The 143,011-nt window shown below is 54.8% G+C and overlaps 1 protein-coding gene across 1 annotated transcript; it reads right to left on the reverse strand.

The window, feature by feature from the left end:
- Positions 1-53,521: 53,521 nt before the first annotated feature.
- Positions 53,522-114,765, reverse strand: vsig10l (V-set and immunoglobulin domain containing 10 like). Its single transcript, XM_086002464.1, has 11 exons — positions 114,008-114,765; positions 106,027-106,353; positions 98,980-99,252; positions 96,685-96,969; positions 92,098-92,343; positions 88,270-88,542; positions 82,699-82,992; positions 81,144-81,242; positions 73,339-73,388; positions 70,026-70,268; positions 53,522-53,983 (listed from the first exon to the last, which is right to left on the reverse strand). The coding sequence occupies exons 1-11, from the start codon at positions 114,057-114,059 to the stop codon at positions 53,522-53,524; spliced, it is 2,604 nt and encodes an 867-aa protein (XP_085858590.1). The 5' UTR covers positions 114,060-114,765.
- Between the last annotated feature and the right edge of the window lie 28,246 nt (positions 114,766-143,011).

A 143,011-nucleotide genomic window follows, 5' to 3' on the forward strand; every position in this document is an offset into this window, starting at 1 on the left:
GGGAGACTGAGGGATTGGAGATAGAGGGAGAGAGAGACTGAGGGATTGGAGATAGAGAGAGAGACTGAGGGATTGGAGATAGAGAGAGAGAGAGACTGAGGGATTGGATATAGAGGGAGAGAGAGACTGAGGGATTGGAGATAGAGGGAGAGAGAGACTGAGGGATTGGAGATTGAGGGAGAGAGAGACTGAGGGATTGGAGATAGAGGGAGAGAGAGACTGAGGGATTGGAGATCGAGGGAGAGAGAGACTGAGGAATTGGAGATCGACGGAGAGAGACTGAGGGATTGGAGATAGAGGGAGAGAGACTGAGGGATTGGAGATAGAGTGAGAGAGAGACTGCGGGATTGGAGATAGAGGGAGAGAGAGACTAAGGGATTGGAGATAGAGGGAGAGAGACTGAGGGATTGAGATAGAGGGAGAGAGAGACTGAGGGATTGGAGATAGAGGGAGAGAGAGACTGAGGGAATGGAGATAGAGGGAGAGAGAGACTGAGGGATTGAGATAGAGAGAGAGAGACTGAGGGATTGGAGATAGAGGAGAGAGAGACTGAGGATTGGAGATAGAGGGAGAGAGAGACTGAGGATTGGAGATAGAGGGAGAGAGAGACTGAGGGATTGGAGATAGAGGGAGAGAGAGACAGGATTGGAGATAGAGGGAGAGAGAGACTGAGGGATTGGAGATAGAGGGAGAGAGAGACTGAGGGATTGGAGATAGAGGAGAGAGAGACTGAGGGATTGGAGATAGAGGGAGAGAGAGACTGAGGGATTGGAGATAGAGAGAGAGAGACTGAGGGATTGGAGATAGAGAGAGAGAGACTGAGGGATAGGAGATAGAGGGAGAGAGACTGAGGGATGGAGATAGAGGAGAGAGACTGAGGGATTGGAGATAGAGGAGAGAGAGACTGAGGGATTGGAGATAGAGAGACTGAGGGATTGGAGATAGAGGGAGAGAGAGACTGAGGGATTGGAGATAGAGGGAGAGAGAGACTGAGGGATTGGAGATAGAGAGACTGAGGGATTGGAGATAGAGGAGAGAGAGACTGAGGATTGGAGATAGAGGGAGAGAGAGACTGAGGGATTGGAGATAGAGGGAGAGAGACTGAGGGATTGGAGATAGAGAGAGAGAGACTGAGGATTGGAGATAGAGGGAGAGAGAGACTGAGGGATTGGAGATGGAGGGAGAGAGACTGAGGATTGGAGATAGAGGGAGAGGAGAGACTGAGGGATTGGAGATAGAGGAGAGAGAGACTGAGGGATTGGAGATAGAGGGAGAGAGACTGAGGGATTGGAGATAGAGGGAGAGAGAGACTGAGGGATTGGAGATAGAGAGAGAGAGACTGAGGGATTGGAGATAGAGGGAGAGAGAGACTGAGGATTGGAGATAGAGGGAGAGAGAGACTGAGGGATTGGAGATAGAGGGAGAGAGACTGAGGGATTGGAGATAGAGGGAGAGAGACTGAGGGATTGGAGATAGAGGGAGAGAGACTGAGGGATTGGAGATAGAGGGAGAGAGACTGAGGGATTGGAGATAGAGGGAGAGAGACTGAGGGATTGGAGAGAGAGACTGAGGGATTGGAGATAGAGGGAGAGAGACTGAGGGATTGGAGATAGAGGGAGAGAGAGACTGAGGGATTGGAGATAGAGGGAGAGAGAGACTGAGGGATTGGAGATAGAGGGAGAGAGAGACTGAGGGATTGGAGATAGAGGGAGAGAGACTGAGGGATTGGAGATAGAGGGAGAGAGAGACTGAGGGATTGGAGATAGAGGGAGAGAGAGACTGAGGGATTGGAGATAGAGAGAGAGAGACTGAGGGATTGGAGATAGAGGGAGAGAGAGACTGAGGGATTGGAGATAGAGGGAGAGAGAGACTGAGGGATTGGAGATAGAGGGAGAGAGACTGAGGGATTGGAGATAGAGAGAGAGGGAGACTGAGGGATTGGAGATAGAGGGAGAGAGAGACTGAGGGATTGGAGATAGAGAGAGAGAGACTGAGGGATTGGAGATAGAGAGAGAGAGAGACTGAGGGATTGGAGATAGAGGGAGAGAGAGACTGAGGGATTGGAGATAGAGGGAGAGAGAGACTGAGGGATTGGAGATTGAGGGAGAGAGAGACTGAGGGATTGGAGATAGAGGGAGAGAGAGACTGAGGGATTGGAGATCGAGGGAGAGAGAGACTGAGGAATTGGAGATCGAGGGAGAGAGACTGAGGGATTGGAGATAGAGGGAGAGAGACTGAGGGATTGGAGATAGAGTGAGAGAGAGACTGCGGGATTGGAGATAGAGGGAGAGAGAGACTAAGGGATTGGAGATAGAGGGAGAGAGACTGAGGGATTGGAGATAGAGGGAGAGAGAGACTGAGGGATTGGAGATAGAGGGAGAGAGAGACTGAGGGATTGGAGATCGAGGGCTAAACACTCTATTCCCAGGCAGCAACGGATTCCATTCCTCACCTCAGCCCCTCCCTGTCCTCGCTGCACAAACCAGAACGTTTGTAGCCTTGAACTTTTCAATTAACCGCTACGACTGCGCGCATGGTGGGGAGGGGAGGGGTGGGCGGCAGTCGGGAAATTACATCATCCGAGTCGGGGACCAAGTTCCCTTCCAACAAGCTGAAGCAAATGCTCGCGCGACCTTACCGGGGGGAAGGCTGAAGAATCCCAGACCAATCCTTCGGTCCCGTGGGGAGTTTAATCTTTGTAGTTTTCTCTGGGTTTTGCCTGTCGATGTGTGTCTAGTGTAACTATCGGTCCGGGGCGGGGTTGGTGGGAGCTACTGCACTCTACCCAGAGGTGAATCAAGCATGTTCGATGTCCCATGATTCACGGACAAAGAAAAAAAACATATTTAATGAATGCAATTAATTGTCAAACAGCCATTGTCCTGCATTTTGCACATGTGTATTGTGTATAATCTTTTCAAATACATAAATTAAATAATTCACGTTTTTTTATATAACAAAAAAGCATTCCCTGTGTGTCTATTTCTTGTCTCCAGCTTTTTGTCTCTGCTCGGTGAGGTGTTGATTCTGTCTCCCAATGTTGATAGGAAGCACTGTCCCGTCAACCTCTCCCAGGGCAGGTACAGCACGGGTTAGATACAGAGTAAAGCTCCCTCTACACTGTCCCATCAAACACTCCCAGGGCAGGTACAGCACGGGGTAGATACAGAGTAAAGCTCCCTCTACACTGTCCCATCAAACACTCCCAGGGCAGGTACAGCACGGGTTAGATACAGAGTAAAGCTCCCTCTACACTGTCCCATCAAACACTCCCAGGGTAGGTACAACACAGGTTAGATACAGAGTAAAGCTCCCTCTACACTGTCCCATCAAACACTCCCAGGGCAGGTACAGCACGGGTTAGATACAGAGTAATGCTCCCTCTACACTGTCCCATCAAACACTCCCAGGGCAGGTACAGCACTGGTTAGATACAGAGTAAAGCTCCCTCTACACTGTCCCATCAAACACTCCCAGGACAGGTACAGCACGGGTTAGATACAGGGTAAAGCTCCCTCTACACGGTCCCAGCAAACACTCCCAGGGCAGGTACAGCATGGGTTAGATACAGAGTAAAGCTCCCTCAACACTGTCCCATCAAACACTCCCAGGGCAGGTACAGCATGGGTTAGATACAGAGTAAAGCTCCCTCAACACTGTCCCATCAAACACTCCCAGGGCAGGTACAGCACGGGTTAGATACAGAGTAAAGCTCCCTCTACACTGTCCCATCAAACACTCCCAGGGCAGGTACAGCACGGGTTAGATACAGTGTAAAGCTCCCTCTACACTGTCCCATCAAACACTCCCAGGGCAGGTACAGCACGGGTTAGATACAGAGTAAAGCTCCCTCTACACTGTCCCATCAAACACTCCCAGGACAGGTACAGCACGGGTTAGATACAGAGTAAAGCTCCCTCTACACTGTCCCATCAAACACTCCCAGGGCAGTAACAGCACAGGTTAGATGCAGAGTAAAGCTCCCTCTACACTGTCCCATCAAACACTCCCAGGGCAGGTACAGCACGGGTTAGATACAGAGTAAAGCTCCCTCTACACTGTCCCATCAAACACTCCCAGGGCAGGTACAGCACGGGTTAGATACAGAGTAAAGCTCGCTCTACACTGTCCCATCAAACACTCCCAGGGCAGGTACAGCACGGGTTAGATACAGAGTAAAGCTCCCTCTACACTGTCCCATCAAACACTCCCAGGGCAGTAACAGCACGGGTTAGATGCAGAGTAAAGCTCCCTCTACACTGTCCCATCAAACACTCCCAGGGTAGGTACAGCACAGGGTTAGATACAGAGTAAAGCTCCCTCTACACTGTCCCCATCAAACACTCCCAGGGTAGGTACAGTACGGGTTAGATACAGAGTAAAGCTCCCTCTACACTGTCCCATCAAACACTCCCAGGGCAGGTACAGCACGGGTTAGATACAGTGTAAAGCTCCCTCTACACTGTCCCATCAAACATGCGAACGACAGGTAGAAAGTTGGACCAGGGAAAAAGATAGAAAGGAACAGACACAGAGCCTGTCAAGGGGAACGAGCTAGATATAGGGATAAGGAGATTGGGAAATAGGCAGTGAGATAGTGAACTAGATAAGATATAAATCTATCTCGGGAGAGAGGGAAAAAGTGAGTGAGATAAGGATTGAGAATGAGAGGGAAGGAGGGAAAGTGTGAGGTCAGCTGAGGAAGAGCTAGATTGTGTCAGAGAACTAGAGGCGGAGACAGGAGGAGAGCTGGACAGAGATGGGGAGAGTTAGCTAGATACATGGAGAGGTTGAGGAAGCTAGTTAAGATAGGGAGTGAGATAGAGGGAGGGAAAATGTTAAAGAGACCTTGCTAGGGAGGGGGAGCGCGTAGGGAGAGAAAGAGATGGAGGTAGATTTAGAATCATAGAAAGTTACAGCACGGAAGGAGGCCATTCCGGCCCATCGTGTCCGCACCGGGCAACAAAGAGCTATCCGGCCTAATTCCACTTCCCAGCTCTTGGTCTGTAGCCCTGCAGGTTAGAGCATCCCAAGTGCACATCCAAGTACTTTTTAAATGTGGTTAGGGTTCCTGCCTCTACCACCCTTTCAGGCGGTGAGTTCCAGACCCCCACAACCCTCTGGGTGAAGAAATTTCCCCTCAAATCTCCTCTAAACCTTCCACCAATTACTTTAAATCTGTGCCCCCTGGTTTTTGACCCCTCTGCTAAGGGAAATAGGTCCTTTCTATCCACTTTATCTAGGCCCCTCACAATTTTATACACCTCAATAAGGTCTCCCCTCAGCCTCCTCTGCTCCAAGGAAAACAGACCCAGCCTATCCAGTCTTTCCTCATAGCTAAGATTCTCTACTCCCAGCAACATCCTTGTAAATCTCCTCTGTACCCTCTCTAGTGCAATCACATCTTTCCTGTAATGTGGTGACCAGAACTGCACGCAGTGCTCTAGCTGAGGCCTAACTAGTGTTTTATACAGTTGAAGCATAACACCCCTGCTCTTGTATTCTATGACACGGCTAATAAAGGGAAGCTTTGGGAAGAGAGAGAAAGCTATGTGGAGAAGGAAGGGTGGCAACTAGAGCAGGCAGAAATACGATCGCAAAATACTGCGGATACTGGAAATCCGAAATAATAACTGGAAAACGCTGGAAAAACTCAGCAGGGCCAGTGCAACATCTGTGGAGAGAGAAGCTTCTAACAGGACTAGACAGACTGGATGCGGGAAGGATGTTCCCGATGGTCGGGGGAGCCCAGAACCAGGGGTCACAGTCTAAGGATAAGGGGTAAGCCATTTAGGACAGAGATGAGGAGGAATTTCTTCACCCAGAGAGTGGTGAACCTGTGGAATTCTCTACCACAGAAGGCAGTAGAGGCCAATTCATTAAATATATTCAAGAAGGAGTTGGATATATTTCTTAAGGCTAAAGGGATCAAGGGATATGAGGAGAAGGCAGGGACAGGGTACTGAGTTTGGATGATCAGCCACGATCTCATTAAACGGCGGCGCAGGCTCGAAGGGCCGAATGGCCTAACTCCTGCTCCTATCTTCTATGTTTCTAAACAGAGTTAACGTTTCATCAGAACTGGAAAAAAAGCAGGAAAAGGGATAGATTTTAAAGCGAGCTTAGGGGCTGGGGAAAAGCGGGAGGGGAGGAAAGAACTAAAGGGAAGGTCAGAGATGGGATAGAAAGCAGGAGAGATTGAGAGACATTGAGAGACATTAAGAGATATTCAAGGCGAGAGGAGATGGTAATGGGACAGGTTAAGGAATAAAGGATGGCTCTAGATGGAAGTGTGAAATGCGCTGGCAGAATGAAGGAAACCCAGACGCAAGCGTGGATTAAAAAAAAGAGTAGGCATAAAGGTTGGCCATTATCACAGAGAGTGCTGCAACGTTCTCGATTCACGGAGCCCTGCTCCTGGTGACGGGAGATTGCAGTGTAATCGCTATGGTGGGACAGTAAACTCTGAGGAGCACACAGAGCCTGCAAAGAGATATAGACAGTGATGTAAAAAAGACTACTGAGCTCTTCCCTTGAGTATAAAACAAGGCTTTAATCAACTGTTTCACAACCATGAGATTTCTAGTTACAATCACTAGTTCCTGGTTACAGAAACACCCTGAGCAAGCTGGGCCCGCGCCCGAGTATTTATACTCCTTGGATGGCGTCACCAGCTGGCCGCCCGGTGTTACTTCATGAGCCATGACCAGATTCATGACAGACAGGTTAAGTGGAACATAGAAGATAGGAGCAGGAGTAGGCCATTCGGCCCCTCGAGCCTGCTCCGCCATTTAATGAGATCATGGCTGATCATCCAAATTCAGTACCCTGTCCCTGCCTTCTCCCCATATCCCTTGATCCCTTTAGCCTTAAGAAATATATCCAACTCCTTCTTGAAGATATTTAATGAATTGGCCTCTACTGCCTTCTGTGGTAGAGAATTCCACAGGTTCACCACTCTCTGGGTGAAGAAATTCCTCCTCATCTCTGTCCTAAATGGCTTACCCCTTATCCTTAGACTGTGACCCCTGGTTCTGGACTCCCCGACCATCGGGAACATCCTTCCTGCATCTAGTCTGTCTAGTCCTGTTAGAATTTTATAAGTTTCAATGAGATCCCCTCTCATTCTTCTAAACTCCAGCGAGTACAAGCCCAATCGACCCAATCTCTCCTCATACGTCATTCCTGCCATCCCAGGTATCAGTCTGGTGAATCTTCGCTGCACTCCCTTCATGGCAAGAACGTCCTTCCTCAGGTAAGGCGACCAAAACTGCACACAATACTCAAGGTGCGGTCTCACCAAGGCCCTGTACAACTGCAGCAAGACATCCTTGTTCCTGTACTCGAACCCTCTCGCTACGAAGGCCAACATACCATTTGCCTTCTTAACCGCCTGCTCCACCTGCATGCTTACCATCAGCGACTGGTGCACAATGACACCCAGGTCTCGTTGCACTTCCCCTTCTCCCAATATATTGCCATTCAGATAATAATCTGCCTTCTTGTTTTTGACACCAAAGTGGATAACCTCGCATTTATCCATGTTATATTGCATCTGCCATGCTTCTGCCCAATCGCCCAACCTGTCCAAATCATCCTGGAGTTTCTCGGCATCCTCCTCACAGCACACACGCCCACCCAGCTTTGTGTCGTCTGCAAACTTGGAGAGATTACATCTAGTTCCCTCATCTAGATCATTAATATATATTGTGAATAGCTGGGGTCCAAGGACCGATCCCTGCGGTACCCCACTAGTCACTGCCTGCCACTCGGAAAAAGACCCGTTTATTCCAACTCTTTGCTTCCTGTCTGCCAACCAGTGAGTGGGCAATAAGATGGCAGACGGGAATATAATGTGGGGAAATGTGAGGTTATTCACTTTGGTAAGAAGAATAGAAACACAGATTATTTTTTAAATGGTGAGAGACTATTAAATGTGGGTAATAACAACACAAAACGCTGGAAAAACTCAGCAGGCCAGGCAACATCCGTGGAGAGAGAAACAGAGTTAACGGGGGCAGGATTTTCATTGGGCCGTGGAGTCGGGATTGGAGGCATGTGGGGGGTTAAAGTTCCGAATTCAGGGGTCCCGACACCATCCCGCCCCCAACCCGTCTCCATACCAGTTTCAAGGGAGGTGGGTACCCGCCCCGCACTGGGACCCGCCTCCCCGAGGCGGGAAGGGGATTATGGCCAATTAACTGCCGGTTAGCAGGTAGTTAACAGACAGTTTTTAGCCTAATCTCTATTTTAAAGCTTGAAGTGTGGGATTCCTGACGGCTCTGAACCACGCCAAGTTGGAGGAGTTGGGCCATCGGGTTGAAGGACTCGGAGGGGTCGAGATGTCGGTGTTCAGGTGAGTGATGTGTGCATGAGTGCAACGGTAAGTGTGTTTGGTGTGTCTAAAGTGTGTAAAGAAGTTTAAATTACCTTTACTTACCTTTACAGCCTTCCTTCCTTTAGGTTTCGGGAGTCCCTCATCTCACCGGCACAGAAAGCAGAATGGCTGCGAACTGTCAAAAGTGACAGCCTTCAGCTTTCTGTGCCGGTGAGATTTCTAACTGAGTCTGTGGAGAAGGACTCAGGTTAGAAGTAAGACTGTCAGTGTTTGACAGCTTCAAACAGCTGTGAATCGCTGCTATTTCATCTGTCAAAACCTCTTGATAGATGACATTTCAGTCTGTGACATCACCTGTTGCCGGGTGGCCCTTAATTGGCCTGCTGAGCCCGATGGGCGGGCTCAACAAGATCAGTCAAGCTAAAATCACGTGGATTGGTCGCATCTCGATGGAGGCGGGACTACAACCCCGAAAGTTGTAGTCCCGCCTCCTCCCCGACTTCTGAATGAAAATCACCCCCTCAACGTTTCAGGTCGTAACCCTTCGTCAGAACTGAGAAAAAAGCAGGAAATGAAACAGATTAAAAGGCCAGTTTGGGGGCTGGTAAATGGGGGAGGGGATGAAAGAACAAAGGGGAAGGTCAGGGAGAGGTGAAGAGACATTAAGAGATACTCAAGGCGAGACGAGATGGTAATAGGACAGGTAAAGACACAAAGGATGGCTCTAGATGATGTGTGAAATGCGCTGGCAGAGTGAAAGACAGCGGCCATGTGGGAGAGAGAGGAAAGGAAAAGGCACAAACCAAAAATGTGGATAAAAAATATATAAAAATATAACGGGCCGAGGTTATGGTCTGAAATTGTTGAACTCTGTGTCGAGTCCTGAAGGCTGTAAAGTGCCTAATCGAAAGATGAGGTGCTGTTCCTCGAGCTTACGCTGAGCTTCCGTGGAACAATGCAAGAGGCCGAGGACGGTGAGGTCCGAGTGGGAATGGGGCGGTGAATTAAAGTGACAGGCCACCGGAAGCTCGGGGTCACCCTTACCGACTGAACGGAGGTGTTCCGCAAGGCGGTCGCCCAATCTGCCTGGCCTGCTGAGTTTTTCCAGCGTCTTCATGTTGTTATTTCGGATTTCCAACATCCGCAGTATTTTGCTATCGTGTTAAATGTTGGTGTTCAGGGAGATTTGGGTGTCCTCGTACAGGAAAGACAAGAGAGTTAGCATGCAGGTAAAGCAAGCAATTAGGAAGGCGAATGGCATGTTGGCCTTTATTGCAAGGGGATTGGAGTATAAGAGTGAGGAAGTCTTGCTACAACTGTACAGGGCCTTGGTGAGACCACACCTGGAGTACTGGGCACAGTTTTAGTCTCCTTATCTGGGGACGGATATACTTGCCTTAGAGGGAGTGCAACGAAGGTTCACCAGACTGATTCCTGGGATGAGAGAGTTGTGAGGAGAGACTTGAGTAGATTGGACCTATAATTCTGGAGTTTAGAAGAATGAGAGGTGCTCTGATTGAAACATCTAATATTCTTACAGGGATTGACAGGGTAGATGCTGAGAGGCTGTTTCCCCTGGGCTGGGGAGTCTAGAACCAGGGGTCACAGTCTCAGGATAAGGGCTCGGCCATTTAGGACTGAGATGAGGAGGAATCTCTTCACTCAGAGGGCGGTGAATCTTTGGAATTCTCTGCCCCAGGGGGCTGTGGAGGCTCAGTCGTTGAGTATATTCAAGGCTGAGGTCAATAGATTTTTGGACTCTCGGGGAATCGAGGGATATGGGGATCGGGCGGGAAAGTGGAGTCGAGGTAGAAGATCAGCCGCGATCTCATTGAATGGCGGAGTAGACTCGAGGGGCCGAATGGCCGACTCCTCATCCTATTTCTTATGTTCTTATATAGTGTCTGGAATATTTCAAACATCTGGTTCCTCCCGTGGACACTGGTCTGTGGTCCTCAGGATCCTCTCTAAGTTATTCAATGTTCCGAGAGATGGACAAGGGGAGACGTGCACGGGAGCTTTCTCTGACGTGCAAGTGATTACCGCTCTGGAGAACAAACACTGTTTCCTCCCAGCAACCCGTAACTCGCTGTTAGACCCCCCAGGTCGATCCAAGAGCTGACTCCACTTACCACTGAGGGTCTTCTCTGAATTACAGGACAGGATGCAAAGAAAGGTTTGCTGTCCAGCAGACGACCCACTTCCTCATTTCCAGCTCAACCTCTTCCCTCGCTCTCTCCCTCACTCTCTGTCTCTCTCTCTCTCCCTCACTCTGTCTCCCTCCCTCGGTCTCTCCCTCACTCTCTGTCTCTGTCTCTGTCTCTCCCTCTCTCTCTCCCTGTCTCTCTCTCTCCCTCTTTCGTGCTCTCTCTGTCTCTCTCCCTCTCTCTGTGTCTCTCTCGCTCTCTCTCTCTGCCTCTCTCGCTCTCTCTCTGCCTGTCTCGCTCTCTCTCTCTCTCTGCCTCTCTCGCTCTCTGTCTCTCTGCCTCTCGCTCTCTGTCTCTCTCTCTGCCTCTCTCGCTCTCTCTCTCTCTCTCTGCCTCTCTCTCTCTCTCTCTCTCTGCCTCTCTCGCTCTCAATTCAATTCAATTCAATTCAATTCAATTCAAATGCTTTATTGGCATGAAAGTTTACAGAGAACCATATTGCCAAAGCTTACATTGCAAAAAGGTACAGTTTTCCAACATTCTGTAGGTGTCAATCGATTTGACATTTGTTGGGTACATACAATATTACTTTTAAACAATATTAATTTTAAACAGTCTTTCTACTTCATTTGGTACGTTCAATATTAATTTTAAACAGTCTTACTTTTAAACAGTCCTCAGGTTGTGACATGTTACATATTTGGCCCCAAGGTATGGTCTGTCTCTCTCTCTCTCCCCGTCTCTCTCTATATCTGTCTCTATCTCTCTGACTCTCTCTATCTCTCTGTCTCTCTCTCTGTCTCTCTCTGACTCTATCTGTCTCTCTCTCGCTCTCTCTCTCTCTGCCTCTCTGCCTCTCTCGCTCTCTCTCTCACTCTGTCTCTCTCTCTCTCTCTCTCTCTCTCTCTCTGCCCACTTCAGGAACTATCAAACCAAAGCTCCAATTATCAGTCCATGTCTAATCTCTCTGTACCTATCAGACCCGTCTCTCTCTCTCTCTCTGCTCCCTCACTCACGTTCTGTCTATTCTGCCCTCTGTCTGTCTCTTGAAGTGACCCTGTCCATCTCTCCACTCCTGCCTCTCCTGTGTTGGCGCTGTGTGTGTCTCTCTGGCTCTGATAAGGGACTGTCTCCAGTCCTGCTCCGTCAGTCTGCATTATGTAATTGCTACAGATATATACAGCGCGACTCCATCACGCTTCCTGCTCTCTCTCTCTCTCTCTCTCTCTCCCTCCCTCGCGCTCTCTCTCCTTTCTCTGTCTCACGTCACTATTATTTGTCTGACTATTTGATGAATAGAGTAATGGGGCCTCATCAGAGGAGATTCTGCTGCTGGTGTCTCACACCGTTGTCTGCTGGAGTGGCACCCGGAAGTCTGCCGGGATGTCCCGCTGTCTGCTGGTGTCTCATATTATGGTCTGCCGGAGCGTCCACGCCGCTGCCTGCTGGCCTGTCCTATTGTGCTCTGCCAGCGTTTCACACCATAGTGCAGTGCCAAAGCTTGGTGAAGCTGGTGGTCACTGATCGGGTCTGCCCCTCGCCGGGCTGGGAACAAGAAACAGAACGAAGATTGAAGCAGGCGCAAAACAGAGAAACATAGAAGATAGGAGCAGGAGTCGGCCATTCGGCCCCTCGAGCCTGCTCCGCCATTCAATGCGATCATGGCTGATCATCCAAATTCAGTACTCTGTCCCTGCTTTCTCCCCATATCCCTTGATCCCTTTAGCCTTAAGAAATATATCTAACACCTTCTTGAATATATTTAATGAATTGGCCTCAACTGCCTTCTGTGGTAGAGAATTCCACAGGTTCACCACTCTCTGGGTGAAGAAATTCCTCCTCATCTCAGTCCTAAATGGCTTACCCCTTATCCTTAGACTGTGACCCCTGGTTCTGGACTCCCCCGCCATCGGGAACAGCCTGCCTGCATCTAGTCTGTCTAGTCCTGTTAGAATTTTATAAGTTTCAATGAGATCCCCTCTCATTCTTCTAAACTCCAGCGAATATATCACAGAAATCACAGAAACTCCTCAGTGCAGATAGAGGCCATTTCGGCCCATCGAGCCTGCACCGACACATATCCCACCCGATCCCCGTAACCCCTACACCGACACATATCCCACCCGATCCCCGTAACCCCACGTATTTAATCCCCCTAACACTAAGGGTCAATTTATCATAGCCAATCAACCTAACCCGCACATCTTTGGACTGTGGGAGGAAACCGGAGCACCCGGAGGAAACCCACGCAAACACGGGGAGAATGTGCAAACTCCACACAGGCAGTCACCCGAGGCCGGATTCGAACCCGGGTCCCTGGCGCTGTGAGGCAACAGTGCTAACCACTATGCCACCGTGAAGCCCAATCGACCCAATCTCTCCTCATACGTCATTCCTGCCATCCCAGGTATCAGTCTGGTGAATCTTCGCTGCACTCCCTCCATGGCAAGAACATCCTTCCTCAGATAAGGCGACCAAAACTGCACACAATACTCAAGGTGTGGTCTCACCAAGGCCCTGTACAACTGCCAAAAGGCCAAACAGAGGAGTCAGGACACGAAGCGGGGTTCCTCTTCCGGAGCAAGTGGAGGCCCTTCAGCCCATCGCTAACTCCACCCGCCCACCATCTCCAGGCCTTACTCGACACTGCCCGTTACCTTGGTAACTAATCCCGTAACCTAATTCCCCCCGACCCCACCACCCCACTCCCACCCGCCCGCCTCGGGTGAAAAAGTTTACCCCCAAAATTTGACACTGAGCTGCATGGATTCGTGCAGCACAGAAGGAGGCCATTCAGCCCATCGGGCCTGTGCCGGTGGCTCTTTTGAAGATGCTAGGACAGGTGACCACAAGCTCAGTCAAAGAGGCTGGATTTAGGGAGCCTCTTAAAGGAGGAGAGAGAGGGGCAGAGAGGTTTAGGGAGGGGATTTTTAAAAAATTCGTTCCTGGGATGTGGGCGTCGTTGGCAAGGCCCAGCATTTATTGCCCATCCCTAATTGCCCCTTGAGAAGGTGGTGGTGAGCCTCCTTCTTGAACCGCTGCAGTCCGTGTGGTGAAGGTGCTCCCACAGTGCTGTTAGGGAGGGAGTTCCAGGATTTTGACCCAGCGACGATGAAGGAACGGCCGATATATTTCCAAGTCAGGACGGTGTGTGTGACTCGGAGGGGAACTTGGAGGTGGTGGTGTTCCCATGCGCCTGCTGCCCTTGTCCTTCTAGGTGGGAGAGGTGGCGGGTTTGGGAGGTGCTGCCGAATAAGCCTTGGCGAGTTGCTGCAGTGCATCTTGTAGATGGTACACACTGCAGCCACGGTGCGCCGGTGGTGGAGGGAGTGAGTGTTTAAGGTGGTGGATGGGGTGCCGATCAAGCGGGGTTGCTTTGTCCTGGATGGTGTCGAGCTTCTCGAGTGTTGTTGGGAGCTGCGCTCATCCAGGCAAGTGGAGAGTATTCCATCACACTCCTGACTTGTGCCTTGTAGATGGTGGAAAGGCTTTGGGGAGTCAGGAGGTGAGACACTCGCCGCAGAATACCCAGCCTCTGACCTGCTCTTGTTGCCACAGTATTTATGTGGCTGGTCCAGTTAAGTTTCTGGCCAATGGTGATCCCCAGGATGTTGATGGCGGGGGATTCGCCGATGGTAATGCCATTGCATGTCAAGGGGAAGTGGTTGGACTCTCACTTGTTGGAGATAGTCATTGCCTGGCACTTCTGTAGCGCGAATGTTTACCGCCACTTATCAGCCCAAGCCTGAACGTCCTCCAGGTCTTGCTGCATGTGGGCATGGACTGCTTCATTATCTGTGGAGTTGTGAATGGTGCTGAGCACCGTGCAGTCATCAGCAAACATCCCCACTTCTGGCCTTATGTTGGAGGGAAGGTCATTGATGAAGCAGCTGAAGATGGTTGGGCCTAGGACACTGCCCTGAGGAACACCTGCAGCGATGTCCTGGGGCTGTGATGATTCCAGAGCTCGGGGCCCAGGCGTCTGAAAGCACGGCCGCCAATGGTGGAGCGATGGAAATCGGGGAAGCACAAGCGGGCAGAATCGGAGGAGCACAGAGATCTGGGAGGGGGGCGGGTTTATAGGGGGCTGGAGGAGGTTGCAGATATAGGGAGGGTTGTAGGGGCTGGAGGAGGTTACAGAGATAGGGAGGGTTGTGGGGGCTGGAGGAGGTTACAGAGATTGGGAGGGTTGTAGGGGCTGGAGGAGGTTACAGAGATAGGAAGGGTTGTGGGGGCTGGAGGAGGTTACAGAGATTGGGAGGGTTGTAGGGGCTGGAGGAGGTTACAGAGATAGGGGGGGTTGTAGGGGCTGGATTAGGTTACAGAGATAGGGAGGGTTGTAGGGGCTGGAGGAGGTTACAGAGATTGGGAGGGTTGTAGGGGCTGGATTAGGTTACAGAGATAGGGAGGGTTGTGGGGGCTGGAGGAGGTTACAGAGATTGGGAGGGTTGTAGGGGCTGGATTAGGTTACAGAGATAGGGAGGGTTGTAGGGGCTGGAGGAGGTTACAGAGATAGGGGGGCTTGTAGGGGCTGGAGGAGGTTACAGAGATAGGGAGGGTTATAGGGGCTGGAGGAGGTTACAGAGATAGGGAGGGTTGTAGGGGCTGGAGGAGGTTACAGAGATAGGGAGGGTTGTAGGGGCTGGAGGAGGTTACAGAGATAGGGTTGTAGGGGCTGGAGGAGGTTACAGAGATAGGGAGGGTTGTAGGGGCTAGAGGAGGTTACAGAGATAGGGAGGGTTGTAGGGGCTGGAGGAGGTTACACAGATAGGGAGGGTTGTAGAGGGTTGGAGGAGGTTACAGAGATAGGGAGGGTTGTAGGGGCTGGAGGAGGTTACAGAGATAGGGAGGGTTGTCGGGGCTGGAGGAGGTTACAGAGATAAGGAGGGTTGTAGGGGGCTGGAGGAGGTTACAGAGATAGGGAGGGTTGTACGGGGCTGGAGGTGGTTACAGAGATAGGGAGGGTTATAGGGGCTGGAGGAGGTTACAGAGATAGGGAGGGTTGTAGGGCTAGAGGAGTTTACAGAGATAGGGAGGGTTGTAGGGGCTGGAGGAGGTTACAGAGATAGGGAGGATTGTAGGGGCTGGAGGAGGTTACAGAGATAGGGAGGATTGTAGGGGCTGGAGGAGGTTACAGAGATAGGGAGGGTTGTAGGGCTGGATGAGGTTACAGAGATAGGAAGGGTTGTAGGGGGCTGGAGGAGGTTACAGAGATAGGGAGGATTGTAGGGGGCTGGAGGAGGTTACAGAGATAGGGAGGATTGTAGGGGCTGGAGGAGGTTATAGAGATAGGGAGGGTTGTAGGGGCTGGAGGAGGTTACAGAGATAGGGAGGGTTGTAGGGGCTGGAGGACGTTACAGAGATAGGGAGGGTTGTAGGGGCTGGAGGAGGGTACAGAGATAGGGAGGGTTGTAGGGGGCTGGAGGAGGTTACAGAGATAGGGAGGGTTGTAGGGGCTGGAGGAGGTTACAGAGATAGGGAGGGTTGTAGGGGCTGGAGGAGGTTACAGAGATACGGAGTGTTGTAGGGGCTGGAGGACGTTACAGAGATAGGGAGGGTTGTAGGGCCTGGAGGAGGTTACAGAGATAGGGAGGGTTGCAGGGGCTGGAGGAGGTTACAGAGATAGGGAGGGTGGTCGGGGCTGGAGGACGTTTCAGATATAGGGAGGGTTGTAGTGGCTGGAGGAGGTTACAGAGATAGGGAAGGTTGTAGAGGGCTAGAGGAGGTTACAGAGATAGGGAGGGTTGTAGGGGCTGGAGGAGGTTACAGAGATAGGGAGTGTTGTAGGGGCTGGAGGACGTTACAGAGATAGGGAGGGTTGTAGGGGCTGGAGGAGGTTGCAGAGATAGGGAGGGTTGCAGGGGCTGGGGGAGGTTACAGAGATAGGGAGGGTGGCCGGGGCTGGAGGACGTTTCAGAGATAGGGAGGGTTGTAGTGGCTGGAGGAGGTTACAGAGATAGTGAAGGTTCTAGAGGGCTGGAGGAGGTTACAGAGATATGGAGGGTTGTAGGGGCTGGAGGAGGTTACAGAGATAGGGAGTGTTGTAGGGGCTGGAGGACGTTACAGAGATAGGGAGGGTTGTAGGGGCTGGAGGAGGTTACAGAGATAGGGAGGGTTGTAGGGGCTGGAGGAGGTTACGGAGGTAGGGAGGGTTGCAGGGGCTGGAGGAGGTTACAGAGATAGGGAGGGTGGTCGGGGCTGGAGGACGTTTCAGAGATAGGGAGGGTTGTAGGGGCTGGAGGAGGTTACAGAGATAGGGAAGGTTGTAGAGGGCTGGAGGAGGTTACAGAGATAGGGAGGATTGTAGGGGCTGGAGGAGGTTACAGAGATAGGGAGGATTGTAGGGGCTGGAGGAGGTTACAGAGATAGGGAGGGTTGTAGGGCTGGAGGAGGTTACAGAGATAGGGAGGGTTGTAGGGGGCTGGAGGAGGTTACAGAGATAGGGAGGATTGTAGAGGGCTGGAGGAGGTTACAGAGATAGGGAGGATTGCAGGGGCTGGAGGAGGTTATAGAGATAGGGAGGGTTGTAGGGGCTGGAGGAGGTTACAGAGATAGGGAGGGTTTGTAGGGGACTGGAGGAGGTTACAGAGATAGGGTTGTAGGGGCTGGAGGACGTTACAGAGATAGGGAGGGTTGTAGGGGCTGGAGGAGGTTACAGAGATAGGGAGGGTTGTAGGGGCTGGAGGAGGTTACAGAGATAGGGAGGGTTGTAGGGGCTGGAGGACGTTACAGAGATAGGGAGGGTTGTAGGGGCTGGAGGAGGTTACAGAGATAGGGAGGGTTGTAGGGGCTGGAGGACGTTACAGAGATAGGGAGGGTTGTAGGGGCTGGAGGAGGGTACCGAGATAGGGAGGGTTGTAGGGGGCTGGAGGAGGTTACAGAGATAGGGAGGGTTGTAGGGGCTGGAGGAGGTTACAGAGATAGGGAGGGTTGTAGGGGCTGGAGGAGGTTACAGAGATAGGGAGTGTTGTAGGGGCTGGAGGACGTTACAGAGATAGGGAGGGTTGTAGGGCCTGGAGGAGGTTACAGAGATAGGGAGGGTTGCAGGGGCTGGAGGAGGTTACAGAGATAGGGAGGGTGGTCGGGGCTGGAGGACGTTTCAGATATAGGGAGGGTTGTAGTGGCTGGAGGAGGTTACACAGATAGGGAAGGTTGTAGAGGGCTGGAGGAGGTTACAGAGATAGGGAGGGTTGTAGGGGCTGGAGGAGGTTACAGAGATAGGGAGTGTTGTAGGGGCTGGAGGTCGTTACAGAGATAGGGAGGGTTGTAGGGGGCTGGAGGAGGTTACAGAGATAGTGAAGGTTGTAGAGGGCTGGAGGAGGTTACAGAGATATGGAGGGTTGTAGGGGCTGGAGGAGGTTACAGAGATAGTGAAGGTTGTAGAGGGCTGGAGGAGGTTACAGAGATATGGAGGGTTGTAGGGGCTGGAGGAGGTTACAGAGATAGGGAGTGTTGTAGGGGCTGGAGGACGTTACAGAGATAGGGAGGGTTGTAGGGGCTGGAGGAGGTTACAGAGGTAGGGAGGGTTGCAGGGGCTGGAGGAGGTTACAGAGATAGGGAGGGTGGTCGGGGCTGGAGGACGTTTCAGAGATAGGGAGGGTTGTAGGGGCTGGAGGAGGTTACAGAGATAGGGAAGGTTGTAGAGGGCTGGAGGAGGTTACAGAGATAGGGAGGATTGTAGGGGCTGGAGGAGGTTACAGAGATAGGGAGGATTGTAGGGGCTGGAGGAGGTTACAGAGATAGGGAGGGTTGTGGGGGCTGGAGGAGGTTACAGAGATAGGGAAGGTTGTAGGGGGCTGGAGGAGGTTACAGAGATAGGGAGGATTGTAGGGGGCTGGAGGAGGTTACAGAGATAGGGAGGATTGTAGGGGCTGGAGGAGGTTATAGAGATAGGGAGGGTTGTAGGGGCTGGAGGAGGTTACAGAGATAGGGAGGGTTTGTGGGGGACTGGAGGAGGTTACAGAGATAGGGTTGTAGGGGCTGGAGGACGTTACAGAGATAGGGAAGGTTGTAGGGGCTGGAGGAGGTTACAGAGATAGGGAGGGTTGTAGGGGCTGGAGGAGGTTACAGAGATAGGGAGGGTTGTAGGGGCTGGAGGAGGTTACAGAGATAGGGAGTGTTGTAGGGGCTGGAGGACGTTACAGAGATAGGGAGGGTTGTAGGGCCTGGAGGAGGTTACAGAGATAGGGAGGGTTGCAGGGGCTGGAGGAGGTTACAGAGATAGGGAGGGTGGTCGGGGCTGGAGGACGTTTCAGATATAGGGAGGGTTGTAGAGGGCTGGAGGAGGTTACAGAGATAGGGAGGGTTGTAGGGGCTGGAGGAGGTTACAGAGATAGGGAGTGTTGTAGGGGCTGGAGGTCGTTACAGAGATAGGGAGGGTTGTAGGGGCTGGAGGAGGTTACAGAGATAGGGAGGGTTGCAGGGGCTGGGGGAGGTTACAGAGATAGGGAGGGTGGTCGGGGCTGGAGGACGTTTCAGAGATAGGGAGGATTGTAGGGGGCTGGAGGAGGTTACAGAGATAGTGAAGGTTGTAGAGGGCTGGAGGAGGTTACAGAGATATGGAGGGTTGTAGGGGCTGGAGGAGGTTACAGAGATAGTGAAGGTTGTAGAGGGCTGGAGGAGGTTACAGAGATATGGAGGGTTGTAGGGGCTGGAGGAGGTTACAGAGATAGGGAGTGTTGTAGGGGCTGGAGGACGTTACAGAGATAGGGAGGGTTGTAGGGGCTGGAGGAGGTTACAGAGGTAGGGAGGGTTGCAGGGGCTGGAGGAGGTTACAGAGATAGGGAGGGTGGTCGGGGCTGGAGGACGTTTCAGAGATAGGGAGGGTTGTAGGGGCTGGAGGAGGTTACAGAGATAGGGAAGGTTGTAGAGGGCTGGAGGAGGTTACAGAGATAGGGAGGATTGTAGGGGCTGGAGGAGGTTACAGAGATAGGGAGGATTGTAGGGGCTGGAGGAGGTTACAGAGATAGGGAGGGTTGTGGGGGCTGGAGGAGGTTACAGAGATAGGGAAGGTTGTAGGGGGCTGGAGGAGGTTACAGAGATAGGGAGGATTGTAGGGGGCTGGAGGAGGTTACAGAGATAGGGAGGATTGTAGGGGCTGGAGGAGGTTATAGAGATAGGGAGGGTTGTAGGGGCTGGAGGAGGTTACAGAGATAGGGAGGGTTTGTGGGGGACTGGAGGAGGTTACAGAGATAGGGTTGTAGGGGCTGGAGGACGTTACAGAGATAGGGAAGGTTGTAGGGGCTGGAGAAGGTTACAGAGACAGGGAGGGTTGTAGGGGCTGGAGGAGGTTACAGAGATAGGGAGGGTTGTAGGGGCTGGAGGACGTTACAGAGATAGGGAGGGTTGTAGGGGCTGGAGGAGGTTACAGAGATAGGGAGGGTTGTAGGGGCTGGAGGACGTTACAGAGATAGGGAGGGTTGTAGTGGCTGGAGGAGGGTACAGAGATAGGGAGGGTTGTAGGGGGCTGGAGGAGGTTACAGAGATCGGGAGGGTTGTAGGGGCTGGAGGAGGTTACAGAGATAGGGAGGGTTGTAGGGGCTGGAGGAGGTTACAGAGATAGGGAGTGTTGTCGGGGCTGGAGGAGATTACAGAGATAGGGAGGGTTGTAGGGCCTGGAGGAGGTTACAGAGATAGGGAGGGTTGCAGGGGCTGGAGGAGGTTACAGAGATAGGGAGGATTGTAGGGGGCTGGAGGAGGTTACAGAGATAGGAAGGGTTGTAGGGGGCTGGAGGAGGTTACAGAGATAGGGAGGATTGTAGGGGGCTGGAGGAGGTTACAGAGAAAGGGAGGATTTTAGGGGCTGGAGGAGGTTATAGAGATAGGGAGGGTTGTAGGGGCTGGAGGAGGTTACAGAGATAGGGAGGGTTTGTAGGGGACTGGAGGAGGTTACAGAGATAGGGTTGTAGGGGCTGGAGGACGTTACAGAGATAGGGAGGGTTGTAGGGGCTGGAGGAGGTTACAGAGATAGGGAGGGTTGTAGGGGCTGGAGGAGGTTACAGAGATAGGGAGGGTTGTAGGGGCTGGAGGACGTTACAAAGATAGGGAGGGTTGTAGGGGCTGGAGGAGGTTACAGAGATAGGGAGGGTTGTAGGGGCTGGAGGAGGTTACGGAGGTAGGGAGGGTTGCAGGGGCTGGAGGAGGTTACAGAGATAGGGAGGGTGGTCGTGGCTGGAGGACGTTTCAGAGATAGGGAGGGTTGTAGGGGCTGGAGGAGGTTACAGAGATAGGGAAGGTTGTAGAGGGCTGGAGGAGGTTACAGAGATAGGGAGGATTGTAGGGGCTGGAGGAGGTTACAGAGATAGGGAGGATTGTAGGGGCTGGAGGAGGTTACAGAGATGGTGAGGGTTGTAGGGCTGGAGGAGGTTATAGAGATAGGAAGGGTTGTAGGGGGCTGGAGGAGGTTACAGAGATAGGGAGGATTGTAGGGGGCTTGAGGAGGTTACAGAGATAGGGTTGCAGTGGCTGGAGGAGGTTACAGAGATAGGGAGGGTGGTCGGGGCTGGAGGACGTTTCAGAGATAGGGAGGGTTGTAGGGGCTGGAGGAGGTTACAGAGATTGGGAAGGTTGTAGAGGGCTGGAGGAGGTTACAGAGATAGGGAGGGTTGTAGGGCTGGAGGAGGTTACAGAGATAGGGAGGGTTGTAGGGGGCTGGAGGAGGTTACAGAGATAGGGAGGATTGTAGGGGGCTGGAGGAGGTTACAGAGATAGGGAGGATTGTAGGGGCTGGAGGAGGTTATAGAGATAGGGAGGGTTGTCGGGGCTGGAGGAGGTTACAGAGATAGGGAGGGTTTGTGGGGGACTGGAGGAGGTTACAGAGATAGGGTTGTAGGGGCTGGAGGACGTTACAGAGATAGGGAAGGTGGTAGGGGCTGGAGGAGGTTACAGAGATAGGGAGGGTTGTAGGGGCTGGAGGACGTTACAGAGATAGGGAGGGTTGTAGGGGCTGGAGGAGGTTACAGAGATAGGGAGGGTTGTAGGGGCTGGAGGACGTTACAGAGATAGGGAGGGTTGTAGTGGCTGGAGGAGGGTACAGAGATAGGGAGGGTTGTAGGGGGCTGGAGGAGGTTACAGAGATCGGGAGGGTTGTAGGGGCTGGAGGAGGTTACAGAGATAGGGAGGGTTGTAGGGGCTGGAGGAGGTTACAGAGATAGGGAGTGTTGTCGGGGCTGGAGGACGTTACAGAGATAGGGAGGGTTGTAGGGCCTGGAGGAGGTTACAGAGATAGGGAGGGTTGTAGGGGCTGGAGGAGGTTACAGAGATAGGGAGGGTTGCAGGGGCTGGAGGAGGTTACAGAGATAGGGAGGGTGGTCGGGGCTGGAGGACGTTTCAGATATAGGGAGGGTTGTAGTGGCTGGAGGAGGTTACAGAGATAGGGAAGGTTGTAGAGGGCTGGAGGAGGTTACAGAGATAGGGAGGGTTGTAGGGGCTGGAGGAGGTTACACAGATAGAGAGTGTTGTAGGGGCTGGAGGACGTTACAGAGATAGGGAGGGTTGTAAGGGCTGGAGGAGGTTACAGAGATAGGGAGGGTTGCAGTGGCTGGGGGAGGTTACAGAGATAGGGAGGGTGGTCGGGGCTGGAGGACCTTTCAGAGATAGGGAGGTTTGTAGTGGCTGGAGGAGGTTACAGAGATACTGAAGGTTGTAGAGGGCTGGAGGAGGTTACAGAGATATGGAGGGTTGTAGGGGCTGGAGGAGGTTACAGAGATAGGGAGTGTTGTAGGGGCTGGAGGACGTTACAGAGATAGGGAGGGTTTTAGAGGCTGGAGGAGGTTACAGAGATAGGGAGGGTTGTAGGGGCTGGAGGAGGTTACAGAGGTAGGGAGGGTTGCAGGGGCTGGAGGAGGTTACAGAGATAGGGAGGGTGGTCGGGGCTGGAGGACGTTTCAGAGATAGGGAGGGTTGTAGGGGCTGGAGGAGGTTACAGAGATAGGGAAGGTTGTAGAGGGCTGGAGGAGGTTACAGAGATAGGGAGGGGTGTCGGGGGCTGGAGGAGGTTACAGAGATAGGGCGTGTTGTAGGGGCTGGAGGAGGTTACAGAGATAGGGACTGTTGTAGGGGCTGGAGGAGGTTACAGAGATAGGGAGGGTTGTAGGGGCTGGAGGAGGTTACAGAGATAGGGAGGGTTGTAGGGGCTGGAGGAGGTTACAGAGATAGGGAGGGTTGTGGGAGCTGGAGGAGGTTACCGAGATAGGGAGGGTTGTAGGGGCTGGAGGAGGTTACAGAGATAGGGAGGGTTGTCGGGGCTGGAGGAGGTTACAGAGATAGGGAGGGTTATAGGGGCTGGAGGAGGTTACAGAGATAGGGAGGGTTGTAGGGCTAGAGGAGGTTACAGAGATAGGGAGGGTTGTAGGGGCTGGAGGAGGTTACAGAGATAGGGAGGATTGTAGGGGCTGGAGGAGGTTACAGAGATAGGGAGGATTGTAGGGGCTGGAGGAGGTTACAGAGATGGTGAGGGTTGTAGGGCTGGAGGAGGTTACAGAGATAGGAAGGGTTGTAGGGGGCTGGAGGAGGTTACAGAGATAGGGAGGATTGTAGGGGGCTGGAGGAGGTTACAGAGATAGGGAGGATTTTAGGGGCTGGAGGTTGTTATAGAGATAGGGAGGGTTGTAGGGGCTGAAGGAGGTTACAGAGATAGGGAGAGTTGTAGGGGCTGGAGGACGTTACAGAGATAGGGAGGGTTGTAGGGGCTGGAGGACGTTACAGAGATAGGGAGGGTTGTAGGGGCTGGAGGAGGTTACAGAGATAGGGAGGGTTGTAGGGCCTGGAGGAGGTTACAGAGATAGGGAGGGTTGCAGGGGCTGGAGGAGGTTACAGAGATAGGGAGGGTTGTAGGGGCTGGAGGACGTTTCAGATATAGGGAGGGTTGTAGTGGCTGGAGGAGGTTACAGAGATAGGGAAGGTTGTAGAGGGCTGGAGGAGGTTACAGAGATAGGGAGGTTTGTAGGGGCTGGAGGAGGTTACAGAGATAGGGAGGATTGTAGGGGGCTGGAGGAGGTTACAGAGAAAGGGAGGATTTTAGGGGCTGGAGGAGGTTATAGAGATAGGGAGGGTTGTAGGGGCTGGAGGAGGTTACAGAGATAGGGAGGGTTTGTAGGGGACTGGAGGAGGTTACAGAGATAGGGTTGTAGGGGCTGGAGGACGTTACAGAGATAGGGAGGGTTGTAGGGGCTGGAGGAGGTTACAGAGATAGGGAGGGTTGTAGGGGCTGGAGGAGGTTACAGAGATAGGGAGGGTTGTAGGGGCTGGAGGACGTTACAAAGATAGGGAGGGTTGTAGGGGCTGGAGGAGGTTACAGAGATAGGGAGGGTTGTAGGGGCTGGAGGAGGTTACGGAGGTAGGGAGGGTTGCAGGGGCTGGAGGAGGTTACAGAGATAGGGAGGGTGGTCGTGGCTGGAGGACGTTTCAGAGATAGGGAGGGTTGTAGGGGCTGGAGGAGGTTACAGAGATAGGGAAGGTTGTAGAGGGCTGGAGGAGGTTACAGAGATAGGGAGGATTGTAGGGGCTGGAGGAGGTTACAGAGATAGGGAGGATTGTAGGGGCTGGAGGAGGTTACAGAGATGGTGAGGGTTGTAGGGCTGGAGGAGGTTATAGAGATAGGAAGGGTTGTAGGGGGCTGGAGGAGGTTACAGAGATAGGGAGGATTGTAGGGGGCTTGAGGAGGTTACAGAGATAGGGTTGCAGTGGCTGGAGGAGGTTACAGAGATAGGGAGGGTGGTCGGGGCTGGAGGACGTTTCAGAGATAGGGAGGGTTGTAGGGGCTGGAGGAGGTTACAGAGATTGGGAAGGTTGTAGAGGGCTGGAGGAGGTTACAGAGATAGGGAGGGTTGTAGGGCTGGAGGAGGTTACAGAGATAGGGAGGGTTGTAGGGGGCTGGAGGAGGTTACAGAGATAGGGAGGATTGTAGGGGGCTGGAGGAGGTTACAGAGATAGGGAGGATTGTAGGGGCTGGAGGAGGTTATAGAGATAGGGAGGGTTGTCGGGGCTGGAGGAGGTTACAGAGATAGGGAGGGTTTGTGGGGGACTGGAGGAGGTTACAGAGATAGGGTTGTAGGGGCTGGAGGACGTTACAGAGATAGGGAAGGTGGTAGGGGCTGGAGGAGGTTACAGAGATAGGGAGGGTTGTAGGGGCTGGAGGACGTTACAGAGATAGGGAGGGTTGTAGGGGCTGGAGGAGGTTACAGAGATAGGGAGGGTTGTAGGGGCTGGAGGACGTTACAGAGATAGGGAGGGTTGTAGTGGCTGGAGGAGGGTACAGAGATAGGGAGGGTTGTAGGGGGCTGGAGGAGGTTACAGAGATCGGGAGGGTTGTAGGGGCTGGAGGAGGTTACAGAGATAGGGAGGGTTGTAGGGGCTGGAGGAGGTTACAGAGATAGGGAGTGTTGTCGGGGCTGGAGGACGTTACAGAGATAGGGAGGGTTGTAGGGCCTGGAGGAGGTTACAGAGATAGGGAGGGTTGTAGGGGCTGGAGGAGGTTACAGAGATAGGGAGGGTTGCAGGGGCTGGAGGAGGTTACAGAGATAGGGAGGGTGGTCGGGGCTGGAGGACGTTTCAGATATAGGGAGGGTTGTAGTGGCTGGAGGAGGTTACAGAGATAGGGAAGGTTGTAGAGGGCTGGAGGAGGTTACAGAGATAGGGAGGGTTGTAGGGGCTGGAGGAGGTTACACAGATAGAGAGTGTTGTAGGGGCTGGAGGACGTTACAGAGATAGGGAGGGTTGTAAGGGCTGGAGGAGGTTACAGAGATAGGGAGGGTTGCAGTGGCTGGGGGAGGTTACAGAGATAGGGAGGGTGGTCGGGGCTGGAGGACCTTTCAGAGATAGGGAGGTTTGTAGTGGCTGGAGGAGGTTACAGAGATACTGAAGGTTGTAGAGGGCTGGAGGAGGTTACAGAGATATGGAGGGTTGTAGGGGCTGGAGGAGGTTACAGAGATAGGGAGTGTTGTAGGGGCTGGAGGACGTTACAGAGATAGGGAGGGTTTTAGAGGCTGGAGGAGGTTACAGAGATAGGGAGGGTTGTAGGGGCTGGAGGAGGTTACAGAGGTAGGGAGGGTTGCAGGGGCTGGAGGAGGTTACAGAGATAGGGAGGGTGGTCGGGGCTGGAGGACGTTTCAGAGATAGGGAGGGTTGTAGGGGCTGGAGGAGGTTACAGAGATAGGGAAGGTTGCAGAGGGCTGGAGGAGGTTACAGAGATAGGGAGGGGTGTCGGGGGCTGGAGGAGGTTACAGAGATAGGGCGTGTTGTAGGGGCTGGAGGAGGTTACAGAGATAGGGACTGTTGTAGGGGCTGGAGGAGGTTACAGAGATAGGGAGGGTTGTAGGGGCTGGAGGAGGTTACAGAGATAGGGAGGGTTGTAGGGGCTGGAGGAGGTTACAGAGATAGGGAGGGTTGTGGGAGCTGGAGGAGGTTACCGAGATAGGGAGGGTTGTAGGGGCTGGAGGAGGTTACAGAGATAGGGAGGGTTGTCGGGGCTGGAGGAGGTTACAGAGATAGGGAGGGTTATAGGGGCTGGAGGAGGTTACAGAGATAGGGAGGGTTGTAGGGCTAGAGGAGGTTACAGAGATAGGGAGGGTTGTAGGGGCTGGAGGAGGTTACAGAGATAGGGAGGATTGTAGGGGCTGGAGGAGGTTACAGAGATAGGGAGGATTGTAGGGGCTGGAGGAGGTTACAGAGATGGTGAGGGTTGTAGGGCTGGAGGAGGTTACAGAGATAGGAAGGGTTGTAGGGGGCTGGAGGAGGTTACAGAGATAGGGAGGATTGTAGGGGGCTGGAGGAGGTTACAGAGATAGGGAGGATTTTAGGGGCTGGAGGTTGTTATAGAGATAGGGAGGGTTGTAGGGGCTGAAGGAGGTTACAGAGATAGGGAGAGTTGTAGGGGCTGGAGGACGTTACAGAGATAGGGAGGGTTGTAGGGGCTGGAGGACGTTACAGAGATAGGGAGGGTTGTAGGGGCTGGAGGAGGTTACAGAGATAGGGAGGGTTGTAGGGCCTGGAGGAGGTTACAGAGATAGGGAGGGTTGCAGGGGCTGGAGGAGGTTACAGAGATAGGGAGGGTTGTAGGGGCTGGAGGACGTTTCAGATATAGGGAGGGTTGTAGTGGCTGGAGGAGGTTACAGAGATAGGGAAGGTTGTAGAGGGCTGGAGGAGGTTACAGAGATAGGGAGGTTTGTAGGGGCTGGAGGAGGTTACAGAGGTAGGGAGGGTTGTAGTGGCTGGAGGAGGTTACAGAGATAGGGAGGGTTGTAGGGGCTGGAGGACGTTACAGAGATAGGGAGGGTTGTAGGGGCTGGAGGAGGGTACAGAGATAGGGAGTGTTGTAGGGGCTGGAGGAGGGTACAGAGATAGGGAGGGTTGTAGGGGGCTGGAGGAGGTTACAGAGATCGGGAGGGTTGTAGGGGGCTGGAGGACGTTACAGAGATAGGGAGGGTTGTAGGGGCTGGAGGAGGGTACAGAGATAGGGAGGGTTGTAGGGGGCTGGAGGAGGTTACAGAGATCGGGAGGGTTGTAGGGGCTGGAGGAGGTTACAGAGATAGGGAGGGTTGTAGGGGCTGGACGAGGTTACAGAGATAGGGAGTGTTGTCGGGGCTGGAGGACGTTACAGAGATAGGGAGTGTTGTAGGGCCTGGAGGAGGTTACAGAGATAGGGAGGGTTGCAGGGGCTGGAGGAGGTTACAGAGATAGGGAGGGTGGTCGGGGCTGGAGGACGTTTCAGATATAGGGAGGGTTGTAGTGGCTGGAGGAGGTTACAGAGATAGGGAAGGTTGTAGAGGGCTGGAGGAGGTTACAGAGATAGGGAGGGTTGTAGGGGCTGGAGGAGGTTACACAGATAGGGAGTGTTGTAGGGGCTGGAGGACGTTACAGAGATAGGGAGGGTTGTAAGGCCTGGAGGAGGTTACAGAGATAGGGAGGGTTGCAGTGGCTGGGGGAGGTTACAGAGATAGGGAGGGTGGTCGGGGCTGGAGGACCTTTCAGAGATAGGGAGGTTTGTAGTGGCTGGAGAAGGTTACAGAGATACTGAAGGTTGTAGAGGGCTGGAGGAGGTTACAGAGATATGGAGGGTTGTAGGGGCTGGAGGAGGTTACAGAGATAGGGAGTGTTGTAGGGGCTGGAGGACGTTACAGAGATAGGGAGGGTTTTAGAGGCTGGAGGAGGTTACAGAGATAGGGAGGGTTGTAGGGGCTGGAGGAGGTTACAGAGGTAGGGAGGGTTGCAGGGGCTGGAGGAGGTTACAGAGATAGGGAGGGTGGTCGGGGCTGGAGGACGTTTCAGAGATAGGGAGGGTTGTAGGGGCTGGAGGAGGTTACAGAGATCGGGAAGGTTGTAGAGGGCTGGAGGAGGTTACAGAGATAGGGAGGGGTGTCGGGGGCTGGAGGAGATTACAGAGATAGGGCGTGTTGTAGGGGCTGGAGGAGGTTACAGAGATAGGGACTGTTGTAGGGGCTGGAGGAGGTTACAGAGATAGGGAGGGTTGTAGGGGCTGGAGGAGGTTACAGAGATAGGGAGGGTTGTAGGGGCTGGAGGAGGTTACAGAGATAGGGAGGGTTGTGGGAGCTGGAGGAGGTTACAGAGATAGGGAGGGTTGTAGGGGCTGGAGGAGGTTACAGAGATAGGGAGGGTTGTCGGGGCTGGAGGAGGTTACAGAGATAGGGAGGGTTATAGGGGCTGGAGGAGGTTACAGAGATAGGGAGGGTTGTAGGGCTAGAGGAGGTTACAGAGATAGGGAGGGTTGTAGGGGCTGGAGGAGGTTACAGAGATAGGGAGGATTGTAGGGGCTGGAGGAGGTTACAGAGATAGGGAGGATTGTAGGGGCTGGAGGAGGTTACAGAGATGGTGAGAGTTGTAGGGCTGGAGGAGGTTACAGAGATAGGAAGGGTTGTAGGGGGCTGGAGGAGGTTACAGAGATAGGGAGGATTGTAGGGGGCTGGAGGAGGTTACAGAGATAGGGAGGATTTTAGGGGCTGGAGGAGGTTATAGAGATAGGGAGGGTTGTAGGGGCTGGAGGAGGTTACAGAGATAGGGAGGGTTGTAGGGGCTGGAGGACGTTACAGAGATAGGGAGGGTTGTAGGGGCTGGAGGACGTTACAGAGATAGGGAGGGTTGTAGGGGCTGGAGGAGGTTACAGAGATAGGGAGGGTTGTAGGGGCTGGAGGAGGTTACAGAGATAGGGAGGGTTGTAGGGGCTGGAGGAGGTTACAGAGATAGGGAGGGTGGTCGGGGCTGGAGGACGTTTCAGATATAGGGAGGGTTGTAGTGGCTGGAGGAGGTTACAGAGATAGGGAAGGTTGTAGAGGGCTGGAGGAGGTTACAGAGATAGGGAGGGTTGTAGGGGCTGGAGGAGGTTACAGAGATAGGGAGTGTTGTAGGGGCTGGAGGACGTTACAGAGATAGGGAGGGTTGTAGGGGCTGGAGGAGGTTACAGAGATAGGGAGGGTTGCAGAGGCTGGGGGAGGTTACAGAGATAGGGAGGGTGGCCGGGGCTGGAGGACGTTTCAGAGATAGGGAGGGTTGTAGTGGCTGGAGGAGGTTACAGAGATAATGAAGGTTCTCGAGGGCTGGAGGAGGTTACAGAGATATGGAGGGTTGTAGGGGCTGGAGGAGGTTACAGAGATAGGGAGTGTTGTAGGGGCTGGAGGACGTTACAGAGATAGGGAGGGTTGTAGGGGCTGGAGGAGGTTACAGAGATAGGGAGGGTTGTAGGGGCTGGAGGAGGTTACGGAGGTAGGGAGGGTTGCAGGGGCTGGAGGAGGTTACAGAGATAGGGAGGGTGGTCGGGGCTGGAGGACGTTTCAGAGATAGGGAGGGTTGTAGGGGCTGGAGGAGGTTACAGAGATAGGGAAGGTTGTAGAGGGCTGGAGGAGGTTACAGAGATAGGGAGGATTGTAGGGGCTGGAGGAGGTTACAGAGATAGGGAGGATTGTAGGGGCTGGAGGAGGTTACAGAGATAGGGAGGGTTGTAGGGCTGGAGGAGGTTACAGAGATAGGGAGGGTTGTAGGGGGCTGGAGGAGGTTACAGAGATAGGGAGGATTGTAGGGGGCTGGAGGAGGTTACAGAGATAGGGAGGATTGTAGGGGCTGGAGGAGGTTATAGAGATAGGGAGGGTTGTAGGGGCTGGAGGAGGTTACAGAGATAGGGAGGGTTTGTAGGGGACTGGAGGAGGTTACAGAGATAGGGTTGCAGGGGCTGGAGGAGGTTACAGAGATAGGGAGGGTGGTCGGGGCTGGAGGACGTTTCAGAGATAGGGAGGGTTGTAGGGGCTGGAGGAGGTTACAGAGATAGGGAAGGTTGTAGAGGGCTGGAGCAGGTTACAGAGATAGGGAGGATTGTAGGGGCTGGAGGAGGTTACAGAGATAGGGAGGATTGTAGGGGCTGGAGGAGGTTACAGAGATAGGGAGGGTTGTAGGGCTGGAGGAGGTTACAGAGATAGGGAGGGTTGTAGGGGCTGGAGGAGGTTACAGAGGTAGGGAGGGTTGCAGGGGCTGGAGGAGGTTACAGAGATAGGGAGGGTGGTCGGGGCTGGAGGACGTTTCAGAGATAGGGAGGGTTGTAGGGGCTGGAGGAGGTTACAGAGATAGGGAAGGTTGTAGAGGGCTGGAGGAGGTTACAGAGATAGGGAGGGGTGTCGGAGGCTGGAGGAGGTTACAGAGATAGGGCGTGTTGTAGGGGCTGGAGGAGGTTACAGAGATAGGGACTGTTGTAGGGGCTGGAGGAGGTTACAGAGATAGTGAGGGTTGTAGGGGCTGGAGGAGGTTACAGAGATAGGGAGGATTGTAGGGGCTGGAGGAGGTTACAGAGATAGGGAGGATTGTAGGGGCTGGAGGAGGTTACAGAGATGGGGAGGGTTGTAGGGCTGGAGGAGGTTACAGAGATAGGAAGGGTTGTAGGGGGCTGGAGGAGGTTACAGAGATAGGGAGGATTGTAGGGGGCTGGAGGAGGTTACAGAGATAGGGAGGATTGTAGGGGCTGGAGCAGGTTATAGAGATAGGGAGGGTTGTAGGGGCTGGAGGAGGTTACAGAGATAGGGAGGGTTTGTAGGGGACTGGAGGAGGTTACAGAGATAGGGTTGTAGGGGCTGGAGGACGTTACAGAGATAGGGAGGGTTGTAGGGGCTGGAGGAGGTTACAGAGATAGGGAGGATTGTAGGGGCTGGAGGAGGTTACAGAGATAGGGAGGGTTGTAGGGGCTGGAGGAGGTTACAGTGATAGGGAGGGTTGTAGGGGCTGGAGAACATTACAGAGATAGGGAGGGTTGTAGGGGCTGGAGGAGGGTACAGAGATAGGGAGGGTTGTAGGGGGCTGGAGGAGGTTACAGAGATAGGGAGGGTTGTAGGGGCTGGAGAAGGTTACAGAGATAGGGAGGGTTGTAGGGCCTGGAGGAGGTTACAGAGATAGGGAGGGTTGCAGGGGCTGGAGGAGGTTACAGAGATAGGGAGGTGGTCGGGGCTGGAGGACGTTTCAGATATAGGGAGGGTTGTAGTGGCTGGAGGAGGTTACAGAGATAGGGAAGGTTGTAGAGGGCTGGAGGAGGTTACAGAGATAGGGAGTGTTGTTGGGGCTGGAGGACGTTACAGAGATAGGGAGGGTTGTAGGGGCTGGAGGAGGTTACAGAGATAGGGAGGGTTGCAGGGGCTGGGGGAGGTTACAGAGATAGGGAGGGTTGTTGTGGCTGGAGGAGGTTACACAGATACTGAAGGTTGTAGAGGGCTGGAGGAGGTTACAGAGATATGGAGGGTTGTAGGGGCTGGAGGAGGTTACAGAGATAGGGAGTGTTGTAGGGGCTGGAGGACGTTACAGAGATAGGGAGGGTTGTAGGCGCTGGAGGAGGTTACAGAGGTAGGGAGGGTTGCAGGGGCTGGAGGAGGTTACAGAGATAGGGAGGGTGGTCGGGGCTGGAGGACGTTTCAGAGATAGGGAGGGTTGTAGGGGCTGGAGGAGGTTACAGAGATAGGGAAGGTTGTAGAGGGCTGGAGGAGGTTACAGAGATAGGGAGGGGTGTCGGGGGCTGGAGGAGGTTACAGAGATAGGGCGTGTTGTAGGGGCTGGAGGAGGTTACAGAGATAGGGACTGTTGTAGGGGCTGGAGGAGGTTACAGAGATAGGGAGGGTTGTAGGGGCTGGAGGAGGTTACAGAGATAGGGAGGGTTGTAGGGGCTGGAGGAGGTTACAGAGATAGGGAGGGTTGTGGGAGCTGGCGGAGGTTACAGAGATAGGGAGGGTTGTAGGGGCTGGAGGAGGTTACAGAGATAGGGAGGGTTGTAGGGGCTGGAGGAGGTTTCAGAGATAGGGAGTGTTGTAGGGGCTGGAGGACGTTACAGAGATAGGGAGGGTTGTAGGGGCTGGAGGAGGTTACAGAGATAGGGAGGGTTGTAGGGGCTGGAGGAGGTTACAGAGTTAGGGAAGTTTGTTGAGGGCTGGAGGAGGTTACAGAGATAGGGAGGGGTGTCGGGGGCTGGAGGAGGTTACAGAGGTAGGGCGTGTTGTAGGGGCTGGAGGAGGTTACAGAGATAGGGAGGGTTGTAGGGGCTGGAGGAGGTTACAGAGATAGGGAGGGTTGTGGGAGCTGGAGGAGGTTACAGAGATAGGGAGGGTTGTAGGGGGGTGGAGGAGGTTACAGAGATAGGGAGGGTTGTAGGGGCTGGAGGAGGTTACAGAGATAGGGAGGGTTGTAGAGGCTGGAGGAGGTTACAGAGATAGGGAGGGTTGTAGGGGCTGGAGGAGGTTACAGAGATAGGGAGGGTTGTAGGGGCTGGAGGAGGTTACAGAGATAGGGAGGGTTGTAGGGGGCTGGAGGAGGTTACAGAGATAGGGAGTGTTGTAGGGGCTGGAGGAGGTTACAGAGATAGGGAGGGTTGTAGGGACTGGAGGAGGTTACAGAGATAGGGAGTGTTGTAGGGGCTGGAGGAGTTTACAGAGATAGGGAGAGGGAGCGAGGAGGGATTTGAAGACGAGGATGAGAATTTTAAAATCGAGGCGTTGCTGGACCGGAAGCCAATGTAGGTCAGCGAGCAACAGCGGGTGATGTGTGAACGGGACTCGGTGCGAGTTAGGACACGGGGCAGCGGAGTTTTGGAGGAGCTCGAGTTTACGGAGGGTGGACGAGGGGAGGCCGTCCAGGAAGAGTGTCGGAATGGTCGAGCAGTTTTTGCCCGCGTTCCTCGTGGACGAGGCTCCTTAATGGCGTCGTCCTTCTCCGAACTGTACACATCACAGCCCAGGAATGACCCTGCGCCTCCCCATTCTCTGGTCTTCACTCTGCCCACACTCAGCACTCTCCACTCGGAGTTAAAAGGTCGTGGGTTCAAGTCCCAACACAAAATCTAGGCGGCAGCCAATTTGTGCACAGCAAGCTCCCACTAACAGCAATGTGATAATGACCACATCATCTGTTGTAGTGATGTTGGTTGAAGGATAAATATTGGCCCCAGGACACCGGGGAGAACTCCCCCCGCCCCTCCCCTGCTCTTCTACATAGTGGCCGTCGATCTTTTACGTCCACCTGAGAGGGCAGACAGTGCCTCGGTTTAACATCTCTCCGACAGTGCGGCGCTCCCTCAGTACCGCCCCTCCGACAGTGCGGCGCTCCCTCAGTACTGCCCCTCCAACGGTGCGGCGCTCCCTCAGTACTGCCCCTCCGACAGTGCGGCACTCCCTCAGTACTGCCCCTCCGACAGTGCGGCGCTCCCTCAGTACTGCCCCCTCCGACAGTGCGGCACTCCCTCAGTACTGCCCCTCCGACAGTGCGGCGCTCCCTCAGTGCCGCCCCTCCGACAGTGCGGCGCTCCCTCAGTACTGCCCCTCCGAGAGTGCAGCGCTCCCTCAGTACCGCCCCTCCGACAGTGCGGCGCTCCCTCAGTACTGCCCCTCCGACAGTGCGGCGCTCCCTCAGTGCCGCCCCTCCGACAGTGCGGCGCTCCCTCAGTACTGCCCCTCCGACAGTGCAGCGCTCCCTCAGTACCGCCCCTCCGACAGTGCGGCGCTCCCTCAGTACTGCCCCTCCGACAGTGCGGCGCTCCCTCAGTACTGCCCCTCCGACAGTGCGGCGCTCCCTCAGTACTGCCCCTCCGACGGTGCGGCGCTCCCTCAGTACTGCCCCTCCGACGGTGCGGCGCTCCCTCAGTACTGCCCCTCCGACAGTGCGGCGCTCCCTCAGTACTGCCCCTCCGATGGTGCGGCGCTCCCTCAGTACTGCCCCTCCGACAGCGCAGCACTCCCTCAGTACTGCCCCTCTGACAGTGCGGCGCTCCCTCAGTACTGCCCCTCCGACAGTGCGGCGCTCCCTCAGTGCTGCCCCCCGATAGTGCGGCGCTCACTCAGTACCGCCCCTCCGACAGCGCAGCACTCCCTCAGTACTGCCCCTCCGACAGTGCAGCGCTCCCTCAGTACCGCCCCTCCGACAGTGCGGCGCTCCCTCAGTACTGCCCCTCCGACAGTGCGGCGCTCCCTCAGTACTGCCCCTCCGACAGTGCGGCGCTCCCTCAGTACTGCCCCTCCGACGGTGCGGCGCTCCCTCAGTACTGCCCCTCCGACGGTGCGGCGCTCCCTCAGTACTGCCCCTCCGAGAGTGCGGCGCTCCCTCAGTACTGCCCCTCCGACGGTGCGGCGCTCCCTCAGTACTGCCCCTCCGACAGCGCAGCACTCCCTCAGTACTGCCCCTCTGACAGTGCGGCGCTCCCTCTGTACTGCCCCTCCGACAGTGCGGCGCTCCCTCAGTGCTGCCCCCCGATAGTGCGGCGCTCACTCAGTACCGCCCCTCCGACAGCGCAGCACTCCCTCAGTACTGCCCCTCCAACAGTGCGGCGCTCCCTTAGTACTGCCCCTCCGACAGTGCGGCGCTCCCTCAGTACTGCCCCTCCGACGGTGCGGCGCTCCCTCAGTACTGCCCCTCTGACAGCGCAGCACTCCCTCAGTACTGCCCCTCTGACAGTGCGGCGCTCCCTCAGTACTGCCCCTCCGACAGTGCGGCGCTCCCTCAGTGCTGCCCCTCCGACAGTGCGGCGCTCCCTCAGTGCTGCCCCTCCGACAGTGCGGCGCTCCCTCAGTGCTGCCCCTCCGATAGTGCGGCGCTCACTCAGTACCGCCCCTCCGACAGTGCGGCGCTCCCTCAGTACTGCCCCTCCGACAGTGCGGCGCTCCCTCAGTGCTGCCCTCCGACAGTGCGGCGCTCCCTCAGTGCTGCCCCTCCGACAGTGCGGCGCTCCCTCAGTACTGGCACTCGGAGTGTCAGCCTGGATTATGGGGCTCGACTCTCTGGAGTGGGAACTCATGGGCGAGAGAGAGGGAGGGCATGTTAAACCCACTGAGTTCCGGCTGACAGACTGTGGCACCTGTGACCTGTGAGAGTATCACACACTGCTGTGTGTGGGCTGTGAAGTTTGCCCGATGATTTTGCTAGCACTGTTGGTTAGAAGTCCTCCCAAAGGCAAGGCCTGTCTGTTTGACATCTAATAAGACAGAAGGTTGGTTAGCAAAACACACTTGAATATTAAATTCCCACTTATCAGCCCAAGCCTGAACGTTGTCCAGGTCTTGCTCCATGCGAGCATGGACTGCTTCATTATCTGAGGAGTTGCGAATGGCGCTGAACACTGTGCAGTCATGAGCGTACATCCCCATTTCTGACCTTACGATGGAGGGAAGTTCATTGATGAAGCAGCTGAAGATGGTTGGGGCTCGGACACTCCCCTGAGGAGGCTGGTGTTGATAGGGTGAGATGAAGAAGGGTGGGAGGAGGCTGGTGGTGAAGGGGTGGGATGAAGAGGGGTGGGAGGAGGCTGGTGTTGATGGGGTGAGATGAAGAGGGGTGGGAGGAGGCTGATGTTGATGGGGTGAGATGAAGAGGGGTGGGAGGAGGCTGATGTTGATGGGGTGAGATGAAGAGGGGTGGGAGGAGGCTGGTGTTGATGGGGTGAGATGAAGAGGGGTGGGAGGAGGCTGGTGTTGATGGGGTGAGATGAAGAGGGGTGGGAGGAGGCTGGTGTTGATGGGGTGAGATGAGGGGTGGGAGGGGGCTGGTGTTGAGGGGGTGAGATGAAGAGGGGTGGGAGGAGGATGGTGTTGATGTGGTGAGATGAAGAGGGGTGGGAGATGGCTGGTGTTGATGGGGTGAGATGAAGAGGGGTGAGAGGAGGCTGGTGTTGATTGGCTGAGATGAACAGTGGTGGGAGGAGGCTGGTTGTGATGGGGTGAGATGAAGAGGGATGGGAGGAGGCTGGTGTTCATGGGGTGAGATGAAGAGGGGTAGGAGGAGGCTGGTGTTGATGTGGTGAGATGAAGAGGGGTGGGAAGAGGCTGGTGTTGGGGTGAGATGAAGAGGGGTGGGAGGAGGCTGGTGTTGATGGGGTGAGATGAAGAGGGGTGGGAGGAGGCTGATGTTGATGGGGTGAGATGAAGAGGGGTGGGAGGAGGATGGTGATGGGGTGAGATGAAGAGGGGTGGGACGGGCCTTGTGTTGATGGGGTGAGATGAAGAGGGGTGGGAGGAGGCTGGTGTTGATGGCGTGAGATGAAGAGGGGTGGGAGGAGGCTGGTGTTGATGGGGTGAGAGGAAGAGGGGTGGGAGGAGACTGGTGTTGGTGGGGTGAGATGAAGAGTGGTGCGAGGAGGCTGGCGTTGACGGGGTGAGATGAAGAGGGGTGGGAGGAGGCTGGTGTTGATGGGGTGAGATGAAGAGTGGTGGGAGGAGGCTGGTGTTGATGGGGTGAGATGAAGAGGGGTGGGAGGAGGCTGGTGTTGATGGGGTGAGATGAAGAGGGGTGAGAGGAGGCTGGTGTTGACGGGGTGAGATGAAGAGGTGTGGGAGGAGGCTGCTGTTGATGGGGTGAGATGAAGAGGGGTGGGAGGAAGCTGGTGCTGATGGGGTGAGATGAAGAGGGGTGGGAGGAGGCTGGTGTTGACGGGGTGAACTGAAGAGGGGTGGGAGGAGGCTGGTGTTGATGGGGTGCGATGAAGAGGGGTGGGAGGAGGCTGGTGTTGATGGGGTGAGATGAAGAGGGGTGGGAGGAGGCTGGTGTTGATGGGGTGAGATGAAGAGGGGTGGGAGGAGGCTGGTGTTGATGGGGTGAGATGAAGAGGGGTGGGAAGAGGCTGGTGCTGATGGGGTGAGATGAGGAGGGGTGGGAGGAGGCTGGTGTTGATGGGGTGAGATGAGGAGGGGTGGGAGGAGGCTGGTGTTGATGGGGTGAGATGGAGAGGGGTGGGAGGAGGCTGGTGTTGACGGGGTGAGATGAAGAGGGGTGGGAGGAGGCTGGTGTGGATGGGTTGAGATGAAGAGGGGTGGGAGGAGGCTGGTGTTGATGGGGTGAGATGAAGAGGGGTGGGAGGAGGCTGGTGTTGATGGGGTGAGATGAAGAGGGGTGGGAGGAGGTTGGTGTTGATGGGGTGAGATGAAGAGGGGAGGGGGGAGGCTGGTGTTGACGGGGTGAGATGAAGAGGGGTGGGAGGAGGTTGGTGTTGATGGGGTGAGATGAAGAGGGGTGGGGAGGCTGGTGTTGACGGGGTGAGATGAAGAGGGGTGGGAGGAGGCTGGTGTTGATGGGGTGAGATGAAGAGGGGTGGGAGGGGGCTGGTGTTGATGGGGTGAGATGAAGAGGGGTGGGAGGAGGCTTGTGTTGACGGGGTGAGATGAAGAGGGGTGGGAGGAGGCTGTTGTTGATGGGGTGAGATGAAGAGGGGTGGGAGGAGGCTGGTGTTGATGGGGTGAGATGAAGAGGGGTGGGAGGAGGCTGGTGTTGATGGGGTGAGATGAAGAGGGGTGGGAGGAGGCTGGTGTTGATGGGGTGAGATGAAGAGGGGTGGGAGGAGGCTGGTGTTGATGGGGTGGGATGAAGAGGGGTGGGAGGAGGCTGGTGTTGATGGGGTGAGATGAAGAGGGGTGGGAGGAGGCTGGTGTTGATGGGGTGAGATGAAGAGAGGTGGGAGGAGGCTGGTGTTGACGGGGTGAGATGAAGAGGGGTGGGAGGAGGCTGGTGTTGATGGGGTGAGATGAAGAGTGGTGGGAGGAGGCTGGTGTTGACGGGGTGAGATGAAGAGGGGTGGGAGGAGGCTGGTGTTGATGGGGTGAGATGAAGAGGGGTGGGAGGAGGCTGGAGTTGTTGGGGTGAGATGAAGAGAGGTGGGAGGAGGCTGGTGTTGATGGGGCGAGATGAAGAGGGGTGGGAGGAGGCTGGTGTTGATGGGGTGAGATGAAGAGAGGTGGGAGGAGGCTGGTGTTGATGGGGTGAGATGAAGAGGGGTCGGAGGAGGCTGGTGTTGATGGGGTGAGATGAAGAGTGGTAGGCGGAGGCTGGTGTGGATGGGGTGAGATGAAGAGGGGTGGGAGGAGGCTGGTGTTGATGGGGTGAGATGAAGAGGGGTGGTAGGAGGCTGGTGTGGACGGGGTGAGATGAAGAGGGGTGGGAGGAGGCTGGTGTTGATGGGGTGAGATGAAGAGGGGTGGGAGGAGGCTGGTGTTGATGGGGTGAGTTGAAGAGGGGTGGGAGGAGGTCGGTGTTGATTGGGTGAGATGAAGAGGGGTGGGAGGAGGCTGGTGTTGACGGGTTGAGATGAAGAGTGGTGGGAGGAGGCTGGTGTTGATGGGGTGAGATGAAGAGGGGTGGGAGGAGGCCGGTGTTGATTGGGTGAGATGAAGAGGGGTGGGAGGAGGCTGGTGTTGACGGGGTGAGATGAAGAGGCGTGGGAGGAGGCTGGTGTTGACGGGGTGAGATGAAGAGGGGTGGGAGGAGGCTGGTGTTGACGGGGTGAGATGAAGAGGGGTGGGAGGAGGCTAGTGTTGACGGGGTGAGATGAAGAGGGGTGGGAGGAGGTTGGTGTTGATGGGGTGAGATGAAGAGGGGTGGGAGGAGGCTGGTGTTGATGGGGTGAGATGAAGAGGGGTGGGAGGAGGCTGGTGTTGACGGGGTGAGATGAAGAGGGGTGGGAGGAGGCTAGTGTTGACGGGGTGAGATGAAGAGGGGTGGGAGGAGGCTGGTGTTGATGGGGTGAGATGAAGAGGGGTGGGAGGAGGCTGGTGTTGACGGGGTGAGATGAAGAGGGGTGGGAGGAGGCTGGTGTGGAGCAAAAACTCCGGCATGGACCAGTGGGGCTGAATGGACTGTTTCTCTGCTTTGGACTCGCTGTAAGGTTAAGTATATCGTCTTTTTCTGAGACATAAGAAGATAAGAATTCGGCGCAGGAGTCGGCCATTGGGCCCCTCGAGACTGCTCCGCCATTCAATAAGATCATGGCTGATCTTCTACCTCAACTCCACTTTCCTGCCCGATCCCCATATCCCTTGATTCCCTTAATATTCAAAAATCTATCGATCTCAGTCTTGAATATACTCAACGACTGAGCCTCCACAGCCCTCTGGGGTAGAGAATTCCAAAGATTCACCGCCCTCTGAGTGAAGAAATTCCTCCTCATCTCAGTCCTCAATGGCCGAGCCCTTATCCTGAGACTGTGACCCCTGGTTCGAGACTCCCCAGCCAGGGGGAAACAGCCTCTCAGCATCTACCCTGTCAATCCCCCTCAGAATCTTGTATGTTTCAATGAGATCACCTCTCATTCTTCTAAACTCCAGAGAGTATCGGCCCAGTCTACTCAATCTCTCATCATAGGACATCCCTCTCATCCCAGGAACCCGTCTGGTGAACCTTCGTTGCACTCCCTCTATGGCAAGTATATCCTTCCTTAGGTAAGGAGACCAAAACTGTCCACAATACTCCAGGTGTGGTCTCCCCAGGGCCCTATATAATTGCAGTAAGACGTCTTTACTCTTATACTCAAATCCTCTTGTAATAAAGGCCAACATACCATGTGCTTTCCTGATTGCTTGCTGTACCTGCATGTTAACTTAGAAACATAGAAAAATCGGAGCAGGAGTCGGCCATTCGGCCCTTCGAGCCTGCTCCGCCATTCAATATGATCATGGCTGATCCTCTATCTCAATACCATATTCCCGCGCTCTCCCCATACCCCTTGATGCCTTTTGTGTCTAGAAATCTATCGATCTCCTTCTTAAATATATTCAGTGACTTGGCCTCCACAGCCTTCTGTGATAGAGAATTCCACAGGTTCACCACCCTCTGAGTGAAGAAATTTCTCCTCATCTCTGTCCTAAATGTCCTACCCCGTATCCTGAGACTGTGACCCCTCGTTCTACACCCCCCCAGCCAGGGGAAACACCCTCCCTGCATCCAGTCTGTGCAGCCCTGTCAGAATTTTATATGTTTCAATCAGATCCCCGCTCATTCTTCTAAACTCTGGTGAATACAGGCCTAGTCGACCCAATCTCTCCTCATACGACAGGCCTGCCATCCCAGGAATCAGTTTGGTTCCCTCATCCAAATCATTGATATATATTGTGAATAGCTGGGGCCCAAGCACTGATTTCAGTGATTTGTGCACAAGGACACCCAGGTCCCCATGAATCGGCTGTGTGGTTGATACTGAAGAAGGAAGCTGTAGACTGCAGGACGATATCAATAAATTGGTCAGGTGGGCAGAACAGTGACAAATGGAATTCAATCCGGAGAAGTGTGGGGTAATGTATTTGGGGAGGGCTAACAAGGAAAGGGAATACACATTAAATGGTAGGACACTGAGTAGTGTAGAGGAACAAAGGGACCTTGGAGTGCATGTCCACAGATCCCTGAAGGTTGCAGGCCAGGTAGATAAGGTGGTTAAGAAGGCATACGGAATGCTTGCCTTTATTAGCCGTGGCATAGAATACAAGAGCAGGGGGGTTATGCTTCAACTGTATAAAACACTAGTTAGGCCTCAGCTAGAGTACTGCGTGCAGTTCTGGTCACCACATTACAGGGAAGATGCGATTGCACTAGAGAGGGTACAGAGGAGATTTACAAGGATGTTGCTGGGAGTAGAGAATCTTAGCTATGAGGAAAGACCAGTACTCCCCCTCCGACAGTGCGGCGCTCCCTCAGTACTGACCCTCTGACAGTGCGGCGTTCCCTCAGTACTGCCCCTCTGACAGTGTGGCACTCCCTCATTACTGCCCTCCGACAGTGCGGCGCTCCCTCAGTACTGCCCCTCCGACAGTGCAGTGCTCCCTCAGTACCGCCCCTCCAACAGTGCGGCACTCCCTCAGTACTGCCCTCTGACAGTGCGGCACTCCCTCAGTACTGCCCCTCCGACAGTGCGGCGCTCCCTCAGTACTCCCCCTCCGACAGTGCGGCGCTCCCTCAGTACTGCCCCTCCGACAGTGCGGTGCTCCCTCAGTACTGCCCCTCCGACAGTGCGGCGCTCCCTCAGTACCGCCCCTCCGACAGTGCGGCGCTCCCTCAGTACTGCCCCTCCGACAGTGCGGTGCTCCCTCAGTACCGCCCCTCAGACAGTGCAGCGCTCCCTCAGTACTGCCCCTCCGACAGTGCGGCGCTCCCTCAGTACCGCCCGTCCGACAGTGCAGCGCTCCCTCAGTACCGCTCCTCCACCAGTGCGGCACTCCCTCAGTACTGCCCTCTGACAGTGCGGCACTCCCTCAGTACTGACCCTCTGACAGTGCGGCGTTCCCTCAGTACTGCCCCTCTGTCAGTGTGGCACTCCCTCATTACTGCCCTCCGACAGTGCGGCGCTCCCTCAGTACTGCCCCTCCGACAGTGCAGTGCTCCCTCAGTACCGCCCCTCCAACAGTGCGGCACTCCCTCAGTACTGCCCTCTGACAGTGCGGCACTCCCTCAGTACTGACCCTCCGACAGTGCGGCACTCCCTCAGTACTGACCCTCCGACAGTGCGGCGCTCCCTCAGTACCGCCCCTCTGACAGTGCGGCGCTCCCTCAGTACTGCCCCTCCGACAGTACAGCGCTCCCTCAGGACTGCCCCTCTGACAGTGCGGCGCTCCCTCAGTACTGCCCCTCCGACAGTACAGCGCTCCCTCAGTACTGCCCCTCCAACAGTGCGGCACTCCCTCAGTACTGCCCCTCCGACAGTACAGCGCTCCCTCAGTACTGCCCCTCCGACAGTGCGGCGCTCCCTCAGTACTGCCCCTCTGACAGTGCGGCGCTCCCTCAGTACTGCCTCTCTGACAGTGCGGCGCTCCCTCAGTACTGCCCCTCCGACAGTGCGGCGCTCCCTCAGTACTGCCCCTCCGACAGTGCGGCGCTCCCTCAGTACTGCCCTTCCGACAGTGCGGCACTCCCTCAGTACTGCCCCTCCGACAGTGTGGCGCTCCCTCAGTACCGCCCCTCCGACAGTGCGGCGCTCCCTCAGTACTGCCCCTCCGACAGTGCGGCGCTCCCTCAGTACTGCCCCTCCGACAGTGCGGCGCTCCCTCAGTACTGCCCTTCCGACAGTGCGGCACTCCCTCAGTGCTGCCCCTCCGACAGTGCGGCGCTCCCTCAGTACTGCCCCACCGACAGTGCGGCGCTCCCTCAGTACTGCCTCTCTGACAGTGCGGCGCTCCCTCAGTACTGCCCCCTCCGACAGTGCGGCGCTCCCTCAGTACTGCCCCTCCGACAGTGCGGCGCTCCCTCAGTACTGCCCCTCCGACAGTGCGGCGCTCCCTCAGTACTGCCCCTCCGACAGTGCAGCACTCACTCAGAACTGCCCCTCCGACAGTCCGGCACTCCCTCAGTACTGCCCCTCCGACAGTGCGGCGCTCCCTCACTACTGCCCCTCCGACAGTGCGGCGCTCCCTCAGTACTGCCCCACCGACAGTGCGGCACTCCCTCAGTACTGCCCCTCCGACAGTGCGGCGCTCCCTCAGTACTGCCCCTCCGACAGTGCAGCACTCACTCAGAACTGCCCCTCTGACAGTGCGGCGCTCCCTCAGTACTGCCCCTCCGACAGTGCAGCACTCACTCAGTACTGCCCCACCGACAGTGCGGCGCTCCCTCAGTACTGCCCTCCGACAGTGCGGCACTCCCTCAGTACTGCCCCTCCGACAGTGCGGCGCTCCCTCAGTACTGCCCCTCCGACAGTGCGGCGCTCCCTCAGTACTGCCCCTCCGACAGTGCAGCACTCACTCAGTACTGCCCCACCGACAGTGCGGCGCTCCCTCAGTACTGCCCTCCGACAGTGCGGCACTCCCTCAGTACTGCCCCTCCGACAGTGCGGCGCTCCCTCAGTACTGCCCCTCCGACAGTGCGGCGCTCCCTCAGTACTGCCCTTCCGACAGTGCGGCACTCCCTCAGTACTGCCCCTCCGACAGTGCGGCGCTCCCTCAGTACCGCCCCTCCGACAGTGCGGCGCTCCCTCAGTACTGCCCCTCCGACAGTGCGGCGCTCCCTCAGTACTGCCCCTCCGACAGTGCGGCGCTCCCTCAGTACCGCCCCTCCGACAGTGCGGCGCTCCCTCAGTACTGCCCCTCCGACAGTGCGGCGCTCCCTCAGTACCGCCCCTCCGACAGTGCAGCACTCCCTCAGTACTGCCCCTCCGACAGTGCGGCGCTCCCTCAGTACTGGTGCTGCGATTGTCGGCCTGGATTATGTGGAATTCTACGAATGGAGTGTCAGGAGCTGATAAATCAGTTGTACACAATTGGCTTATCTCTTCTATTCTCAGACGTTGTAGGTACAGTTTATCTTGAGCAATCATTTATTTAAGTTCCTATCATGCTTTTGTTTGGAGTGTAATCATGTTTGTCAAAGCTCGCTCACCGATTTCTTTCTCATTGGCAATTGTCAGCAGTGGATGCAATGATTCATTGTTGTAACGGGCGTGATTCAGTAGCACAGAAGGAGAGAGGCAGAAAATCCTACTCTTCACAGGAGGATCCATTCGGCCCATCATGCCTGTGCCGGCTCTTCGAACGAGCTCTCCAATTAGTCCCACTCCCCCCTGCTCTTTCCCCACAGCCCTGTGAATTTTTCCCCTTCAAGTATTTCTCCAATTCCTCTTTTGAAAGTTAATATTGAATCTGCTCCCACCGCCCTTTCAGGCAGCGCGTTCCAGATCACAACAACTCGCTGCGTAAAAACAATTCTCCTCATCTCCCCCTCTGGTTCTTTTACCGATTATCTTCAATCTGTGTCCTCTGGTTACCGACCCTCCTGCCACTGGAAACAGTTTCTCCTTATTTACTCCATCAAAATCCCTCATGATTTTGAACGCCTCTATTAAATCTCCCCTTAACCTTCTCTGCTCTAAGGAGAACAACCCCAGCTTCTCCAGTCTCTCCACATCACTGAAGTCCCTCATCCCTGGGACCATTCTGGTCAATCTCCCCTCAACCTTCTCTGCTCTAAGGAGAACAACCCCAGCTTCTCCAGTCTCTCCACATCACTGAAGTCCCTCATCCCTGGGACCATTCTGGTCAATCTCCCCTTAACCTTCTCTGCTCTAAGGAGAACAACCCCAGCTTCTCCAGTCTCTCCACATCACTGAAGTCCCTCATCCCTGGGACCATTCTGGTCAATCTCCCCTTCACGTTCTCTGCTCTAAGGAGAACAACCCCAGCTTCTCCAGTCTCTCCACATCACTGAAGTCCCTCATCCCTGGGACCATTCTGGTCAATCTCCCCTCAACCTTCTCTGCTCTAAGGAGAACAACCCCAGCTTCTCCAGTCTCTCCACATCACTGAAGTCCCTCATCCCTGGGACCATTCTGGTCAATCTCCCCTCAACCTTCTCTGCTCTAAGGAGAACAACCCCAGCTTCTCCAGTCTCTCCACATCACTGAAGTCCCTCATCACTGGGACCATTCTGGTCAATCTCCCCTTAACCTTCTCTGCTCTAAGGAGAACAACCCCAGCTTCTCCAGTCTCTCCACATCACTGAAGTCCCTCATCCCTGGGACCATTCTGGTCAATCTCCCCTTAACCTTCTCTGCTCTAAGGAGAACAACCCCAGCTTCTCCAGTCTCTCCACATCACTGAAGTCCCTCATCCCTGGGACTATTCTGGTCAATCTCCCCCTTAACCTTCTCTGCTCTAAGGAGAACAACCCCAGCTTCTCCAGTCTCTCCACATCACTGAAGTCTCACATCCCTGGGACCATTCTGGTCAATCTCCTCTCAACCTTCTCTGCTCTAAGGAGAACAATCCCAGCTTCTCCAGTCTCTCCACATCACTGAAGTCCCTCATCCCTGGTACCATTCTGGTCAATCTCCCCTTAACCTTCTCTGCTCTAAGGAGAACAACCCCAGCTTCTCCAGTCTCTCCACATCACTGAAGTCCCGCATCCCTGGAACCATTCTGGTCAATCTTCCCAGTCAATCATCCTTACTTTACTTTGTATCTCTTTTCCTTTTTTTCGCAACAGGGAGAAGGAATGACAGTACCGGCTTCCGAAAACAGACAGGAAGACAGAAGGTAAACACTCTCGCACTCCCGCTGTTGTTTCATCCCAGAATGACACTGCCCTGCACTCCCGTTGAACTGTTGCATCAAATTACATCAAGTCTACAGCACAGACACAGGCCATTCGGCCCATCTGGTCCATCCTGGTGTTTGTGCTCCACACCTGTGGCGGTGCCAGTCAGTTCCTTCCCTAGCCTCTAGATGGCACCTTCACTTGTTTGGCCCTCTTTTTGTAAGACCAAAATAAATTAAACAAATAAACTGTAACTAAAACTCTAATAAATCTTTAAATAAAACTTAACAAATCAAATTAAAATTTGATCGTTTAAACCAATTATGCACTCCAGTCCCCGCGGCGCCCACCGGTCACGAAAGTGCTCGAGTGCGCCGGCGGACACCGCGTGCTCCATCTCCAGGGCCACCCGGGCGCGAACATGGCCGCGGAAGCGAGGGAGGCAATCTGGCCGGATGACCCCCTCGGCCGCCCGCTGCCTGGACCAATTAATGGCTTTTTTTGCCAGGCCCAGGAGCAGGCCCACGAGGAGGTCCTCCAGCCTGCCCGCTCCCCTCCGCACCGGGTGACCGTAGATCAAGAGCGTGGGACTGAAGTGCAACCAAAAATCAAGGAGCAGCCCCTTCAAATAATGGAAGAGGGGCTGCAACCTCACACATTGAACATAAACGTGGAACACGGACTCCTCCAGACCGCAAAACAAACAGGCGGTCTGGGTGTCCGTGAACCTATTTAACAATATATTGCATGGGACTGCTCCGTGCAACACCCTCCAGGCCAAGTCCCCAATAGAACAAGGGAGGACTCCCGCATAGAGAGCCCTCCATTGGGGACCTCCGCCTCCGCCGGAAGGCAAAACGGCACGCCACGGCGTGTCCGGACGGCAGGCGAAGATGACAAAGTGGAAGGTGTGCAGGAGCAGCCCGTACAGGAAACCCCTCCATGCAGAATGAAAAGGCACGGAGGGCATCTCCTCGAGACGGCTCAAGTTGTGAGGCGCCGATCCCCGAGGGGAGTTTCGGAGCAGGGCGCCGATAAGGAATTCCGTCCGAACAGGGGAAAGCTCAGACGGGATCGCCCCACGCGCTTGAGCCGCCTCGATACACCTCGTGGCGCCGGGGTGCAGCTTCGCTTTCACCGCCTTGATGGCATCGACCGCGAGCCGGACGTTGTCCCAAGACATGCGCCGCGCCAACTCCTCCGGCACCATCCAGCCCGCTCCTCCGCCATCGAGTAGGTCCCCGACTCTAGTCACCCTGCCAGGCACAGCCCAGCGTTCCGCCAGCCACCCAAACTCGCGGACGTGGAGGTGCGGATTCCTGAACAGCGGCTCCCGGAGGACAGCCGCCATTCCTGACGGGGGAGAGCTCCGCCTGGAGGCGACGTAATTCCAAACCCATAGCAGTTCCTGGTAAAAGACAGGCAGCTCCCGCAGGCTCTCACGCCTGCCGCTCACCTCCAAAAACAGGAGCTGCGTGTCGTAATTGAGGCCGTGCAGCTGGCGGAAAAAATATGTCGCCAGCGCACACCATCTCGGAGGATTCTCGACGTACAGGTATCTCTGCAGCGTCTGAAGACGGAAAGTCGCAGCCTGGGTGCGGAGGCACACCAACGCCTGACCGCCCTCCCTAAGCGGGAGACACAGAACCGCGGCAGAGACCCAGTGCTTCCTTTTGTCCCAGAAGAAGTCGACGAGCTTCTTCTGTATCTTGGCGACAAACGCAGGGGGAGGGATCAAAGTGACGAACCGGTACCACAACATGGCGGCCACCAGTTGGTTTATGACCATCGCTCGACCCCCGTAGGACAACACTTGGAGCAGTCCTGTCCAGCGTCCTAAGCGAGCGGTGACTTTGGCCTCCAACTCTTGCCAGTTCGCCGGCCAGGCGTCCTCGGCAGGGCTGAGGTAGACTCCCAAGTAGAGGAGGTGCGTGGTGCTCCAGGCGAAGGGCCTGAACTCCTCCGGCAGGGAGTCCACCCGCCACTGACCCACCAGGAGTCCAGAACATTTCTCCCAATTGACCTTGGCGGAGGATGCGTCCGAGTAAATCTGCTGGCATTCCCGCATCCTCTGCAAGTCAGCGGGATCCGTGACCGTGAGGAGCACGTCATCGGCGTAAGCCGAGAGGACCACCTCCACGCCCGGCCCTTGCAGAGCCAGTCCCATCAACCTCTTCCGCAAGAGGCGCAGGAAAGGCTCTACGCAAACGGCATATAACTGGCCGGACATGAGACATCCCTGACGCAGCCCCCTCCCGAAGCGAAGGGGCGCCGTCAAGGACCCGTTAACTTTAATCAGACACTCCGCGGCAGCGTACAGAAGTCGGATCCGGGCGACGAAATGTGTCCCGAACCCGAATGCGCGCAGAGTCCCGAAGAGATACTCGTGATCCACCCTGTCGAACGCCTTCTCCTGATCCAGGGAAAGGAAGGCGACCGACAGACCAGCCCTCTGGGAATGGTGGACCAGGTCCCGGACCAGATGGATGTTATCATGGATGGTCCGGCCCGGGACCGTGTAGGACTGGTCGGGGTGGATCATGTGGGCCAGCACGGCGCCTAGGCGAGCAGACATAGCCCTGGCAAAGATTTTATAGTCCGTGCTGAGGAGGGAGACCGGGCGCCAGTTCTTAAGGAGGCGGAGATCGCCCTTCTTAGGCAGCAGGACAATGACCGCCCTGCGCCAAGAGAGGGGCATCTCCCCGGTCGCCAAACTTTCCCCCAGGACCCGTGCGTAGTCGCCCCCCAAGACGTCCCAGAACGCCCTGTGGAACTCCACGGTCAGCCCGTCCAGCCCCGGGGACTTTCCCCTAGAGAGCTGGCGGAGGGCGCCGGTCAGCTCCTCCAGACTCAGAGGAGCGTCCAATTTTTCGGCGTCCTCCAGGCCGACCTTCGGCAGGTCCTCCCACAAAACTCCGCGCGCATCCTCGCTGGACGGATCCGGAGAGAACAGAGCCCCGTAATAGGCGCGGGTCTCCGCGCGGATTCCCTCCGGATCCGAGACCAGAGATCCATCGTCGGCCAGCAGCTCCAAGAGCTGCTTACGGACCCCCCGTCTTTTTTCCAGCGAGTAGAAGAAGGGGGAGCCGCGGTCCAGGTCCCGCAGGAACTGGATCCGCGACCTCACGTACGCGCCTCGGGACCCGACGAGCTGCAGGTCCTTCAGCGCGCCCTTCTTCTCTTCGCACACCATCCGCATGGCCGGGTCCTCGACGACTTGACCGAGACGGGACTCCAGGTCGAGCACCTCCTTCTCCAACTGCCCGACCCGGGCCTCCTGCCTCTTGGTTGACCCCTTCGCGTACTCCTGACAGAAGAGGCGGATGTGAGCCTTGCCCACATCCCACCATAGCCTCAAGGAGGGGAAGCCCCCCCGCTTCCTTCTCCAGCCGGCCCAGAACCGACTAAAGGAATCCCGGAACCGTGCGTCCTCCAGCAGCAGGTTGTTAAAGTGCCAATACGCGGACCCCCCCCGTGCGCGCAGCGGAACGAGCTCCGCCCACACCAGGTGGTGGTCCGTGCACGGCACCGGCCGCATGGAAGCCGCCGGAACGCAGGAGACGTATGCCCGAGAAATGTAGAGGCGGTCGATCCTGGACGCTCCTCTCCCAGACCTCACGTAAGTGAAGGCGCTGGAGTCGGGATGGAAATTTCGCCAGACGTCCACCAAGTCGAGGGACCCGACCAGGTCCCTCAACTTCTCCATCGCCGCCGGGCATGGCAGGGTGCCCGTGCGGTCCCTCGCCTCGAGGGTACAATTAAAATCCCCCCCGAGGATGACGCACTCGCCCGCGTCGGTGGAGCCCAGAAGAGTGGACACTTCTTCAAAGAAGCGCGCTTGCTGCGCACCGGCCCCGGGGGCGTACACGTTCACTAGATGGAGCGGCACGCCCCCCAGGCGAACAGTGACCTGGAGCAAACGGCCCGGCACGAGCTCCTTGACCCCCAAGATCTCCGGCTGAAAATGCGGGGCCAGCAAGATAGCCACCCCACTGGAAACACTGGAGAGGTGACTCATGCTGACCCCTCCTTGCCACTCCAGGAGCCACGTGGCCTCGTCTCCCAGAACGGTGTGGGTTTCTTGCAGGAAGCACACCGCATACTTCCCGTCCCGAAGGACCGAAAAGTTATTGAACCTGCGGCTAGCTTCCCTGCTGCCGTTGATGTTGAGGCTGGCTATGGTTATCTTCATTTCAGAAGCACAACCAACCCCTACTTATGACTAACGGGGGAAGGGAGAGGGCGGCCGCTAGTCAACCGCCACTCCCTTAGCAGCCCAGTGAGGAACGACTGGAGCCGACGCCGCACGAGCGGGCTCTCTCCCGCGCCCGCGTCCATGGCTTTGACGGCGGTGTGGGCCGACCCGAGGAGCAGCGCCAGGTCCGGCCATCTGTCGAGGGCCACCCGAATCCTGTGACGACCCTGGCACATGGCCACAAAGTCCCGGAGATCCTTAATGGGAATGAGGGGGGTCCCGGCGAGGGACGGGAGGTCATCCATCGCCTCATCGGCGATGGAATCCCAGTCGTCCTCCGCCCCCACCACCGAGTCCCCGTCCTCCTCCGGGGGGTCACCACCAGCGGCCGACCCGTCCGTCACGCAGAGCGCAGCGAACGGCTCGGCCGCAACGGCCGGCCCCGCCTCCGCCCGGATCCCACCCCCAGGATTGGTGGCGGAGGATTCCTCCCTGGGCTCCTGCAGGGGCGCCGGGCCAGAAGACGGCGGCGGTTCGGAGCCCCCCTCCGCCCCAGGCGCCGGAACGACCGGAGAGACCGGAGAGACCGGAGAATATGTAAATCCGATCTCCTCCAAGTCGCCCGGCGCCAGAGACACAGACAGAGGGCCTTCCTCCACCGCGCCACCGGCCTCCGACCCAGCAGAAGGGGTATTTCTAGTAAAATCCTCGACGAGGTCGAGCAGCACCTGGGAAAAGTCCGGGCCGCTTTGGACGAGCTCATCTTCCGCGAGCTCGCCCGACCCAGACTCCAAGCCGCCCGACTCGTCGAGGGGTAACGCCACCGAAAGGGGATCGATCTCGGCCGCGGGTTGTTCCGCGACCCCCCCATGGGCAGGGTCTCGTCCCCATCCCCGGGAGGCACGAGCTGGGCAGACACCTCTGCCTCAGCCTCCCCAGGGACGGGCGACCCCTGCCGATCGCTCACGATGGTGACAGCGGTGGGGTGGGGTGCAGTACCCGCGGCGGGCGACGACTCCCCCTGACCGGAGGGACCTTCCTCCTCCTGGTCCTCCTCCTCATCCTGGGGGTCGCGCCTTCTTTTGAAAGTGGAGGGATAGGGGGAGACCTCCATTTCTGCAGGGGCCTCCCCTGCTCCCTCCGGTGGAGCAGGTTCGTCGGGTCCCTCGGGCCCGAGCCCGGCCGCAGGTTCTGGCGCTTCCGCCTCGGCGGTCGCGGCCACAGGCTCGGGCACGAGGCCCCTCCCACTCTCGCCCCCCGCGATCAACGCGGCAATGCTCTCGGGCGTCAGGGGCTCCATGTCATGGGGCACGCCCTCCATGGGGGGACCCGCCCTATGGTGTTTATTTTTCCCCCGCGCCCTCCTCCCGACCGGACACACTTCCTCCCCCTCGCCGGAGGCCTGGATGGCATCGACCTCCGACGACGACCGCACCCCGGTAGTATTTGTTTGAGGGGGGGCACGGCCACACCCGGGGGTAGGAGCGGCGGCGGCGCCAGCCTCGGCCACGCCAGACGACCTGGCGGCCTTGGAGGCGGGGCAGTTTTTTCGTACATGCCCCACCTCCTTGCAGGCGTGGCACCGCACGCCGTCCGTCGTCCAGAAGACGCGGTGAAGGGTCCCCTCATGGAGGACCGAAAAAGCCCCGTCAGTCTCCCCCTCCCGCGCCAGCTGAACAAAGGCCTGGCGCCGGAAGGAGAAGACATGGCGAAGGCTGGCTTCCCGGAATCCGAGGGGGATCGGCGTGATCCCCGACCTCACCTCCCCGAGTTGGAGCAAGTGGGGGAGGAGGAGCTCGCTCGAGACGTAGGGCGGGACGTTTGATAATACGACCCTCTGCGCGGTGGCCTCTAGAGGGTCCACCGGCAGGAAGGTCCCGCCCACGGTGAGCCCCTCGGTGATGGCCAGGGCCACCGCCCGCTCCGACTCCAGGAAGAACACAGCCTTCCCATACATTTTCGAGGCGGCGAGTATGGCTGGAGGGCCGACAACCCCAGCCATGGCCCTCACGCACGCCTCGATGGTCATGTTGGGGTGGGTGTAGCTCTTCACCCCAAGCTTCTTTGTTATAAGTCGGAACGGCGACGGGGCAGCAGCAGAAGCGGGAGCAGCCATGGCTTTGGCCGTCGCTGCCGCATAGGTCATTGCTGGCCCCGTCACCGCCGCAGATGTGGAAGCCATAATGGGGTGGTTTTTAAAAGAGCTACACACACCCCAAGTCACAGGCCTGAAGGTGTTAATGGCCTTGGTAAAAATGTCTTCCCTTGAGCAGAGGGAGTGTAAAGTAACTGGCCCGCCTCTCCCCTTGATGGAGTTAAATGGGAGAGGGGCCTTTCTTCCCTCTGCTCAAGTGGCAATTAGTAGATTTAAAGAGGGTGCCTTTTCAGAGAGGCAAAGAGAGGACAAAGAGAGAGAGAGAGGGGGGGTGGGAAGGAGGGGGCCCGCAAAGGCAGGGTCCCCACTCAAGGTGGTATTTGGTGGGTGGGTGTCGGCAGGGTGCACTCCCCGATGGAAAAACAAAGTCTTATGCAGATGGTCTTCGGGCAGGGGGAGAAGATGTCTTCGCCTGGTTAGGCTGGAGAAAGTCCAGGCTCAGCCCCACACCAGGTCTTCTCACTGTAAGGGAAAAGGCTTCACCTGGGCAGGCTCCAGCCAACCCAGGCCAAGCTTTCCGGCCCATCTTCTTTCCTCCCCCCGCCTAGAATGCAAAGTCTTTAGGGGAATGCACAAAAGACACCCACCTGCAGATGTTGAAAGATGCAGCAGCTCCTCCCCTCCTTCCAAGTTGGAGCTGAGTGGTATTCCTCTCCCCTCTCTCCCTCTCCTGGACCGGAGGCCAAATTGGGAGGCAGTGATGGAAGGCCTCTCCAGTTGTAATACTGGCCTCTGTCCTCTACTCCTCCCTCTCCAGGCACCTCGGTAGATGGTTGAAGTTGGTTGTAGGTTGCTGGTAGTGGTGGCCTGGGGTCACTCCTTCCCCTCCACTCCCAGGCCAAGGCGACCACCACCTCCCACACAGCAGCAGCAGCAGCAGCAGCAGCACAACCTGCTCCACTGAGAGCAAGGTCTAGACTGAGGTTGTGTGACGGTGTCAGTCAGTTCCTTCTCTAGCCTTCACTTGTTTGGCTCTAGCCCTTTGTTAATTGTTCCTAGCCTCCTGTGTTAATTCTTAACGGCCTGTTAGCTGTTCATGGGTTGCACCTGGTTTTCTTGGTATATAAGTTCTGTGGTTGCTTCCTTCCTTGCTCAGTCCTAACCAGTTAACCGGGGACTAGCCTTTGCTCTGTGGCTCCTGGCTTTGACTAGCTGGGTGCCATGGTTCTCTCGAGTTCTGTATTTAAGATGTAACTAACTCTGTGTTCTTGTTGTTCTTAGTCTTGATAAGGTGCTGGCTGGACTAGCGTGTTGCCATGCTGGCGCTTGTCTTGAGCTTTGTATTGAGAAGCCTGTTACCCCTGCGGCAGCCCCTCGTGATAGCTTGTCTTGAGTCTCGTCTCGGCAAGCTGGTTGCGCTTGTGGTAAGCTTATCCCAGCTCAGTATGGACAAGTATGTTGCCTCATGGAAGCTGTCCTGAGTTCCTATTCTTGACTAGCCGTTTTTGTAACTTGTCTCGAGTTCTATGTATATTGTTCTTCTCTCGAGTTCTATGTATGATGTGGTGTTCCTGTCTCGAGTTCTTACGTATGCTGTTGTGTTCCTTGTATGAATCTAGTTATGTGTGAATCTAGTTAAGTAATGAATAAAGTACTGTTCCTTAAGATTGTATACCTGCCTCTAGCCTGGTTTCTGCACTTGGGTCCAGAACCTACCTTGCCCGGAGAGCACGGCCCCGTATCTACACGGCCCCGTGGCTCCCCAACCCTGACAACACCAGCCTCCTCCCACCCCTCTTCATCTCACCCCATCAACACCAGCACCTCCCACCCCTCTTCATCTCACCCCATCAACTCCAGCCTCCTCCCACCCCTCTTCATCTCACCCCATCAACACCAGTCTCCTCCCACCCCTCTTCATCTCACCCCATCAACACCAGCCTCCTCCCACCCCTCTTCATCTCACCCCATCAACACCAGCCTCCTCCCACCCCTCTTCATCTCACCCCATCAACACCAGCCTCCTCCCACCCCTCTTGATCCCACCCCTCAACACCAGCCTCCTCCCACCCCTCTTCATAACACCAGCCTCCTCCCACCCCTCTTCATCTCACCCCATCAACACCAGCCTCCTCCCACCCCTCTTCATCTCACCCCATCAACACCAGCCTCCTCCCACCTCTCTTCATCTCACCCCACCAACACCAGCCTCCTCCCACCCCTCAGTACTGACCCTCCGACAGTGCGGCGCTCCCTCAGTACTGCCCCTCCGACAGTGCGGCGCTCCCTCAGTACTGCCCCTCCGACAGTGCGGCGCTCCCTCAGTACTGCCCCTCCGACAGTGCGGCGCTCCCTCAGTACTGCCCCTCCGACAGTGTGGCACTGATTGGATCCACCAATCGGGCAACAGGGCTGAGGCCCTCCTTTAGGCCCCATATGATCGAAACCGTTCTTGGGGCCTTCTCTTACAGGCACCCCCCACCCTTCCCCGAGCCTCCCCTTTGACCTCCCTTCTAGGCGGTCAGGCTCCGCCACTCACCCTGATTAGGCCACAGTCGCGTTCTGGGCCCGTGAGCGAAATCTGAGAGCCGGCGGTTAATTCGGGCTGGGCCTGACGTCGGCCCAACTCGCAGCCTGACCTTCCCCCGCTTACCGTACACGTTGAGCGTCACCTCCCCTTCGCTGCTGGGCTGCCCCTGCACCTCCATCTTTACCGCGTAGCGCCCGTCGTCCGCTGGCGTCACCCGGTCGATCTGGATGGAGCCGGTGCGGTTGCAGAACTGGAGCCTCCCCTCGTAGGCCGGCAGGATGTGGAGGTCTCCGGCCGGGCTCCAGGTCAGCAGCACCACGCTGTGCTCCCAGGAGCTGTTCGGCACCTCGGGGCCCGAGTAGTTGACGGCCAGGGTCGCATTCTCCCCCAGCCCGGCGCTCACCACGGCGCTCAGGACCTGCAGGGCCACGCCCTCCGCCCCGCCCTAGGGTTCAAAGTTCAGAAGTCAACATCAATTGGCGTTCTGCGGCGAGTGTCTCACTTCCCAACTCCCCAAAGCCTTTCCGCCATCTACAAGGCACAAGTCAGGAGTGTGATGGAATACTCTCCACTTGCCTGGATGAGTGCAGCTCCAACAACACTCAAGAAACTCGACACCATCTGGTCCCAGGGATGAGGGACTTCAGTGATGTGGAGAGACTGGAGAAGCTGGGGTTGTTCTCCTTAGAGCAGAGAAGGTTAAGGGGAGATTGACCAGAATGGTCCCAGGGATGAGGGACTTCAGTGATGTGGGGAGACTGGAGAAGCTGGGGTTGTTCTCCTTAGAGCAGAGAAGGTTAAGGGGAGATTGACCAGAATGGTTCCAGGGATGAGGGACTTCAGTGATGTGGAGAGACTGGAGAAGCTGGGGTTGTTCTCCTTAGAGCAGAGAAGGTTGAGAGGAGATTGACCAGAATGGTCCCAGGGATGAGGGACTTCAGTGATGTGGAGAGACTGGAGAAGCTGGGATTGATCTCCTTAGAACAGAGAAGGTTGAGAGGAGATTGACCAGAATGGTCCCAGGGATGAGAGACTTCAGTGATGTGGAGAGACTGGAGAAGCTGGGATTGATCTCCTTAGAGCAGAGAAGGTTAAGGGGAGGTTGAGCAGAATGGTCCCAGGGATGAGAGACTTCAGTGATGTGGAGAGACTGGAGAAGCTGGGATTGTTCTCCTTAGAGCAGAGAAGGTTAAGGGGAGATTGACCAGAATGGTCCCAGGGATGAGGGACTTCAGTGATGTGGAGAGACTGGAGAAGCTGGGGTTGTTCTCCTTAGAGCAGAGAAGTTTAAGGAGAGATTGACCAGAATGGTCCCAGGGATGAGGGACTTCAGTTACGTGGATAGACTGGAGAAGCTGGGGTTGTTCTCCTTAGAGCAGAGAAGGTTAAGGGGAGATTGACCAGAATGGTCCCAGGGATGAGGGACTTCAGTGATGTGGGGAGACTGGAGAAGCTGGGGTTGTTCTCCTTAGAGCACAGAAGGTTAAGGGGAGATTGACCAGAATGGTTCCAGGGATGAGGGACTTCAGTGATGTGGAGAGACTGGAGAAGCTGGGGTTGTTCTCCTTAGAGCAGAGAAGGTTGAGAGGAGATTGACCAGAATGGTCCCAGGGATGAGGGACTTCAGTGATGTGGAGAGACTGGAGAAGCTGGGATTGATCTCCTTAGAACAGAGAAGGTTGAGAGGAGATTGACCAGAATGGTCCCAGGGATGAGGGACTTCAGTGATGTGGGGAGACTGGAGAAGCTGGGATTGTTCTCCTTAGAGCAGAGAAGGTTAAGGGGAGATTGACCAGAATGGTTCCAGGGATGAGCGACTTCAGTGATGTGGAGAGACTGGAGAAGCTGGGGTTGTTCTCCTTAGAGCAGAGAAGGTTGAGAGGAGATTGACCAGAATGGTCCCAGGGATGAGGGACTTCAGTGATGTGGAGAGACTGGAGAAGCTGGGATTGTTCTCCTTAGAGCAGAGAAGGTTAAGGGGAGATTGACCAGAATGGTCCCAGGGATGAGAGACTTCAGTGATGTGGAGAGACTGGAGAAGCTGGGATTGTTCTCCTTAGAGCAGAGAAGGTTAAGGGGAGATTGACCAGAATGGTTCCAGGGATGAGGGACTTCAGTTACGTGGATAGACTGGAGAAGCTGGGGTTGTTCTCCTTAGAGCAGAGAAGGCTGAGAGGAGATTTGATAGAGGTGTTCAGAATCATGAGGGGTCTGGACAGAGTAGATAGAGAGAAACTGTTCCCATTGGCGGAAGGGTCGAGAACCAGAGGACACAGATTGAAGGTGATTGGCAGAAGAACCAAAGGTGACATGAGGAAACGCTTCTTTACACAGCGAGTGGTTATGATCGGGAATGCGCTGCCTGAAAGGGTGATGGAGGCAGATTCAATTGTGGCTTTCAAAAGGGAGTTGGATAAGTAGCTGAGGGGAAAAAAATTGCAGGGCTACGGGGAAAGGGCGGGGGAGTGGGACAGGCTGAAGCGCTCTTGCAGAGAGCCGGCACAGGCTCGAGGGGCCGAATGTCCCCCGACTGTGCTGTAGCCATTCTATGGTTCAATGTTGTGATGCTTCACGCAGTCGAGCAGTCTGCCGGCCCCCGCACCGTCCCTCCTCGCGCAGGACGAACGGCCGACGGAGTGAGCCTCCCGAGAGAGACTCCCCCGGCCCTGCAAAACGGCCGAGACCCTCGGGAGGAAGCCAATGGAAGGAGAAGCTTTGTTCTTTAAGCAGGTTGGCGTGGGTGGGACCGAGAGGGACGAGGGCAGATCGTCCAGGATCGGCGAACCAACGGCGGACTTACCAATGAGCAACACCGACCAGGCAACGGCAATCAAACGGAGGGGAATCCCGTGCCCCATGATCTCTGGGGTCAGGCAATGTCCGGTTAATCCCTGCCCGTCGTGGGAACGAGAGCTTTCGAGACGGGATCCCCGACACTGCTGAGAGACGGAGAGCCACGGATTCTCTGTTTGGTTGGATCCCAGGAGCTTGGCAACGCGCCCAGTGACCCCTGTCGCCCTTGGCATACCTGCCCGCAGGCTACCGTGCGTTGGTGCTGAATGGGCACCTTCTCTTAAGGACTGAGGGAGCGCCGCACTGTCGGAGGGGCAGTACTGAGGGAGCGCCGCACTGTCGGAGGGGCAGTACTGAGGGAGCGTCGCACTGTCGGAGGGGCAGTACTGAGGGAGCGCCGCACTGTCGGAGGGGCAGTACTGAGGGAGCGCCGCACTGTCGGAGGGGCAGTACTGAGGGAGCGCCGCACTGTCGGAGGGGCAGTACTGAGGGAGCACCGCACTGTGGGAGGGGCAGTACTGAGGGAGCGCCGCACTGTGGGAGGGTCAGTACTGAGGGAGCGCTGCACTTTCGGAGGGGCAGTACTGAGGGAGCGCCGCACTGTCGGAGGGGCAGTACTGAGGAACCGCCGCACTGTCGGAGGGGCAGTACTGAGGGAGCGCCGCACTGTCGGAGGGGCAGTATTGAGGGAGCGCCGCACTGTCGGAGGGGCAGTACTGAGGGAGCGCCGCAGTCGGAGGGGCAGTGCTGAGGGAGCGCCGTACTGTCGGAGGGGCAGTACTGAGGGAGCGCTGCACTGTCGGAGGGGCAGTACTGAGGGAGAGCCGCAATGTCGGAGGGGCAGTACTGAGGGAGCGCCGCACTGTCGGAGGGGCAGTACTGAGGGAGCACCGCGCTGTCGGAGGGGCAGTACTGAGGGAGCGCCGCGCTGTTGGAGGGGCAGTACTGAAGGAGCGCTGCGCTGTCGGAGGGGTAGTACTGAGGGAGCGCCGCACTGTCGGAGGGTCAGTACTGAGGGAGCGCCGCACTGTCGGAGGGGCAGTACTGAGGGAGCGCCGCACTGTCGGAGGGGCAGTACTGAGGGAGTGCCGCACTGTCGGAGGTGTTGTCTTTCAGTTGAGACGTTAAACCCGAGGACCCGCTTGCCCTCTCAGGTTGACGAGTGGAGACATAGTTGAGGCTCAGAATGCGGATCGGTTGTGATGCACCCCATGGTCGACTGGGATCAGCTCACTTCGACCTTCACCCAGAATCTGGAGTGAAATCCCGCACTGACCCCAACATCACCCCCACTTCCCCCCTCTTCCTTTCACCAACAACTCCTCCACTCCCCGCCTTAGCCCCGAATGGTGATTCACCCCGTGACGCCGTTGGACTCCACTCCGCGGGATCGCCCTCAGTGCCTCGAACCCTCGCTCGATCCTTCGACCCCTCACTTGACCCCTTCAGTCGAACCCTTGCTCGATCCTTCGACCCCTCGCTTAACCCTTCGACCCCTCGCTTGACCCCTTCACTCGAGCCCTCGAACCCTTGCTCGATCCTTCGACCCCTCGCTTAACCCTTCGACCCCTCGCTTGACCCCTTCACTCAAACCCTCGCTCGATCCTTCGACCCCTCGCTTAACCCTTCGACCCCACACTTGACCCCTTCACTCGAACCCTCGCTCGAGCCTTTGACCCCTCGCTTGACCCGTTCACTCAAACCCTCCCTCGAGCCTTCGACCCCTCACTTACCCCTTCATTCGAACCCTTGAACCCCCACGCGACCCTTCGGTTGAACCCTTGCTCGAACCTTTGACCCCTTGCTTGACCCCTTGCTTGAACCGTTGCTCAACCCTTTGACACCTCGCTTGAACCCTTGCTCGAGCTTTCGACCCCTCGCTTGGCCCCTTCACTTGAAGCCTTGCTTGACCCTTTGACCCCTCGCTGGAGCTTGAACCCTTGCTCGAGACTTTGACACCTGGCTTGAGCCCTTCAACTCGACCCCTCGCTTGACCACTCGAGCTCAGGCTACTGTTACCCCACTCCGCCCATAACCGTACGCTCCCTGACCCTCAGTGCGGTGACCCCTGATGCTGGCGCAGAGATATCAAACAGCGGGAGTCCATTCATAGGAAAGGCTTTATTAAATACACAATATAAAGGCCGCATGGCACTGTGAAGAATGCAAAAATATAATCGGCGAATCTGATCAAATATACAGTATATATACAATTGGCAGATAGGCTGTTTATGTGGCTGAATTAGCTGTGAGGTTTCTGTGCATATCGCTTTACCCCAACCCCTCCCTCTCCCGGAGGGAAAGTACTGAGGGAGCGCCACACTGTCGGAGGGGCAGTACTGAGGGAGCGCTGCACTGTCGGAGAGGCGGTACTGAGGGAGCGCCGCACTGTCGGAGGGGTGGTACTGAGGGAGCGCCGCACTGTCGGAGGGGCAGTACTGAGGGAGCGCCGCACTGTCGGAGGGGCAGCACTGAGGGAGCTCCGCACTGTCGGAGGGGCAGTACTGAGGGAGCGCCGCACTGTCGGAGGGGCAGTACTGAGGGAGAGCCACACTGTCGGAGGGGCAGTACTGAGGGAGCGCCGCACTGTCAGAGAGGCAGCATTGAGGGAGCTTCGCACTGTCGGAGGGGCAGTACTGAGGGGGCGCCACAACTGTCGGAGGGGCAGTACTGAGGGAGCGCCGCACTGTCAGAGGGGCGGTACTGAGGGAGCGCCGCACTGTCGGAGGGGCAGTACTGAGGGAGCATTGCACTGTCGGAGGGGCAGTACTGAGGGAGCGCCGCACTGTCGGAGGGGCAGTACTGAGGGAGCGTTGCACTGTCGGAGGGGCAGTACTGAGGGAGCTCCGCACTGTCGGAGGGGCAGTACTGAGGGAGCGCCGCACTGTCGGAGGGGCAGCACTGAGGGAGCTCCGCACTGTCGGAGGGACAGTACTGAGGGAGCTCCACACTGTCGGAGGGGCAGTACTGAGGGAGCGCCGCACTGTCGGAGGGGCAGTACTGAGGGAGCGCCGCACTGTCGGAGGGGCAGTACTGAGGGAGCGCCGCACTGTCGGAGGGGCAGTACTGAGGGAGCGCCGCACTGTCGGAGGGGCAGTACTGAGGGAGTGCTGCACTGTCGGAGGGGCAGTACTGAGGGAGTGCTGCACTGTCGGAGGGACAGAACTGAGGGAGCGCCGCACTGTCGGAGGGGCAGTACTGAGGGAGCGCCGCACTGTCGGAGGTGCCCTCTTTCAGATGAGACGTTAAACCGAGGCCCCGTCTGCCCTCTCAGGTGGATGTAAAAGATCCCATGGCCACTATTGGAAGAAGAGCAGGGGGAGTTCTCCCCGGTGTCCTGGGGCCAATATTTATCCCTCAACCAACATCACTAAAAAACAGATGATCTGGTCATTATCACACGGCTGTTTCTGGGAGCTTGCTGTGCGCAAATTGGCTGCCGCGTTTCCTACATTACAACAGTGACCACACTTCAAAAAAAGTACTTCATTGGCTGTGAAGCGATTTGGGACGTCCTGAGGTGGTGAAAGGCGCTGGAGAAATGGGCGTCTGTCACATCGCCACTGTGGATCAGTGGCCCTTTAAATAAGTGATTTGTCCGCTGAGTTTTTCAGGGCTGAAAAAATTAAAACCAGTAAGGATGCTTTGCCAATTTAAAGGGGCTTTGATGCCGTGATGTCCCCTTCAAAGTTTATAAAATATCTTGCATGGACAGCCGTCCTTTAAAAGCAGCCTCTTGACGTTCCAACGCTGCCCCTGGGGTCCGCTGCAAGCTCGCCATTTCTGAGTTCGCTGTCCCACCTGTTGCCCGCGGTCACGTGGCAGGACGGAGGTGGCGGGTTTGGGAGTTCACCTGACCCGCGGCATCAGGTGACCCAGAGTGCTGTTTTCGGGAGGGTGGGTAGGGCGTCGGTGTAACTCGTCGACCGGGTGGAGCATCACACCATGGTGGCGTGCCGCCTCTGGAGGGAGAGGGTTGAAGACTCGTTCGGAGATTGGGTCGTGTTGTGGAATGGCTGTGGGTGGAAAGAGGGAGGGTTTATCGATAATGTCACCGACTTTCACCTCCGATCAGCTATCTCCGCACTCTTTACAATCAATGGGAATTCCCATTGGGAATACGTCAATAGTACAGAATCCCAATGGACCCACACCCCTTCCCATTCGCTCCCACTGTACACAATCCCAATGGACCCACACCCCTTCCCATTCACTCCCACTGTACACAATCCCAATGGACCCAAACCCCTTCCCATTCACTCCCACTGTACACAATCCCAATGGACCCAAACCCCTTCCCATTCACTCCCACTGTACACAATCCCAATGGACCAAACCCCTTCCCATTCACTCCCACTGTACACAATCCCAATGGACCCAACCCCTTCCCATTCACTCCCACTGTACACAATCCCAATGGACCCAAACCCCTTCCCATTCACTCCCACTGTACACAATCCCAATGGACCCAAACCCCTTCCCATTCACTCCCACTGTACACAATCCCAATGGACCAAACCCCTTCCCATTCACTCCCACTGTACACAATCCCAATGGACCCAACCCCTTCCCATTCACTCCCACTGTACACAATCCCAATGGTCCCAAACCCCTTCCCATTCACTCCCACTGTACACAATCCCAATGGACCCAAGCCCCTTCCCATTCACTCCCACTGTACACAATCCCAATGGACCCAACCCCTTCCCATTCACTCCCACTGTACACAATCCCAATGGACCCAAACCCCTTCCCATTCACTCCCACTGTACACAATCCCAATGGACCCAAACCCCTTCCCATTCACTCCCACTGTACACAATCCCAATGGACCAAACCCCTTCCCATTCACTCCCACTGTACACAATCCCAATGGACCCAACCCCTTCCCATTCACTCCCACTGTACACAATCCCAATGGACCCAAACCCCTTCCCATTCACTCCCATTGTACACAATCGCAATGGACCCAAACCCCTTCCCATTCACTCCCATTGTACACAATCCCAATGGACCAAATCCCTTGCCATTCACTCCCACTGTACACAATCCCAATGGACCCAACCCCTTCCCATTCACTCCCACTGTACACAATCCCAATGGACCCAAACCCCTTCCCATTCACTCCCATTGTATAGAATCCCAATGGACCCAAACCCCTTCCCATTCACTCCCATTGTACACAATCCCAATGGACCCAAACCCCTTCCCATTCACTCCCACTGTACACAATCCCAATGGACCCAAGCCCCTTCCCATTCACTCCCACTGTACAGAATCCCAATGGACCCAAACCCCTTCCCATTCACTCCCATTGTACACAATCCCAATGGACCAAATCCCTTGCCATTCACTCCCACTGTACACAATCCCAATGGACCCAACCCCTTCCCATTCACTCCCACTGTACACAATCCCAATGGACCCAAACCCCTTCCCATTCACTCCCACTGTACAGAATCCCAATGGACCCAAACCCCTTCCCATTCACTCCCATTGTACACAATCCCAATGGACCCAAACCCCTTCCCATTCACTCCCATTGTACACAATCCCAATGGACCAAATCCCTTGCCATTCACTCCCACTGTACACAATCCCAATGGACCCAAATCTCTTCCCATTCACTCCCACTGTACACAATCCCAATGGACCCACACCCCTTCCCATTCACTCCCACTGTACACAATCCCAATGGACCCAAATCTCTTCCCATTCACTCCCACTGTACAGAATCCCACTGGACCCAAACACCTTCCCATTCACTCCCACTGTACACAATCCCAATGGACCCAAACCCCTTCCCATTCACTCTCATTGTATAGAATCCCAATGGACCCAAACCCCTTCCCATTCCCTCCCACTGTACAGAATCCCAATGGACTCAAATCTCTTCCCATTCACTCCCACTGTATAGAATCCCACTGGAACCAAACCCCTTCCCATTCACTCCCACTGTACACAATCCCAATGGACCGAAATCTCTTCCCATTCACTCCCACTGTACACAATCCCAATGGACCCAAACCCCTTCCCATTCACTCCCACTGTACACAATCCCAATGGACCCAAACCCCTTCCCATTCTCTCCCACTGTACACAATCCCAATGGACCAAACCCCTTCCCATTCACTCCCACTGTACACAATCCCAATGGACCCAACCCCTTCCCATTCACTCCCACTGTACACAATCCCAATGGACCCAAACCCCTTCCCATTCACTCCCACTGTACACAATCCCAATGGACCCAAACCCCTTCCCATTCACTCCCACTGTACACAATCCCAATGGACCAAACCCCTTCCCATTCACTCCCACTGTACACAGTCCCAATGGACCCAACCCCTTCCCATTCACTCCCACTGTACACAATCCCAATGGACCCAAACCCCTTCCCATTCACTCCCACTGTACAGAATCCCAATGGACCCAAACCCCTTCCCATTCACTCCCATTGTACACAATCCCAATGGATCCAAACCCCTTCCCATTCACTCCCATTGTACACAATCGCAATGGACCCAAACCCCTTCCCATTCACTCCCATTGTACACAATCCCAATGGACCAAATCCCTTGCCATTCACTCCCACTGTACACAATCCCAATGGACCCAACCCCTTCCCATTCACTCCCACTGTACAGAATCCCAATGGAGCCAAACCCCTTCCCATTCACTCCCATTGTACACAATCCCAATGGACCCAAACCCCTTCCCATTCACTCCCATTGTACACAATCCAAATGGACCAAATCCCTTGCCATTCACTCCCACTGTACACAATCCCAATGGACCCAAATCTCTTCCCATTCACTCCCACTGTACACAATCCCAATGGACCCACACCCCTTCCCATTCACTCCCACTGTACACAATCCCAATGGACCCAAATCTCTTCCCATTCACTCCCACTGTACAGAATCCCACTGGACCCAAACACCTTCCCATTCACTCCCACTGTACACAATCCCAATGGACCCAAACCCCTTCCCATTCCCTCCCACTGTACAGAATCCCAATGGACCCAAATCTCTTCCCATTCACTCCCACTGTATAGAATCCCACTGGACCCAAACCCCTTCCCATTCACTCCCACTGTACACAATCCAAATGGACCGAAATCTCTTCCCATTCACTCCCACTGTACACAATCCCAATGGACCCAAACCCCTTCCCATTCACTCCCACTGTACAGAATCCCACTGGACCCAAACACCTTCCCATTCACTCCCACTTTACACAATCCCAATGGACCCAAACCCCTTCCCATTCACTCCCACTGTACACAATCCCACTGGACCCAAACACCTTCCCATTCGCTCCCATTGTACACAATCCCAATGGACCCAAACACCTTCCCATTCACTCCCACTGTACACAATCCCACTGGACCCAAACACCTTCCCATTCGCTCCCATTGTACACAATCCCAATGGACCCAAACACCTTCCCATTCACTCCCACTGTACACAATCCCACTGGACCCAAACACCTTCCCATTCACTCCCACTGTACACAATCCCAATGGACCCAAACACCTTCCCATTCACTCCCACTGTACACAATCCCAATGGACCCAAATCTCTTCCCATTCACTCCCACTGTACACAATCCCAATGGACCCAAACCCCTTCCCATTCACTCCCACTGTACACAATCCCACTGGACCCAAACACCTTCCCATTCACTCCCACTGTACACAATCCCAATGGACCAAACCCCTTCCCATTCACTCCCACTGTACACAATCCCAATGGACCCAACCCCTTCCCATTCACTCCCACTGTACACAATCCCAATGGACCCAAACCCCTTCCCATTCACTCCCACTGTACACAATCCCAATGGACCCAAACCCCTTCCCATTCACTCCCACTGTACACAATCCCAATGGACCAAACCCCTTCCCATTCACTCCCACTGTACACAGTCCCAATGGACCCAACCCCTTCCCATTCACTCCCACTGTACACAATCCCAATGGACCCAAACCCCTTCCCATTCACTCCCACTGTACAGAATCCCAATGGACCCAAACCCCTTCCCATTCACTCCCATTGTACACAATCCCAACGGACCCAAACCCCTTCCCATTCACTCCCATTGTACACAATCGCAATGGACCCAAACCCCTTCCCATTCACTCCCATTGTACACAATCCCAATGGACCAAATCCCTTGCCATTCACTCCCACTGTACACAATCCCAATGGACCCAAACCCCTTCCCATTCACTCCCACTGTACAGAATCCCAATGGAGCCAAACCCCTTCCCATTCACTCCCATTGTACACAATCCCAATGGACCCAAACCCCTTCCCATTCACTCCCATTGTACACAATCCCAATGGACCAAATCCCTTGCCATTCACTCCCACTGTACACAATCCCAATGGACCCAAATCTCTTCCCATTCACTCCCACTGTACACAATCCCAATGGACCCACACCCCTTCCCATTCACTCCCACTGTACACAATCCCAATGGACCCAAATCTCTTCCCATTCACTCCCACTGTACAGAATCCCACTGGACCCAAACACCTTCCCATTCCCTCCCACTGTACAGAATCCCAATGGACCCAAATCTCTTCCCATTCACTCCCACTGTATAGAATCCCACTGGACCCAAACCCCTTCCCATTCACTCCCACTGTACACAATCCCAATGGACCGAAATCTCTTCCCATTCACTCCCACTGTACACAATCCCAATGGACCCAAACCCCTTCCCATTCACTCCCACTGTACAGAATCCCACTGGACCCAAACACCTTCCCATTCACTCCCACTGTACACAATCCCAATGGACCCAAACCCCTTCCCATTCACTCCCACTGTACACAATCCCACTGGACCCAAACACCTTCCCATTCGCTCCCATTGTACACAATCCCAATGGACCCAAACACCTTCCCATTCACTCCCACTGTACACAATCCCAATGGACCCAAACCCCTTCCCATTCACTCCCACTGTACACAATCCCAATGGACCCAAACCCCTTCCCATTCACTCCCACTGTACACAATCCCAATGGACCAAACCCCTTCCCATTCACTCCCACTGTACACAGTCCCAATGGACCCAACCCCTTCCCATTCACTCCCACTGTACACAATCCCAATGGACCCAAACCCCTTCCCATTCACTCCCACTGTACAGAATCCCAATGGACCCAAACCCCTTCCCATTCACTCCCATTGTACACAATCCCAATGGACCCAAACCCCTTCCCATTCACTCCCATTGTACACAATCGCAATGGACCCAAACCCCTTCCCATTCACTCCCATTGTACACAATCCCAATGGACCAAATCCCTTGCCATTCACTCCCACTGTACACAATCCCAATGGACCCAACCCCTTCCCATTCACTCCCACTGTACAGAATCCCAATGGAGCCAAACCCCTTCCCATTCACTCCCATTGTACACAATCCCAATGGACCCAAACCCCTTCCCATTCACTCCCATTGTACACAATCCCAATGGACCAAATCCCTTGCCATTCACTCCCACTGTACACAATCCCAATGGACCCAAATCTCTTCCCATTCACTCCCACTGTACACAATCCCAATGGACCCACACCCCTTCCCATTCACTCCCACTGTACACAATCCCAATGGACCCAAATCTCTTCCCATTCACTCCCACTGTACAGAATCCCACTGGACCCAAACACCTTCCCATTCACTCCCACTGTACACAATCCCAATGGACCCAAACCCCTTCCCATTCACTCCCATTGTATAGAATCCCAATGGACCCAAACCCCTTCCCATTCCCTCCCACTGTACAGAATCCCAATGGACCCAAATCTCTTCCCATTCACTCCCACTGTATAGAATCCCACTGGACCCAAACCCCTTCCCATTCACTCCCACTGTACACAATCCAAATGGACCGAAATCTCTTCCCATTCACTCCCACTGTACACAATCCCAATGGACCCAAACCCCTTCCCATTCACTCCCACTGTACAGAATCCCACTGGACCCAAACACCTTCCCATTCACTCCCACTGTACACAATCCCAATGGACCCAAACCCCTTCCCATTCACTCCCACTGTACACAATCCCACTGGACCCAAACACCTTCCCATTCGCTCCCATTGTACACAATCCCAATGGACCCAAACACCTTCCCATTCACTCCCACTGTACACAATCCCACTGGACCCAAACACCTTCCCATTCGCTCCCATTGTACACAATCCCAATGGACCCAAACACCTTCCCATTCACTCCCACTGTACACAATCCCACTGGACCCAAACACCTTCCCATTCACTCCCACTGTACACAATCCCAATGGACCCAAACACCTTCCCATTCACTCCCACTGTACACAATCCCAATGGACCCAAATCTCTTCCCATTCACTCCCACTGTACACAATCCCAATGGACCCAAACCCCTTCCCATTCACTCCCACTGTACACAATCCCACTGGACCCAAACACCTTCCCATTCACTCCCACTGTACACAATCCCAATGGACCCAAACACCTTCCCATTCACTCCCACTGTACACAATCCCAATGGACCAAACCCCTTCCCATTCACTCCCACTGTACACAATCCCAATGGACCCAACCCCTTCCCATTCACTCCCACTGTACACAATCCCAATGGACCCAAACCCCTTCCCATTCACTCCCACTGTACACAATCCCAATGGACCCAAACCCCTTCCCATTCACTCCCACTGTACACAATCCCAATGGACCAAACCCCTTCCCATTCACTCCCACTGTACACAGTCCCAATGGACCCAACCCCTTCCCATTCACTCCCACTGTACACAATCCCAATGGACCCAAACCCCTTCCCATTCACTCCCACTGTACAGAATCCCAATGGACCCAAACCCCTTCCCATTCACTCCCATTGTACACAATCCCAACGGACCCAAACCCCTTCCCATTCACTCCCATTGTACACAATCGCAATGGACCCAAACCCCTTCCCATTCACTCCCATTGTACACAATCCCAATGGACCAAATCCCTTGCCATTCACTCCCACTGTACACAATCCCAATGGACCCAAACCCCTTCCCATTCACTCCCACTGTACAGAATCCCAATGGAGCCAAACCCCTTCCCATTCACTCCCATTGTACACAATCCCAATGGACCCAAACCCCTTCCCATTCACTCCCATTGTACACAATCCCAATGGACCAAATCCCTTGCCATTCACTCCCACTGTACACAATCCCAATGGACCCAAATCTCTTCCCATTCACTCCCACTGTACACAATCCCAATGGACCCACACCCCTTCCCATTCACTCCCACTGTACACAATCCCAATGGACCCAAATCTCTTCCCATTCACTCCCACTGTACAGAATCCCACTGGACCCAAACACCTTCCCATTCACTCCCACTGTACACAATCCCAATGGACCCAAACCCCTTCCCATTCACTCCCATTGTATAGAATCCCAATGGACCCAAACCCCTTCCCATTCCCTCCCACTGTACAGAATCCCAATGGACCCAAATCTCTTCCCATTCACTCCCACTGTATAGAATCCCACTGGACCCAAACCCCTTCCCATTCACTCCCACTGTACACAATCTCAATGGTCCCAAACCCTTCCCATTCACTCCCACTGTACACAATCCCAATGGACCCAACCCCTTCCCATTCACTCCCACTCTACAGAATCCCACTGGACCCAAACCCCTTCCCATTCACTCCCACTGTACACAATCCCAATGGACCCAATCCCCTTCCCATTCACTCCCACTGTACACAATCCCAATGGACCCAACCCCTTCCCATTCACTCCCACTGTACACAATCCCAATGGACCCAATCCCCTTCCCATTCACTCCCACTGTACACAATCCCGATGGACCCAGCCCCTTCCCATTCACTCCCACTGTACACAATCCCAATGGACCCAAACCCCTTCCCATTCACTCCCATTGTACACAATCCCAATGGACCAAACCCCTTCCCATTCACTCCCACTGTACACAATCCCAATGGACCCAAACCCCTTCCCATTCCCTCCCACTGCACACAATCCCAATGGACCCAAACCTCTTCCCATTCACTCCCACTGTACACAATCCCAATGGACCCAAACCCCTTCCCATTCACTCCCATTGTACACAATCCCAATGGACCAAACCCCTTCCCATTCGCTCCCACTGAACACAATCCCAATGTACCCAACCCCTTCCCATTCACTCCCACTGTACACAATCCCAATGGACCCAACCCCTTCCCATTCACTCCCATTCTATAGAATCCCAATGGACCCAACCCTTTCCCATTCACCCCGTACAGAGGGAGCGCCGCACTGTCGGAGGGGCAGTACTGAGGGATCAGTGCACTGTCAGAGGGGCAGTACTGAGCGAGCGCCGCACTGTCGGAGTTGCCATCTTTTGGATGAGACGTTAAACCGAGGCTACGTCTGCCCTCTCAGGTGGACATAAAAGATCCCAAGGCCACTATTTCGAAGAAGAGCAGGGGAGTTCTCCCCGGTGTCCTGGGACCAATATTTATCCCTCAACCAACATCACTAAAACAGATGATCTGGTCATTATCACATTGCTGTTTATGGGAGCTTGCTGTGCGCAAATTGGCTGCCGCCTTTCCTACAGTACAACAGTGACCACACCTTCATTGGGTGTGAGGTGCTTTGGGACGTCTTGAGGTGGGGAAAGGTGCTGGAGAAATGCGAGTCCGAGCTTTCATTAATTGGAGGAGAAAATCTTCGGTGATATTTCTGTCTGGGATAATTAAGGAAGCTCAGTCTGGCTAATCCTCCCACTCTTTATCTTTGCAGACTACAGAGGAATGGGATCGAGAGAGCTCTGTCCATCCAAAGTCAGCTGATGTGGTTGAGCCCTACGCAATAGCAAACCACAGGAACCGAGGGACAGGACCGCAGGGGATTCCCGCAGGGAACGCAAAGCTGGTGAGTTCCAAACGGCAGCACCATAGATCGTCAACTGGGTAACACACTGAGCTTTCACCTCTGGGATCTGGGCTGTATTGGGGTAACAAGATTCTACATAGCAAGAGTGAATGGGAAGGGGTTTGGGTCCTTTGGGATTGTGTGCAATGGGAGTGAATGGGAAGGGGTTTGGGTCCGTTGGGATTCTGTACAGTGGGAGTGAATGGGAAGAGATTTGGGTCCATTGGGATTGTGTACAGTGGGAGTGAATGGGAAGGTGTTTGGGTCCAGTGGGATTCTGTACAGTGGGAGTGAATGGGAAGAGATTTGGGTCCATTGGGATTGTGTACAGTGGGAGTGAATGGGAAGGTGTTTGGGTCCATTGGGATTGTGTACAGTGGGAGTGAATGGGAAGGTGTTTGGGTCCAGTGGGATTGTGTACAGTGGGAGTGAATGGGAAGGGGTTTGGGTCCATTGGGATTGTGTACAGTGGGAGTGAATGGGAAGGGGTTTGGGTCCAGTGGGATTGTGTACAGTGGGAGTGAATGGGAAGGGGTTTGGGTCCATTGGGATTGTGTACAGTGGGAGAGAATGGGAAGGGGTTTGGGTCCAGTGGGATTGTGTACAGTGGGAGTGAATGGGAAGGGGTTTGGGTCCAGTGGGATTCTGTACAGTGGGAGTGAATGGGAAGGGGTTTGGGTCCATTGTGATTGTGTACAGTGGGAGTGAATGGGTCCGTGGCCTATCACAGGTCACTTGACCTGCATCCCGTATAGTCTGCGCCCTGCCTGAACCCTGACCTCAGGGGTCAGTCGTTGGGACATACTGCTCCCACCCAGTTCCTCTCCTAGTATCTGCGCAGTGGGTCGTACCAGGCCTGATTTGTTCGAGATACTTCGCCGTGCGCTGGCGTCCAGACGATCGGTTCTGGGCAAGGTGTGAGGTGCCGTTCCATTCGGTGCCCTCCGAGGTCCGGCAATCCCAGCATTGTGCTGTTTCGGTGTCTGCGGGGTAGAAACGGAAACAGTTAGCTCGACGAGAAACAGCTCAGCCTTTCCTGGTCAAACCGGCAAGATCTCTCCTGTTGCCTTTGGCTCCTTGGGTTCAGCACTCTCTCTCTTGCCCTCCGAGTCACAAGGTCATGGGTTCGAGCCCCATTTATCCATCTATCAACCTCAGTCTTGAAATTTCTAATTGACCCCCAGCCTCAACAGCTTTTTGGGGGAGAGAGTTCCAGATTTCCACCGCCCTTTGTGTGAAGAAGTGCTTCCTGACATCACCCCTGAACGGCCTGGCTCTAATTTTAAGGTTCTGCCCCCTTGTTCTGGACTGTCCTGGCAATAGATTGGGAGAAGGGGAAGTGCAACGAGACCTGGGTGTCCTTGTGCACCAGTCGCTGAAGGTAAGCATGCAGGTGCAGCAGGCGGTTAAGAAGGCAAATGGTATGTTGGCCTTCGTAGCGAGAGGGTTCGAGTACAGGAACAAGGATGTCTTGCTGCAGTTGTACAGGGCCTTGGTGAGACCACATCTTGTGTATTGTGTGCAGTTTTGGTCGCCTTATCTGAGGAAGGATGTTCTTGCCATGGAGGGAGTGCAGTGAAGATTCACCAGGCTGATACCTGGGATGGCAGGAATGACGTATGAAGAGAGATTGGGTCGATTGGGCTTATACTCGCTGGAGTTTAGAAGAATGAGAGGGGATCTCATTGAAACTTATAAAATTCTAACAGGTCTAGACAGACTAGATGCAGGAAGGATGTTCCCGATGGTCGGGGAGTCCAGAACCAGGGGTCACAGTCTAAGGATAAGGGGTAAGCCATTTAGAACTGAGATGAGGAGGAATTTCTTCACCCAGAGAGTGGTGAACCTGTGGAATTCTCTACCACAGAAGGCAGTAGAGGCCAATTCATTAAATATCTTCAAGAAGGAGTTGGGTATATTTCTTAAGGCTAAAGGGATCAAGGGATATGGGGAGAAAGCAGGGACAGGGTACTGAATTTGGATGATCAGCCATGATCTCATTGAATGGCGGAGCAGGCTCGAGGGGCCGAATGGCCAACTCCTGCTCCTATCTTCTATGTTTCTATGACTCCCCCCACCAGAGGAAATAGTTTCTCTCTCTCTCTACCCTATCGAATCCTTTAATCACCTCAAACACCTCGATCAGATCACCCCTTAATCTTCTAAACTCGAGGGAACACAAGCCTAGTCTATGCCAACCTGTCCTTCATTTCCTGGCCCATTGGTAGTGGGCGGGGCTTCAGCAGTTGAGCTCAGTACCCTCGGCTTGTCATCCCTCGAGTACAAGAAATAAAGACTCGTGTTTCTCCAGCGCCTTTCACCACCTCAGGACGTCCCAAAGCGCTTCAGAGCCAATGAAGGACATTTTTTGAAGTCACTGTTGTAATGTGGGAAACGCAACAGCCAATTTGCGCACAGCAAGCTCCCACAAAAATCAACGTGATAATGACCAGATCGTCTGTTTTTTTATTGATTTTGGTTGAGGGTTAAATATTGGCCCCAGGACACCGGGGAGAACTCCCCCCCTGCCCTTCTTCGAAAGAGTGCCCCGGGATCTTTGACATCCACCTGAGAGGGCAGACGGGGCCTCAGTTAAACATCTCATCCAAAATACTGCCCCTCTGACAGTGCGGCGCTCCCTCAGTACTGCCCCTCCGACAGTGCGGCGCTCCCTCAGTACTGCCCCTCCGACAGTGCGGCGCTCCCTCAGTACCGCCCCTCCGACAGTGCGGCGCTCCCTCAGTGCTGCCCCTCCGACAGTGCGGCGCTCCCTCAGTACCGCCCCTCCGACAGTGCGGCGCTCCCTCAGTGCTGCCCCTCCGACAGTGCGGCGCTCCCTCAGTACTGCCCCTCCGACAGTGCGGCGCTCCCTCAGTACTGCCCCTCCGACAGTGCGACGCTCCCTCAGTACTGCCCCTCCGACAGTGCGGCGCTCCCTCAGTACTGCCCCTCCGACAGTGCGGCACTCCCTCAGTACTGCCCCTCCGACAGTGCGGCGCTCCCTCAGTACTGCCCCTCCGACAGTGCGGCGCTCCCTCAGTACTGCCCCTCCGACAGTGCGGCACTCCCTCAGTACTGCCCCTCCGACAGTGCGGCGCTCCCTCAGTACTGCCCCTCCGACAGTGCAGCGCTCCCTCAGTACTGTCTCTCCGACAGTGCGGCGCTCCCTCAGTACTGCCCCTCCGACAGTGCGGCGCTCCCTCAGTGCTGCCCCTCCGACAGTGCGGCACTCCCTCAGTACTGCCCCTCCGACAGTGCGGCGCTCCCTCAGTGCTGCCCCTCCGACAGTGCGGCACTCCCTCAGTACTGCCCCTCCGACAGTGCGGCGCTCCCTCAGTACTGCCCCCCGACAGTGCGGCGCTCCCTCAGTACTGCCCCTCCGACAGTGCGGCGCTCCCTCAGTACTGCCCCTCCGACAGTGCGGCGCTCCCTCAGTACTGCCCCTCCGACAGTGCGGCGCTCCCTCAGTACTGCCCCTCCGACAGTGCAGCGCTCCCTCAGTACTGCCTCTCCAACAGTGCGGCGCTCCCTCAGTACCGCCCCTCCGACAGTGCAGCGCTCCCTCAGTACTGCCTCTCTAACAGTGCGGCGCTCCCTCAGTACCGCCCCTCCGACAGTGCGGCGCTCCCTCAGTACTGTCCCTCCGACAGTGCGGCGCTCCCTCAGTACTGCCTCTCTAACAGTGCGGCGCTCCCTCAGTACTGCCCCTCCGATAGTGCGGCGCTCCCTCAGTACTGCCCCTCCGACAGTGCGGCGCTCCCTCAGTACTGCCCCTCCGACAGTGCGGCGCTCCCTCAGTACTGCCCCTCCGACAGTGCGGTGCTCCCTCAGTACTGCCCCTCCGACAGTGCGGCGCTCCCTCAGTACTGCCCCTCCGACAGTGCGGCACTCCTCAGTACTGCCCCTCCGATAGTGCGGCGCTCCCTCAGTACTGCCCCTCCGGGGGTGGGGGGGGGGGCAGTGTTTTTACAGAAGGGAATGTATTTAAGTGGGGAGCCAACAGTCTCTCCTGCCCCAACCCATGAGGCGTTGTGTTGTGTTTGAGGGACCTACCTTTCCATTTTCTCCTTGTTTTTGTACAGCCGGCACCTTCTTCCTTTTATCTGGAGCGAAGCGAAAACAAAGTGAAAACACAACTCAATTCCCATGTCGCGGCTCAGGGTAATTGCACCTCCCCCCGCCCCTCCCCACACACCATTAGCACATTCATTATCCTCGGGAAGGATATCTCAGCCTCGGCGAGGGAGCAGTGAATGACACCCCGGGGGCTGAAAGGGTGAAATCACGAGGACAGGTTGGCCCAGACTGGGCTTGTATTCCCTCGAGTTTAGAAGATTAAGGGGTGATCTAATGGAGGTGTTCGAGATGATTAAAGGATTCGATAGCGTAGAGAGAGAGAGAAACTATTTCCTCTGGTGGGGGGAGTCCAGAACAAGGGGGCAGAACCTTAAAATTAGAGCCAGGCCGTTCAGGGGTGATGTCAGGAAGCACTTCTTCACACAAAGGGTGGTGGAAATCTGGAACTCTCTCCCCCAAAAAGCTGAGGCTGGGGGTCAATTGGAAATTTCAAGACTGCGACTGCTAGATTTGTGTTGGGTAAGGGTATTAAGGGTTACAGATCCGAGGCGGGTAGATGGAGTTAACATACAGATCAGCCCTGATCTCATTGAATGGCGGAATAGGCTCGAGCGGCTGAATGGCCTTCTCCTGTTCCTGTGTAACAGTCTCGAGGGGGCTGAATGGGCCTCCTCCTGTTCCTGTGTAACAGGCTCGAGGGGCTCAATGGGCCTCCTCCTGTTCCTGTGTAACAGTCTCGAGGGGGCTGAATGGGCCTCCTCCTGTTCCTGTGTAACAGGCTCGAGGGGGCTGAATGGGCCTCCTCCTGTCCCTGTGTAACAGGCTCGAGGTGCTGAATGGGACTCCTCCTGTTCCTGTGTAAAAGGCTCGAGGGACTGAATGGGCCTCCTCCTGTTCCTGTGTAACAGGCTCGAGGGGCTGAATGGGCCTCCTGCTGTTCCTGTGTAACAGGCTCGAGGTGCTGAATGGGCCTCCTCCTGTTCCTGTGTAACAGGCTCGAGGGGCTGAATGGGCCTCCTCCTGTTCCTGTGTAACAGGCTCGAGGGGCTGAATGGGCCTTCTCCTGTTCCTGTGTAACAGGCTCGAGGGGCTGAATGGGCCTCCTCCTGTTCCTGTGTAACAGGCTCGAGGGGCTGAATGGGCCTCCTCCTGTTACAGTGTAACGGGCTTGAGGGGCTGAATGGGCCTCCTGTTCCTGTGTAACAAGCTCGAGGGGCCGAATGGGCCTCCTCCTGTTCCTGTGTAACAGGCTCGAGGGGCTGAATGGGCCTCCTCCTGTTCCTGTGTAACAAGCTCGAGGGGCTGAATGGGCCTCCTCCTGTTCCTGTGTAACAGGCTCGAGGGGGCTGAATGGGCCTCCTCCTGTTCCTGTGCAACAGGCTCGAGGGGCTGAATGGGCCTCCTCCTGTTCCTGTGTAACAGGCTCGAGGGGCTGAATGGGCCTCCTCCTGTTCCTGTGTAACAGGTTCGAGGGGCTGAATGGGCCTCCTCGTGTTCCGGTTTGGGGTGAGGCAGTGCGGGATCGGGGAGGGGTGCCAGTGGAACCGCCTCTCCCCCACGAGTCAATGCTTTCAGGAGAGGAAGGGCAGAAAAATGGGGAGCTGCTGAAACCCTCGCCCGTGTCTCTACCACCTCCAGACTTGACTATTCCAACACACTCCGGCCCGGCCTCCCACATCCTACCCGACGTAAGCCTGAGCTCATCCAGAACTCTGCTGCCCGTGTCCTCACTCGCACCGAGTCTCGTTCACCCGTCACCCCGCTGTTGCTTGTTGACCTACATGCGCTCATCCTCATGTTCAAAAGCCTCCATGGCCTCCTCGCTCCCCATCCCTATCTCTGTAACCCCTCCAGCCCCTCCAACCCTCCCTATCTCTGTAACCTCCTCCAGCCCCTACAACCCTCCCTATCTCTGTAACCTGCTCCAGCCCCTCCAACCCTCCCTATCTCTGTAACCTCCTCCAGCCCCTACAACCCCACCCTATCTCTGTAACCTCCTCCAGCCCCCTACAACCCTCCCTGTCTCTGTAACCTCCTCCAGCCCCTACAACTCTCCCTGTCTCTGTAACCTCCTCCAGCCCCTACAACCCTCCCTATCTCTGTAACCTCCTCCAGCCCCTACAGCCCTCCCTATCTCTGTAACCTCCTCCAGCCCCTACAAACCTCCCTATCTCTGTAACCTGCTCCAGCCCCGACAACCCTCCCTATCTCTGTAACCTACTCCAGCCCGACAACCCTCCCTATCTCAGTAACCTGCTCCAGCCCCTACAACCCTCCCTATCTCTGTAACCTCCTCCAGCCCCTACAACCCTCCCTATCTCTGTAACCTCCTCCAGCCCCTACAACCCTCCCTATCTCTGTAACCTCCTCCAGCCACTACAACCCTCCCTGTCTCTGTAACCTCCTCCAGCCCCTACAACCCTCCCTATCTCTGTAACCTCCTCCAGCCCCTACAACCCTCCCTATCTCTGTAACCTCCTCCAGCCCCTACAACCCTCCCTATCTCTGTAACCCCTTCAGCCCTACAACCCTCCCTATCTATGTAACCTCCTCCAGCACCTACAACCCTCCCTATCTCTGTAACCTCCTCCAGCCCCCTACAACCCTCCCTATCCCTGTAACCTCCTCCAGCCCCTACAGTCCTCCCTATCTCTGTAACCTCCTCCAGCCCCTACAAACCTCCCTATCTCTGTAACCTGCTCCAGCCCCGACAACCCTCCCTATCTCTGTAACCTACTCCAGCCCGACAACCCTCCCTATCTCAGTAACCTGCTCCAGCCCCTACAACCCTCCCTATCTCTGTAACCTCCTCCAGCCCCTACAACCCTCCCTATCTCTGTAACCTCCTCCAGCCCCAACAACCCTCCCTATCTCTGTAACCTCCTCCAGCCACTACAACCCTCCCTATCTCTGCAACCTCCTCCAGCCCCTACAACTCTCCCTATCTCTGTAACCTCCTCCAGCCCCCTACAACCCTCCCTATCTCTGTAACCTCCTCCAGCCCCTACAACCCTCCCTATCTGTAAACCCCTCCAGCCCCCTACAACCCTCCTTATCTCTGTAACCTCCTCCAGCCCCTACAAACCTCCCTCTCTCTGTAACCTCCTCCAGCCCCTACAACCCTCCCTATCTCTGTAACCTCCTCCAGCCCCTACAACCCTCCCTATCTCTGTAACCTCCTCCAGCCCTACAACCCTCCCTATCTCTGTAACCCCTCCAGCCCCTACAACCCTCCCTATCTCTGAAACCTCCTCCAGCCCCTACAACCCTCCCTATATCTGTAACCTCCTCCAGCCCCTACAACCCTCCCTATATCTGTAACCTCCTCCAGCCCCTACAACCCTCCCTATCTCTGTAACCTCCTCCAGCCCCTACAACCCTCCCTATCTCTGTAACCTCCTCCAGCCCCCTACAACCCTCACTATCTCTGTAACCTCCTCCAGCCCCTACAACCCTCCCTATCTCTGTAAACTCATCCAGCCCCTACAACCCTCCCTATCTCTGTAACCTCCTCCAGCCCCCCTACAACCCTCACTATCTCTGTAACCTCCTCCAGCCCCTGCAACCCTCCCTATCTCTGTAAACTCATCCAGCCCCTACAACCCTCCCTATCTCTGTAACCTCCTCCAGCCCCCTGCAACCCTCCCTATCTCTGTAACCTCCTCCAGCCCCTACAAGCCTCCCTATCTCTGTAACCTCCTCCAGCCCCTACAACCCTCCCTATCTCTGCAACCTCCTCCAGCCCCTACAACCCCCCCATCTCTGTAACTTCCTCCAGCCCCTTCAACCCTCACTATCTCTGTAACCTCCTCCAGCCCCTACAACCCTCCCTATCTCTGTAAACTCATCCAGCCCCTACAACCCTCCCTATCTCTGTAACCTCCTCCAGCCCCCTGCAACCCTCCCTATCTCTGTAACCTCCTCCAGCCCATACAGCCCTCCCTATCTCTGTAACCTCCTCCAGCCCCTACAACCCTCCATTTCTCTGTAACCTCCTCCAGCCCATTACAACACTCCCGATCTCTGTAACCTCCTCCAGCCCATACAGCCCTCCCTATCTCTGTAACCTCCTCCAGCCCCTACAACCCTCCATTTCTCTGTAATCTCCTCCAGCCCCTACAACCCTCCCTATATCTGTAACCCCTCCAGCCCTACAACCCTCCCTATCTCTGCAACCTCCTCCAGCCCCCTACAACATTCCCTAGCTCTGTAACCTCCTCCAGCCCATACACCCCTCCCTATCTCTGTAACCTCCTCCAGCCCCTACAACTCTCCCTATCTCTGTAACCTCCTCCAGCCCCTACAATCCTCCCTATCTCTGTAACCTCCTCCAGCCCCCTACAACCCTCCCTATCTCTGTAACCTCCTCCAGTCCCTACAACCCTTCCTATCTCTGTAACCTCCTCCAGCCCCTACAACCCTCCCTATCTCTGTAACCTCCTCCAGTCCTACAACCCTCCCTATCTCTGTAACCCCTCCAGCCACTACAACCCTCCCTATCTCTGCAACCTCCTCCAGCCCCTACAACCCTCCCTATCTCTGTAACCTCCTCCAGCCCCTACAACAATCCCTATCTCTGTAACCACCTCCAGCCCCTGCAACCCTCACTATCTCTGTAACCTCCTCCAGCCTGTACAACCCTCCCTATCTCTGTAACCTCCTCCAGCCCCTACAACCTTCCCTAACTCTGTAAACTCCTCCAGCCCCTACAACCCTCCCTATCTCTGTAACCTCCTCCAGCCCCTACAACACTACGTATCTCTGTAACCTCCTCCAGCCCCTACAACCCTCCCTATCTCTGTAACCCCTCCAGCCCCCGACAACCCTCCCTATCTCTGTAGCCTCCTCCAGCCCCTACAACTCTCCCTATCTCTGTAACCTCCTCCAGCCCCTACAACCCTCCCTTTCTCTGTAATCTCCTCCAGCCCTGCAACCCTCCCTATCTCTGTAACCCCTCCAGCCCGTCCAACCGTCCCTATCTCTGCAACCTCCTCCAGCCCCTACAGCCCTCCCTGTCTCTGTAACCTCCTCCAGCCCCTACAACCCTCCCTATCTCTGTAACCTCCTCCAGCCCCCTACAACCCTCCCTATCTCTGTAACCTCCTCCAGCCCCTACAACCCTCCCGATCTCTGTAACCTCCTCCAGCCTCCCACAACACTCCCTATCTCTGTAACCTCCTCCAGCCCCCTACAACCCTCCCTATCTCTGTAACCTCCTCCAGCCCCTACAACCCTTCTTATTTGTGTAAACTCCTCCAGCCCCTACAACCCTCCCTATCTCTGTAACCTCCTCCAGCCCCTACAATCCTCCCTATCTCTGTAACCTCCTCCAGCCCCTACAACCCTCCCTATCTCTGTAACCCCTCCAGCCCCTACAACCCTCCCTATCTCTGTAACCTCCTCCAGCCCCTACAACCCTCCCTGTCTCTGTAGCCTCCTCCAGCCCCTACAACCCTCCCTATCTTTGTCACCTCGTCCAGCCCCCTACAACCCTCCCTATCTCTGTAGCCTCCTCCAGCCCCTACAACCCTCCCTATCTCTGGCACCTCCTCCAGCCCCTACAACCCTCCCTATCTCTGTAACCTCCTCCAGCCCGTACAACCCTCCCTATCTCTGTAACCTCCTCCAGCCCCCTACAACACTCCCTATCTCTGTAACCTCCTCCACCCACCTACAACCCTCCCTTTCTCTGTAATCTCCTCCAGCCCCTACAACGCTCCCTATCTCTGTAACCCCTCCAGCCCTACAACCCTCCCTATCTCTGTAACCTCCTCCAGCCCCTACAACCCTCCCTATCTCTGTAACCTCCGCCAGCCCCTACAACCCTCCCTGTCTCTGTAACCTCCTCCAGCCCCTACAAACCTCCCTATCTCTGTAACCTCCTCCAGCCTCCTACAACCCTCCCTATCTCTGTAACCTCCTCCAGCCCCTACAACCCTCCCTATCTCTGTAACCTCCTCCAGCCCCCTACAACACTCCCTATCTCTGTAACCTCCTCCAGCCCATACACCCCTCCCTATCTCTGTAACCGCCTCCAGCCCCTCCAACTCTCCCTATCTCTGTAACCTCCTCCAGCCCCTACAATCCTCCCTATCTCTGTAACCTCCTCCAGCCCCATACAACACTCCCTATCTCTGTAACCTCCTCCAGGCCCCTACAACCCTCCCTATCTCTGTAACCTCCTCCAGCCCCTACAACCCTCCCTATCTCTGTAACCTCCTGCAGCCCCTACAACAATCCCTATCTCTATATCCACCTCCAGCCCCTGCAACCCTCCCTATCTCTGTAACCTCCTCCAGCCCCTACAACCCTCCCTATCTCTGTAAACTCCTCCAGCCCCTACAACCCTCCCTATCTCTGTAACCTCCTCCAGCCCCTACAACCCTACCTATCTCTGTAACCTCGTCCAGCCCCCGACAACCCTCCCTATCTCTGTAGCCTCCTCCAGCCCCTACAACTCTCCCTATCTGTGTAACCTCCTCCAGACCCTACAACCCTCCCCATCTCTGTAACCTCCTCCAGCCCGTACAACCCTCCCTATCTCTGTAACCTCCTCCAGCCCCCTACAACACTCCCTATCTCTGTAACCTCCACCACCCCCCTACAACCCTCCCTTTCTCTGTAATCTCCTCCAGCCCTACAAACCTCCCTATCTCTGTAACCCCTCCAGCCCTACAACACTCCCTATCTCTGTAACCTCCTCCAGCCCGTCCAACCCTCCCTATCTCTGTAACCTCCTCCAGCCCCTACAACCCTCCCTGTCTCTGTAACCTCCTCCAGCCCCTACAACCCTCCCTATCTCTGTAACCTCCTCCAGCCCCCTACAACCCTCCCTATCTCTAACCTCCTCCAGCCCCTACAACCCTCCCTATCTCTGTAACCTCCTCCAGCCCCCTACAACACTCCCTATCTCTGTAACCTCCTCCAGCCCATACACCCCTCCCTATCTCTGTAACCTCCTCCAGCCCCTACAATCCTCCCTATCTCTGTAACCTCCTCCAGCCCCCTACAACACTCCTTATCTCTGTAACCTCCTCCAGCCCCCTACAACCCTCCCTATCTCTGTAACCTCCTCCAGCCCCTACAACCCTCCCTATCTCTGTAACCTCCTCCAGCCCCTACAACCCTCCCTATCTCTGTAACCTCCTCCAGCCCCTACAACCCTCCCTATCTCTGTAACCTCCTCCAGCCCCTAGAACCCTCCCTATCTCTGTAACCTCCTCCAGCCCCTACAACCCTCCCTATCTCTGTAATCTCTTCCAGCCCCAGAACCCTCCCAGATCTCTGTAACCTCCTCCAGCCCCTACAACCCTCCCTATCTCTGTAACCTCCTCCAGCCCCTACAACCCTCCCTATCTCTGCAACCACCTCCAGCCCCTACAACCCTCCCTATCTCTGTAACCCCCTGCAACCCTCCCAGATCTTGGCACTCCTCCAATTCTGGCCTCTTGCGCATCCCCCGATTTCCATCGCTCCACCATTGGCGGCCGTGCCTTCAGCCGCCTGGGCCCCGAGCTCTGGAATTCCCTCCCTAAACCTCTCCGCCTCTCTGTCTCCTCCTTTAAGACAATCCTTAAAACCGACCTCTTTGACCCAGCTTTTGGTCGCCTGTCCTAATATCTCCTGACGCGGCATGGTGTCCAATTTTGTTTGATAATCGCTCCTGTGAAGCGCCTCGGGACGTTTTTCTATGTTAGCGGCATTGTATAAAGTTCTGGTCTGGTAATGACAGCGCAAGAGGGACAGTCACGCACACCACACTCACACACACATTGACTTACATTTCCATTTTACCAGACAGCAGACCAGTAGAATTATCAACAACAGTCCCAGCACACAACCCACCACTATTCCAGCGATTACTCCTCCACTGAGTGAGTCTGCCAAGAAACCAGAGGGGAAAGCATTAACGTTTTAATACAGGCCGAGATTTTATATTGGTTCGGCAACAGACGGCGGGCTTATTTAGGAGAGATAACACTACACGAACATATAGCACTAAGGAAAGAGAGACTCCCATTTCTCCAGCGCCTTTCCCCACCGCAGGACGTCCCAAAGCGCTTCACAGACAATGAAGAACTTTTTTTGAAGTGAGGTCACTGTTGTAATGTAGGAAACGCGGCAGCCAATTTGCGCACAGCAAGCTCCCACAAACAGCAATGTGATCATGACCAGATCATCTGTTTTAGTGATGTTGGTTGAGGGATAAATATTGGCCCCAGGACACCGGGGAGAACTCCGCCGCCCGGCTCTCCCCTGCTCTTCTACATAGTGGCCATGGGATCTTTTACATCCACCTGAGAGAGCAGGCGGGGCCTCGGTTTAACGTCTCATCTGAAAGACGGCACCTCCGACAGTGCGGCGCTCCCTCAGTACTGCCCCTCCGACAGTGCGGCGCTCCCTCAGTACTGCCCCTCCGACAGTGCGGCGCTCCCTCAGTACTGCCCCTCCGACAGTGTGGCGCTCCCTCAGTACTGCCCCTCCGACAGTGCGGCGCTCCCTCAGTACTGCCACTCCGACAGTGCGGCGCTCCCTCAGTACTGCCCCTCCGACAGTGCGGCGCTACCTCAGTACTGCCCCTCCAACAGTGCGGCGCTCCCTCAGTACTGCCCCTCCGACAGTGCAGCGCTCCCCCAGTACTGCCCCTCCGACAGTGCGGCGCTCCCTCAATACTAAACACTCCGACAGTGCGGCGCTCCCTCAGTACCGCCCCTCCGACACTTCCTCAGTACTGCCCCTCCGACAGTGCGGCGCTCCCCCAGTACTGCCCCTCCGACAGTGCGGCGCTCCCCCAGTTCTGCCCCTCCGACAGTGCGGCGCTCCCTCAGTACTGACACACCGACAGTGCGGCGCTCCCTCAGTACTGCCCCTCCGACAGTGCGGCGATCCCTCAGTACTGCCCCTCCCACAGTGCGGCGCTCCCTCAGTACTGCCCCTCCCACAGTGCGGCGCTCCCTCAGTACTGCCCCTCCCACAGTGCGGCGCTCCCTCAGTACTGCCCCTCTGACAGTGCGGCACTCCCTCAGTACTGCCCCTCCCACAGTGCGGCGCTCCCTCAGTACTGCCCCTCCGACAGTGCGGCACTCCCTCAGTACTGCCCCTCCCACAGTGCGGCGCTCCCTCAGTACTGCCCCTCCCACAGTGCGGCGCTCCCTCAGTACTGCCCCTCCGACAGTGCGGCTCTCCCTCAGTACTGCCCCTCCGACAGTGCGGCGCTCCCTCAGTACTGCCCCTCCGACAGTGCGGCGCTCCCTCAGTACTGCCCCTCCAACAGTGCGGCGCTCCCTCAGTATTGCCCCTTTGGAGACCGTGTAGAAGAGCGCCGGGGTCACTTACTGTCGACCGTGGGCGCGACGGACTGGGGTCCCGAAGGTGCTCCTTGCTCCGCCCCCGTCACCGGGACCACGCGGAAGGAGTATCCCTGCTCCTCCCGCAGCGGGGACACCGTGGCCGCGCGATCCGCCATCGCCGCCACCTGCTGGGTCTGCCAGGACGAGGAGGACGCTGTGCTCACAGCCAACTGCCACTGCACCAGGAACGAGGTCACCACGTCCGACTCGCGCACGGCCCACGAGACGACGGCCGTCCTCCCGTCCAGGCGCCGCACCGCCACGCTGGAGACCAATGGCTCTGTGAAGGCAAGGTGGGAACGTCAGGACACGGAGATAATAAGGATTCATCCAGCCCGTCCCTCCGACCTCCGCCCTACCTCTAATCCCCTCCCCTCCTGGCTCAGGTCCCAGGCGGCCAAAATCCCCTCTGTGGTGTATGTAACCTGTTCCACCTTAAGAGAACTTAAGCCTGTTCCACCTTAAGAGATGTACTACTTTCTCTGGCTGCTGTATACGTAATACCGGTGGTGACCACCGGTATATAAGCACTGTGTAGTAAGATTGTATTTCATATAGTCCTGACCTCCAACCAGTAAAGACCTGTTGAACTTTAATCTTGTAGCCTGTGTTAGTAATTACAACTAGAACACACAGACTTAACACCCTCAACCCCCCCTAAACAAGCGTGAGACTCTCCATCCATCCCTCCCTCCCTCTCGCTGCCTCACCCCCTCCCTCTCTCCCTCCTTCCCTCCCTCTCCCTCCCACCCTCTCGCTCCCTCCCGCTCACTCCTTTTCCCTCTCCCTCCCTCCCTCAACCCCTTCCTCTCCCCCTCCCTCCCTCAACCCCTTCCTCTCTCCCTCCCTCCCGCACTCTCTCTCCCTTCTTCCCCCTCTATTCCTCTCTCTCCCTCTCCCTATCTCTTCTCCAAACCTCCCACTCCCCCTTCTTCTCTCCCTCTCTCCATCCCTCGGCCGTTCCTACATCGTCGCTGGGTCAAAATCCCGGAACTCCCTCCCTAACAGCACTGTGGGAGCACCTTCACCACACGGACTGCAGCGGTTCAAGAAGGCGGCTCACCACCACCTTCTCAAGGGGCGACTAGGGATGGGCGATAAATGCTGGCCTCGCCAGCGACGCCCAGATCCCAAGAATGAATTACAATGAATCTTAGCACAGACATCAATGGAACCTGGAACCTTCTAAGTCAGGAGCACCCGAGGTCTGGAGAATCCACTGAACCATCAGGAGAGGAGTGCTCCAGTAGAGACCAGAGATGCTACGTTAAACTTGTGTTAAACCCTCATTCGACCACACACTGTGCACAGTTCCGGTCTCCATATACCTTGGTTAGACCACACTTGGAGCACTGTGCACAGTTCCGGTCTCCATATACATTGGTTAGATCACACTTGGAGCACTGTGCACAGTTCTGGACCCCATATACTTTGGTTAGACCACACTTGGAGCACAGTGCACAGTTCCGGTCTCCATATACCTTGGTTAGACCACACTTGGAGCATTGTGCACAGTTCTGGTCTCCATATACCTTGGTTAGACCACACTTGGAGCACTGTGCACAGTTCTGGTCTCCATATACCTTGGTTAGACCACACTTGGAGCACTGTGCACAGTTCTGGTCTCCATATACATTGGTTAGATCACACTTGGAGCACTGTGCACAGTTCTGGTCCCCATATACTTTGGTTAGACCACACTTGGAGCACCGTGCACAGTTCAGGTCTCCATATACCTTGGTTAGACCACACTTAGAGCATTGTGCACAGTTCCGGTCTCCATATACCTTGGTTAGACCACACTTGGAGCATTGTGCACAGTTCTGGTCTCCATATACCTTGGTTAGACCACACTTGGAGCTCTCTGCACAGTTCTGGTCTCCATATACCTTGGTTAGACCACACTTGGAGCACCGTGCACAGTTCTGGTCTCTATATACCTCGGTTAGACCACACTTGGTGCACTGTGCACTGTTCTGGTCTCCATATACCTCGGTTAGACCACACTTGGAGCATTGTGCACAGTTCTGGTCCCCATATACTTTGGTTAGACCACACTTAGAGCATTGTGCACAGTTCTGGTCTCCATATACCTTGGTTAGACCACACTTGGAGCATCGTGCACAGTTCTGGTCTCCATACACCTTGGTTAGACCACACTTGGTGCACTGTGCACAGTTCTGGTCTCCAAATACCTTGGTTAGACCACACTTGGAGCACCGTGCACAGTTCTGGTCTCCATACACCTTGGTTAGACCACACTTGCAGCACCATGCACAGTTCTGGTCTCCATATATCTTGATTAGACCACACTTGGAGCACTGTGCCTGTTCTGGTCTCCATATTACAAGAAGATATAGAAGGACTGGTGAAGGTACAAAAAATATTTACAAGCATGATATTATAACAGTGATGAAAGACTGAACAGGCTGGGGCTCTTTTCTCTAGAAAAGAGAAGGCTGAGGGGTGACCTGATCGAGGGCTTTAAAATTATGAAGGGTTCGATAGGGTAGACGTAGAGAAGATGTTTCCACTTGTGGGGGAGACCAGAACTAGGGGCCATCAATATAAGAGAGTCACTGATAAATCCAATAGGGAATTCAGGAGAAACTTCTTTACCCAGAGAGTGGTGAGAATGGGGAACTCGCTACCACAGGGAGTGGTCGAGGCGAAGAGCAGAGATACATTTAAGGGGAAGCTGGATAAACACATGAGGGAGAAAGGAATAGAAGGATATGGTGATGGGGTGAGATGAAAAGGGGAGGGAGGAGTCTGGTGTCGATGGGGTGAGATGAAGAGGGGTCGGAGGAGGCTGGTGTTGATGTGGTGAGATGAAGAGGGGTCGGAGGAGGCTGGTGTTGATGTGGTGAGATGAAGAGGGGCGGGAGGAGTCTGGTGTTAATGGGGTGAGATGAAGAGGGGTGGGAGGAGGCTGGTGTGGATGGGTTCAGATGAAGAGGGGTGGGAGGAGGCTGGTGTGGATGGGGTGAGATGAAGAGGGGTGGGAGGAGGCTGGTGTTGACGGGGTGAGATGAAGAGGGGTGGGAGGAGGCTGGTGTTGATGGGGTGAGATGAAGAGGGGTGGGAGGAGGCTGGTGTGGATGGGGTGAGATGAAGAGGGGTGGGAGGAGGCTGGTGTGGATGGGGTGAGATGAAGAGGGGTGGGAGGAGGCTGGTGTTGACAGGGTGAGATGAAGAGGGGTGGGAGGATGCTGGTGTAGATGGGGTGAGATGAGTAGGGGTGGGAGGAGGCTGGTGCTGATGGTGTGAGATGAGGAGGAGTGGGAGGGGGCTGGTGTTGATGGGGTGAGATGAAGAGGGGTGGGAGGAGGCTGGTGTTGATGGGGTGAGATGAAGAGGGGTGGGAGGAGGCTGGTGTTGATGGGGTGAGATGAAGAGGGGTGGGAGGAGGCTGGTGTTGATGGGGTGAGATGAAGAGGGGTGGGAGGAGGCTGGTGTTGATGGGGTGAGATGAAGAGGGGAGGGAGGAGGCTGGTGTTGATGGGGGGAGATGAAGAGGGGTGGGAGGAGGCTGGTGTTGATGGGGTGAGATGAAGAGGGGTGGGAGGAGGCTGGTGTTGATGGGGTGAGATGAAGAGGGGTGGGAGGAGGCTGGTGTTGATGGGGTGAGATGAAGAGGGGGTGGGAGGAGGCTGGTGTAGATGGGGTGAGATGAAGAGGGGTGGGAGGAGGCTGGTGTTGATGAGGTGAGATGAAGAGGCGAGGGAGGAGGCTGGTGTTGACGGGGTGAGATGAAGAGCGGTGGGAGGAGGCTGGTGTTGATGGGGTGAGATGAAGAGGGGTGGGGAGGAGGATGGTGTTGATGGGGTGAGATGAAGAGGGGTGGGAGGAGGCTGGTGTTGATGGGGTGAGATGAAGAGAGGTGGGAGGAGGCTGGTGTTGACGGGGTGAGATGAAGAGGGGTGGGAGGAGGCTGGCGTTGATGGAGTGAGATGAAGAGGGGTGGGAGGAGGCTGGTGTTGATGGGGTGAGATGAAGAGGGGTGGGAGGAGGCTGGTGTTGATGGGTTGAGATGAAGAGGGGTGGGAGGAGGCTGGTGTTGATGGGGTGAGATGAAGAGGGGTGGGAGGAGGCTGGTGTTGATGGGGTGAGATGAAGAGGGGTGGGAGGAGGCTGGTGTTGATGGGGTGAGATGAAGAGGGGTGGGAGGAGGCTGTTGTTGATGGGGTGAGATGAAGAGGGGCGGGAGGAGGCTGGTGTTGATGGGCTGAGAAGAAGAGTGGTGGGAGGAGGCTGGTGTTGATGGGGTGAGATGAAGAGGGGTGGGAGGAGGCTGGTGTTGATGGGGTGAGATGGAGGGACGGGAGGAGGCTGGTGTTGATGGGGTGAGATGAAGAGGGGTGGGAGGAGGCTGGTGTTGATGGGCTGAGATGAAGAGGGGTGGGAGGAGGCTGGTGTTGTTGGGGTGAGATGAAGAGGGGTGGGAGGAGGCAGGTGTTGATGGGGTGAGATGAAGAGGGGTTGGAGGAGGCTGGTGTTGATGGGGTGAGATGGAGAGGGGTGGGAGGAGGCTGCTGTTGATGGGGTGAGATGAAGAGGGGTGGGAGGAGGCTGGTGTTGATGGGGTGAGATGAAGAGGAGTGGGAGGAGGCTGCTGTTGATGGGGTGAGATGAAGAGGGGTGGGAGGAGACTGGTGTTGATGGGGTGAGATGAAGAGGGGTGGGAGGAGGCTGGTGTTGATGGGGTGAGATGAAGAGGGGTGGGAGGAGGCTGGTGTTGACGGGGTGAGATGAAGAGGGTGGGAGGAGGCTGGTGTTGGTGTGAGATGAAGAGGGGTGGGAGGAGGCTGGTGTTGACGGGGTGTGATGAATAGGGGTGGGAGGAGGCTGGTGTTGACGGGGTGAGATGAAGAGGGTGGGAGGAGGCTGGTGTTGGGGTGAGATGAAGAGGGGTGGGAGGAGGCTGGTGTTGACGGGGTGAGATGAATAGGGGTGGGAGGAGGCTGGTGTTCACGTGAGATGAAGAGGGGTGGGAGGAGACTGGTGTTGATGTGGTGAGATGAAGAGGGGTGGGAGGAGGCTGGTGTTGGCATGAGATGAAGAGGGGTAGGAGGAGGCTGGTGTTGATGGGGTGAGATGAAGAGGGGTGGGAGGAGGTTGGTGTTGGCGTGAGATGAAGAGGGTTGGGAGGAGGCTGGTGTGGATTGGGTGAGATGAAGAGGGGTGGGAGGAGGCTGGTGTTGATGGGGTGAAATGAAGAGGGGTGGGAGGAGGCTGGTGTGGATGCGGTGAGATGAAGAGGGGTGGGAGGAGGCTGGTGTTGATGGGGTGAGATGAAGAGGGGTGGGAGGAGGCTGGTGTTGATGGGGTGAAATGAAGAGGGGTGGGAGGAGGCTGGTGTTGATGGGGTGAGATGAAGAGGGGTGGGAGGAGGCTGGTGTTGATGGGGTGAGATGAAGAGGGGTGGGAGGAGGCTGGTGTGGAGCCGAAACAGCAGCACGGACCAGTGGGGCCGAATGGACTGTTTCTGTGCTGTAAATGTTATGTCATTCTCAGATGATTATCTTTCCACCCCATCCTGAGATTGCCGTCCTACCTGTCAACAGCTGCATTTGGTTGTTGACGCCCAGAGGGTTGCGGCAGGAACAGCTGTAATTCCCGGTGTCGTTCACTGAAGAAAATCTCCGGATGCGCATCTCGGCGCCGCTGTGTGAGATGACGATCTTCTCCCCGCTTGCGAGCGGCTTCTGCTCCCTGTACCAGCGGATGACGGGGGGCGGGTTCGACTCCACCTCGCATTTCAGGGTCACCGTTGCGTCGCCCTGCGTCTCCGTGGCGACCTGTCGCGATGGGGTGACGAACGGCGATGCTGGTGGGGAGGGGGGCGGTGAAACAAACAGGGAGTCCTGATCTTAATTTTCATTGTCCTCAGAGCAGTGCAGGTTCAGGTGGAGATTTAATCGATGCGTTCAAAATTGCGAGCGTTATTCATAGGTGGCAAAAGCAAGGAAGTTATTGCTCAGCCCCTTATAAACGACTGGTTAGGACCCAGCTGGAGAACTGTGTTGAATTCTGGGCCCCGCACACTTTAGGAAGGATGTCAGGGCCTTGGAGAGGGTGCGGAGGAGGTTGACCACAAAGGTCCCAGGGATGAGGGACTTCAGTGATGTGGAGAGACTGGAGAAGCTGGGGTTGTTCTCCTTAGAGCAGAGAAGGTTAAGGGGAGATTGACCAGAATGGTCCCAGGGATGAGGGACTTCAGTGATGTGGAGAGACTGGAGAAGCTGGGATTGTTCTCCTTAGAGCAGAGAAGGTTAAGGGGAGATTGACCAGAATGGTCCCAGGGATGAGGGACTTCAGTGATGTGGAGAGACTGGAGAAGCTGGTGTTGTTCTCCTTAGAGCCGAGAAGGTTAAGGGGAGATTGACCAGAATGGTCCCAGGGACGAGTGACTTCAGTGATGTGGAGAGACTGGAGAAGCTGAGGTTGTTCTCCTTAGAGCAGAGAAGGTTAAGGGGAGATTGACCAGAATGGTGCCAAGGATGAGGGATTTCACTGATGTGGAGAGACTGGAGAAGCTGGGGTTGTTCTCCTTAGAGCAGAGAAGGTTAAGTGGAGATTGACCAGAATGGTCCCAGGGACGAGTGACTTCAGTGATGTGGAGAGACTGGAGAAGCTGAGGTTGTTCTCCTTAGAGCAGAGAAGGTTAAGGGGAGATTGAGCAGAATGGTGCCAAGGATGAGGGACTTCAGTTATGTGGAGAGACTGGAGAAGCTGGGGTTGTTCTCCTTAGAGCAGAGAAGGTTAAGGGGAGATTGACCAGAATGGTCCCAGGGATGAGGGACTTCAGTTATGTGGAGAGACTGGAGAAGCTGGGGTTGTTCTCCTTAGAGCAGAGAAGGTTAAGGGGAGATTGACCAGAATGGTCCCAGGGATGAGGGACTTCAGTGATGTGGAGAGACTGGAGAAGCTGGGGTTGTTCTCCTTAGAGCAGAGAAGGTTAAGGGGAGATTGACCAGAATGGTCCCAGGGATGAGGGACTTCAGTTATGTGGAGAGACTGGAGAAGCTGGGGTTGTTCTCCTTAGAGCAGAGAAGGTTAAGGGGAGATTGACCAGAATGGTCCCAGGGATGAGGGACTTCAGTGATGTGGAGAGACTGGAGAAGCTGGGGTAGGTCTCCTTAGAGCAGAGAAGGTTAAGGGGAGATTTAATAGAGGTGTTCAAAATCATGAGGGGTTTTGATGGAGTAAATAAGGAGAAACTGTTTCCAGTGGCAGGAGGGTCGGTAACCAGAGGACACGGATTGAAGATAATCGGTAAAAGAACTAGAGGGGGAGATGAGGAGAATTGTTTTTACGCAGCAAGTTGTTGTGATCTGGAACGCGCTGCCTGAAAGGGCGGTGGAAGCAGATTCAATAGTAACTTTCAAAAGGGGAATTGGAGAAATACTTGAAGGGGAAAAATTCACAGGGCTGTGGGGAAAGAGCAGGGGGGAGTGGGTCTAATTGGAGAGCTCGTTCGAAGAGCCGGCACAGGCTCGATGGGCCGAATGGCCTCCTCCTGTGCTGTATGGTTCTCTGAGTGAGGTGGGGCTGGAACAGCGCCAGTGTGTGTCTGAAATTCCTCTCACTGCAGCGCGCCAACCCATTCAAAGGTTGACAGTTTCAATCGACTCACGTCAGCAGTCAATTAAGATAACAGACCTTTGGACCGTGTCGCACGAAAACAGGAGAGTACAGGCCAGAGGGAATCGCGAGCAAACTGCATCTGACGCAGGCTGAATAACTGAAAGAAACACAGACTGGCATTTCTCCAGCGCCTTTCACCACCCCGGGACGTCCCAAAGCGCTTCATAGCCAATGAAGGACTTTTTTTGAAGTGTGGTCACTGTTGCAATGTGGGAAACGCGGCAGCCAATTTTGCGCACAGCAAGCTCCCACAAACAGCAATGTGATAATAACCCAGAACATTTGTTTTTTAGTGATGTTGGTTGAGGGATAAATATTGGACACCGGGGAGAACTCCCCCCCCGCCCCCCCCGCTCTTCTTTGAAATACTGGTCACGGGATCTTTTACATCCACCTGGGCATCCCCCGATTATCATCGCTCCACCTCCTCCAACCCTCCCTATCTCTGTAACCTCCTCCAACCCCCTACAACCCTCCCTATCTTTGTAACCTCCTCCAACCCCCTACAACCCTCCCTATCTCTGTAACCTCCTCCATCCCGTACAACCCTCCCTATCTCTGTAAACTCCTCCATCCCCGACAACCCTCCCTATCTCTGTAACCTCCTCCAGCCCCTTACAACCCTCCCTATCTCCGTAACCTCCTCCATCCCCGACAACCCTCCCTATCTCTGTAACCTCCTCCAGCCCCTACATCCCTCCCTATCTCTGTAACCTCCTCCATCCCGTACAACCCTCCCTATCTCTGTAAACTCCTCCATCCCCGACAACCCTCCCTATCTCTGTAACCTCCTCCAGCCCCCTACAACCCTCCCTATCTCTGTAACCTCCTCCATCCCCGACAACCCTCCCTATCTCTGTAACCTCCTCCAGCCCCTACATCCCTCCCTATCTCTGTAACCTCCTCCAGCCCTACAACCCTCCCTATCCCTGTAACCTCCTCCAGCCCCTACAACCCTCCCTATCTCTGTAACCTCCTCCAGCCCCTCCAACCCTCCCTATCTCTGTAACCTCCTCCAGCCTCTACAACCCTCCCTATCTCTGTAACCTCCTCCAGCCCCTACAACCCTCCCTATCTGTGTAACCTCCTCCAGCCCCGACAACCCTCCCTATCTCTGTAACCTCCTCCAGCACCCTACAACCCTCCCTATCTCTGTAACCTCCTCCAACCCCCTACAACCCTCCCTATCTCTGTAATTTCCTCCAGCCCCTACAACCCTCCCTATCTCTGTAACCTCCTCCAACCCCCTACAACCCCTCCCTATCTCTGTAACCTCCTCCAGTCCCTACAACCCTCCCTATCTCTGTAACCTCCTCCAGCCCCTACAACCCTCCCTCTCTCTGTAACCTCCTCCAACCCCTACAACCCTCCCTATCTCTGTAATCTCCTCCAGCACCTACAACCCTCCCTATCTCTGTAACCTCCTCCAGCCCCTACAACCCTCCCAGATCTCTGCGCTCCTCCAATTGTGGCCTCCTGTCCATTCCCCGATTTCCATCGCTCCACCATTGGCGGCCGTGCCTTCAGCCGCCTGGGCCCCGAGCTCTGGAATTCCCTCCCTAAACCTCTCCGCATCTCTCTCTCCTCCTTTAAGACGCTCCTTAAAAACTGACCCCTTTGACCCAGCTTTTGGTGGATTGACTGTCAAGTTTTATCTGATTTACGCACCTGTGAAACGTTCGGGCTGTTATAGGCGCTATATAAATACGAGTTGATGTAACTCCGACCCCCCTACCTGGAGTGATGATGCAGTGTTTGACCTCCACCCTGTGGGTGGCTACGCAGGTCACGTTCTTCCCGCTCAGGCCGGCCGGCGAGGTCTCATTCTGAACGAGTTGCGAGGTGGCGGTAACATTACGTGACAACCCGGCCCACCAGATCCGAGCACTGGGGAACCCTCCCGGCCACGCGCAGGAGAACTGCAAGGCATTGTTGTTCTCGATGGAGACCATGGAACACGACGGGATTCCAGCCGGCAACTCTGGTCAGGAAGACAAATAGGTTAAAATAACACTTCGAGTGCACAGAAAGAGGCCATTCGGCCCAACTGGTCCGTGTCGGCGTTTACGCTCCACACCAGCCTCTTCATCACACCCTGTCAACACAAGCCTCCTCCCAGCCCTCTTCATCTCACCCCATCAACACCAGCCTCCTCCCACCCCTCTTCATCTCACCCCATCAACACCAGCCTCCTCCCAGCCCTCTTCATCTCACCCCATCAACACCAGCCTCCTCCCACCCCTCTTCATCTCACCCCATCAACACCAGCCTCCTCCCACCCCTCTTCATCTCACCCCATCAACACCAGCCTCCTCCCACCCCTCTTCATCTCACCCCATCAACACCAGCCTCCTCCCACCCCTCTTCATCTCACCCCATCAACACCAGCCTCCTCCCACCCCTCTTCATTTCACCTCGTCAACACCAGCCTCCTCCCACCCCTCTTCATCTCACCCCATCAACACCAGCCTCCTCCCACCCCTCTTCATCTCACCCCATCAACACCAGCCTCCTCCCACCCCTCTTCATCTCACCCCATCAACACCAGCCTCCTCCCACCCCTCTTCATCTCACCCCATCAACACCAGCCTCCTCCCACCCCTCTTCATCTCACCCCATCAACACCAGCCTACTCCCACCCCTCTTCATTTCACCCCATCAACACCAGCCTCCTCCCACCCCTCTTCATCTCACCCCATCAACACCAGCCTCCTCCCACCCCTCTTCATTTCACCTCGTCAACACCAGCCTCCTCCCACCCCTCTTCATCTCACCCCATCAACACCAGCCTCCTCCCACCCCTCTTCATCTCACCCCATCAACACCAGCCTCCTCCCACCCCTCTTCATCTCACCCCATCAACACCAGCCTCCTCCCACCCCTCTTCATCTCACCCCATCAACACCAGCCTCCTCCCACCCCTCTTCATCTCACCCCATCAACACCAGCCTACTCCCACCCCTCTTCATTTCACCCCATCAACACCAGCCTCCTCCCACCCCTCTTCATCTCACCCCATCAACACCAGCCTCCTCCCACCCCTCTTCATCTCACCCCATCAACACCAGCCTCCTCCCACCCCTCTTCATCTCACCCCATCAACACCAGCCTCCTCCCACCCCTCTTCATCTCACCCCATCAACACCAGCCTCCTCCCACCCCTCTTCATCTCACCCCATCAACACCAGCCTCCTCCCACCCCTCTTCATCTCACCCCATCAACACCAGCCTCCTCCCACCCCTCTTCATCACACCCCGTCAACACCAGCCTCCTCCCACCCCTCTTCATCTCACCCCATCAACAGCAGCCTCCTCCCAACCATCTTCATCTCACCCCATCAACACCAGCCTACTCCCACCCCTCTTCATTTCACCTCGTCAACACCAGCCTCCTCCCACCCCTCTTCATCTCACCCCATCAACACCAGCCTCCTCCCACCCCTCTTCATCTCACCCCATCAACACCAGCCTCCTCCCACCCCTCTTCATCTCACCCCATCAACACCAGCCTCCTCCCACCCCTCTTCATCTCACCCAATCAACACCAGCCTCCTCCCACCCCTCTTCATCTCACCCCATCAACACCAGCCTCCTCACACCCCTCTTCATCTCACCCCGTCACCACCAGCCTCCTCCCACCCCTCTTCATCTCACCCCATCAACACCAGCCTCCTCCCACCCCTCTTCATCTCACCCCATCAACACCAGCCTACTCCCACCCCTCTTCATTTCACCCCATCAACACCAGCCTCCTCCCACCCCTCTTCATCTCACCCCATCAACACCAGCCTCCTCCCACCCCTCTTCATCTCACCCCATCAACACCAGCCTCCTCCCACCCCTCTTCATCTCACCCCATCAACACCAGCTTCCTCCCGCCCCTCTTCATCTCACCCCATCAACACCAGCCTACTCCCACCCCTCTTCATCTCACCCCATCAACACCAGCCTCCTCCCACCCCTCTTCATCTCACCCCATCAACACCAGCCTCCTCCCACCCCTCTTCATCACACCCCGTCAACACCAGCCTCCTCCCACCCCTCTTCATCTCACCCCATCAACACCAGCCTCCTCCCACCCCTCTTCATCTCACCCAATCAACACCAGCCTCCTCCCACCCCTCTTCATCTCACCCCATCAACACCAGCCTCCTCACACCCCTCTTCATCTCACCCCGTCACCACCAGCCTCCTCCCACCCCTCTTCATCTCACCCCATCAACACCAGCCTCCTCCCACCCCTCTTCATCTCACCCCAACAACACCAGCCTCCTCCCACCCCTCTTCATCTCACCCCATCAACACCAGCCTCCTCCCACCCCTCTTCATCTCACCCCATCAACACCAGCCTCCTCCCACCCCTCTTCATCTCACCCCATCAACACCAGCCTCCTCCCACCCCTCTTCAACTCACCCCATCAACACCAGCCTCCTCCCACCCCTCTTCATCTCACCCCATCAACACCAGCCTCCTCACACCCCTCTTCATTTCACCTCGTCAACACCAGCGTCCTCCCACCCCTCTTCATCTCACCCCATCAACACCAGCCTCCTCCCACCCCTCTTCACCTCACCCCATCCATGATCAGCCATGATCTTATTGAATGGCGGAGCAGGCTCGAGGGGCCAAGTGGCCCATTCCTGCTCCTATTTCTTACGTTCCCTGAAACCCTTCCTTCCCGCTCTCTCTCCCTCCTTCCCCCTCTATTCCTCCCTCCCTCCCTCTCCATCCCTCTCTCCCTCACACCCACCCTCTCCCCTCCCTCATCTCTCTCCCTCTCCCTATCTCTTCTCCAAACCTCCCACTCCCCCTTCTCTCCCTCTCTCCATCCCTCGGCCGTTCCTTCATCGTCGCTGGGTCAAAATCCTGGAACTCCCTCCCTAACAGCACTGTGGGAGCACCTTCACCACACGGACTGCAACGGTTCAAGAAGGCGGCTCACCACCACCTTCTCAAGGGGCGCTTAGGGATGAGTAATAAATGCCGTCCTCGCCAGCGACGCCCAGATCCCGAGAATGAATTACAATGAATCTTAGCACAGACATCAATGGAACCTGGAACCTTCTAAGTCAGGAGCACCCGGGGTCTGGAGAATCCACTGAACCATCAGGAGAGGAGTGCTCCAGTAGAGACCAGAGATGTTATGTTAAACATGTGTTAAACCCTCGTTCGACCACACACTGTGCACAGTTCCGGTCTCCATATACCTTGGTTAGACCACACTTGGAGCACTGTGCACAGTTCTGGTCTCCGTATACCTTGGTTAGACCACACTTGGAGCACCGTGCACAGTTCTGGTCTCCATATACCTTGCTTAGACCACACTTGGAGCACTGTGCACAGTTCTGGTCTCCATATACCTTGGTTAGACCACACTTGGAGCACTGTGCACAGTTCTGGTCCCCATATACCTTGGTTAGACCACACTTGGAGCACTGTGCACAGTTCCGGTCTCCATATACCTTGGTTAGACCACACTCGGAGAACTGTGCACAGTTCCGGTCTCCGTATACCTTGGTTAGACCACACTTGGAGCTCTGTGCACAGTTCTGGTCTCCATATACCTTGGTTAGACCACACTTGGAGCACTGTGCACAGTTCTGGTCTCCATATACCTTGGTTAGACCACACTTGGAGCACTGTGCACAGTTCTGGTCCCCATATACCTTGGTTAGACCACACTTGGAGCACTGTGCACAGTTCCGGTCTCCGTATACCTTGGTTAGACCACACTTGGAGCTCTGTGCACAGTTCTGGTCTCCATATACCTTGGTTAGACCACACTTGGAGCACTGTGCACAGTTCTGGTCTCCATATACCTTGGTTAGACCACACTTGGAGCACTGTGCACAGTTCTGGTCCCCATATACCTTGGTTAGACCACACTTGGAGCACTGTGCACAGTTCTGGTCTCCATATACCTTGCTTAGACCACACTTGGAGCACTGTGCACAGTTCTGGTCTCCATATACCTTGGTAAGACCACACTTGGAGCACTGTGCACAGTTCCGGTCTCCATGTACCTGGGTTAGACCACACTTGGAGCACTGTGCACAGTTCTGGTCTCCATATACCTTGGTTAGACCGCACTTGGAGCACTGTGCACAGTTCTGGTCTCCATATACCTTGGTTAGACCACACTTGGAGCACTGTGCACAGTTCTTGTCTCCATATACCTGGGTTAGACCACACTTGGAGCACTGTGCACAGTTCTGGTCTCCCTGTGCCCTGGGGCGATTAGGGGAATGGGCAATAAATGCCAGCCTCGCCAGCGACGCCCACATCCCAGGAACGAATGAAAAAAATATATAACCGGCTCACCGTACACGGTAACCGTGAGCATGTTCCTCACGCTGAGACCCAACTTGCTGTTGACCACGATGCAGGTGTATTGCCCGGCCTGGTCCAGTTGAATGCGTCGGAGCACCAGGACGGGGTCGGAGGGCACGCTGGTGTCCCCGCTCTCCCCGACGCTCCAGAAGTACTGGGCGGGCGGCTGCGAGCTGGTGACGCAGGTCAGGTTGACGGTGGCATTGACCAGCACGAACCGCGCCGGGTCGGAGTTCGACGTCGAGACGATCTGCAGGCTCGGAACATCGGGACCAACTGAGAGCGAAAGAGAGGATCGCCGGTGAGACGGTGCATCTGCGGGAAGTCAAAGGCCTCGCAAAATTCCCCCGCGCCTTTCCCCACCTCAGGATTTCCCAAAGCGCCTCACACCCAAAGACGGACTTTTTTTTGAAGTGTGGTTACTGTTGTAATGTAGGAAACGCGGCAGCCAATTTGCGCACAGCAAGCTCCCACAAACAGCAATGTGATAAATGACTAGATCATGTGTTTTAGTGATGTTGGTTGAGGGATAAATATTGGCCCCAGGACACCGGGGAGAACTCGCCCCTGCTCTTCTTCCAAATAGTGGCCGTGGGATCTTTTACGTCCACCTGAGAGAGCAGACGGGGCCTCGGTTTAACGTCTCATTCCAAAGACAGTGCGGCGCTCCCTCAGTACCGCCCCTCCGACAGTGCGGCAGTCCCTCAGTACTGCCACTCCGACAGTGCGGCGCTTCCTCAGTACCGCCCCTCCAACAGTGCGGCGCTCCCTCAGTACTGCCCCTCCGACAGTGCGGCGCTCCCTCAGTACTGCCCCTCCGACAGTGCGGCACTCCCTCAGTACTGCCCCTCCGACAGTGCGGCGCTCCCTCAGTACTGCCACTCCGACAGTGCGGCGCTCCCTCAGTACCGCCCCTCCGACAGTGCAGCGCTCCCTCAGTGCTGCTCCTCCGACAGTGCGGCGCTCCCTCAGTACCGCCCCTCCGACAGTGCAGCGCTCCCTCAGTGCTGCTCCTCCGACAGTGCGGCGCTCCCTCAGTACTGCCCCTCCGACAGTGCGGCACTCCCTCAGTACTGCCCCTCCGACAGTGCGGCGCTCCCTCAGTACTGCCACTCCGACAGTGCGGCGCTCCCTCAGTACCGCCCCTCCGACAGTGCAGCGCTCCCTCAGTGCTGCTCCTCCGACAGTGCGGCGCTCCCTCAGTACCGCCCCTCCGACAGTGCAGCGCTCCCTCAGTGCTGCTCCTCCGACAGTGCGGCGCTCCCTCAGTACTGCCCCTCCGACAGTGCAGCGCTCCCTCAGTACTGCCCCTCCGACAGTGCGACGCTCCCTCAGTACTGCCCCTCCGACAGTGCAGCGCTCCCTCAGTACCGCCCCTCCGACACTCCCTCAGTACTGCCCCCCCGACAGTGCGGCACTCCCTCAGTACTGCACCTCCGACATTGCGGCGCTCCCTCAGTACTGCCCCTCCAACAGTGCGGCGCTCCCTCAGTACTGCCCCTCCGACAGTGCGGCGCTCCCTCAGTACTGCCCCTCCGACACTCCCTCAGTACTGCCCCCCCGACAGTGCGGCACTCCCTCAGTACTGCACCTCCGACATTGCGGCGCTCCCTCAGTACTGCCCCTCCAACAGTGCGGCGCTCCCTCAGTACTGCCCCTCCGACAGTGCGGCGCTCCCTCAGTACTGCCCCTCCGACATTGCGGCGCTCCCTCAGTACTGCCCCTCCGACAGTGCGGCGCTCCCTCAGTACCGCCCCTCCGACAGTCCCTCAGTACCGCCCCTCCGACAGTGCGGCGCTCCCTCAGTACTGCCCCTCCGACAGTGCGGCGCTCCCTCAGTACTGCCCCTCCGACATTGCGGCGCTCCCTCAGTACCGCCCCTCCGACAGTGCGGCGCTCCCTCAGTACCGCCCCTCCGACAGTGCGGCGCTCCCTCAGTACCGCCCCTCCGACAGTGCGGCGCTCCCTCAGTACTGCCCCTCCGACAGTGCGGCGCTCCCTCAGTACCGCCCCTCCGACAGTGCGGCGCTCCCTCAGTACTGCCCCTCCGACAGTGCGGCGCTCCCTCAGTACCGCCCCTCCGACAGTGCGGCGCTCCCTCAGTACTGACATTGGGGAGTGTCGACCTGGATTATGGGGCTCGAGTCTCTGGAGTGGGGCCTCGAACCCACAACCTTCTGACTCAGAGGCGAGAGAGAGCGAGAGAGTGCTAAACCCACTGTGCCTCAGGAGGAACATAAAACGTATACAACTGTGGCTGAAGCACGGTGCACGAATTAGACTTACAGTAGACACTGAATTGTCCTTGTGCAGTTCCGTTACTGAAGGGGTTTTCCACAAAGCAGGAGTACGTGCCCGCGTCCGCTCGGACCACGCCCTGGATGTTCAGCTCATTGCCGGACACCACGTAGTGAAGGCCACTGACGATCTCTTGGCCGTCCTTGGCCCAAGTCAGGACGTCCCAGGTCCCGGAGGTCATGGCGCAGGTCAGGATCGAGCTGGCGTCCCCCTCCTTGACGTCACCCGGGGGCGTCCTCAGCTCCACGTTGTCGATCAGCTCTGAGGGTCGGAGGACGGGGAGAGAGAGGGGCACATCGTGTTAGCATAGAATCGCAGTGCGCAGGAGGAGGCCATTCGGCCCATCGTACCTGACTTCAGAAAACTACTAGGCACTTGGTCTCAGCAGTAAACAAGCTTTAATCAACAGTTTTACAACATGGAGGTGAAGTTGTGTCCTTCACTAGTTCCTGTTAAGAATGTCCTGCGCAAGCTGGGCCCGTGCCTGAGTATTTATAGTCTCCCTGGACAGCTCCCCCCACAGGTTGCTCAGTATTATTTCATAAGTCTTTCATGAAACATAGAAGATAGGAGCAGGAGTCGGCCATTCGGCCCCTCGAGCCTGCTCCGCCATTCAATGAGATCATGGCTGATCATCCAAATTCAGTTCCCTGTCCCTGCCTTCTCCCCATATCCCTTGATCCCTTTAGCCTTAAGAAATATATCTAACTCATTCTTGAATATATTTAATGAATTGGCCTCTACTGCCTTGTGTGGTAGAGAATTCCACAGGTTCCCCACTCTCTGGGTGAAGAAATTCCTCCTCATCTCTGTCCTAAATGGCTTACCCCTTATCCTTAGACTGTGACCCCTGGTTCTGGACTCCCCGACCATCGGGAACATCCTTCCAGCATCTAGTCTATCTAGTCCTGTTAGAATTTTATAAGTTTCAATGAGATCCCCTCTCATTCTTCTAAACTCCAGCGAGTACAAGCCCAATCGACCCAATCTCTCCTCATACGTCATTCCTGCCATCCCAGGTATCAGCCTGGTGCATCTTCGCTGAACTCCTTCCATGGCAAGAACATCCTTCCTCAGATAATGCGACCAAAACTGCACACAATACTCAAGGTGTGGTCTCACCAAGGCCCTGTACAATTGCAGCAAGAGATCCTTGTTCCTGTACTCGGGATGGCCGGGGAGTCCAGAACCAGGGGTCACAATCTAAGGATAAGGGGTAGGCCATTTAGGACAGAGATGAGGAGGAATTTCTTCACCCAGAGAGTGGTGAACCTGTGGAATTCTCTACCACAGAAGGTAGTAGAGGCCAATTCATTAAATATATTCAAGAAGGAGTTAGATATATTTCTTAAGGCTAAAGGGATCAAGGGATATGGGGAGAAAGCAGGGACAGGGTACTGAATTTGGATGATCAGCCATGATCTCGTTGAATGGCGGAGCAAGCTCGAGGGGCCGAATGGCCTACTCCTGCTCCTATCTTCTATGTATCTATGTATACCTTTCAGCCAATGTCCCGAACTCCTCCATCACCATCCCTGGGTATGTCCTGTCCCACCGGCAGGACAGGCCCACCAGGGGCGGCGGCACAGTGGTATACAGTCGGGATGGAGTGGCCCTGGGAGTCCTCAACATGTCCTCAAGCATGGGCAAGGAAACCTCCTGCTGATTACCACCTACCGCCCTCCCTCAGCTGGTGAATCAGCGCTCCTCCATGTTGGACACCACTTGGAAGAAGCACTGGGAGTAGCAAGGGCACAGAATGTACTCTGGGTGGGGGACTTCAATGTCCATCACCAAGAGTGGTTCGGTAGCACCAGTACTCGCCCCTCCAAGTCACACACCATCCTGACTTGCGAATATATCGGCCGTTCCTTCATCGTCGCTGGGTCAAAATCCTGGAACTCCCTCCCTAACAGCGCTGTGGGAGCACCTTCACCACACGGACTGCAGCGGTTCAAGAAGGCGGCTCACCACCACCTTCTCAAGGGGCGACTGGGGATGGGCAATAAATGCCGGCCTCGCCAGCGACGCCCACATCCCAGGAACTAATCAAAAAAAAGTATTTCTCCAATTCCCCTTTTGAAAGTTTCTATTGAATCTGCTTCCACCGCCCTTTCAGGCAGCGCGTTCCAGATCACAACAACTCGCTGCGAAAAAACATTCTCCTCATCTCCCCCTCTGGTTCTTTTACCGATTATCTTCAATCTGTGTCCTCTGGTTACCGACCCTCCTGTCACTGGAAACAGTTTCTCCTTATTTACTCCATCAAAACCCCTCATGATTTTGAACGCCTCTATTAAATCTCCCCTTAACCTTCTCTGCTCTAAGGAGAACAACCCCAGCTTCTCCAGTCTCTCCACATCACTGAAGTCCCTCATCCCTGGGACCATTCTGGTCAATCTCCCCTTAACCTTCTCTGCTCTAAGGAGAACAATCCCAGCTTCTCCAGTCTCTCCACATCACTGAAGTTCCTCATCCCTGGGACCATTCTGGTCAATCTCCCCTTAACCTTCTCTGCTCTAAGGAGAACAACCCCAGCTTCTCCACTCTCTCCACGTCACTGAAGTCCCTCATCCCTGGGACCATTCTGGTCAATCTCCTCTTAACCTTCTCTGCTCTAAGGAGAACAACCCCAGCTTCTCCAGTCTCTCCACATCACTGAAGTCCCTCATCCCTGGGACCATTCTGGTCAATCTCCACTTAACCTTCTCTGCTCTAAGGAGAACAACCCCAGCTTCTCCAGTCTCTCCACATCACTGAAGTCCCTCATCCCTGGGACCATTCTGGTCAATCTCCCCTTAACCTTCTCTGCTCTAAGGAGAACAACCCCAGCTTCTTCAGTCTCGCCACATCACTGAAGTCCCTCATCCATGGGACCATTAGAACATAAGAACATAAGAAATAGGAGCAGGAGCAGGCCAATCAGCCCCTCGAGCCTGCTCCACCATTCAATAAGATCATGGCTGATCTGATCCTAACCTCAAATCTTCTATCACTCTGCATCCACCCGAACCCACGTGATCTCCCGGGAGAGGCGAAAAACCAGATAAAGACCCAATGGCCAATTTGGGAGAAAAAAATCTGGGAAATTCCTCTCCGACCCATCTAGGCAATCGAAACTCTTCCAGGAGATCACTCTGTCCCTATATTTTCTACAGTACTTACCTTCTGTAAAGGCGATCTCCACCCCAGCCAGGAACAGGAATAAAACCATCTCCTGAAATCTAACAGAATTAGAACACAGTTGGAGCAGAACAAGGCTACACGGCCCCTGGGCCCGCTCCACTACCCACAGGGCCATGACCATTCCGAACCCAGACTCATGTCCAATTTCCTGCCCGCTCCCCGTAACCCTTAATTCCCTTTACTTCTAGGAAACTATCTATTTCTGTTTTAAATTTATTTAATGATGTAGCTTCCACAGCTTTCTGGGGCAGCAAATTCCACAAACCTACCACCCTCTGAGTGAAGAAGTTTCTCCTCATCTCAGTTTTGAATGAGCAGCCCCTTATTTTAAGATTATGCCCCCTAGTTCTAGTTTCACCCATCATTGGGAACATCCTCACCGCATCCACCCGATCAAGCCCCTTCACAATCTTATATGTTTCAATAAGATCGCCTCTCATTCTTCTGAACTCCAATGAGTAGAGTCCCAATCTACTCAACCTCTCCTCATATGACCACCCCCTCATCCCCGGGATTAACCGAGTGAACCTTCTTTGTACTGACTCGAGAGCAAGTATGTCTTTTCTTAAGTATGGACACCAAAACTGTATGCAGTATTCCAGGTGCGGCCTCACCAATACCTTGTACAACTGCAGCAATACCTCCCTGTTTTTATATTCCAACCCCCTAGCAATAAAAGCCAACATTCCATTGGCCTTCTTAATCACTTGCTGCACCTGCATACTAACTTTTTGTGTTTCGTGCACCAGGACCCCCAGATCCCTTTGTACTACAGTACTTTCCAGTTTCTTGCCATTAAGATAATAACTTGCTCTATGATTTTTCCTGCCAAAGTACATAACCTCACACTTTCCAGTATTGTATTCCATCTGCCAAATCTCTGCCCACTTACTTAGCCTGTCTATGTCCCTTTGCAGGTTTTTTATGTCCTCCTCACTCACTACTTTCCGTCCCATCTTTGTATCATCTGCAAACTTTGATATGTTACACTCGGTCCCCTCCTCCAAATCGTTAATATAGATTGTAAAGAGTTGGGGACCCAGCACTGACCCCTGCGGAACACCACTAGTTACTGGTTGCCAATCTGAGAACGAACCATTTATCCCAACTCTCTGCTTTCTGTTAGAGAGCCAATCCTCCACCCACGCCAGAATATTACCCCCAATCCCGTGATTTTTTATCTTGAGCAATAATCTTTTGTGTGGCACCTTGTCAAATGCCTTTTGGAAGTCTAAATACACTACGTCCACTGGTTCCCCTTTATCCACCCTGTATGTTACTTCCTCAAAAAACTCAAGCAAATTTGTCAAACATGACTTCCCCTTCATGAAACCATGCTGAGTTTGCCCTATTAAATTATGTTTATCCAAATGTCCCGTTACTGTCTCCTTAATAATGGACTCTAACATTTTACCAACCACAGATGTTAGGCTAACAGGTCTATAGTTTCCAGCCTTCTGCCTACTACCCTTTTTAAATAAGGGTGTTACATTAGCAGTTTTCCAATCTGCCCGGACCTTTGCTGAGTCCAGTGAGTTTTGGAAAATTATTACCAATGCATCCACAATCCCTACCGCTACTTCCCTCAAGACCCTAGGATGCAAGCCATCAGGTCCAGGGGATTTATCCGCCTTGAGTCCCATTATTTTACCAAGTACCACTTCCTTAGTGATTTTAATTGTATTTAGTTCCTCCCCCCCTAGAGCCCCCTGTTTGTCCAGTGTTGGGATATTCTTAGTGTCCTCTACTGTAAAGACTGATACAAAATAATTGTTCAGTGTTTTTGCCATCTCCATGTTTCCCACCATTAATTTCCCGGTCTCATCCTCTAAGGGACCAACATTTACTTTAGCCACCCTTTTTCTTTTTATATAACTATAGAAACTTTTACTGTCTGTTTTTATATTTTTTGCTAATTTACTTTCATAATCTATCTTCCCTTTCTTAATCAATCTTTTTGTTATTTTTTGCTGTCTTTTAAAGACTTCCCAATCTTCCATCCTCCCACTAGATTTGGCTACCTTATATGCCCTTGTTTTTAGTCGGATACTATCCTTAATTACTTTACTTAGCCACGGATGGCTATCTTTTCTTTTACACCCTTTTTTCCTCAGTGGAATATATTTTTTTTGGAAGTTGTAAAATAACTCCTTAAATGTACACCACTGGTCATGTACCGTCTTACCCTTTAATCTATTTTCCCAGTCCACTCTAATTAATTCCGCTCTCATGCCTTCATAGTCTCCTTTATTCAAGCTCAGCACGCTTGTTTGAGATCCAACCTTCTCACCCTCTAATTGAATATGGAACTCAACCATGTTATGGTCACTCATTCCAAGGGGATCCTTTACTAGGACATTTTTAATTAATCCTGTCTCATTACACAGGAGCAAATCTAAGGTTGCTTGCCCCCTGGTCGGTTCAGTTACATACTGCTCAAGAAACCCATCCCTAATACACTCAATGAACTCTTCCTCAAGGCTGCTCTGCCCAATTTGATTTGTCCAGTTAATATGATAATTAAAATCCCCCATAATTATAGCTGTTCCCTTATTACAAGCCTCAACTATTTCCTGATTAATACTCCGTCCAACAGAGTTGCAACTGTTCGGAGGCCTATAGACTACACCCACTAGTGTTTTTTTCCCCTTATTATTCCTTACCTCCACCCAAACTGTTTCACTATCCTGCTCCTTTGACCCAATATCATTTCTCTGTATTATAGTGATTCCTTCCTTTATTAACATAGCCACCCCACCTCCTCTCCCTTCCTGCCTGTCCTTCCTGATTGTTAAATAACCTGGTATGTTTAATTCCCAGTCATGGTCACCCTGCAGCCATGTTTCTGTAATGGCCACAAGATCATACCCATATGTCATTATTTGTGCCGTTAACTCATTCATTTTGTTACGAATGCTACGTGCATTCAGATAAAGAACTTTCAAATATGTTTTGTAACACTTAGTTCCTGTTTCTTCCCTTTTTAGTACTTTACTTTTTACTCCATACCTTCTGTCCCTTCCTGACACATTCTGTTTTTTAATTCCCCCACTGCTACCTAAGTCTATGACCTTCTCTGTTGTCATTTCTATTATTTGCTCTCTAGAAACCTCCCCCCCACTAATTAGTTTAAAGCCCTCTCTACAGCCCTAGTTATATGATTCGCCAGGACTCTAGTCCCAGCACTGGCCAAGTGGAGTCCGTCCCAACAGAACAGCTCCCTCCTGTCCCAGTACTGGTGCCAGTGTCCCAAGAAGCAAAACCCATTTCTCCCACACCAGTCTTTGAGCCACGCATTTAACTCTTTAATTTTATTTATCCTAGCCAAATTCACTCGTGGCTCAGGTAATAACCCAGAGATTATTACCCTTGAGGTTCTGTTTTTTAATTTGACCCCTAGCTGCTCATACTCCTTTAACAGAACCGTCTTCCTTGTCCTATCTACGTCGTTTGTACCAACATGGACCACGACAACTGGATCCTCCCCCTCCCACTGCAAGTTTCTTTCCAGCCCAGAAGAGATGTCCTTAACCCTGGCACCAGGCAGGCAACACAGCCTTCGGGACTCCCGCTCTTGACTGCATTCTGGTCAATCTCCCCTTAACCTTCTCTACTCTAAGGAGAACAACCCCAGCTTCTCCAGTCTCTCCACATCACTGAAGTCCCTCATCCCTGGGACCATTCTGGTCAATCTCCTCCCGACCCTCTGCAAGGCCTTGACATCCTTCTTGAAGTGTGTGGCGCCCAGAATTGGACACAATACTCCAGCTCGGGCCTAACCAGTGTTTTATAAAGGGTTTGGCAATACGGAATAAGCTGGTTTTTTTGTTTAGCAAAACGGCCACTTACCGTAGATTATCAGCGAGATGGACTTGTTGTTTGACTGCTCATTTAGCGCGGTCAATAGCACTGTGTATGCCATGCTGTCGGCCAGCAATGTGCTGAGAATTTCGACCGATGCCTCGCTGGTGTTGACTCGTAGCCTGCCCTCGAATTCTTTGGACACCTCCGCTTTGCTGGCCTGACCCACAGTCCAACGTACAAACGTCCGGCCCTTTCGGGCCCAGGTGACATGAGGCAGATTGGAGCTCGTGTATTCCACAGACAGCGTCGCCTCTCTTCCCATGATGACCTTTTCTGTGCTTTTGACCTTGATCTCGAGCCCCTCGGTCAGAGCTGGGGTGGAAGGTTAAAGGTCAAAGCTCGCAGGGCTCACAGTTGGGTTGTTCATCGCTGCTGCTCGTCCTCCCCGCCCTTCTATTTAGATTGGACTCGCCCTGGCTCAGTGGGTTTGGTGCTTCTGAGTCAGAAGGTCGTGGGTTCGAGTTCCCCAATCCAGAGACTTGAGCACAAAATCCAGGTCAACTCTCCCCAGTGTCAGTACTGAGGGAGCGCCGCACTGTCGGAGGGGCAGTACTGAGGGAGGGCCGCACTGTCGGAGGGGCAGTACTGAGGGAGCACCGCACTGTCGGAGGGGCAGTACTGAGGGAGCGTCGCACTGTCGGAGGGGCAGTACTGAGGGAGCGCCGCACTGTCGGAGGGGCAGTACTGAGGGAGCGCCGCACTGTCGGAGGGGCAGTACTGAGGGAGCGCCGTACTGTCGGAGGGGCAGTACTGAGGGAGCGCCGCACTGTCGGAGGGGCAGTACTGAGGGAGCGCCGCACTGTCGGAGGGGCAGTACTGAGGGAGCGCCGCACTGTCGGAGGGGCAGTACTGAGGGAGCGCCGCACTGTCGGAGGGGCAGTACTGAGGGAGCGCCGCACTGTCGGAGGGGCAGTACTGAGGGAGCGCCGCACTGTCGGAGGGGCAGTACTGAGGGAGCGCCGCACTGTCAGAGGGGCAGTACTGAGGGAGCGCCGCACTGTCAGAGGGGCAGTACTGAGGGAGCGCCGCACTGTGGCGCTCCCTCAGTACTTCTATCTTCCATAATCCGTAAACGTGAGCTCATCCATACCTCCGCTGCCCCGTGTCCTAACTCGCACTGAGTCCCGTTCACCCATCACCCCCTCTGTTGCTCGCTGACCTACATTGGCTCCCGGTTAAGCAACGCCTCGATTTTAAAATTCTCATCCTCGTGCTCCAATCCCTCCTCACCCCCTTCCCTATCTCTGTAACCTCCTCCAGCCCCTATAACCCTCCCTATCTCTGTAAGCTCCTCCAGCCCCTACAACCCTCCCTATCTCTGTAACCTCCTCCAGCCTCTACAACCCTCCCTTTCTCTGTAACCTCCTCCAGCCCCTACAATCCTCCCTATCTCTGTAACCTCCTCCAGCCCCTACAACCCTCCCTATCTCTGTAACCACCTCCAGCCCCTACAACCCTCCCTATCTCTGTAACCTCCTCCAGCCCCTACAACCCTCCCTATCTCTGTAACCTCCTCCAGCCTCTACAACCCTCCCTATCTCTGGAACCACCTCCAGCCCCTACAACCCTCCCTATCTCTGTAACCTCCTCCAGCCCCTACAACCCTCCCTATCTCTGTAACCTCCTCCAGCCCCTACAACCCTCCCTATCTCTGTAACCTCCTCCAGCCCCTACAGCCCCCCCTATCTCCAACCTCCTCCAGCCCCTACAACCGCCCTATCTCTGTAACCTCCTCCAGCCCCCTCCAACCGTCCCTAAGTCTGTAACCTCCTCCAGCCCCGACAATCCTCTCTATCTCTGTAACTTCCTCCAGCCCTACAACCCTCCCTATCTCTGTAACCTCCACCAGCCCCTACAACCCTCCCTATCTCTGTAACCTCCTCCAGCCCCTACAACCCTCCCTATCTCTGTAACCTCCTCCAGCCCCTACAACCCTCCCTATCTCTGTAACCTCCTCCATCCCTACAACCCTCCCTATCTCTGTACCCTCCTCCAGCCCCTACAACCCTCCCTATCTCTGTAACCTCCTCCAGCCCCTACAACCCTCCCTATCTCTGTAACCTCCTCCATCCCTACAACCCTCCCTATCTCTGTAGCCTCCTCCAGCCCCTACAACCCTCCCTATCTCTGTAACCTCCTCCATCCCTACAACCCTCCCTATCTCTGTAACCTCCTGCAGTCCCTACAACCCTCCCTATCTCTGTAACCTCCTACAGCCCCTACAACCCTCCCAGATCTCCGCGCTCCTCCAATTCCGGCCTCTTGCCCATCCCTCGACTTTCCATCGCTCCACCATTGGCGGCCGTGCCTTCAGCCGCCTGGGCCCCGAGCTCTGGAATTCCCTCCCTAAACCTCTCCGCCTCTCTCTCTCCTCCTTTAAGACGCTCCTTAAAACCGACCTCTTTGACCGAGCTTTTGGTCGCCTGTCCTAATATCTCCTGATGTGGCTCGGTGTCAAATTTTGTCTGATTTACGCTCCTGTGAACCGCCCTGGGACGTTTTACTACGTTAGAGGCGCTGTATAAATGCAGGTTGTTGCTGTTGTTGTTGCTCTCCCCTAAAGGCAAATTCGCCATTGGATTTTCGTGCTTGCATACCACAAATTCCTGTCGTGTTCTGACCCCCTTCCCTCCCCCTGCCCCCTGGGGCTGTTGTCAGAAGCGATGCTATCGAGTATATGGGTTGTGACTCAACCAAGCTCAACCCTGAAATTTTTTTTTTTATGCTTCCATCTTCATTGACTCAATGACCGACCGTCTCGCATATCTCCAGCCCCTTTCACCACCTCAGGACGTCCCAAAGCGCTTCACGGCCAATGAAGTACTTCTTACAGTGTAGTCACTGTTGTAATGTAGGAAACGCGGCCACCAATTTGTGCACAGCAAGATCCCACAGACAGCGACGTGACAATAACCAGATCATCTGTTCTGGTGAATCCATCTTTCGGATGAGACGTTAAACCCGAGGTCCCCGTCTGCTCTCTCAGGTGGATGTAAAAGATCCCACGGCCACTATTGGAAGAAGAGCAGGGGGAGTTCTCCCCGGTGTCCTGGGGCCAATATTTATCCCTCAACCAACATCACTAAAAACAGATGATCTGGTCATAATCACATTGCTGTCTGTGGGAGCTTGCTGTGCGCAAATTGGCTGCTGCGTTCCTACAGTACAACAGTGACCACACGTCAAAAAAAGTACTTCATTGGGTGTGAAGCGCTTTGGGATGTCCTGAGGTGGTGAAAGGTGCTGGAGAAATATTCGCAAGTCCTTTCTGACTGGTCTGATGCCCCTTGTGGGACGAGCCCACTGATAAATCCAATAGGGAATTCAGGAGAAACTTCTCGCACACACACACTCTCTCTGTCGCACACACACTCTCTCGTACACACACACTCTCTCTCGCGCGCACACACACACTCTCTCTGTCGCACACACACTCTCTCGTACACACACACTCTCTCTCGCGCGCACACACACACTCTCTCGCGCACACACACTCGCGCACACACTCTCTCTCACGCGCACACACTCTCTCTCGCGCACACACACACACTCTCTCGTACACACACTCTCTCGTACACACACACTCTCTCTCGCGCGCACACACACACTCTCTCGTACACACACACTCTCTCTCGCGCACACACACACACACACACTCTCTCGCGCACACACACTCGCGCACACACTCTCTCTCGCGCACACACTCTCTCTCACGCGCACACACTCTCTCGTACACACACACTCTCTCTCGCGCGCACACACACACTCTCTCGCGCACACACACTCGCGCACACACTCTCTCTCGCGCACACTCGCGCGCACACTCTCTCTCGCGCACAAACTTGCGCGCACACTCTCTCTCGCGCGCACTCTCCCGCGCGCGCTCACTCTCTCGCGCGCGCACACACTCTCTCGCGCGCGCACACTCTCTCGCGCGCGCACACACTCTCTCGCGCGCACACCCTCTCTCGCGCGCACACACTCTCTCGCGCGCACACACTCTCTCGCGCGCACACACTCTCTCGCGCGCACACACTCTCTCGCGCGCACACACTCTCTCGCGCGCACACACTCTCTCGCGCACACACACACTCTCTCGCGCGCACACACTCTCTCGCGCGCACACACTCTCTCGCGCGCACACACTCTCTCGCGCGCACACACTCTCTCGCGCGCACACACTCTCTCACGCACACACACACTCTCTCGCGCGCACACACTCTCTCGCGCGCACACACTCTCTCGCGCGCACACACTCTCTCGCGCGCACACACTCTCTCGCGCGCACACACTCTCTCGCGCACACACACACTCTCTCGCTCGCACACACACTCTCTCGCGCGCACACACACACACACTCTCTCTCGCGCACACACACACACTCTCTCTCTCTCGCCCACACTCTCTCTCTCTCGCCCACACCCTCTCTGTCTCTCTCTCTCTCTCTCCCACACTCTCTCTCTCTCGCTCGCACGCACTCTCTCTCTCTCTCTCTCTCTCTCTCCCACTCTCTCAATTCAATTCAATTCAATTCAAATCGCTTTATTGGCATGATAAGGTACATCTTATGTTGCCAAAGCATCGAAATACATTTATGGTTGAACACATAAACGCAGATCTATTCGTACAGTGTATAAACAGATATATCCCTGAGTGTATAAATATACATTCGTATAATTTGTATATACTCTTTTCTTAGGTTTACTGGTTGTCCCTCTGTTTATGGCAAGCTGTAACATAGTGTGCCGCTAGTGTTGCACAGTTTCTCGCCCACACTCTTCTCTCTCTCTCACGCACACACACACACACTCTCGCACACACACTCTCTCGCACACACACTCTCTCGCACACACACTCTCTCGCACACTCTCTCTCGCACACGCACACTCTCTCGCACACGCACACTCGCACTCTTGCACACACACACTCTCTCGCACACACAATCTCTCGCACACACACACTCTCTCGCACACACACATTCTCTCGCACACACACATTCTCGCACACACACACTCTCTCGCACACACACACTCTCTCGCACACACACACTCTCTCGCACACACACACTCTCTCGCACACACACACTCTCGCACACACACTCTCTCGCACACACACGTGCACACGCACACTCTCTCTCGCACACGCACACTCTCTCTCACGCACACTCTCTCGCACACACACTTGCACACGCACACTCTCTCTCGCACACGCACACTCTCTCTCACGCGCACTCTCTCGCACACGCACTCTCTCCACACACGCACTCTCTCCACACGCACACTCTCCACACGCACACTCTCTCCACACGCACACTCTCTCCACACGCACACTCTCTCCACACGCACACTCTCTCACACGCACACTCTCGCACACACAATCTCTCGCACACACAATCTCTCGCACACACAATCTCTCGCACACACACACTCTCTCGCACACACACACTCTCTCGCACACACACACTCTCTCGCACACACACACTCTCTCGCACACACACACTCTCTCGCACACACACACTCTCTCGCACACACACACTCTCTCGCACACACACACTCTCTCGCACACACACACTCTCTCGCACACACACACTCTCTCGCACACACACTCTCTCGCACACACACTCTCTCGCACACACACTCTCTCGCACACACACTCTCTCGCACACACTCACTCTCGCACACACACACTCTCTCGCACACTCTCTCTCGCACACGCACACTCTCTCTCGCACACGCACACTCTCTCTCGCACACGCACACTCTCTCGCACACGCACACTCTCTCGCACACGCACACTCTCTCGCACACGCTCACTCTCGCACACGCACACTCTCTCTCGCACACGCACACTCTCTCTCGCACACGCTCACTCTCTCGCACACGCACACTCTCTCGCACACGCACACTCTCTCGCACACGCACACTCTCTCGCACACGCACACTCTCTCGCACACGCACACTCTCTCGCACACGCACACTCTCTCGCACACGCACACTCTCTCTCGCACACGCACACTCTCTCGCACACGCACACTCTCTCGCACACGCACACTCTCTCGCACACGCACACTCTCTCTCGCACACGCACACTCTCTCGCACACGCACACTCTCTCGCACACGCACTCTCTCTCGCACACACTCTCTCGCGCACACACTCTCTCGCACACACACTCTCTCGCACACACACTCTCTCGCACACACACTCTCTCGCACACACACTCTCTCGCACACACACTCTCTCGCACACACACTCTCTCGCACACACACTCTCTCGCACACACACTCTCTCGCACACACACTCTCTCGCACACACACTCTCTCGCACACACACACTCTCTCTTGCACACACACACTCTCTCGCACACACACACTCTCTCGCACACACACACTCTCGCACACACACACTCTCTCGCACACACACACTCTCTCGCACACACACACTCTCTCGCACACACACACTCTCTCGCACACACACACTCTCTCGCACACACACACTCTCTCGCACACACACACTCTCTCGCACACACACACTCTCTCGCACACACACTCTCTCGCACACACACTCTCTCGCACACACACTCTCTCGCACACACACTCTCTCGCACACACACTCTCTCGCACACACACTCTCTCGCACACACACTCTCTCGCACACACTCTCTCGCACACACTCTCTCGCACACACTCTCTCGCACACACTCTCTCGCACACACACTCTCGCACACACACTCTCGCACACACACTCTCGCACACACACTCTCTCGCACACACACTCTCTCGCACACACACTCTCTCGCACACGCACACTCTCTCTCGCACACGCACACTCTCTCTCGCACACACTCACTCTCTCGCACACACACACACTCTCTCGCACACACACACACTCTCTCTCGCACACACACACACTCTCTCTCGCACACACACACACTCTCTCTCGCACACACACACACTCTCTCTCGCACACACACACACTCTCTCTCGCACACACACACACTCTCTCTCGCACACACACACACTCTCTCTCGCACACACACACACTCTCTCTCGCACACACACACACTCTCTCTCGCACACACACACACTCTCTCTCGCACACACACACACTCTCTCTCGCACACACACACTCTCTCTCTCGCACACACACACACTCTCTCTCGCACACACACACACTCTCTCTCGCACACACACACACTCTCTCTCGCACACACACACACTCTCTTGCATGGTTGAGGTGCATAGCAGAGATGCATTTAAGGGGAAGCTGGATAAACACATGAGGGAGAAAGGAATAGAAGGATATGGAGATGGGGTGAGATGAAGAGGGGTGGGAGGAGGCTGGTGTTGATGGGGTGAGATGGAGGGGTGGGAGGAGGCTGGTGTTGATGGGGTGAGATGAAGAGGGGTGGGAGGAGGCTGGTGTTGACAGGGTGAGATGAAGAGGGGTGGGAGGAGGCTGGTGTTGATGGGGTGAGATGAAGAGGGGTGGGAGGAGGCTGGTGTTGACAGGGTGAGATGAAGAGGGGTGGGAGGAGGCTGCTGTTGATGGGGTGAGATGAAGAGGGGTGGGAGGAGGCTGGTGTTGATGGGGTGAGATGGAGGGGTGGGAGGAGGCTGGTGTTGATGGGGTGAGATGAGGAGGGGTGGGAGGAGGCTGGTGTGGGGCATAAACACCGGCACGGACCATTGGTCCGAATGGCCTGTTTCTGTGCTGTGGAGTCGATGTGGGTCTACGGAACGCAATGATCGAAACATGGGAAATGACAGCCCAGCTCGGGGATGTGCTGTAAACCTCAAAGCAGGGTATCCATTGCTGCCCACTCCCTCCGCTGTCTCAATTCTCGACTCTCATCACTTATTTAAAATCACGGTGAAATGATTATGAAGGGACAGCTTCCCGTCTCTGTTTGGCGGGGGCCCGAGTGGTTAAATAATAAATACAATCCAATGGCCGGGTCTCACTTACCGAGTAGCAGCACAGCCCAGGTGAGCGGGGCAGGCCGCTTCCGCCAGTCCATCCACCTCCTCGCCGCAGTTTCAAGCCCAGAGCTCTGATCAGCTCCTCTTCCTCCTCTCTCTCTCTCTCTCTCTCTCTCTCTCTCTCAGCCGCCGAGCTCCCCTGGACGGTTCCTCACTCACTGAGGGATGTTGTTCATGAGCGAGAGGCTGGGAGAGGTTGATGTGCCGGTTCTAGGTGCCGCCCCGCCCCCCCTCGTCCCACGAGCGGTTCACACCCTCTGTTATTTCCGTCGCTACCTTTGACATTTTAGATAAAGAGGGACTGGGCGGGACTGAGTGATCTCACCTGGATTAAACTGGCTACGGGAAGGAGGAGAGCAGCAAACCAGACTCACACACACACTCACACAAACACACTCACACACTCTCTCACACACACACTCACTCACACAAACACACTCACACTAACACACTCACACACTCTCTCACACACACACTCACTCACACAAACACACTCGCACACAAACACACTATCGCACACACTCACACAAACACTCACACACACTCACTCACACAAACACACTCTTACACATTCACACACTAACACACATTCAAACACACACTATTGCACACTCTCTCACACACACAATTAGTGCCTCTTGCATGGAGGAGGTTACAGAGATAGGGAGGGTTGTAGGGGGCTGGAGGAGGTTACAGAGATAGGGAGGGTTGTAGGGGCTGGAGGAGGTTACAGAGATAGGGAGGGTTGTAGAGGCTGGAGGAGTTACAAAGATAGGGAGGGTTGTAGGGGCTGGAGGAGGTTACAGAGATGGGGAGGGTTGTAGCGGCTGGAGGAGGTTACAGAGATAGGGAGGGTTGTCGGGGCTGGAGGAGGTTACAGAGATGGGGAGGGTTGTAGGGGGCTGGAGGAGGTTACAGAGTTAGGGAGGGTTGTAGGGGCTGGAGGAGGTTACAGGGATAGGGAGGGTTGTAGAGGCTGGAGGAGTTACAAAGATAGGGAGGGTTGTAGGGGCTGGAGGAGGTTACAGAGATGGGGAGGGTTGTAGCGGCTGGAGGAGGTTACAGAGATAGGGAGGGTTGTCGGGGCTGGAGGAGGTTACAGAGATGGGGAGGGTTGTAGCGGCTGGAGGAGGTTACAGAGATATGGAGGGTTGTAGCGGGCTGGAGGAGGTTACAGAGATCGGGAGGGTTGTAGGGGCTGGAGGAGGTTACAGAGATGGGGAGGGTTGTAGCGGCTGGAGGAGGTTACAGTGATAGGGAAGGTTGTAGGGGCTGGAGGATGTTACAGAGATAGGGAGGGTTGTAGCGGCTGGAGGAGGTTACAGCGATAGGGAGGGTTGTAGGGGCTGGAGGAGGTTACAGAGATAGGGAGGTTTGTAGGGCTGGACGAGGTTACAGAGATAGGGAGGGTTGTAGGTGCTGGAGGAGGTTACAGAGATATGGAGGGGTGTAGGGGCTGGAGGAGGTTACAGAGATAGGGAGGATTGTAGGGGCTGGAGGAGGTTGCAGAGCTAGGAAGGGGTGTAGGGGCTGGAGGAGGTTACAGAGATAGGGAGGTTTGAAGGGGCTGGACGAGGTTACAGAGATAGGGAGGGTTGTAGGGGCTAGAGGAGGTTACAGAGATAGGGAGGGTTGTAGGGGCTGGAGGAGTTCACAGAGATAGGGAGGGTTGTAGGGGGCTGGAGGAGGTTACAGAGATAGGGAGGGTTGTAGGGGTTGGAGGAGGTTACAGAGATAGGGAGGGTTGTAGGGGTTGGACGAGGTTACAGAGATAGGGAGGATTGTAGGGGCTGTAGGAGGTTACAGAGATAGGGAGATTTGTACGGGCTGGAGGAGGTTACAGAGATAGGGAGGGTTGCAGGGGCTGGAGGAGGTTACAGAGCTAGGGAGGGTTGTAGGGGCTGGAGGAGGTTACAGAGATAGGGAGGGTTGTCGGGGCTGGAGGAGGTTACAGAGATAGGGAGTGTTGTAGGGGCTGGAGGAGGTTACAGAGATAGGGAGGGTTGTTGGGGGCTGGAGGAGGTTACAGAGATAGGGAGGGTTGCAGGGGCTGGAGGAGGTTACAGGGATAGGGAGGGTTGTAGAGGCTGGAGGAGTTACAAAGATAGGGAGGGTTGTAGGGGCTGGAGGAGGTTACAGAGATGGGGAGGGTTGTAGCGGCTGGAGGAGGTTACAGAGATAGGGAGGGTTGTCGGGGCTGGAGGAGGTTACAGAGATGGGGAGGGTTGTAGGGGCTGGAGGAGGTTACAGAGATAGGAAGAGTTGTAGGGGTTGGAGGGGGTTATAGAGATAGGGAGTGTTGTAGGGGGCTGGAGGAGGTTACAGAGATAGTGAGTGTTGTATGGGGCTGGATGAGGTTACAGAGATTGGGAGGATTGTAGGGGGCTGGAGGAGGTTACAGAGATAGGGAGCTTTGTCGGGGCTGGAGGAGGTTACAGAGATAGGGAGGTTAGTAGGGGGCTGGAGGAGGTTACAGAGATAGGGAGGGTTGTAGGGGGCTGGAGGTGGTTACAGAGATAGGGAGGGTTGTAGGGGCTGGAGGAGGTTACAGAGATAGGGAGGGTTGTAGGGGACTGGAGGAGGTTACAGAGATAGGGCGGGTTGTAGGGGACTGGAGGAGGTGACAGAGATAGGGTTGTAGGGGCTGGAGGAGGTTACAGAGATAGGGAGGGTTGTAGCGGGCTGGAGGAGGTTACAGAGATAGGGTGGGTTGTTGGGGCTGGAGGAGGTTACAGAGATAGGGAGTGTTGTAGGGGCTGGAGGAGGTTACAGAGATAGGGAGGGTTGTAGGGGCTGGAGGAGGCTGCAGAGATAGAGAGGGTTGTAGGGCTGGAGGAGGTTACAGAGTTGGGGAGGGTTGTAGGGGCTGGAGAAGGTTACAGAGATAGGGAGGGGCGAGGAGGCTGGAGGAGATTACAGAGATAGGGAGTGTTGTAGGGGCTGGAGAAGGTTACAGAGATAGGGAGGGGCGAGGAGGCTGGAGGAGGTTACAGAGATAGGGAGTGTTGTAGGGGCTGGAGGAGATTACAGAGATAGGGAGTGTTGTAGGGGCTGGAGGAGATTACAGAGATAGGGAGGGTTGTAGGGGCTGGAGGAGATTACAGAGATAGGGAGGGTTGTAGGGGACTGGAGGAGGTTACAGAGATAGGGTGGGTTGTAGGGGACTGGAGGAGGTTACAGAGATAGGGAGGGTTGTAGGGGGCTGGAGGTGGTTACAGAGATAGGGAGGGTTGTAGGGGACTGGAGGAGGTTACAGAGATAGGGCGGGTTGTAGGGGACTGGAGGAGGTGACAGAGATAGGGTTGTAGGGGCTGGAGGAGGTTACAGAGATAGGGAGGGTTGTAGCGGGCTGGAGGAGGTTACAGAGATAGGGTGGGTTGTTGGGGCTGGAGGAGGTTACAGAGATAGGGAGTGTTGTAGGGGCTGGAGGAGGTTACAGAGATAGGGAGGGTTGTAGGGGCTGGAGAAGGTTACAGAGATAGGGAGGGGCGAGGAGGCTGGAGGAGGTTACAGAGATAGGGAGTGTTGTAGGGGCTGGAGAAGGTTACAGAGATAGGGAGGGGCGAGGAGGCTGGAGGAGGTTACAGAGATAGGGAGTGTTGTAGGGGCTGGAGAAGATTACAGAGATAGGGAGTGTTGTAGGGGCTGGAGAAGGTTACAGAGATAGGGAGGGTTGTAGGGGCTGGAGAAGGTTACAGAGATAGGGAGGGGCGAGGAGGCTGGAGGAGGTTACAGAGATAGGGAGTGTTGTAGGGGCTGGAGGAGGTTACAGAGATCGGGAGGGGCGAGGAGGCTGGAGGAGGTTACAGAGATGGGGAGGGTTGTAGGGGCTGGAGGAGGTTACAGAGATAGGGAGGGTTGTAGGGGCTGGCGGAGGTTACAAAGTTGGGGAGGGTTGTAGGGGCTGGAGAAGGTTACAGAGATAGGGAGTGTTGTAGGGGCTGGAGAAGGTTACAGAGATAGGGAGGGGCGAGGAGGCTGGAGGAGGTTACAGAGATAGGGAGTGTTGTAGGGGCTGGAGGAGGTTACAGAGATAGGGAGGGGCGAGGAGGCTGGAGGAGGTTACAGAGATGGGGAGGGTTGTAGGGGCTGGAGGAGGTTACAGAGATAGGGAGGGTTGTAGGGGCTGGAGGAGGTTACAGAGATAGGGAGGGCTGTAGGGGCTGGAGAAGATTACAGAGATAGGGAGGGGCGAGGAGGCAATGTCTCGTGCCTCATTCGCGATTTAGGAATTTCCCCCTCCGGTTCAAACCGGTTGGGCGACAATCTCGCTCCTCCCTCCCTCTCAGTTATCGTTTGGTTTACACATCACCATAGCAACCCTGCGGTACTGCAATCTCTGAAAGAAGGAAAGACAGACAGACTCCCATTTCTCCAGCCCCTTTCACCACCTCAGGACGTCCCAAAGCGCTTCACAGCGAATGAAGTACTTTTTTTGAAGTGTGGTCACTGTTGTAATGTCGGCGACATTGCAGCAAATATGTGCACAGCAAGCTCCCACAAACAGCAATGGGATAATGACCAGATCATTTGTTTTTTAGTGATAGAAACAGAGAAGATAGGAGCAGGAGTCGGCCATTCGGCCCCTCGAGCCTGCTCCGCCATTCAATGAGACCATGGCTGATCATCCAAATTCAGTACACTGTCCCTTTCTCCCCATATCCCTTGATCCCTTTAGCCTTAAGAAATATATCTAACTCCTTCTTGAATATATTTAATGAATTGGCCTCTACTGCCTTGTGTGGTAGAGAATTCCACAGGTTCACCACTCTCTGGGTGAAGAAATTCCTCCTCATTTCTGTCCTAAATGGCTTACCCCTCATCCTTAGATTGTGACCCCTGGTTCTGGATTCCCCGGCCATCGGGAACATCCTTCCTGCATCTAGTCTGTCCAGGCCTGACAGAATTTTATAGGTTTCGATGAGATCCCTTCTCAATCTTCTAAACTCCAGCGAGTATAAGCCCAATCGACACAATCTCTCCTCATACGTCATTCCTGCCATCCCAGGTATCAGCCTGGTGAATCTTCGCTGCACTCCTTCCATGGCAAGAACGTCCTTCCTCAGATAAGGCGACCAAAACTGCACACAATACTCAAGGTGTGGTCTCACCAAGGCCCTGTACAACTGCAGCAAGACATCCTTGTTCCTGTACTCAAACCCTCTCGCTGCGAAGGCCAACATACCATTTGCCTTCTTAACCGCCTGCTGCACTTGCATGCTTACCTTCAGCGACTGGTGCACAAGGACACCCAGGTCTCGTTGCACTTCCCCTTCTCCCAATCTATTGCCATTTAGATAATAATCTGCCTTCCTGTTTTTGCCACCAAAGTGGATAACCTCGCATTTATCCACGTTATATTGCATCTGCCATGTTTCTGCCCAATCACCCAACATGTCCAAATCATACTGGAGTTTCTCGACATCCTCCTCACAGCACACATGCCCACCCAGCTTTGTGTCGTCTACAAATTTGGAGATATTACATCTAGTTCCCTTGTCCAGATCGTTTATATATATTGTGAATAGCTAGGGTCGAAGGACCGATACCTGCGGTACCCCACTAGTCACTGCCTGCCATTCGGAAAGAGACCCGTTTATTCCAACTCTTTGCTTTCTGTCTGCCAACCAGTTCTCTATCCAAGTCAATCTTGCCCCCAATCCCATGTGCCTTAATTTTGCACGCTAATCTCTTTTGCGGGACCTTATCGAAGGCCTTCTGAAAGTCCAGATACACCACATCCACTGGTTCTCCCTTATCTATTTTACCAGTTACATCCTCAAAAAATTCCAGTAGATTAGTCAAGCACGATTTACCTTTTGCGAATCCATGTTGACTTTGTCCGATCCAGTCACTGTTTTCCAAGTGCTCTGCTATTACATCTTTTATAATGGACTCTAGCATTTTCCCCACTACCGATGTCAGGCTTACCGGTCTATAATTCCCCGTTTTCTCTCTACCACCTTTTTTGAATAGTGGGGTAACATTAGCTACCCTCCAATCCATGGGTACTGTTCCAGAGACTATAGAATGTTGGAAGATGATCAGCAATGCATCTACTATTTCTAGGGCCACTTCCTTAAGTACCCTAGGATGTAGATTATCAGGCCCTGGGGATTTATCGGCCTTGAATCCCGTCAATTTCCCGAACACCATTTCCCTACAAATACTGATTTCTTTCAGTTCCTCCCTTTCATTAGACCCTATGTTCCCCGACATCTCTGGGAGATTATTTGTGTCCTCCTTTGTGAAGACAGAACCAAAATATGTATTCAATTGGTCTGCCATTTCTTTGTTCCCCATTATAAATTCCCCTGATTCTGACTGTAAGGGACCTACGCTTGACTTCACCAATCTTTTTCTCTTCACATATCTATAAAAGGTTTTACAGTCAGTTTTTATGTTCCCTGTAAGCTTACTCTCATATTCTATTTTCCCCTTCTTAATTAATCCCTTTGTCCTCCTTTGTTGAATCCTAAACTGCTCCCAATCCTCAAGATTATTGCTTTTTCTGGCCAATTTATATGTCCTCTCCTTGGATCTTATGCTATCCCTAATTTCCCTTGTTAGCCACGGTTGAGTCACCTTTTTTGTTTTATTTTTATGCCAAACTGGGATGAACAAATTCTGTAGTTCATCCATGCGGTCTTTGAATGTTTGCCATTGCCTATCCACCGTCAACCCTTTGAGTGACATTCCCCAATCAATCCTACCCAACTCGCGCCTCAGACCATCGTAGTTTCCTTTATTTAAATTTAGGACCCTAGTCTCAGTCAACTACTTCATTCTCCTACTTAATGAAGAATTCGATCATATTATGATCGCTCCGACCCAAGGGGCCTCGTACAACAAGATTGCTAATTAATCCTTTCTCGTTACATAATACCCAGTCTAAGATGGCCTGATCTCTGGTTGGTTGTGGGTTGAGGAATAAATATTGGCCCCAGGACACCGGGGAGAACTCACAGCAAGATCCCACAAACACTTGTGAGGTGTCAGCTGTGGCCCAGTGGGTTTATCTCTCTTTCGCCTCTGAGTCAGAAAGTCGAGGGTTTGAGCACCCACTCCAGAAACTTGAGCCTCACAATCCAGCCTGACACTCCCCCAGTGCCAGTACTGAGGAAGCGCCGCAATGTCAGAGGGGCAGTACTGAGGGAGCGCCGCACTGTCGGAGGGACAGTACTGAGGGAGGGCCGCATTGTCGGAGGGACATTACTGAGGGAGCGCTGCACTGTCGGAGGGGCAGTACTGAGGGAGCGCCGCACTGTCGGAGGGACAGTACTGAGGGAGCGCTGCACTGTCGGAGGGGCAGTACTGAGGGAGCACCGCACTGTCGGAGGGGCAGTACTGAGGGAGCGCTGCACTGTTGGAGGGGCAGTACTGAGGGAGCACCGCACTGTCGGAGGGGCAGTACTGAGGGAGCGCTGCACTGTTGGAGGGGCAGTACTGAGGGAGCGCTGCACTGTCGGAGGGGCAGTACTGAGGGAGCGCCGCACTGTTGGAGGGGCAGTACTGAGGGAGCGCCGCACTGTCGGAGGGGCAGTACTGAGGGAGCGCCGCACTGTCGGAGGGGCAGTACTGAGGGAGCGCCGCCCTGTCGGAGGGGCAGCACTGAGGGAGTGCTGCACTGTCGGAGGTGCCGTCTTTTAGATGAGATGTTAAACCGAGGCCTCGTCTGCTCTCTCAGGTGGATGTAAAAGATCCCACGGCCACTATTGGAAGAAGAGCAGGGGGAGTTCTCCCCGGTGTCCTGGGGCCAATATTTATCCCTCAACCAACATCACTAAAAACAGATGATCTGGTCATTATCCCATTGCTGTCTGTGGGATCTTGCTGTGCGGAAATTGGCTGCCGCGTTTCCTACATTACAACAGTGACCACACTTCAGAAAAAGTCCTTCATTGGCTGTGAGGCGCTTTGGGACGTCCTGAGGTGGGGAAAGGCGCTGGAGAAATGAAAAGAAGGAATTTTTACAGCACGTCTCCAGGGCCTTTCACCAGCTCGGGACGTCTCACAACGCTTCACCGCCAATGGAGTACGTTCTTTCCCCCCGACATGTTTCTGTCCTCCAAAGGCAAGCTGAGACTGACGGGCTGCGTGGATCAGGCTGTGGTTATCAGTCGCTGTCGAAACTCTCAGTTACAAACCGCACCCTGACCACGGTTTGTTTGTTGGCTTTACAGCCAGAACAAGCAGTCTGGAACGGAGCCAGACACTGCCCTGCTCATCCAGTTCCTCCAACTCAAACAGAAACCAGCACTTCTAACGAGGAACGAGCGAAACTGCAACAACAACGTGCATTTATATAGCGCCTTTACCGTAGTTAAACGTCCCAGGGCCCTTCACAGGAGCGTAAATCAGACAAAACCAGACACACCGAGCCACATGAGGGGATATTAGGACAGGCGGCCAAAAGCTGGGTCACAGAAGTCGGTTTTAAGGAGCGTCTTAAAGGAGGAGAGAGAGGCGGAGAGGTTTAGGGAGGGAATTCCAGAGCTCGGGGCCCAGGCGGCTGTTGTGTATGTAATATGTGTGCTACTTTGAACCTATGGACAGGACTGCACCACTTGTTGGGCGTAGTGATACGCAGTACCACTCCTGGCCATAGGGGTATAAATAGTACTGTGGGTACTGATCTCCCCTCAGTTCCCGCCTGTGGGCATGAAGTAAAGACCTACGTATAGTCCCTACCTCCAACCAGTAAAGACCTGTTTTATTGTTACTGATTAAGTCTGAGTATTAATTACTTGAACAACTCACAGATTTAACACTGGCGACGAGTCTGATTCGGACCCTGCGGCAGTCACTCCACGGCAGCTTCGTCCACAGCCAGGACATTGCAGAGAGGTTTCCACCCTCTCCACCCCACTGGAAGACATCCTGACCTCGGAGCCTCCATCGGCGACCGTCAGCTTCTTCTCCAGCTTGGTGGTGGGTAAGCCGTTGTCTGAGCCGGGTAGCGACGCGACAGGCAGTCGACCGCGTTGGCCGCACGAACGGGGCTGGGGGAGCTGGAGGAATAGGGCGCGAGAGCCGCTTCGAGCGGGAGGCGTTTCAACGGAGCGATCGCATCTCCTGATAAGAGCCGAGAGCCGCTTCGCGATCCAGCGATCGCATCCGCTGATAAGGGCCGCACTCGGGCGATCGCGGCGAAGATAAGGGCCGCACTCGGGGGCTGAAGGGAGACGGCGTTGGGGGACGGGTGAAGACCGCCAAGCGCGGGAAAACCGCCATTTTGTGGGCGGAGGACGACGGCAAGAGCGGGAAGCTGCCATCTTGGATAGCAGTAAAAAAAAAAAATCTGAGAAATTGCAAATCTACAATGCCTAAACACGGGAATATTAGTACCTTTGATAGTGACCTCGAAGATTGGGCCATATATGTTGAAAGAGTAAAAAATTATTGTAAGGCCAATAAAATTCGTGACCAAGATAAAGCTCTAACATTATTAAATTTAATGGGTGCGAAGACATACGGGTAATTGAAACACCTGTTATCACCAGATGAACCGGCGGATAAGACGTTCGATGAGATTGTTACTGTCCTGAAAGATCATCTAAACCCCACGCCGCTGATGCTAGCGGAACGATTTAAATTTTACGACAGAAGGCAGCTACAGCATGAAAGCAATGCTGATTATTTGCTGGAATTGCGTAAATTAGCGAAATATTGCCAGTTTGGAACGGGACTGACAGAGGCACTTCGAGACAAATTTGTGTGTGGTTTATTTAAACAGGATACACAAAAGCGACTGCTTGAGGAGAATGAGCTGATGCTTGAGAAGGCGGTCACTATGGCAGCAGCACACGAAGCCGCAGCGAGAGACACGGCAGTAATGCAGCTACGGTCACCGGAGCTCAGTGCACACAAATTGGGTGTGAGTTCTGGCAAATGTTATCGTTGTGGAAAGACAACGCATGATCAGAACCAGTGTTGGTTTAAAAACCAAGAATGTAGAACTTGTGGTAGGCTTGGACATATAGCTAGAGTATGCAGGTCAGCGAAGAAGACCAGCAACAAGAAGTCACCGCAAGGAAAATACGCAAAGGTACACAAGGTGACCGAACAGGAGTCCGATTCAGACGCTAGCAGTAATGAACTGGCTAGCTTAAGAGTACTCAACGCTGGTAAGGGTGCAGACCTCCAGACAATTTGGGTCACTCTTCAGATAGAAGGAGTCCAAGTAAAACTGGAATTGGACACTGGATCGGCATTGACGGTCATAAATAAGAAAGATTACGGAAAGTTATTCCAACATATTCCCCTACAGGATACGGGGATTATATTGGAAACATACACGGGGCAAAGAGTGTACCCCATCGGGAAAATAGAGGTTGCAGTGGTCCACAAGGGCGAAGACAGTCAAATAATGGACTTATATGTGATATCTGAAGGAGGTCCTCCACTACTAGGACGGGAGTGGATTAGGAAAATGAATATGGACTGGCATTTCCTACAAACAATAACGAGTGAGAACTCGGTGAAGATAGTCGGCCCAGACTCTGGAACGGATGATGGTAAGCCCAACTCAGGTGCAAAAGACAAAGTTTCAGCACAGAATTCCACTGAGCAACAACAACATAGTTTAACTGTGGATTCTGAGTCTGGCAAGTCTACTGATGTGCCCATTTCTGAGGGACACCGGGCTCGAACTCAACTCCATTTCAAACTACAACAGCAATTAGAACAAATGCTTCGCCGTTGTGAGCAAGAGTTGAATGCAACGAAAGAGTTCTTTGATATAGAGTTGGAGAATCTGGAAAGACAACAGAAGCAGCTGATGGAGAAAATGGAACAGGAGCACACAAAACGTCTGATGTCAGAGGAGTTAACGGTCAGCCAACTCCTGCATATGCTGAAGGACAGGACTCTGAAATGGGAAAAACTTGAACACGAACTTCAATATTCAAACGAAAGGGGTTCGGAGCTCTCAAAGGTTATTGGAAGAGCTGAGGTGGCAACACAGACTGAGATGACTGCAACAGAGCAGCCCTTGGATGCCAAAAGTACGCTGACTCACGTCAACGTAGAACAACAGACCGCTGAAACAGCTGCTCCGGTAGAGGGATTGCATAGTCCGATCAATCAATCTCCAAAGGAAGTTGAAGTATTAAAATCACAAATGAGGTCACTAGTAAACGACTTGCTGAAAGCCCAGAAAAAGCTGGATGCAGAGGTACACATGAAGAAGTCTCTTCAGGAAAGATGTCTGGATTTGGAACAAGAGCTGGCTAACGTCCAGCTGGGTATGGAGGAAATAGACGACCCTCTCACTGGTCTAGCTCAGGACGACACCGAATATTACTATGACCTGGTGGACGACACCGAATATTACGATGTCCTGTCCTGCCCAGCTTGTAACTTCGACTCCCAAAGTGCAGAAATCATGGAGGAGCACCAAAAGTCTACGGAACATCGGGAGAAGCTGGCTCTACGACGGAAACAGGAGGAAGAGAAGGAGGAACTGCGCATGCAGCTGGCAGCTGTGGCAGCTGACAATGGAGCCCAGAGAGTCTCCAAGAAGCAGAAAAGGAAAAGTAAAAACAGAAGATGACCCATCTGAACCATTATCACCTCTACCAGATCACACACGTGGTCCCTCCGAACGGAGCCAATTCAGTTCGGAAGTTCAAACTGTTAAATCCATGGAAGGACTATTGAATGAGTCACTCCAGCAACGTGAACCGACTCCACCACAGAGATTGAATCTGTGAACTGTTTTCCGCAGAGACTGAATCTGTGATCTGTTTTGACATGAAGTTATCTATGTATCTATGTTATTCTGTTATGTAAACCTGAAGTTATATATGTATATATGTTATTACGTTATGTTAAATGGGGAGATGACTGTAAAGCTAGGAAGGGAGGAATGTTGTGTATGTAATATGTGTGCTACTTTGAACCTATGGACAGGACTGCACTACTTGTTGGGCGTAGTGATACGCAGTACCACTCCTGGCCATAGGGGTATAAATAGTACTGTGGGTACTGATCCCCCCTCAGTTCCCGCCTGTGGGCATGAAGTAAAGACCTATGTATAGTCCCTACCTCCAACCAGTAAAGACCTGTTTTATTGTTACTGATTAAGTCTGAGTATTAATTACTTGAACAACTCACAGATTTAACAGCGGCTGAAGGCACGGCCGCCAATGATGGAGCGATGGAAATCAGGGGGACGCGCAAGAGGGCGGAATTGGAGGAGCGCAGAGATCTCAGAGGGTTATAGGGGCTGGAGGAGGTTACAGAGATAGGGAGGGTTATAGGGGCTGGAGGAGGTTACAGAGATAGGGAGGGTTGTAGGTGCTGGAGGAGGTTACAGAGATAGGGAGGGTTGTAGGGGCTGGAGGAGGTTACAGAGATAGGGAGGGTTGTAGGGGCTGGAGGAGGTTACAGAGATAGGGAGGGTTGTAGGGGGCTGGAGGAGGTTACAGAGATAGGGAGGGTTGTAGGGGCTGGAGGAGGTTACAGAGATAGGGAGGGTTGTAGGGGCTGGAGGAGGTTACAGAGATAGGGAGGGTTGTAGGGGGCTGGAGGAGGTTACAGAGATAGGGAGTGTTGTCGGGGCTGGAGGAGGTTACAGAGATAGGGAGGGTTGTAGGGACTGGAGGAGGTTACAGAGATAGGGAGTGTTGTCGGGGCTGGAGGAGGTTACAGAGATAGGGAGGGTTGTAGGGCTGGAGGAGGTTACAGAGATAGGGAGGGTTGTAGGGGCTGGAGGAGGTTACAGAGATAGGGAGGGATGTAGGGGCTGGAGGAGGTTACAGAGATAGGGAGTGTTGTCGGGGCTGGAGGAGGTTACAGAGATAGGGAGGGATGTAGGGGCTGGAGGAGGTTACAGAGATAGGGAGTGTTGTCGGGGCTGGAGGAGGTTACAGAGATAGGGAGGGTTGTAGGGGGCTGGAGGAGGTTACAGAGATAGGGAGGGTTGTAGGGCTGGAGGAGGTTACAGAGATAGGGAGGGTTGTAGGGGCTGGAGGAGGTTACAGAGATAGGGAGGGTTGTAGGGGCTGGAGGAGCTTACAGAGATAGGGAGGGTTGTAGGGGGCTGGAGGATGTTACAGAGATAGGGAGGGTTGTAGGGGCTGGAGGAGGTTACAGAGATACGGAGGGTTGTAGGGGGCTGGAGGAGGTTACAGAGATAGGGAGGGTTGTAGGGCTGGAGGAGGTTACAGAGATAGGGAGGGTTGTAGGGGCTGGAGGAGGTTACAGAGATAGGGAGGGTTGTAGGGCTGGAGGAGGTTACAGAGATAGGGAGGGTTGTAGGGCTGGAGGAGGTTACAGAGATAGGGAGGGTTGTAGGGGCTGGAGGAGGTTACAGAGATAGGGTTGTAGGGGCTGGAGGAGGTTACAGAGATAGGGAGGGTTGTAGGGGCTGGAGGAGGTTACAGAGATAGGGTTGTAGGGGCTGGAGGAGGTTACAGAGATAGGGAGTGTTGTCGGGGCTGGAGGAGGTTACAGAGATAGGGAGGGTTGTAGGGGCTGGAGGAGGTTACAGAGATAGGGAGGGGTGCAGGGGGCTGGAGGAGGTTACAGAGATAGGGAGGGGTGCAGGGGGCTGGAGGAGGTTATAGAGATAGGGAGGGGTGGGGTGGGGGGCAAGGAGACCATGGAGGGACTGGAACACTGGGATGAGAATTTTAAAATCGAGGCGTTGCCAAAGCGGGTGCCAATGTAGGTCAGCGTAGCGACAGGGAGGTGATGGGTGAGCGGGACTTGGTGCGAGGTAGGACACGGGAAGACAGAGGCAGGAGGGAGGGAGGAGGTATGATGGCATAGTGCAGAGCAGGAGGAGGCCATTCGGCCCATCGTGCCTGTGCCGGCTCTTTGAACGAGCTCTCCAATTAGCCCCACTCCCCCCTGCTCTTTCCCCACAGCCCTGTGAATTTTTCCCCTTCAAGTATTTCTCCAATTCCCCTTTTGAAAGTTATTATTGAATCTGCTTCCACCGCCCTTTCAGGCAGCGCGTTCCAGATCACAACAACTCGCTGCGTAAAAACAATTCTCCTCATCTCCCCCTCTGGTTCTTTTACCGATTATCTTCAATCTGTGTCCTCTGGTTACCGACCCTCCTGCCACTGGAAACAGTTTCTCCTTATTTACTCCATCAAAACCCCTCATGATTTTGAACGCCTCCATTAAATCTCCCCTTAACCTTCTCTGCTCTAAGGAGAACAACCCCAGCTTCTCCAGTCTCTCCACATCACTGAAGTCTCTCATCCCCGGGACCATTCTGGTCAATCTCCCCTTAACCTTCTCTGCTCTAAGGAGAACAACCCCAGCTTCTCCAGCCTCTCCACATCACTGAAGTCCCTCATCCCTGGGACCATTCTGGTCAATCTCCTCTTAACCTTCTGTGCTCTAAGGAGAACAACCCCAGCTTCTCCAGTCTCTCCACATCGCTGAAGTCCCTCATCCCTGGAACCATTCTGGTCAATCTCCCCTTAACCTTCTCTGCTCTAAGGAGAACAATCCCAGCTTCTCCAGTCTCTCCACATCACTGAAGTCCCTCATCCCCTGGGACCATTCTGGTCAATCTCCCCTTAACCTTCTCTGCTCTAAGGAGAACAATCCCAGCTTCTCCAGTCTCTCCACATCACTGAAGTCCCTCATCCCTGGGACCATTCTGGTCAATCTCCTCCCCACCCTCTCCAAGGCCTTGACTTCCTTCCTAATGTGTGTGGTGCCCAGAATTGGACTCTTATCAAACAGAGGAAGTCAAAAGAGAGGGAGGGAAAGAAAAAGACTCGCATTTCTCCAGCGCTTTCCCCACCTCAGGAAGCGCTTCACAGCCAATGAAGTACTTTTTTTGAAGTGTGGTCGCTGTTGTAATGTAGGAAACGCGGCAGCCAATTTGCGCACAGCAAGCTCCCACACACATCACTGTGACAATGACCCAGATTATCTGTTTTAGTGAAGTTGGTTGAGGGATTAATATTGGGCCCAGGACACCGGGGAGAACTGCCCCTGCTCTTCGTCCAATAGTGGCCGTGGGATCTTTTACCCGAGAGAGCAGACGGGACCCTCGGGTTTAACGTCTCATCCGAAAGACGGAGTCACCAGAACAGATGATCGGGTCATTGTCACGTTGCTGTTTGTGGGATCTTGCTGTGCGCTAATCGGCTGCTGCGTTTCCCACATTGCAACAGTGACCACACTTCAAAAATGGTACTTCCTCGTCTGTGAGGTGCTTTGGGACGTCCTGGGGTGGTGAAAGGCGCTGGAGAATCATAGAATGGTTACAGCACAGAAGGAGGCCATTCGGCCCCTCGAGCCCGTGCCGGCTCTCTGCAAGAGCGCTTCAGCTAGTCCCACTCCGCCGCCCTTTCCCCGTAGCCCTGCAATTTTTTTTCCTTCAGATACTTATCCAATTCCCTTTTGAAAGCCACGATTGAATCTGCCTCCACCACCCTTTCAGGCAGCGCATTCCAGATCCTAACCACTCGCTGCGTAAAAAAGCGTTTCCTCATGTCGCCTTTGGTTGTTCTGCCAATCCCCTTAAATCTGTGTCCTCTGGTTCTCAACCCTTCCGCCAATGGGAACAGTTTCTCTCTATCTACTCTGTCCAGACCCCTCATGATTTTGAACACCTCGATCAAATCTCCTCTCAACCTTCTCTGCTCTAAGGAGAACAACCCCAGCTTCTCCAGTCTCTCCACATCACTGAAGTCCCTCATCCCTGGGACCATTCTGGTCAATCTCCCCTTAACCTTCTCTGCTCTAAGGAGAACAACCCCAGCTTCTCCAGTCTCTCCACATACTGAAGTCCCTCATCCCTGGGACCATTCTGGTCAATCTCCTCCTTAACCTTCTCTGCTCTAAGGAGAACAACCCCAGCTTCTCCAGTCTCTCCACATCACTGAAGTCCCTCATCCCTGGGACCATTCTGGTCAATCTCACCTTAACCTTCTCTGCTCTAAGGAGAACAATCCCAGCTTCTCCAATCTCTCCACATCACTGAAGTCCCTCATCCCTGGGACCATTCTGGTCAATCTCCCCTTAACCTTCTCTGCTCTAAGAAGAACAACCCCAGCTTCTCCAGTCTCTCCACGTCACTGAAGTCCCTCATCCCTGGCACCATTCTGGTCAATCTCCTCTCAACCTTCTCTGCTCTAAGGAGAACAATCCCAGCTTCTCCAGTCTCTCCACATCACTGAAGTCCCTCATCCCTGGGGCCATTCTGGTCAATCTCCCCTTAACCTTCTCTGCTCTAAGGAGAACAATCCCAGCTTCTCCAGTCTCTGCACATCACTGAAGTCCCTCATCCCTGGCACCATTCTGGTCAATCTCCTCTCAACCTTCTCTGCTCTAAGGAGAACAATCCCAGCTTCTCCAATCTCTCCATATCACTGAGGTCCCTCATCCCTGGGACCATTCTGGTCAATCTCCCCTTAACCTTCTCTGCTCTAAGGAGAACAACCCCAGCTTCTCCAGTCCATCCATGTAACTGAAGTTCCTCATCCCTGGGACCATTCTGGTCAATCTCACCTTAACCTTCTCTGCTCTAAGGAGAACAACCCCAGCTTCTCCAGTCTCTCCACATCACTGAAGTCCCTCATCCCTGGGACCATTCTGGTCAATCTCCCCTTAACCTTCTCTGCTCTAAGGAGAACAACCCCAGCTTCTCCAGTCTCTCCACATCACTGAAGTCCCTCATCCCTGGGACCATTCTGGTCAATCTCCCCTTAACCTTCTCTGCTCTAAGGAGAACAACCCCAGCTTCTCCAGTCTCTCCACATCACTGAAGTCCCTCATCCCTGGTACCTTTCTGGTCAATCTCCCCTTAACCTTCTCTGCTCTAAGGAGAACAACCCCAGCTTCTCCAGTCTCTCCACATCACTGAAGTCCCTCATCACTGGGACCATTCTGGTCAATCTCCCCTTAACCTTCTCTGCTCTAAGGAGAACAACCCCATCTTCTCCAGTCTCTCCACATCACTGAAGTCCCTCATCCCTGGGACCATTCTGGTCAATCTCCCCTTAACCTTCTCTGCTCTAAGGAGAACAATCCCAGCTTCTCCAGTCTCTGCACATCACTGACGTCCCTCATCCCTGGGACCATTCTGGTCAATCTCCCCTTAACCTTCTCTGCTCTAAGGAGAACAACCCCAGCTTCTCCAGTCTCTCCACATCACTGAAGTCCCTCATCCCTGGGACCATTCTGGTCAATCTCCCCTTAACCTTCTCTGCTCTAAGGAGAACAACCCCAGCTTCTCCAGTCTCTCCACATCACTGAAGTCGCTCGTCCCTGGGACCATTCTGGTCAATCTCCCCTTAACCTTCTCTGCTCTAATGAGAACAACCCCAGCTTCTCCAGTCTCTCCACATCACTGAAGTCCCTCATCCCTGGGACCATTCTGGTCAATCTCCCCTTAACCCTCTCTGCTCTAAGGAGAACAACCCCAGCTTCTCCAGTCTCTCCACATCACTGAAGTCCCTCATCCTTGGCACCATTCTGGTCAATCTCCCCTTAACCTTCCTTGATTTTGTACCCTGTGCCTCTATTTATGAAGCTCAGGATCCCGTATGCTTTTTTAAGCGCTTTCTCAACCTGCCCTGACACCTTCAACGATTTGTGCACATACACCCACAGGTCTCTCTGTTCGTTCACCCCCTTTAGAATTGTGCCCTTCAGTTTATAGTGTCTGTTCTCCTTCTTCCTACCCAAATGGATCACAAATGCAGAAATGCTGGTCTTTTTCTTTATAATTGAGTGGCTGTAAGCGGGAGGAGGGCTGAAAGGGTTAATCCTCTCCACAGCGAGTGACAGCAGCAAAGGATCGCACGGCCAGGTGTTTGATAAACGCGCGCACGGAGGATGAGCGTTTGGACACCCTCGACCTCGGCTGAATAAAGAGGACGGCGAGGCTTTGAGCTGTCCCCGTTAATCTTTTATTGTCGAGATCAGAGCCAATATGGAGGGCGAACCTTTGACCCTGTTGACACAATGGGAGTGTCGTCTTTGGTCCAGGGTTGCTATGCAGAGAAACATAGAAACACAGAAACATAGAAGATAGGAGCAGGAGTAGGCCATTCGGCCCCTCGAGCCTGCTCCGCCATTCAATGAGATCATGGCTGATCATCCAAATTCAGTACCCTGTCCCTGCCTTCTCCCCATATCCCTTGATCCCTTTAGCCTTAAGAAATATATCTAACTCCTTCTTGAATATATTTAATGAATTGGCCTCAACTGCCCTCTGTGGTAGAGAATTCCACAGGTTCACCACTCTCTGGGTGAAGAAATTCCTCCTCATTTCTGTCCTAAATGGCTTACCCCTTATCCTTAGACTGTGACCCCTGGTTCTGGACTCCCCGACCATCGGGAACATCCTTCCTGCATCTAGTCTGTCTAGTCCTGTAGAATTTTATGTTTCAATGAGATCCCCTCTCATTCTTCTAAACTCTAGCGAATATAAGCCCTATCAACCCAATCTCTCCTCATACGTCATTCCTGCCATCCCAGGTATCAGTCTGGTGAATCTTCGCTGAACTCCTTCCATGGCAAGAACATCCTTCCTCAGATAAGGCGACCAAAACTGCACGCAATACTCAAGGTGTGGTCTCACCAAGGACTTGTACAACTGCAGCAAGACATCCTTGTCCCTGTACTCAAATCCTCTCGCTACGAAGGCCAACATACCATTTGCCTTCTTAACCGCCTGCTGCACCTGCATGCTTACCTTCAGCGACTGGTGCACAAGAACACCCAGGAGATCAGTTGAGATCAGAGCCAATCTGGACACAATGGGAATGTCGCCTTTGGGTTGCTATGCAGAGGGCTTGATGTTTGCAGCCACCAGATTAATGGCCCATTTCCTAACTAAGAATCTTTTACCGAACCCCTTGTCTAAAAAAATCTTATTCAACAACAACTGCATTTATATAAAGAACTCCCATTTCTCCAGCACCTTTCCCCACCTCAGGACGTCCCAAAGCGCTTCACAGCCAATGAAGTACTTTTTTTGAAGTGTGGTCACTGTTGTAATGTAGGAAACGTGGCAGCAAATTTGCGCACAGCAAGCTCCCACAAACAGCAATGTGATAATGACCAGATCATCTGTTTTAGTGATGTTGGTTCAGGGATAATTATTGGCCCCAGGACACCGGGGAGAACTCCCCCTGCTCTTCTTCCAATAGTGGCCGTGGGATCTTTTACATCCGCCTGACAGGGCAGATGGGGCCTCAGTTTGACGTCTCATCTGAAAGACGGCACCTCCGACAGTGCGGCACTCCCTCAGTACTGCCCCTCCGACAGTGTGGCGCTCCCTCAGTACTGCCCCTCTGACAGTGCGTCGCTCCCTCAGTGCTGCCCCTGACAGTGCGGCACTCCCTCAGTACTGCCCCTCCGACAGTGCGGCGCTCCCTCAGTACTGTCCCTCCGACAGTGCGGCGCTCCCTCAGTACTGCCCCTCCGACAGTGCGGCACTCCCTCAGTACTGCCCCTCCGACAGTGCGGCACTCCCTCAGTCCTGCCCCTGACAGTGCGGCACTCCCTCAGTACTGCCCCTCCGACAGTGCGGCGCTCCCTCAGTATTGCCACTCCGACGGTGCGGCGCTCCCTCAGCACCGCCCCTCCGACAGTGCGGCGCTCCCTCAGTACTGCCCCTCCGACAGTGCGGCACTCCCTCAGTACTGCCCCTCCGACAGTGCGGCGCTCCCTCAGTATTGCCACTCCGACGGTGCGGCGCTCCCTCAGTACTGCCCCTCCGACAGTGCGGCGCTCCCTCAGTACTGCCCCTCCGACAGTGCGGTGCTCCCTCAGTATTGCCACTCCGACGGTGCGGCGCTCCCTCAGTACTGACCCTCCGACAGTGCGGCGCTCCCTCAGTACTGCCCCTCCGACAGTGCGGCGCTCCCTCAGGGTGGGGAGGAGCCTGGTGTGGAGCACAAACACTGGCACGGAGCAGATGGGCCGAACGGTCTGTTTCTGTGCCGTATATACTGTGTAGTGGTGGCCCAGGAGCGACAATGAGACAACCCGAGCCACATATCTGGGGAGGGGGATGTGGGGGAGCAGAACTCTGGAAACTTTTTCCCTTCTGACTCAGATGATTGAACCCAGTACAGGAGGTCACACCTACCAGGCGTTACCTAGAAAGACCTCTGAATTCAACTTGTGAGGGATCCTTTCATCAGCAACTGTCCCCGGGCAAGGCTGGGACCTTATGAGATGTTTGAAGTGGCCTCCCTCCAATATTTACTCCCTTAAACACTGACTGCCGGCAACCAAGGCTGAGGTTTTCATGGTAAACGCAAGGCCCCACACGGGGAAGAAAAGGAATTCAATGAGTGTACATCAAATAAACAAGGCATGGCTTACCTGTGTATCTAACTAAGGTGGACGAGCGGCATTTGACAGCTCACCCGCTGCTTATTACACACAGGGCGGACAGAGAGCTGGGGTCATTGGCTTGGCACATGGGCAACTTTATTAGTTCATTCATGCTTGGGATGTGGGCATCGCTGGCAAGGCCGGAATTTATTCTCCATCCAGTACCAACATTCAGGGAGCGCCGCACTGTCGCAGGGGCAGTACTGAGGGAGCGCCGCACTGTCGGAGGGGCAGTACTGAGGGAGCGCCGCACTGTCGGAGGGGCAGTACTGAGGGAGCGCCGCACTGTCGGAGGGGCAGTACTGAGGAAGAGCTGCACTGTCGGAGGGGCAGTACTGAGGGAGCACCGCACTGTCAGAGGGGCAGTACTGAGGGAGCGCCGCACTGTCAGAGGGGCAGTACTGAGGGAGCGCCGCACTGTCGGAGGGGCAGTACTGAGGGAGCGCCGCACTGTCGGAGGGGCAGTACTGAGGGAGCGCCGCACTGTCGGAGGGGCAGTACTGAGGGAGCGCCGCACTGTCGGAGGGGCAGTACTGAGGGAGCGCCGCACTGTCGGAGGGGCAGTACTGAGGGAGCACCGCACTGTCAGAGGGGCAGTACTGAGGGAGCACCGCACTGTCAGAGGGGCAGTACTGAGGGAGCACCGCACTGTCAGAGGGGCAGTACTGAGGGAGCACCGCACTGTCAGAGGGGCAGTACTGAGGGAGCACCGCACTGTCAGAGGGGCAGTACTGAGGGAGCACCGCACTGTCAGAGGGGCAGTACTGAGGGAGCGCCGCACTGTCAGAGGGGCAGTACTGATGGAGTGTTGCACTGTCGGAGGGGCAGTACTGAGGGAGCACCGCACTGTCGGAGGGGCGGTACTGAGGGAGCGCCGCACTGTCAGAGGGGCAGTACTGAGGAAGAGCTGCACTGTCGGAGGGGCAGTACTGAGGAAGAGCTGCACTGTCGGAGGGGCAGTACTGAGGGAGCGCCGCACTGTCGGAGGGGCAGTACTGAGGGAGCACCGCACTGTCAGAGGGGCAGTACTGAGGGAGCACCGCACTGTCAGAGGGGCAGTACTGAGGGAGCGCCGCACTGTCAGAGGGGCAGTACTGATGGAGTGTTGCACTGTCGGAGGGGCAGTACTGAGGGAGCACCGCACTGTCGGAGGGGCAGTACTGAGGGAGCACCGCACTGTCAGAGGGGCAGTACTGAGGGAGCACTGCACTGTCGGAGGGGCAGTACAGAGGGAGCGCCGCACTGTCAGAGGGGCAGTACTGAGGGAGCGACGCACTGTCGGAGGGGCAGTACTGAGGGAGTGCCGCACTGTCGGAGGGGCAGTCTTTCGAATGAGGCTTTAAACCGAGGCTCCGTCTGGCCTCAGGTGGATGTTAAAGATCCCACGGCCACTATTTGGAAGAAGAGCAGGGGGGAGTTCTCCCCGGTGTCCTGGGGCCAATATTTATCTCTCAAACAACATCACTAAAAACAGACGATCTGGGTCATTATCACATTGCTGTTGTGGGAGCTTGCTGTGCACAAATTGGCTGCCACGTTTCCTACATTCCAACAGTGACCACACTTCAAAAAGTACTTCATTGGCTGTGAAGCGCTTTGGGACGTCCTGAGGTGGTGAAAGGCGCTGGAGAAATGGGAGTCTTTCTTTATCCCTCGATGCCTTGAAAAGGTGGTGATGGCCGTTTATCTTGATCCGGTGGTAGCGGGTTTAATACGAACATCACTGGCCTGTTCAGAGGGGCAGTTAAGAGGCAACCACGCTGGTGTTCGAGACTGGAGTCACACATCAGCCAGACCGGGTCAGGGTGGTAGATTTCCTTCCCTGAAGGACATTGGTGAACCAGTTGGGTGGTTAACAAGCAGCTCCATTGCCACTGAACCAGCGGACCTCCTGTTAACTCCCCGCTGGCACAAACTGTAGAAGAAAGTCTTCTGTCGCAATAATCGGATAGAATATCTGTGGTTAAAACACGGCAGGAAACGGGACAGCTAGGTTTTGCGGTTTACCAGCACCAGCTAATCATTATATAAAGACTCGCGTTTCTCCATCACCTCGCACCACCTCAGGACATCCCAAAGCGCTTCACAGTCAATGAATTACATTTTTTTGAAGTGTGGTCACTGTTGTAATGTAGGAAACGCCAATTTAGAAGCATAGAAGATAGGAGCAGGAGTAGGCCATTCGGCCCCTCGAGCCTGCTCCGCCATTCAATGAGATCATGGCTGATCATCCAAATTCAGTACCCTGTCCCTGCTTTCTCCCCATATCCCTTGATCCCTTTAGCCTTAAGAAATATATCCAACTCCTTCTTGAATATATTTAATGAATTGGCCTCTACTGCCTTGTGTGGTAGAGAATTCCACAGGTTCACCACTCTCTGGGTGAAGAAATTCCTCCTCATCTCTGTCCTAAATGGCTTACCCCTTATCCTTAGACTGTGACCCTTGGTTCTGGACTCCCCCGCCATCGGGAACATCCTTCCTGCATCTAGTCTGTCCAGTCTTGTCAGAATTTTAAACGCTTCAATGAGATCCCCTCTCATTCTTCTAAACTCCAGCGAGTATCAGCCCAATTGACTCAATCTCTCCTCGTACGTCATTCCTGCCATCCCAGGTATCAGCCTGGTGAATCTTCGCTGAACTCCCTCCATGGCAAGAACATCCTTCCTCAGATAAGGCGACCAAAACTGCACACAATACTCAAGGTGTGGTCTCACCAAGGACTTGTACAACTGCAGCAAGACATCCTTGTTCCTGTACTCGAATCCTCTCGCTACGAAGGCCAACATAGCATTTGTCTTCTTAACCGCCTGCTGCACCTGCATGCTTACCTTCAGCGACTGGTGCACAAGGACACCCAGGTCTCGTTGCACTTCCCCTTCTCCCAATCTATTGCCATTCAGATAATAATCTGCCTTCCTGTTTTTGACACCAAAGTGGATAGCCTCACATTTATCCACATTATATTGCATCTGCTATGCTTCTGCCCAATCACCCAACCTGTCCAAATCATCCTGGAGTTTCTCGGCATCCTCCTCACAGCACACACGCCCACCCAGCTTTGCGCACAGCAAGCTCCCACAAACAGCAATGAGATAAACGACCCAGATCATGTGTGTGTTGATGTTTGGTTGAGGGATAAATATCGGCCCCAGGACACCGGGGAGAACACCCCCCGGCTCTTCTTCAAAATGATGGCCGTGGGATCTTAAACGTCCACCCGAGAAATAGTTGATGCTTTGCTGATCATCTTCCAGAACTCGATAGACTCTGGAACAGTTCCCATGGATTGGAGGGTAGCTAATGTTACCCCACTATTCAAAAAAGGTGGTAGAGAGAAAACGGGGAATTACAGACCGGTAAGCCTGACATCGGTAGTGGGGAAAATGCTAGAGTCCATTATAAAAGATGTAATAGCAGAGCACTTGGAAAACAATGACAGGATTGGACAAAGTCAACATGGATTTACAAAAGGTAAATCGTGCTTGACTAATCTACTGGAATTTTTTGAGGATGTAACTGGTAAAATAGATAAGGGAGAACCAGTGGATGTGGTGTATTTGGACTTTCAGAAGGCTTTCGATAAGGTCCCGCATAAGAGATTAGTGTGTAAAGTTAAGGCACATGGGATTGGGGGTAAGGTACTGACTTGGATAGAGAACTGGTTGGCAGACAGGAAGCAAAGAGTTGGAATAAACGGGTCTTTTTCCAAGTGGCAGGCAGTGACTAGTGGGGTACCGCAGGGATCGGTCCTAGGACCCCAGCTATTCACAATATATATCAATGATCTAGACGAGGGAACTAGATGTAATATCTCCAAGTTTGCAGACGACACAAAGCTGGGTGGGCGTGTGTGCTGTGAGGAGGATGCCGAGAAACTCCAGGATGATTTGGACAGGTTGGGTGATTGGGCAGAAGCATGGCAGATGCAATATAACGTGGATAAATGCGAGATTATCCACTTTGGTGTCAAAAACAGGAAGGCAGATTATTATCTGAATGGCAATAGATTGGGAGAAGGGGAAGTGCAATGAGACCCGGGTGTCCTTGTGCACCAGTCGCTGAAGGTAAGCATACAGGTGCAGCAGGCGGTTAAGAAGGTAAATGGTATGTTGGCCTTCGTAGCGAGAGGGTTCGAGTACAGTAACAAGGATTTCTTGCTACAGTTGTACAGGGTCTTGGTGAGACCACATCTTAAGTATTGTGTGCAGTTTTGGTCGCCTTATCTGAGGAAGGATGTTCTTGCCATGGAGGGAGTGCAGCGAAGATTCACCAGACTGATACCTGGGGTGGCAGGAATGATGTATGAGGAGAGATTGGGTCGATTGGGCTTGTACTCGCTGGAGTTTAGAAGAATGAGAGGGGATCTCATTGAAACTTATAAAATTCTAACAGGACTAGACAGACTAGATGCAGGAAGGATGTTCCCGATGGCGGGGGTGTCCAGAACCAGGGGTCACAGTCTAAGGATAAGGGGTAAGCCATTTAGGACAGAGATGAGGAGGAATTTCTTCACCCAGAGAGTGGTGAACCTGTGGAATTCTCTACCACACAAGGCAGTTGAGGCCAATTCATTAAATATATTCAAGAAGGAGTTGGATATATTTCTTAAGTCTAAAGGGATCAAGGGATACGGGGAGAAGGCAGGGACAGGGTACTGAACTTGGATGATCAGCCATGATCTCATTGAATGGCGGAGCAGGCTCGAGGGGCCGAATGGCCTACTCCTGCTCCTATCTTCTATGTTTCTATGTTTCCTGCTTGTTGTCGAGTTGGCCTCCATTTCCCCTGTGCCACTGGCTGGTGAACTCACCTCGGGAAGGATATCTGGGCCTCGGAGGGGGGAGAAGCGCAGATTCACCAGAACGATACCCCGGGGGCTGAAAGGGTTAAATCACCAGGACAGCGTGGTACAGACTAGGTTTGTATTCCCTGGAGTTTAGAAGATTAAGGGGTGATCTAATCGAGGTGTTTGGGATGATTAAAGGAGTCGATAGGGTAGAGAGAGAGAGAAACTATTTCCTCTGGTGGGGGGAGTCCAGAACAAGGGGGGCAGAACCTTAAAATTAGAGCCAGGCCGTTCAGGGGTGATGTCAGGAAGCACTTCTTCACACAAAGGGGGGTGGAAATCTGGAACTCTCTCCCCCAGAAAGCTGTGAATGCTGGGGTGCTGTGGAGCACCGTACACAGTTCTGGTCTCCGTATACCTTGGTTAGTCCACACTTGGAGCACTGTGCACAGTTCTGGTCTCCATATACCTTGGTTAGACCACACTTGGAGCATTGTGCACAGTTCTGGTCTCCAGATACCTTGGTTAGACCACACTTGGAGCACTGTGCACAGTTCTGGTCTCCATATACCTTGGTTAGACCACACTTGGAGCACTGTGCACAGTTCTGGTCTCCATATACCTTGGTTAGACCACACTGGGAGCACTGTGCTCAGTTCTGGTCTCCATATACCTTGGTTAGACCACACTTGGAGCACTGTGCACAGTTCTGGTCTCCATATTATGAAAAGGATGTACAGGTACTGGAGAAGGTGCAAAAAAGATTTACAAGGATGATACCAGATCTGCGAGGTTATACCCGTCAGAAAAGATTGAACAGGCGGGGGCTCTTTTCTCTAGAAAGGAGAAGGCTGAGGGGTGACCTGATCGAGGGCTTTAAAATTATGAAGGGGTTCGATAGGGTAGACGTAGAGAAGATGTTTCCACTTCGGGCAGACACGGTGGCATAGTGGTTAGCACTGTTGCCTCACAGCGCCAGGGACCCGGGTTCGAATCCGGCCTCGGGTGACTGTCTGTGTGGAGTTTGCACATTCTCCCCGTGTCTGCGTGGGTTTTCTCCGGGTGCTCCGGTTTCCTCCCACAGTCCAAAGATGTGCGGGTTCGGTTGATTGACCCTTAGTATTAGGGGGATTAAATATGTGGGGTTACGGGGATAGGGTGGGATATGTGTCGGTGCAGGCTCGATGGGCCGAAATGGCCTCTATCTGCACTGTGGGGTTTCTGTGATTCTGTGATCTGTGACTTGTGGGGGAGGCCAGAACTAGGGGCGATCAATATAAGATAGTCACTGATAAATCCAATAGGGAATTCAGGAGAAACTTCTTTCCCCAGAGAGTGGTGAGAATGGGGAACTCGCTCCCACAGGGAGTGGTTGAGGCGAAGAGCAGAGATACATTTAAGGGGAAGCTGGATAATCACACGAGGGAGAAAGGGATAGAAGGATATGTTGATGGGGTGAGATGAAGAGGGGTGGGAGGAGGCTGGTGTTGATGGGGTGAGATGAAGAGGGGCGGGAGGAGGCTGGTGTTGATGGGGTGAGATGAAGAGGGGTGGGAGGAGGCTGGTGTTGATGGGGGGAGATGAAGAAGGGTGGGAGGAGGCTGGTGTTGACGGGGTGAGATGAAGAGGGGTGGGAGGAGGCTGGTGTTGATGGGGTGAGATGAAGAGGGGTGGGAGGAGGCTGGTGTTGATGGGGTGAGATGAAGAGGGGTGGGAGGAGGCTGGTGTTGACGGGGTGGGATGAAGAGGGGTGGGAGGAGGCTGGTGTTGATGGGGTGAGATGAAGAGGGGTGGGAGGAGGCTGGTGTTGACGGGGTGAGATGAAGAGGGGTGGGAGGAGGCTGGTGTTGATGGGGTGAGATGAAGAGGGGTGGGAGGAGGCTGGTGTTGATGGGGGGAGATGAAGAGGGGAGGGAGGAGGCTGGTGTTGATGGGGTGAGATGAAGAGGGGTGGGAGGAGGCTGGTGTTGATGGGGTGAGATGAAGAGGGGTGGGAGGAGGCTGGTGTTGATGGGGTGAGATGAAGAGGGGTGGGAGGAGGCTGGTGTTGATGGGGGGAGATGAAGAGGGGTGGGAGGAGGCTGGTGTTGATAAGGTGAGATGAAGAGGGGTGGGAGGAGGCTGGTGTTGATGGGGTGAGATGAAGAGGGGTGGGAGGGGGCTGGTGTTGACAGGGTGAGATGAAGAGGGGTGGGAGGGGGCTGGTGTTGATGGGGTGAGATGAAGAGGGGTGGGAGGGGGCTGGTGTTGACAGGGTGAGATGAAGAGGGGTGGGAGGAGGCTGGTGTTGATGGGGTGAGATGAAGAGGGGTGGGAGGGGGCTGGTGTTGACAGGGTGAGATGAAGAGGGGTGGGAGGAGGCTGGTGTTGATGGGGTGAGATGAAGAGGGGTGGGAGGGGGCTGGTGTTGACAGGGTGAGATGAAGAGGGGTGGGAGGAGGCTGGTGTTGACAGGGTGAGATGAAGAGGGGTGGGAGGAGGCTGCTGTTGATGGGGTGAGATGAAGAGAGGTGGGAGGAGGCTGGTGTTGATGGGGTGAGATGAAGAGGGGTGGGAGGAGGCTGCTGTTGATGGGGTGAGATGAAGAGAGGTGGGAGGAGGCTGGTGTTGATGGGGTGAGATGAAGAGAGGTGGGAGGAGGCTGGTGTTGATGGGGTGAGATGAAGAGGGGTGGGAGGGGGCTGGTGTTGACGGGGTGAGATGAAGAGGGGTGGGAGGAGGCTGGTGTTGACGGGGTGAGATGAAGAGGGGTGGGAGGAGGCTGGTGTTGACGGGGTGAGATGAAGAGGGGTGGGAGGAGGCTGGTGTTGATGGGGTGAGATGAAGAGGGGTGGGAGGAGGCTGGTGTTGATGGGGTGAGATGAAGAGGGGTGGGAGGAGGCTGGTGTTGATGGGGTGAGATGAAGAGGGGTGGGAGGAGGCTGGTGTTGATGGGGTGAGATGAAGAGGGGTGGGGGGAGGCTGGTGTTGATGGGGTGAGATGAAGAGGGGTGGGAGGAGGCTGGTGTTGATGGGGTGAGATGAAGAGGGGTGGGAGGAGGCTGGTGTTGATGGGGGGAGATGAAGAGGGGAGGGAGGAGGCTGGTGTTGATGGGGTGAGATGAAGAGGGGTGGGAGGAGGCTGGTGTTGATGGGGTGAGATGAAGAGGGGTGGGAGGAGGCTGGTGTTGATGGGGGGAGATGAAGAGGGGTGGGAGGAGGCTGGTGTTGATAAGGTGAGATGAAGAGGGGTGGGAGGAGGCTGGTGTTGATGGGGTGAGATGAAGAGGGGTGGGAGGGGGCTGGTGTTGACAGGGTGAGATGAAGAGGGGTGGGAGGGGGCTGGTGTTGACAGGGTGAGATGAAGAGGGGTGGGAGGAGGCTGGTGTTGACAGGGTGAGATGAAGAGGGGTGGGAGGAGGCTGCTGTTGATGGGGTGAGATGAAGAGAGGTGGGAGGAGGCTGGTGTTGATGGGGTGAGATGAAGAGGGGTGGGAGGAGGCTGCTGTTGATGGGGTGAGATGAAGAGAGGTGGGAGGAGGCTGGTGTTGATGGGGTGAAATGAAGAGGGGTGGGAGGAGGCTGGTGTTGACGGGGTGAGATGAAGAGGGGTGGGAGGAGGCTGGTGTTGATGGGGTGAGATGAAGAGGGGTGGGAGGAGGCTGGTGTTGACGGGGTGAGATGAAGAGGGGTGGGAGGAGGCTGGTGTTGATGGGGTGAGATGAAGAGGGGTGGGAGGAGGCTGGTGTTGATGGGGTGAGATGAAGAGGGGTGGGAGGAGGCTGGTGTTGATGGGGTGAGATGAAGAGGGGTGGGAGGGGGCTGGTGTTGACGGGGTGAGATGAAGAGGGGTGGGAGGAGGCTGGTGTTGACGGGGTGAGATGAAGAGGGGTG

Source organism: Somniosus microcephalus, chromosome 12 (genome assembly GCF_052327205.1).
Source record: "Somniosus microcephalus isolate GS21.2 chromosome 12, FLI_Smic_1.0, whole genome shotgun sequence".
NCBI lineage: Eukaryota > Metazoa > Chordata > Chondrichthyes > Squaliformes > Somniosidae > Somniosus > Somniosus microcephalus.

Bases quoted from the DNA above. Each gene is read 5' to 3' on its own strand.
- vsig10l (XM_086002464.1), bottom strand. From the start codon at position 114,059: ATGGACTGGCGGAAGCGGCCTGCCCCGCTCACCTGGGCTGTGCTGCTA. The intron at 96,970-98,979 runs GTAAGTCTAATT...TTTCGCTCTCAG, and splicing joins AGGACAATTCAGTGTCTACT to TTGGTCCCGATGTTCCGAGC. The intron at 70,269-73,338 runs GTAGGTCCCTCA...TCTACCCCGCAG, and splicing joins AACAAGGAGAAAATGGAAAG to ACACCGAAACAGCACAATGC.